Genomic DNA, 144,179 nt, shown 5'->3' with positions numbered 1-144,179 from the left:
AGAAACATTAACCTCAACATACATTACCAGAGTTCTAAACCATCCTAGTTACACATATGTAACTCCATTTCATTTATTATATCCCAAAATGAACAAACATGATTTAACTAGTGTCTCACATTCACTTAAAACAACTCTAAAATCTAATTGCAGCCCTATAGCATGCTAGGCTCAATTCCCTATAGGACCTGAAATATAATTTGGATATTGGGGTGAGACACTTCTCAATAAGACAGATTAGATTATCATTAGTGTGTGGCTAACATGAGTTTTAGTATGAACATAATACTTCTTTTTTATTTAACTATGCATGAAATGGTATTTGAAAATTGTGCTCACACCTGTAACACTGAGAATATATAATTTCTTGCATAACAAAGTTCGACTCAATATAACCCATTTTTCGTAAATCTATATATATATATGGAAAAAATAGAAACCTAAACTCATTTTCACAATTTCATATAAGACCTGTCATATTGTATACCATAATTGGCCTATAGCTGCTATATCATAATCCAGCATTCGACCGTTATATCGTAACCAACATATAGCTGCCATATCATTATATCATAACTGGCATATAGCCGCCATATCATTATATCATAATCGACATATAGCCGCGATATCATTATATCATAACTGACATATAACTGCCATATCATAATATCATAACTGGCATATAGCCACCATATCATTATATCATAACCGGCATATAGTCGACATATCATAATGTCATAGTCGGCATATAGTCGTCATATCATTATATCATAACTGGCATATAGCTGCCATATCATTATATCATAACCGACATATAGTCGTTATATCATAATATCATAACCGACATATAACTGTCATATCATTATATCATAACCGGCATATAGCCACCATATCATAATATCATAACCAGCATATAGCTGCCATATCATAATCCGCATAAATCTATCATATCATAGACTGATAAAAACATTTGATAAAACCACCAAGTTTAAATATGCTATAATACTGTTCTCATGCCACACAATTTTGGTTGATAAATCATAATATAATAATCTGCCCAAGGAGCATGTAATTTGTTAAAAACAAGGATATGATCATCTCTAGGGTTTAATTTAATTCAAACCATACGTTTTACAAGAACAAGGAGATGACCCACCCACTCACTTTAATTTTCCCCAAATATGTATAATAAGCAAAACCATCATTCTCATATACCTGATTCATTCAGAAAATCATATATACTATTTATGCAAAACCATCTAATCCCCTTTAGTAGTTGAAATCGTTGACGGTTTCCCAGAGCTCATTGAAACCGTCGACAATTTGATCATGTGCCAAACTGATTTCCATCTTTTCTTTGATTTTTTATTTTATTTTATTTTATTTTTCTTGGTTCGAGTTCCTATAACATTAGCTTTCCCTGGCTGGTAACTGATGTTACAATCATGATCCGTTATCAGTTCTAGTCATCTCCCCTGTCTCATATTCAGTTCGTTCTGCGTGAAGAAGTACTTAAAGCTTTTGTGGTCCGTAAAGATCTTGCACCTTCCACCATACAGGTAGTGCCTCTAGATTTTTAACGCATATACCGCTGCCTCTAATTCTAAATCATGCATGGGATAATTCTTCTTGTACTTCTTGAGTTGACGAGAAGTATAAGTAATGACCTTCCCCTGTTGCATTAAAACACACCCGAATCCTTTTTGAGATGCATCATTATAAATCACAAAATCACCATCTTCTGATGGAATTGTCAGAACTGGAGCAGTGACGAGTCGTTGTTGCAATTCTGAAAAACTCTGCTTACAATCATCAGTTCACTTATACTTCAAAATTTTCCTCATCAGCCATGTGAAAGGACCTGATAGTTTAAAAAACCCTTCCACAAACCGACAATAATACCTTGCGAGACCTAAGAACCTCCAAACCTCATGAACATTATTCGGTCTCGCCCAATACACTACTGCCTTTATCTTACTTGGGTCCACAGAAATACCACCCTTGGATATCACATGCCCTAGGAACGCAACTTTTTCCAACTAGAATTCACATTTCTTGAATTTAGCATTAAGTTTCCTTTCTTTCAGCACCTAAAGTACCAACCTCAAATGAGTCTTATGCTCCTCAGGACTCCTTTAATAAATCAAAATATCATCAATAAATACCACCACAAACTGATCCAGATATTTGTGGAAGACCCTATTCATTTGGTCCATAAATGCAATAGGAGCATTAGTAAGTTCGAATGGCATAACCAAGAAGTCATAGGGGCCATACCTGGTTTGGAATGCAGTCTTTGGAACATCTTCTAATTTGAATTTCACCTAATGATACCTGGATCGAATATCGATATTGGAAAAGACATGTGTTGTAACACCCCAAACCCAAAAACTCAGTCTGGTGCTTCATACCTGAATAAACTGTGCTTCGTGGCACCCCGAACTCGCCTGGTGGGACTTAAGTGCCACGTTAACCATTTTCCTGTACTTGACATTCTATCATCATTTACGCAGCGAAAAACATAACTACAATTCTTCACTAATATAATACTAGAGTTTTCTGCATTTATTTACATTCCAAAATAAACCATTCATCCACCTATATCCATATATATACATATCTCCAAAAATATAATCTACAACTTCCAATATTCACAACTCAGAAGACTTAAAACATAAAACATAAAACATAAAAATTATACATCCCAAAAGTGTCATCAAAGTTTATACCCTTTTCTCTTTCTATATCCAAAAATGCTATAACAACCCTGAGCTCTCTAAGTCCATCACGTAGAGGTCCTAAAAAAAGATAAATTTGTATTCAAGTGGGACACATCTCAGTAAGGGAAGAAACAATATATTAAATTAGCAGGTGGCCAACATGAGATTTGTAAATAACATATGTATATGTATTCATCATTTGCAAATCATTATCATAATTTCTAAAATCCTTTCCTAAGCCTGATCAAACACATGCAAGGTATTTTACCTGCTAGAATACCTAAGGATTGGGGTGATTACCTGCTTATACAAGTAGCAACCCTCTACTCTGATACTTTAGGCAACCAATGGTCACAACTAAAACATATTAGGGCACTTACCTTACCCAGTAAGCCCTTAGGTGAAAAAGTAATCTTGCACTCACACAATTCATACAAAGGTTCACTAGCAAAGGCTCCCGAGAACAAGGAAATTTACTCTCCCATACAAGTAATTTCCCTCTGCCCTAATACATTATGCAACCTACTGCTATATTTGATACCTACTATGACACTCGCCTTTCTCAACAAGCCCTCAGACGAAGAGTTTGCCTTGCTCATATAAATACATCATACTAGCATGGATAATACATTACTCTGTCAGGCATTTATTATGTATTTTTCATCTGTTCATGTTCTCAACTTTGACATTTCGTAGTATTTTACTTTACATGGCTCTTTCCTATTTTACTTTGTTCACAATTCACATTTCATTTCTATTTTATTCATATTTCATTTCATTATTTTTTCCATTTCATTTCCTACATTTGTACTATAGCTCATTTTAGTTGTACATCACTTAGTCCACATATATATGCACTATTATGCTACTACAGCTCCTTTCAGCTGTTTATCAATTAGTCCACATAGATATGCGCTATTCTGCTACTATAGCTCCTTTCAATTGTTCATCATTTATCCATGGTTGAATTAACAATCACATACAGTATAATTCATAACACATTTTCATTCTCATTGCATTTCCTGTATACCTTGCATTTCATACATCTAACATAATTCAACACAGAATTTCCATTTTACTCATGCCACACAATTTAGCAATATATTTCAAACATTTTCTATAAAATAAGCCAACCCTCATTTATCATTCATATACTGAAAGTATACGTTTAATTTCCTACACAATTATCCTGAAAATAATTTCACTTTCATTAGTCCATTTTCACAAATACGTATCTAATAAAACAACCCTAAGCTTAGAAATTCATAATTTAAACGGTTGGCATTTTAAACCCATACGAAAACATATACATATATACATAACATAATCCATTTAATTCATAAAACCTAGTTTAATATATATTCCCCCTTACTTGATTTCTTGAACTACGCCAATAGGAACTCCGAAATGATGTATGTGACGCTCACCTGAACCCTGAATCAAAACTCTAGTTTAATCAGATAAACCCCAAATAACCTGCTATTTTAGCATTTTCTAAACCTATAAACTTCAAATAAGCATTTCAAATCCCCAAAACTAAGAATCCTAACCCTTACCTTAACTTTGGAGTGTTTCTTGAAAAGCCCAGTTTAGAAATCTGTTCCGCTAGATGTGTAGAGAATCTTCCCTAGAACACCGTAGCAGTTTCCGTTTCTTGATTTGGGCTGAATCTGGGTCGAATTTGAAGACAGAAGGCAGAGAGGAAGTTTTGGAGAGAGAAAAACAAAGAGAAATGAATTTCTTCACAAGGAAGCAAATTTGGATCGTTTTATACATCATATTGCCACATGGATTCGTCAACGAGAGGATATGGTTTGTCGACAAACCATAGAAGGGACGTTGACAAGAAGATGCATTCGTCGACGAAACTTAAAGTTTGAAATACACTCATTAGGGATTTCTTCATTGACGGGGGACTGAACTTCATCAACGATCTCTAGAAGAACACTTGTTGACGAAGACAAGAGATTCATCGACAAGGTTTGCTGTTCTTCCATTTTCAATTCTTTCCCTTTTCCTTATTATATACTTATCTATTCCATTATTATTTTTCCTAATCTTTAAATAATTATAATTTTTCGAGTCTTTAAATTCTCCCCTCCTTTAGAAAATTTTGACCTCGAAATTTCTTTACTAATCAATCATTTCCTCATTTTAGACATTCATTAACTCACTATATCCCAATATTTATATCAAAAGAATTCCTACATTATCCACAATGAAATAAAATCATCATATAAACTTCTCAATCCATAGCCAAATTAAATCATTATTATCTTAATCATAAACCTATACCTGCGCCCTTGGCATTATCTGGCTCAGGCTGAAATAACGAGTAAACTTGTGTTAGACCACCTCTTTCTAGTGGTACTTGCCATTACCCCCGGTCCTGGTTTGGTACATTTACAACAGGCAACAGTTCCTAACAATTCTTCTTGATATGCCCTGGTTTACCACACCTAAAACAATTAGGAGTCCCAAACCAGCATTCACCATTATGTCTCTTGTTACATTTCTGGCATATGGAGTAAGATTGATTACCCTGATAACCAAGATAAACCTGATCTCCTGTCTCCTATCTCGAGCCCATTGCATCTTTCCCTTTCTTCCCCAATCCCTGACTACCCTCAGCCTGAAAACTGGATGGTGCAGACCTCTTCTTCTGCTCTGTCGGCTCTGTACTGCCTTGGATGCTCTTCTCCAATACCGAAGTCTTGTCCACCAAGTCTGAAAAATTTTGGACTTGGAACCCCACGACAAGCTCATAAAGCCTTTGTCTCATGCCTTTTTCAAACTTCCTTGCCTTTCTTGCCTCGTCGGGAATCAGGAATGGAGCAAAATGCGATAGTTCAATGAATTTAGCCGCATATTCCCTAACAATTATATTCCCCTGGGTCAAGTTAGTAAACTTTTCAACCTTTTCCTCTCTGATATATAAGGGGAAGTACCTATCAAAGAATAGCTTTTTAAATCGCTCCCAAGTTAGTGCTATCTTTACCAGCCTCTGCTCCTCTAGTAGCTTCATAGTAAGCCACCAACATTTTGCATCTCCAGTTATCCTAAATGCGGTATAACAGACCTTTTGCTCTTTAGTGCAGTCGAGTACAACCATGATCTCCTCTATCTCCTGTACCCAATTCTCTACAGCCACAGGATCAGGTCATCCCTCAAAAGTAGGAGGGTTAAATATCATAAACTCCTTGATGCTACAACCTAAGCAACCACTGGAAGTTTAGCCCTCTAGTATCCTTCCTCATTTCTGCCTTGACCTGTCGGGTAATACCCCACAGTGTCTTGGAGGTATTAATTTCTTCTTCACTGGAAGTCTCCAAATCTTCTCTTCCTTCAGCCTCTACATCCTCATCCCTAGTATCCATCCTAAAAATAGGACAGAAAGAGTTAAGAATCCCATATCATAACTCTAACAACACAATCATTAAATTTAAATCCAATATACATCCAAGTTCTCTATATAAGGACCAGTCTCATAGTTTAGAAATGAAATCATCTACGGTTTACCATGGCTTTTTTGACGCCGTTGACTTCTTCAGAAAAGTCACAGGAAATCGTTGATGTATGTCTGCCTCTAAACTACAAAACAAAATCCTATACTTCTCAACACCTAACTTATCCAACTAGTATCCTCATCCTAACTGATTCCTATACTATAGTATAAATCATCCCTAAGTTTGCAGAACCCAAAACCTATTGCTTTGATACCAAAATGTAGAACCGTGAACCTGAAAACTCGGTCTAGTGCGTTATATTTGAATAAACTGTGCTTCATGGTGCCCCAAACCCACCTCGTAGGACTTGGGTGCCACGTTAACCATTTTCCTATACCTGACATTCTATTATCATTTACGCAGTGGAAAACATAATTACAATCCTCAACCAATATAATACCAAAGTTTTTTACATCTATCTACATTCTAAAATATACCATTCATCCACCTGTATCCACATATATACATATCTCCAAAAAAATAATCTACAACTTCCAATATTCACTACTCAAAAGACTTAAAACATAAAACATAAAACATAAAACTTATACATCCCAAAAGTATCATCAAAGTTTATACCCTTTTTCTTTTTTCTATATCCAAAAATACTATAACAATCCCTTGATCTCTAAGCTCGATCACATGGAGGTCCTGAAAAGATAAATTTGTATTCAGGTGAGACACATCTCACTAAGGGAAGAAACAATATATTAAATCAAAGTGCGGCCAACATAAGGTTTGTAAATAACATATGTATATGTATTCATCATTTTCAAATCATTATCATAATTTATAAAATCCTTTCCTAAGCCTGATCAAAAACATGTAAGGTATTTTACCCATGAGAATACCTAAGGATTAAGGTGATTACCCGCCCATACAAGTAGCACCACTCTACTTTGATACTTTAGGCAACCAATGGTCATAACTGAAGCATATTAGGGCACTTACCTTACTCAATAAGCCCTTAGGAGAAAAAGTAATCTCGTACTCACACAATTCATACAAAGGTTTACCAGCAAAAGCTCCTGAGAATAAGGAAATTTACCTGCCCATACCAGTAATTTTCCTCTGCCCTAATACTTTATGCAGCCTACTGCTACGTTTGATACCTACTAGGGCACTCGTCTTTCTCAACAAGCCCTCGGACAAAGAGTTTGCCCCGCCCATATAAATACATATCATACTAGCATGGAAAATACATTACTCTATTAGGCATTTATTCTGCATTTCTCATCTGTTCATGTTCTCAACTTTGACATTTGTGTAGCATTTTACTTTACGTGGCACTTTTTCTATTTTACATTGTTCACAATTCACTTTTCATTTCCATTTTATTCATATTTCATTTCATTCTTTTTTTTTTTTCATTTCCTACATTCGTACTATAGCTCCTTTAAGTTGTACATCAGTTAGTCCACATAGATATGCGCTATTATGCTACTACAACTCCTTTCAGCTGTTCATCAGTTAGTCCACATAGATATGCACTATTCTGCTACTATAGCTCCTTTCAGCCGTTCATCATTTATCCATGGTTGAATTAACAATCATATACAGTATAATTCATAACACATTTTCATTCTCATTGGATTTCTTGTAGACCCTGCATTTCATACATATAACATAATTCAACACAGAATTTCCATTTTACTCATGGCACACAATTTAGTAATATATTTCACACATTTTTTGTAAAATAAGTCAACCCTCATTTATCATTCATATATTGAAAGTGTACCTTTAATTTCTCACACAATTATCTTGAAAAATATTTCATTTTCATCATTCCATTTTCACAAATACATATCTAATAAAACAACCCTTGGTTAAAAAATTCATAATTTAAATGGTTGGCATTTTAAACCCATACGAAAACATATACCTATATACATAACATAATCTATTTATCCATTTAATTCATAAAACCTAGTTTAATATATATTCCCCCCTACCCGATTTCTTGAACTACGCCAATAGGAACTCCGAAATAATGCATGTGGCGCTGAATCGAACCCTGAATCAAAACCCTAGTTTAATTTAATAAACCCCAAATAACCTACTATTTTAGCATTTCCTCAACTTGTAAACCTCAAATAAGCATTTAAAACCCCAAAAACTAAGAATACTGACTCTTACCTCAACTTTGGAGCATTTCTTGAAAAGCCCAGTTTAGAAATCTAATCCGCTATATGTGTAGAGAATCTTCCCTAGAACACCGTAGTGGTTTCCGTTTGTTGATTCGAGTTGAATCCAGGCCGGATTTGAAGAGAGAAGGCAGAGAGGACGTTTTAGAGAGAGAAAAATGAAGAGAAATGGATTTCTTCACGAGGAAGCAACTTTGGATCTTTTTATACATGATGTTGCCACGTGGAATCGTCAACGAGAGGATATGGTTCATCGACAAATCACTGAAGGGACTTCATTGATGAGAAGATGCATTTGTCAACGAAACTTGAAATATGAAATTCACTCATTCGGGATTTCTTTGTCAACAGGGGACTGAACTTCGTCGACGGTCTCTAGAAGAACACTCGTTGACGAAGACAGGAGATTCGTCGATGAGGTCTGCTGTTCTTCCATTTTCAATTCTTTCCCTTTTCCTTATTATATACTTATCTATTCCATTATTATTTTTCCTAATTTTTGAATAATAATAATTTTTTGGGTCTTTACATTCAAACTTCCTTTAGAAAATTTCATCCTCGAAATTTATTTACTAATCAATCATTTCCTCATTTCAGACATTCATTAACTCACTATATCCCATTATTTATATCAAAAGAATTCCTACATTACCGATAATGAAATAAAATCACCATATAAACTTCTTAATCATCCATAGCCGAATTAAATCATTATTATCTTAATCATAAACACGTACCTACGCCCCTAGCATTATTTAGCTCAGGCTGAAACAACGAGTAAACTTGTGCCGGACCACCTCTTCTTGGTGACACTTGTCATTTCCCCCTATCCTGGTTCGGTGTAGGTACAATAGGAAACAATTCTTGACAATTCCTCTTGATATGCCCCGGTTTACCACACCTGAAATAATTAGGAGTCCCAAACGAGCATTCACCCCTATGTCTCTTGTTACATTTCTGGCATATGGAGTAAGACTGATTACCCTAATAACCAGGATAACCTTGATCTCCTCTCTCCTGTCTTGAGCCCATTGCATCTTTCCCTTTCTTCCTCGATCCCTGACTACGCTCAGCCTGAAAAATGGATGGTGCAAGCCTCTTCTTCTGCTTTGTCAGCTTTGTACTGGCTTGGATGCTCTTCTTGAGTACCGAAGCCTTGTCCACAATGTTTAAAAAATTTTGGACCTGGAACCCCATGACAAGCTCATAAAGCCTTCGTCTCAGGCCTTTTTCAAACTTCCTGGCCTTTCTCGCCTTGTTCAAAATCAAGAACGAAGCAAAATGCGATAGTTCAATGAATTTAGCCACATATTCCCCGACAGTCATATTCCCCTGGGTTAGGTTAGTAAACTCTTCAATCTTTTCCTCTCTAATAGATAAGGGGAAATACCCATCAAAGAATAGCACTTTAAATCGCTCCCAAGTCAGTGCTATCTTTACCAGCATCTGCTCCTCTAGTAGTTTCACAAAAAGCCACCAACGTTTTGCATCTCTGATCGTCCTAAATATGGCATAATGAACCTTCTACTCGTCCGTGCAGTCGAGTATAGCCATGATCTCCTATATCTCCCGTACCTAGTTCTCTAAAGCCACTGGATTAGGTCCTCCCTCAAAAGTAGGAGGGTTCAATATCATAAACTCCTTGATGCTACAACCTGATCAACCACTGGACAGTTTTTCCCTTTGGTATCCTTCCTTAGTTCTGCCCTGACCTGTTGGGCAATACCCCGCATCATTGTGGTGGTATCAATTACTTCTTCACTGGAAGTCTCCGAATCATCTCTTCCTTTAGCCTCTACATCCTCATCCCTAGGATCCATCCTAAAAATAGGACATAAAGAGTTAAGAATCCCATATCATAACTATAACAACACAATCATTAAATTTAAATCCAATATATATCCAAGTTCTCCATATAAGGACCAGTCTCACAGCTCAGAAACGAAATCATCAAAGGTTTACAATGGCTTTTTTGAGGCCGTCGACTGCTTTAGAAAAATCACAGGAAATCGTTGACGTATTTCTGCATCTAAACTACAAAACAAAATTCTATACTTCTCGACACCTAACCTATCCATCTAGTATCCTCATCCTAACTGATTCCAATACTTTGGTATAAATCATCCATAAGTTTGTAGAACAAAAAACCTATTGCTCTGATACCAAAATGTAACACCCCGAACCTGAAAACTCGATCCGGTGTGTTATATCTAACTAAACCGTGCTTCATGACCCCCCGAACCAGCCCTGTGGGACTCGGGTGCCACGTTAACAATTTTACTATGCGTGACATTCTATTATCATTTATGCAACGAAAAACATAACTACAATCCTCAACCAATAATACCAGAATTTTCTACATCTATCTACATTCCAAAATAAACCATTCATCCCCCTATATCCACATATATACATATCTCCAAAAATATAATCTACAACTTCCAATATTCACAACTCAGAAGACTTAAAACATAAAACATAAAACATAAAATTTATACATCCCAAAAGTATCATCAAAGTTTATACCCTTTTTCTTTATATATCCAAAAATGTTATAACAACCTCGAGCTCTTTATGCTTGATCACGTGGAGGCCCTAAAAAAGATAAATTTGTATTCGGGTGAGACACATCTCAGTAAGAGAAGAAACAATATATTAAATCAGCATGCGACCAATATGAGGTTTGAAATAACGTATGTACATGTATTCATCATTTGCAAATTATTATCATAATTTATAAAATCCTTTCCTAAGCCTAATCAAACACATACAAGGTATTTTACCCACAAGAATACCTAAGAATTGGGGTGATTACTCGCCCATACAAGTAGCACCACTCTGCTTTAATACTTTAGGTAACCAATGGTCACAACTGAAGCATATTAGGGCACTTACCTTACTCAGTAAGCCCTCAGGTGAAAAAGTAATCTTATACCCACACAATTCATACAAAGGTTTACCAGCAAAGGCTCCTGAGAATAAGGAACTTTACCCGCCCATACAAGTAATTTCCTTCTGCCCTAATATGTTATGTAGCCTACTGCTACATTTGATACCTACTAGGGCACTCGCCTTTCTCAACAAGCCCTCGAACGAAGAGTTTGCCCCGCCCATATAAATACATATCATACTAGAATGGATATGGTAACTACAATAATACATTACTGTGTCAGTCATTTATTCTGCATTTCTCATCTGTTCATGTTATTAGCTTTGACATTTCGTAGCATTTCACTTTACGTGGCTTTTTCCCATTTTACATTGTTCACAATTCACATTTCATTTCCATTTCATTCATATTTTATTTTGTTTTTTTTTCCATTTCTTTTCCAGCATTCGTACTACAACTCCTTTTAGCTGTACATCCGTTAGTCCACATAGATATGTGCTATTCTACTACTACAACTTCTTTCAGCTGTTCATCATTTATCCATAGTTGAATTAACAATCACATGCAGTGTAATTCATAACACATTTTCATTCTCATTGCATTTCCTGTATACCCTGAATTTCATACATATAACATAATTCAACACAGAATTTCCATTTTTCTCATGCCACACAATTTAGTAATATATTTCAAACATTTTCTGTAAAATAAGCTAGTCCTTATTTATCATTCATATACTGAAAGTATACCTTCAATTTCCTACACAATTAGTCGATGAGGTCTACTGTTCTTCCATTTTCAATTCTTTCTCTTTTCCTTATTATATACTTATCTATTCCATTATTATTTTTCCTAATTTTTAATTAATTATAATTTTCTGGATCTTTACATGTGTTCCTTGGAGTTGGTCAAATAGATCATCAATATGGGGTAGCGCCTATTTATTATTAATCGTCACTTTATTTATTTCTTGGTAGTTGATACACATCCTCATCGACCTGTCCTTCTTTTTAACAAATAGAACCGGTGCTCCCTAAGGTGACACACTAGGTTTGATAAATCCCTTGTCTTGTAATTCCTACAACTGCTCCTTTAATTCCTTTAATTTAGCTAAAGCCATTATGTAGGAAGCCTTATAGATTGGTGTCATCTTTGGGAGTAGGTCACTAGCAAACTCAATTTCATGGTCGAGAGGCAACCTAGGTAAACCCTCTGGAAATACATCAGAGAATTCCCTCACAAGTGGGATATCTTCAAACTTTAATTCTCCCTTTAGTGCTTCCTTCACACAAGTTAGGTACCCCTAACATCCATCCAAGAGTAACCTTTTTTGCCTAAATAACGAACAAAATTTGTGGTGAGAAGCACACACACAACCCTACAAACTTGTACTCTTGCTCCCCAGGAGGTCTAAACACTACCTCTTTCTTGTAACAGTAAATACTGGCATAGTTGGAGGCTAGCCAATCCATTCCTAGAATCACATCAAATCTGTGCATGTCAAATACTACTAAATTTGTGGGTAGCATATTTCCTTGAATATAGATTAGATAGTTTCTAAGCACTTTTCTACATATCACTACAATTCCCGTCGGTGTGACCACAGTTAAATTGACATCTAATAGCTGATTTTCTACCTCACACAATTTTATATACCCTAGGGATATGAAAGAATGTGTTGCTCCTGAATCAAATAACACAACAACTTTATTTCAAAACATAAAAATGGTACCTGTCACCACGTCACTAGCATTCTCTATGTCCCTCAGAGTAAGAGAATAAACTTGTGCCTGGGCGGTGTTCCTCTGGTAGTTGCCTCGGGGTACCTGGTTGTTTTCTCGAAATTGTCTAGGAGCGGGCACATTACTTGGTGGTGCACGACAGTCTCGTGCAATGTGACCGAGTCTACTGCATTGACAACAGATCACCACTCTAACCCAGCATTCCCCCTAATGCCTCTTATGACACCTAGGAAAATGAGGGAGTGATGGATTACCTTGAACAACTCGATTCCCTATTCCAAGTCTCTAGCCCACATTGTTGTTATTTATCCTGAACGGACCCTGAATGGTACCTGCTTGAAAACCAGGAGGCATGGGCCTCTTCCCATGATTCTATACCCCTACACTTCTCTGCAGATTTGTCTCCACTACAGTTGCCTTGTCCACCAATTCTGAGAAGTTATGAATTTGAAAAGCCACCACCTGCTCATAGATCCTTTAATCATTTTCCACTACTTGGATGATATTTATGGTATTAGAGATCTGTGAATGGAACACACAACACACCGGGCCCCACTCTCAGGTTCGAGCCGTTACAAGTTTAATCGGTTCATATTTCAAAATAACAGACATAATCTATTCCCCTTACTTGTTCTAGAAAATATGCCTACATCGTTAGGAGGAAAACCCTAGCTTTTCCTTAAACTTGCCGAGGAGAGGGGAGATAGTAAGACGAGAGGAGGGAGAGAAGCGATCGAAGAGCAAGAGAGATCTGAGGAGGGCTTTAGAGAGGGAGAAACATGAGAAAATGTAGAGAGAGAGAGAGAGAGAGAGAGAGAGAGAGAGAGAGAGAGAGAGAGAGATTTTTCTAAAAAAAATGAGCTCATTCCTATTTAATGGCATAATGGCCCACACGAAACCATTGACAATTTCCTGAAACCATTGACAATTTTCCTAAGATTGCCGAAATCGTTGACGATTTTTCCGAGATTCCCCAAACCATCGACGATTTGGTCTTTATACTGAACTGTTTCCTTTATTTTCTTTTCTTTTATTTTTCTTTTCTTGGTTTGGGTTCCTACATAGCCGATGTAATGATTTTTATGTTTAAGGCTTTCCTTCCCATTAAAACTTAGACCTTCCTTGTGTAAAGATTTTCTTTGAATCCCATGAAGTCTTTCAAAATTATTTTGATGCTCTATGAATTTATAAAGAATTTTAGATTTGTCTTCCAAATTTATTTCTAACTCTACAATATTCAAATCCTTTTCTTTTATTAAAGAAGCATAAGATTCATTTTGTTTTTTCAAAAGCTTTGAAAATTCTTTTAACTTAGTTTTCGAATCATAATTTTTCTTAGACATTTTCTCAAGCATTTTAAGAGTATACAGATATTCTTGTTGTAATTCATTGTACGAAAGCATGTTATTATCATTATCAGAATCACTAGAATAATATGATGAGGCGGAGCAAAATGATTGTACCTCGTGATCGTCGTGTGCCTTTAGGCACAAATTAGCAGACTAATCATCGCTAGATTCAGTGACTAAGCTGTTTGAACTATGTGTGTAGAGACCCGGATAATTTTTATAATTTAATAATAGGAGAAAAAGAGAAAAAGAATTAATATTGGGAAATTAAACAGGGTTTCGTCGATGAACACAGGGGATTTGTAGACGAGCACACATGAAGGGCTCATCGACGGGGACATGTCTCGTCGAAGAGAAGATACCGAGAGGATATAACGCAATTTTAAATTTTGTCAATGAGGAGTAAGGATTTGTCGACGAATTTCCTTCTTGACCTCATTGACGAACTGACATGACTCATCGACAAAGGCCAGTGTATAAATAAGCCTAAACTTCATTTTTGGCCGAAATTCACGCACAAATTCCTCTCTCTCTCTCTCTCTCTCTCTCTCTCTTTCTCTCTCTCTCTCTCTCTCTCTCTCTCTCTCTCTCTATCTATCTATCTATCTCTCTCTACCTCTCTTGTGTTCATCTTTCCCATCTTCTCTAAAGTTTTTGGGCCGGATTCTTGCCGATTTGATGATCCGAGGCCATCATGACACTTCTGGGGAAGTTCTCTTCAAGTCTGCTAGAGTGGATTGTTGGTGGGACTGCCTTGGATTTCATCCCAAATTCAAGGTAAGACTTGTTATTTAATATTTGGCCTTACCATAGTTATAGGAAATGCATTACACAAAGAAATACTAAAGTTTTTTTCTAGGGGATGTTGTTTTTAGGGTTTTGAGCGGGGAACCCTGCGGGTGTAGGACCAGACACAGTAGGGGCTTTTCAATAATCAGGTAAGAGAAATATGCTATACTAGGGAATTTTAGCAAAGTTATCAGAAATATTATGCATGTTTATATATATCTGTTTATTATCAAGTTTTTCAGAATATGAGTTTTTGATATCTGTGTGGCCTAAGTAGATATTTTCCTAATATAGATTTTATATAGTTTTTCCCATAATATCATAATTTACAGTATTATGGATATAGACAGATATTTATCAGACAAGTATTAAAGATATTTTTCTAAACAAGCATGCTACAGTAATAATAGAATGTCATGTTTCCTAAAACCATAACACTTAGATGCACAGATTATACAGTCAGACATTATAGTAAGATATATAGTTATAATAGTCACTTGCTAGAGATATATTATACAGATGTTACAGTATATACAGTTCAGATTTACAGTGTTATGGTTATTTTGGAAACATGACGAAAACAGTAGAAAGATTATAGTAGTATATCTATATATACAGTATCAGATCCCTAATGAAATAGTTTAGATAGATTCAGTTAGCAGAGCATGGTACCGTTGTTATTTTCATATCAAAGTGCAACCACATATCTCAGATAGTATGTGGATTTCGTTAACCGCGCTCGGAGAGCTTGCAGTCTCCCCAGGACTCTTGGTTGAGGGGGCCCCATTTGACAAGGTAGTTTTTCCACTTCCATGCTTAGGAGAGGATGCAATTTGACCGGACTGAGGAAGGGTAGAGTATAGTGACTTACCTGGTAGGCCAACCAGAGTTAAATCCAGCCTACAGGCCGCACAAGGGGTCAAATCATGACATACAGATTTCCAAGGAAAAGTCTCAGGTATGTATATGTATACAGATGTACAACATTTACTGATTATAGTATGATATTAGTCGTATGAATGGTAGAAAATTCAGATGATACCGTTATGTTTTAAATTACGACGAATGCAAGTTATACTTTATATTAATTTACCAGTTGATACAGATTTGTATATTATTATAGTATTCATGCAACTCGGTCACCACACACTAGTAATAACATATTTCCACTTACTGAGCGTCGTCTCACCCCATTACTTTAACATTTTTCAGGTGACCTTTTTATTTGCCCTGTTGATAGGGAAAGTGTATTTTGAGGTTTATGTTTTGAGTGGGTGGTATCGGTGGGAGATGTAAGAATGTATTTATGGTTTAGAAACACTGGATTCTAGTATTGTATTTATATATATGGATGTATGACTTTATGTTTTCTGCTGCATAGGTGTGTTTATTATGTACAGGAATACCTCAGTGCTCTTATGAGGCCTAAGATGCTATAGTAGGGGTATTAGAGTAATTTATCTATTTTATTAAAAAAATGGTGTAATTTTTGGGTCGTTACAATTTGGTATCAGAGCCTAGGTTGCTAGGTTTTGTAGGCTTTAGAGTACAATGGAAAACAATACTAGAATTTAGAAATGAAATCTTAAGAAGAGTGGAACATGGAATTAGTGGAATTAATGTTGGGAAATTAGGATGAGAGTTTAGGGTTTCATTCTACTGTTTTGGGGCAGAATTTCAAGGTGGTTTCTGTGATTTTCCTGGGGCAGCGATTCCAGGAAAACCGTAGTAAACTATCGATGATTTATATTTTCAAATGGTAGGACTCGACCTTAAATTAGTAATGAGAGGTTAGGGGAATTTTAGTTAGTATAGTATTCTAGGATTCAGATACTTAAAATAATTTGGTAATGTTGCAGGATGGACCCAAGAGGTAGTAGTGCTCACGCTAGTGGTGATGACAGAGCTAGGCATTCTGGTGCAAGAGGCTGGGATTCAGATACTATGCTATGTAGTGTGGCTCAACAAGTTATGACTGAGATTGCTTGAAGCTCTAGGGAGCAGGGATGTCCATCTCTAGCTCAGGGGTGTACGATAGAGAAATTTATGAAGATGAACCCGCTAGAATTTTCAAGATTGGCTGATCCTGTAGTTGTAGAGAATTGGGTGCATGAGATCGAGAAGATTTTGACGGTGCTTCACTGCACCGATGAGCAGAGGGTCCTTTATGCTATGTACAAGCTGACAGGGGAGGCCGAGAGATGGTGGATAGTGGACGACCACTAGACTATTGGAAAACTAGAGAGCGATCCCAGTGCCGATGAATTGGGCTCGATTTAGGGACATATTCTTTGAAAGATACTATCCTTCCTCGGTTAGAGAGGCTAAAGTACAAGAGTTTCTGAGCTTGTCCCAGGGATCGATGATAGTCCAGCAGTACGTGGCAAAATTTATTGAATTATCATGTTTCTACTCTTAAATTGTTCCAGATGAAGCTAAGAAGGCTAGGATGTTCGAGAGGAACTTGAGGTGAGATATTTATAAACTGGTGGCAGTACTGAGGATACAAGACTTCTCAGAGCTGGTTGACAGGGCCATAATAGTAGAGGAGAGTTTGCCGAGAGAGACTAAGATACAGAACTAGAAAAAGAGGACCGCACCCTTGAGTTTTCAGGTAGGGTCCAGCTGAGGCCCTTAGGGAGGAGGTTGATTCGGCGGGGGTCAGAGGCAGATGGTAGAGCACAGTGGATTTCAAAGAGGACAACCTTATACCACTTTCCCTAGATGTGGACGGAGACATCCAAGTGAGTGTTGACTAGCGGAGAATGTCTGCTACCATTGTGGGAGACTCAACCATATGCCTCGAACATGCCAGATGCCGTCAAATTATGCACCAGGTCCAAGATTGAATCGGGGTGGTCATCAAGCGCCTCGTGGAGGTCAGCAGAGGAACATGATGCTAGCGAGGGTGTATGCGTTGATACCAGGAGACGCTGAGACTGCTGGAGACGTCGTCACAGGTACCCTTATTGCTTTTTCATATAAAGCTGTTGTTTTGTTTGATACAGGTGCTACCCATTCTTTTATTTCATCGATGTATACTAAGTTGACGAGGTATGAGGCACGGTTTTTGGATGTTGGGTTGGTTGTAGCTACGTCAACTGGATTAGTGGTGAGATGTAGAAGAATACTCAGAGACTTTCCCGTGACCATTCAGGGAAAACTACTGCTAGTAGATCTTGTGATATTAGACATGTAGGGATTTGATATAATTCTCGGTATGGATTGGGTGGCAGTTAATCATGCAAGTATCAATTGCCATTTGGAAGAAGTGCTTTTCAGACCTCTAGGTGAGCAAGAATACAGATTTCTTAGTTCACGTGTACGTTCTTCGCCACAGCTGGTGTCAGCTACTCAGGTGAAGAAATTGATTCAAGGTGGTTGCCAGAGATTTGTTGCCTACATAAAAAAAATTGCCAAAAGAAGAACTGAAACGAGCCGATATTCCTATGGTCAGAGAATTTTTAGATGTTTTTCCAGAAGAATTACCTGGTTTGCCACTAGATCGTGAAGTTGAATTTTCTATGGATCTTTTACTAGGGTCAGCACTAGTATTTAAAGCACCTTACCGAATGGCTCCAGCCGAGTTAAAAGAACTAAAAGATCAATTACAGGAGTTGCTGGATAAAAGATTTATCATGCCCAGTGTGTTGCCCTAAGGAGTGACCGGTGCAAACTGCAAGTGCACAGTATCATAGTTTAATAATATAATGATGTGTAGAGTATCGTCCTCAGGGATTGATGTCTTAATTTTACCAAGTACCGAAATTTTACTAACCTTGATTTTATTTGGAAAAATTAATAATTTTAGACTGCAAAATTTAAACAAAACGACTTTAAATAAACTATTCGGGAGAATTTAAAACTGGATACCGTGTGTCAAATTGATGATGGTGAAAACTTTTAGGAAACCGATTTCACCTAATTTCTCACTATGTTTTACTCATTTAGCTAATTCAACTTCGTTTTCTCTGTTTGTTAGCAAATCGCCAATTTTTCCAAAAGCCTCTTTCGATAGTCAATTAGAACCTATTCTTGTTTATTATTTAACATAAGAGTATGCAAATTAATAACGCAAGAACGCAGTAAGACCCTCGATTTTTAATGCTACGTAGGTTCATACAAGTCTTTCGATCTCTATATTTACCTACGCTGAATTATTCAAGATCTATCCTATAATCCCCCCTTTCGGTAGCAAATCACAAGACTAAAATCATTTAATTAATGACCAGTTAATTAAAAGCATTAGGCACAGAATAACTCAAACAAACATTAATGAAAACTACTTCAGATTAGCATCAAAGAGCAAGCATAGTTCGAAACTGGTTACATCATTTTCCTAAAATACAAAAATTTAGTTCATTCTCAAAATTAAATCCAACATAATAGATTTCACCATATTTTCTTCTATTTGGAGGGTACAGGAAAGATCAACACTCGCCGCACCGCCATCGTGCCTCACGAACGCCGCCGTTGTTCGCCGCCTTCCAATTCTGAAAAGATATTATTTTTGCGTGCTTCCAGCTCTCCTTTGCTGGCTGTGTGTGTATCTTCGCAGCACCCCCAAAAGAAAACCACAAGAAAGCTCCCAAAAAAATAATTTTCCTAAGAAACTTTCTGTGGTTTGGCCTCCCTTGTGTGTGTCACCAAAAAAAATAAATTCTTTTTTTCTCCTATGGTGCTGCCTTGCTCTCCAGCCCAGTGCACACTGCCCCCCCTATTCTCTTCTTGCACATCGCTCTCTCCTAAGGAAACCCTCCTGTTTGACTTTTTCATTCCTTTCCTTTTGTCTTTCCTTTCTTTGCTTTTCTTTCCTTTCTTTTGTTTTTCCATTCTTTTGTCTTTCCTTTCTTTGTACCCAGTGCCTCACCCTTCTGAGATGACCCGGCTACATGGCCGAGTCACATCTCATTTTTTTATATTTTCATATTTTTATTTTCTTTTTTCTTTTTTTCAAAGGTACACGAACTACCCTCCTCTTTCAAGCCCACTTTTGACCCTCGTACAGCTCGTAAGTCTCAAATTTTACAATACAAAAGATGTAGAGCTCTTTTTCAACTTTTCCTAGAATTTTGAATCGTCTCGATCGGAGCTCAGATGAGAACGTTACGCCAAGATTATGGAGAATTGTCGAAATAATCCATAAAACGGTGTATGCTAACTTCACGTCTGATTTCGATATTGATGAATCCATTATTTTGAAAAATGCAAAACATGAAAATTGTATAAAATTTTCTTATCTTTCTATGGCATCCTGAATCATCTGAATCATAGGTTGGATGAGAGAGTTACGCACAGATTAAAAAGTGTCGTTGGTTTTTGGCTTCCGATAGTTGCCCTACAATAAAAAATACCAAAATTTCATAAATTACTTAATAAAACTCAAATATTATAAATAGAACACAATGTTAAAATATTGAGAGTAATTAGGCATTTAAATACAAAATAAGATTCCCAATGCATGAATTAAAGCACCTAATTACACAATTTAAGCATGTAATCAGGGTGCACCAATTCTATTTGTAAAGAAGAAGGATGGGACCATGAGGATGTGTATAGATTACAGAGAGATAAATAAACTGACAGTTAAAAATAAATATCCTCTTCCTAGGATTGATGATTTGTTTGATCAACTCCAAGGGACTCGGGTTTATTCTAAAATTGACCTTTGGTCAGGTTATCATCAAGGGAAAGTTAGGGCAAAAGACATTTCCAAGACAGCGTTTCGAATGAGATATGGGCATTACGAGTTCTTAGTGATGCTATTCGGGTTGACTAACGCACCAGTAGTATTTATGGATTTAATGAATCGGTTGTTCCATTTGTACATGGACCAATTTGTGGTTGTATTCATTGATGATATACTGGTCTACTCGAGGAGTTTTAAGGAGCATGAGCATCATTTAAGGCTAGTATTGCAAACACCGAGAGAGAGGAAGATATACGCAAAGTTTAAGAAATGTGAATTTTGACTAAGGCAGGTTTCTTTTCTTGGCCATGTGATCTCTGAGGCAGGTGTATTGGTTGATCCAACTAAGATAGAGGCAGTGGTGAGTTGGGAAAGGCAAGGGAATGTCCAAGAAGTTATAAGTTTTCTAGGTTTGGCAGGTTACTATTGACGTTTTGTTGACAGTTTCTCTAGTTTATCAGGTCTGTTCACCCGACTTATGAGGAAAAATGTAAGGTTTGAATGAACTGATGACTATGAGCAGAGCTTTCGGGAGTTGAAACAGAGGTTGGTTACTGGCCTAGTGTTGGCTATCCCATAAGGAAAGGATGGGTTTGTTATATACAGTGATGCATCTTTGAAGGATCTTGGATGTGTGTTAATGCAGCATGGAAGAGTCATTACCTATGCATCTAGACAACTTAAAGAATATGAAAAGAACTATCCCGTGCATGACTTAGAATTAGCTGCCGTGGTTTATGCTTCAAAAATCTAGAGGCATTATCTATATGGTGGGAAGTGTGAAATCTTTATGGATCACAAAAGCTTAAAATATTTCTTTACCTAGAAAGAGTTGAATATGAGGCAAAAAAGGTGGTTAGAACTCATTAAAGACTATGACTACACTATTAGTTACCACCTAGGGAAAGCGAATGTGGTAGCTGCTTTGAGCAGAAAATCAATGGGACGAGCACCGGCAACTATGGAGATTCAACACTTGATCCTAATGGATTTGGAGAGACTTGGTGTAGAGTTAGTATATGATAATCCTTAAGCATTTATTGCTAGCCTGGTTGTACATCCTACACTATATGAAAAGATTAAGGCCGCTCAAGCTAATGACGTAGAATTAGCAGAGGTAATAGCTAGAGTATAGGATGGTCTGGGAGAGGAGTTTAGTATCTCTGATGATAGAGTTCTAAGGTTTCACACCAGAATGTGTATGCCTGCAGATGATGATATTAGAAGAATGATTTTAGAAGAGGCTCACGGATCACTATACACAGTCCATCCCGGCAGTATTAAAATGTATAGGGATCTGTGAGAGTATTTTTGGTGGAGTGGAATGAAAAGGGAAATTACCGAATTTGTACAGCAGTGTTTGACGTGCCAGCAGGTTAAGGCTAAGCACCAGAAACTGGCAGGTCAGTTGGAGCCACTCTTTATTCCCAAGTGGAAATGGGATCACGTTTCTATGGATTTTATTACTGGGTTACCACCGGTGTGACAGGGATTGAATGCTGTTTGGGTGGTCACTGATTGTCTGACGAAGACCGCTCATTTCATCCCAATTAAAGTCAATTATTCCATGGGTAGATTAGCAAAATATACGTTCAAGAAATAGTTCGTGCCCATGGTGTACCAGTATCCATAGTCTCAGACCGAGATCCTCAATTTACTTCATGATTTTGGAGAAGCTTTCAAGAGGCTATAGGTACACAGCTAGCATTCAACACTGTTTTTTACCCTCATACGGATGGTTAGACCAAAAGGACAATCCAGACATTCGAAGATATGCTTCGGCCATGTGTGTTAGATTTTGGGGGTAGCTAGACCCAATTTATGCTGTTAGTTGAGTTTGCCTACAATAACAGCTATCAGGTTAGCATCGACATGGCACCTTATGAGGCACTGTATGGTAGAAGGTGTTGTTCTCCTCAATTCTAGGATGAAATAGGCAAGAGACTAGTTTTGGGTCTAGAGATAGTACAACAGGCATATGATAAGGTCCGACTAATTAAAGAAAGAATCAGTACTGCGCAGAGTCGGCAAAAAAGCTACGCAGACACTCGCCGTTAGGAGTTAGAATTTGATGTAGGAATTAGGTATTCTTGAAGGTAGCTCCTCTGAGAGGGGATATGAGATTTGGGAAGAAGGGCAAGTTGAGCCCTAGGTTTGTTGGCCCTTTTGAGATACTAGAGAGAGTGGGGTCAGTTACCTACAAGCTAGCTCTACCACCAGCTTTGTCCAGGATACACGATGTATTCTATGTTTCCATGTTGAGGAAATACGTCCTAGGCCCATCCCACATATTTGGTAATGCAGAAATAGAGCTTAAAGATTCATTAGTCTATGAGGAAGCACCAGTACAAATTTTAGACTGAAATACACAAGAATTGCGCACCAAAGAAATCCTGCTAGTGAAAGTTTTGTGGAGAAACCATGCGATAGAAGAAGTTTCATGGGAACTTGAAAAATAAATTAACAGAAATACCCACACTTATTTAATGCATTATAGTATTAGTTAGTATGATTAGTAAGATAAAGTTTGCCTAGTGTAGAGTGATAATTATATGTTGTATTTTAGATTATAGGATAGGTAATGTTTTGGTTTTGGGAGCATTTTCTTTTTGAGTATATTTGTAATCCCCCAGGACCTTGAATGCAACCACGGTATTCCTAAGTAATAAAATAAGTAGACCATTTATCTTTAAGGGATGATGAATCATATGAATAGTAATTTCGAAGATGAAATTTTATAAGGAGGGGAGAATGTAGAGATCTGGATAATTTTCATAATTTAATAATAAGAGAAAAAAAGAAAAGGAATTAAAATTGGGCAATTAAATAGGGTCTCATCGACAAACACAGGGGATTCGTCGATGAGCACACATGAGGGGCTCGTCGACAGGGACATGTCTTGTCGACGAGAAGATACTGAGAGGATTCGCAATTTTGAATTTCACTGATGAGGAGTAAGCATTCGTCAATGAATTTCCTTCTTGACCTTGTCGACGAAGTGACGTGGCTCGTTGACAAATACTAGTGTATAAATAAGCCTAAACTTCATTTTTGGGTGAAATTCATGCACAAATTCCCCCCCCCCTCTCACTCTCTCTCTCCTATTTGTCTCTCCCATCTTCTCTCTAAGTTTTCGGGTCGGATTCTTGTTGGTTCGACGATTCGAGACCATAATGACACTCCTAAGGAAGTTTTCTTCAAGTTTGCTGGAGTGGATACTTGGTAGGGCTACCTTGAATTTCATCCAAAATTCAAGGTAAGACTTGTTATTCAATATTTGACCTTACCATAGTTATAAGAAATGTAGTACACAGAGAGATACTAAAGTTTTGTTTTCGGGGATGTTGTTTTGAGGGTGTTGAACGAGGAACCCTGCAGGTGTAGGACCAGACACAGTAGGGGCATTGCAATAATCAGGTAAGGGAAATATGCTATGCTAGGGAATTTTAGCAAAGTCATCAGAAATGTTATGCATGTTTATATATATCAGTTTATTATTGAGTTTTTTAGAATATGAGTTTTTGATATCTGTGTGGCCTGAGTAGATATTTACCTAATATAGATTTTATATAGTTTTTCCCAGAATATCATAATTTTCAGTATTTATGGATATAGACAGATATTTATCAGATAAGTATTAAAGATATTTTTCCAGACTAGCATGTTATAGTAATTATAGAATGCCATTTTCCTAAAACCATAACACTTAGATTCATAGATTATATAATCAGATATTGCAATCAGATATTACAGTCAGATATATAGTTATAATAGTCAGTTGCTACAGATATGTTTTACAGTCGTTACAGTATATACAGTTCAGATTTATAGTGTTATGGTTATTTTGGAAACATGATGAAAACAGTAGAAATATTATAGTATTATATCTATATATACAATATCAGATCCCTCATGAAATAGTTCAGACAGATTCAGTTAGCAGAGCACGGTTCCGTTGCTATTTTCATATCAAAGTGCAACCACATATCTTAGATAATATGTGGATTCTGTCAACCGCGCTCGGAGAGCTTGCAGTCTCCCCAGGACTCTGGGTTGAGGGGGCCCGATTTGACGAGGTAGTTTTTCCAATTCCGTGCTTAGGAGTGGATGCAGTTTGGTCGGACTAAGGAAGGGTAGAGTATAGTGACTTACTTGGTAGGCCAACCAGAGTTAAGTCTAGCCTACGGGCCACACAACCCTATCATGAGGGGTCAAATCATGACATATAGGTTTCTAAGGAAAAGTCTTAGTTATGTATATGTATACATATTTACAGTGTTTACTGACTTACGATGAATGTAAGTTATACTTTATATTAATTCACCAACTGATACAGATTTGGATATTATTATAGTATTCATGCAACTCGGTTGCGACACACTAGTAATAGCATATTTCCACTCAGTTGCGACACCCCATTACTTTAAAATTTTTTAGGTGATCCAGTTAAGTGAGTAGATCAGGCTCGCAGATAGGGTGACCTTTTTATTTGCCCTGTTAATAGGGTAAGTGTATTTTGAGGTTTATGTTTTGAGTGGGTAGTATCGGTGGGACTTTATGTTTTCCACTATATAGGTGTGTTTATTGTGTATAGGAATACCTCAGTGCTTTTCTGGGGCTTGAGATGCTATAGCAAGGGTATCAGAGTAATTTATCTATTTTATTAAAAAAAATGGTGTAATTTTTGGGTCGTTACAATGTGTGTCCCAACCGACTTTCAGTGCTTTCTTATTCTTTTTGAACACTTTATTTAGTTGAGGACAATCCGACTTCATATGCCCAGCTTCTCTGCAACTGTTGCACGTTGGAGGATCATCCTTTTGTTTCCTTTTGCTTGACTCTCATTTTTCTCTTTTTGAGTCTCGAAATTTTCTACTGTACTTCTTGTTCTTTTTCAGGAACTTGTTGAACTTTTTAGTTAGAAAGGCCATATCCTCTTCTCACTCCTAATCACTATCTTTATGTGAGCTGCTTGTAGATGCTTTGAGAGCTGCTACTTTCTTTGCTTTGTTTTGCTCACTCATCCTTTCATTTATCGTCAATTCATAAGTGATGAGTGATCCAATTAGCTCATCCACCAGAAGGCAGTTCATCGACGAAACCCTGTTTAATTTCCCAATATTAATTCTTTTTCTCTTTTTCTCCTATTATTAAATTATGAAAATTATCCGGGTCTCTACACACATAGTTCAAACAACTTAGTCACTGAATCTAGCGATGATTAGTCTGCTAATTTGTGCCTAAAGGCACACGACGATCACGAGGTACAATCATTTTGCTCCGCCTCATCATATTATTCTAGTGATTCTGATAATGATAATAACATGCTTTCGTACAATGACTTACAACAAGAATATCTGTATACTCTCAAAATGCTTGAGAAAATGTCTAAGAAAAATTATGATTCGAAAACTAAGTTAAAAGAATTTTCAAAGCTTTTGAAAAAACAAAATGAATCTTATGCTTCTTTAATAAAAGAAAAGGATTTGAATATTGTAGAGTTAGAAATAAATTTGGAAGACAAATCTAAAATTCTTTATAAATTCATAGAGCATCAAAATAATTTTGAAAGACTTCATGGGATTCAAAGAAAATCTTTACACAAGGAAGGTCTAAGTTTTAATGGGAAGGAAAGCCTTAAACATAAAAATCATTACATCGGCTATGTAGGAACCCAAACCAAGAAAAGAAAAATAAAAGAAAAGAAAATAAAGGAAACAGTTCAGTATAAAGACCAAATCGTCGATGGTTTGGGGAATCTCGAAAAAATCGTCAACGATTTCGGCAATCTTAGGAAAATTGTCAATGGTTTCAGGAAATTGTCAATGGTTTCGTGTGGGCCATTATGCCATTAAATAGGAATGAGCTCATTTTTTTAGAAAAATCTCTCTCTCTCTCTCTCTCTCTCTCTCTCTCTCTCTCTCTCTCTCTCTCTCTCTCCCATAGGCTCACACAAAGCCCGTGTTTGCTCTCCAATCATCTCTCCCTTCTCTTTTGATGGTGGATTGAGAAGTTAGGTTTTTGGATTTTTAGAACGTTAGTGGTCTATTTTTCAGGAACAGGTAAGGGGATTAAGTTAAGTTAGGTTTTTATTCAGTTTGAACTGATTAAAATGTGTTATATGTATGTATATACTTGATTTCAAAGGTTATTTCGAAAACCGAACGTTCAAAATGGACTTTACAAATATAGGATATATGATATGGTATTTTGAATATAATGAACAGTGGAAAGTTTGGTTTTATCATACGAACTTCATATACTGTGTTTTCTTGGTTGTTTAAATGGCTATGTTCAAAATATTGAAAATCGTGTGGCAGGTGAATAATCGGTATGGTTATTGTGTAACAAAATTTGGGTATGGTTGTGAAAATACTAATTTTTTTGTGAAAATACTAGAACTGCCTTTACAAAATACGGGTATTTGATATGACGGTTGAGGGTCGAGTTTTACTTGACGGTCGGGGGCCAAGTTTTATTTAATGGCTGTGAGACGGGTTTTATTTAACAGCTGTGAGCCGGGTTTTATTTGATGGCCAGGGGGCGGGTTTTATTTACCAGTTGTATTGTGGGCACGATACCATTGCTAGGGAATTACTATTTGGCCATGTGCACCCACACTATAGTGGAAGTGTAGGGTGGTTTCAGCCGATTAGCCTGTGTAAGGATGAAGTACCTTCCCTGGAGTCTGGACCATGAAGTGGTAAGGCAATCGGACCTACAACTGGGTTGTGGATGCCTAAAGATGCACTTGTAGATGGTTACTTTGACTATGTCTAGGTTGATCCCTCAGGGTACAAGTCTAGCCTTTGGGCCGCAGAACCCGTACCATAGGGGAAGTAAATGGTGTGTTAGTCCCAGGGAGTGTCTTTTTCACATATCTGTTGAATTATGTAAGTGGTGTTATTATTTATTGAACTAGTTTATACTGAGGAAACAAATGCATATTTTTCAACTATAAAGGTGTGAGTACATGTGTGTGAATTAAATTGCCTGAATGTTTATGGCAAAGTGACACTCTCCGTACGAGGGCTTACTGAGTAAGGTGAGTATCCTGATAAGTATCAGTTGTAGCCTCACCCAATTAAAAAGGGCACGATTATAAACACTATCAGAATAAAGGGGCGTTATATGTATGGGCATGTAATCTCCCCTATCCTCGAGAACTCTCGCTTATAAATGTTTATTTGTGTGTAAATATATAGTCTGCATGTGTTTTCTCAGTTGATGTTGATTTACAAATAGCTATATTTTGTTTACATTACATCTCATGTTGGACATACACTAATATTAACTTAATCTGCCTTACTAAGAAGTGTCTTACCCCAATGCACAAATCATTTTTTCAGGACCATTTTTGAGATCGAGCTTAGTGAGCTCCAGGGTGGGCTGATAGCTAGTTTTTCTGAATTTATGCAAGAACTCGAATGTGTTTCCATTATGTCTTATGTCCCTAGATGTGTATTATGGTTGTATGTATTGAGTTGGTTTTTGTATTGTATTATGGTTTGTAATATGGATATTTGGAGACTTTTGTGTATAAAGGTAGTTTAAAACTCTAGTAATGTATTTTGGAGAATGTATCATTTATTTTCGCTGCATTTATGTAATGAATATGGTATCAAGAATACAGACGTCACTAAAGTAGCACCGTGGCCCCACGTGGTGAGTCGGGGCATTAGAGGTGGTATTAGAGACTAGGTTTGCTAGGTTTTGCATACTTTGATAGTGCATTATTACCGGAGTATAGGTTGAGATAAGATAAGGATAAGAGTGGGTAGATTAGGCGAGTCTTGGTCTGGAAGCTTAGAGACGGTGATCCTTTGACGATATTCTATGTTTTTCCTGAAATGACTATTTCAGGAAAATCGCTGTAAATCCATCGATGGTTTCTTTTCTGGGTTGATAAACTGGTGGTTGGAAACTTAAGTAGGAATGTTAGGTCAGGTGAGTATGTGTTAGTACCAGTGTTGTAATTAGACGCCAATACTTAAATATAACTAAGTGTATGTGAGCAACAGAGGGTATTATGGTTTATAGGAGGCAAACCGTCGACGGTTTCTTGGGAGGAATATAAAACTGTTGACAGTTTTCTTCAAAAGAGACTTCTATAATTCAAGTTTTCGGTCGACGGTTTTGGGGACCATCTATAATACCGTCAACAGTTTTGTGCTAGGGTTGCATGAATGATTCTTTTTAACTAAGAATTCATATGTTGCATTAATTTCTTCATTCCATGCATCAAACATGATAAATGTGGAATTTCTAAGTTGGTTTCTATCCTATCTTCAAGATGGATTCCAGGGGAAAGGACATCATTGCTAGAGGGGATAATCACATGAATGCTTCCTGTGAGGATGACGTTGATGCCTTGACAGTGCTGTGAGATATAGCGTGGCAGGTAAGGATCGAAAACTAGAGGGACTCTAGAGAGCAAGATCAGCCACCGATTGAGCGGGGTTTCACTTTTCAGCAGTTTACTCGGACGAGTCCGCCGACATTCGCAGGAGGAGCGAACCTGATCGTAGTTGAAGATTGGAATAAGATATATATATATATATATGTGTGTGTGTGTGTGTGTGTGTGTGTGTGTGTGTGTGTGTGTGTGTGTGTGTGTGTGTAATATAATATAATAAAGTAATAATATTATAATTTAAAACATATATATAACTTAACCCTGAAGCTTAAGCTTCAGGAAAAGAATCCTAGGAATAAAGAGGTGTTCTCTCTCTACGTCGTTTCTCTCTCCTCCGTCACCTCTCTCTCTCTCTCTCTCTCTCTCTCTCTCCTCATTTTCTCAGCGAATTCTCGACTGATCAAAGAACCGAAAATACCCTTAGGTTCCATTCTCGGCCACCAACATTTTAACCAGAGTGGATTCGTGATTAAGGCGTCATAGGCACCACTCCTAGGATAAGGTAAACTCTCTATTCTCTCTCTCTCTCTCTCTCTCTCTCTCTCTCTCTCTCTCTCCTCAATTTCTCTCAAATTTTTAGCCAAATTGACGATTGGACACCACCATAGGGTCCTGGCTTCGATCCTTAGAGAGTTAATTGGAGCAGATTTTAGGTTTGGGCTTCCTAGGCACCACTCCAAGGCTAAGTGTAGGAACCTGAACCTGAAAAATAAAATAAAATAAATAAGGAAGAAATAAATAAAGGAAAAGAAAGGAAAAAGAAGGAAATTGGTTTGGCCGGACCCAAATTGTCGATCATTTTATAGAGCTTGGGAAAATACCGTCAACAGTTTCAGTCAACAGGGGAGGGTCAACTACTAAAACATTGATGGTTTTGTCAGGGTAAGGAAAATCGTCGATGATTTTCCTACGAATTTGCTTACTTAAGGGCTAAGCAACACACTCTTAAAACATTGCTCAAAATCCTTCTTTCTCTCTCTCTAAAGTGGCTATTTGGACTCTCTCTCTCTCTACTCTCACTCTTTTGTGACTCTCTCTCTCTCCCCCCATAGGCTTACACAGAGCTCGTGTTTGCTCTCCTGTCATCTCTCCTTTGTCTTTTTGTGGTGGATCGAAAAGCTAGGTTTTTGGATTTTCAGAACGTTAGCAGTCCATTTTTCAGGAACAGGTAAGGGGATTAAGTTAAATCATGTTTTTATTAAGTTTAAACTGATTAAAATGTGTTCTATGTATGTATGTACTTGATTTCAAAGGTTATTTCAAAAATCGAATGTTCGAAATGGACTTTACAAATATAGGATATATGATACAGTATTTTGAATAAAATGAATAGTGGAAAGTTTGGTTTTATCATAAGAACTTCATATACAGTGTTTTCTTGATTGTTTAAATGGCTATGTTCAAAATACTGAAAATCTTGTGGTAGGTGGATAATCGGTATGGTTATCGTGTAACAGAATTTGGGTATGGTTGTGAAAATACTGAATTGTTTGTGAAAATACTAGAACTGCCTTTACAAAATATTGGTATTTGATATGACAGCTGAGAGTCGGGTTTTACTTGATTGTCGGGGGCCGAGTTTTTTTTAACGGCTGTGAGTCGAGTTTTATTTAACGACTATGAGCCAAGTTTTATTTGACGGTCGGGGGGGCGGGTTTAATTAAATTGTAGATTTTATATAAAATGAGATTTATACTATAGTATTTATTACTTAAATTGCATGATATGGTTAAAGAATCGTGAGGACCAGTTGTATTATGAGCACGGTATCGTTGCTAGGGAATTACTATTTGGCCATGTGTGCCCACACTGCAGTGGAAGTGTAAGGTGGTTTTAGCCAAGTGGCCTTCGTAAGGATAAAGTACCTTCCTGGGGTCTGGACCAGGAAGTTGTAAGGCAATCATACCTGCACCTGGGTTGTGGATGCTTAAAGATGCACTTGCAGATGGTTACTTTAACTGTGTCTGGGTTGATCCCCCAGGGCATAAATCTAGCCTTCGGGCCGCACAACTCATACTATAGGGGAAGTAAATGGTGTGTTAGTCCTAGGGAGTGTATTTTACGCATATCTGTTAATTTATGTAAATGGTGTTATTATTTATTGAACTGGTTTATAATAAGGAAACAAATGCATATTTTTACCTGTAAAGGTGTGAGTACATGTATGTGAATTAAATTGCATGAATGTTTATGGCGAAGTGACACTCTCCATCCGAGGGCTTACTGAGTAAGGTGAGTGCCCTAATAAGTATCAGTTGTAGCCTCATGCAATTAAAAAGGGCAAGGTTACAAACAATAACAGAGTAAAGGGGTGTTACATGTATGGGTGTGTAATCTCCCCTATCCTCAGGAACTCTTGCTTATAAATGTTTGTGTGTGTAAATATATAGTCTACATGTGTTTTCTCAGTTGATGTTGATTTACAAACAACTATATTTTGTTTACATTAAAGCTCATGTTGGACATACACTGATATTAACTTAATCTGCCTTACTAAGAAGTGTCTCACCCCCCAATGCACTAACCATTTTTTTAGGACCATTTTTGAGATCGAGCTTAGTGAGCTCCAAGGCGGGGTGATAGCTAGTTTTTGTGAGTGCCTGCAAGAACTCAAATGTGTTTCAATTATGTCTGATGTACCCGGATGTGTATTATGGTTGTATGTACTAAGTTGGTTTTTGTATTGTATTATGGTCTGTAATATGGATATTTGGAGACCTTTGTGTATAAGGGTAGTTTAAAGCTCTGATAATGTATTTTGGAGAATGTATCATTTATTTCCGCTGCATTTATGTAATGAATATGGTATCAAGAACACAGACGTCACTAAAGTAGCACCCCGGGCCCTAAATGGCGAGTCGAGGAGTTAGAGGTTGTATTAGAGACTAGGTTTGCTAGGTTTTGCATACTTTGATAGTGGATGATTACCGGAGTATAGGTTAAGATAAGATAAGGATAAAAGTGGGTAGATTAGGCGAGTCTTGGTCTTGAAGCTTAGACACAGTGATCCTTTGACGGTATTCTATGTTTTTCCTAAAATGATGATTTTAGGAAAACCACAGTAAATCCATTGATGGTTTCTTTTCTAGGTTGATAGACTGGAACTTGGAAACTTAAGTAGGAATGTTAGGTCGGGTGAGTATGTGTTAGTCCCGGTGTTGTGATTAGAGGCCAATACTTAAATATGATTAAGTGTATGCGAGCAATGGAGGGTATTATGGTTTGTAGGAGGCAAACCGTCGACGATTTCTTCGGAGAAATATAAAACTATTGACGATTTTCTTCAAAAGAGACCTTTGTAATTCAGGTTTTCCGTCGACGGTTTTGGGGACCCTTTATAAAATTGTCAACAGTTTTGTGTCAGGGTTGCGTGAATGACTCTTTTTAACTAAGCATTCATATGTTACATTAATTTCTTCATTCCATGCATCAAACATGATAAACGTTAAATTTCTAAGTCGGTTTCTATCCTATCTTCAAGGTGGATTCTAGGGGAAAAGACATCATTGCTGGAGGGGATAATCACATGAATGCTTCTGGTGAAAATGACGTCGATGCCTCGGCAATGCTATAAGGTATACTGTGGCAGGTTAGGAAGGAAAACTAGAGGGACTCTAGAGAGCAGAATCGACCACTGGTTGAGTGGGGCTGCACTTTTCAACAATTTACTCAGACGAGTTAGCCGACATTCGTAGGAGGAGCAAACCTAATCGCAGCTGAAGATAGGGTTTAGGAGATTAAGGAACTGTTGGGGGTACTAGAGTGCACGGAGGAGCAGAAGGTGCAATATGCCACTTTTAAACTAGTGGGAGAAGCTAAGAGGTGGTGGAGATCAGCAAAGCTGGTGGATGAACAGCGGTCAGGACCTGCAGGTATACCCTGGAGACATTTCAGGAGGTTTTCTTTGACAGGTACTTCCCTATTGCCATCTGAGTGGCTAAGGTAGAGGAGTTCCTGAATCTAACTCAAGGGCACTTGACTGTACAGCAGTATGCGTCCAAGTTTATGGACCTATCTTGCTTCACTCCATACATGATCCCTGACTAGCCGAAGAAGGGTCGGAGGTTTAAGAAGTGTTTGAGGCAAGGAATACGCGCACAAGTGGTGGTGTTGTCGACTCAGACTTTTTTTTTGAGTTGGTGGATAAGGCCATGGCTCTGGAGGCCAGTATTTAGGAGGGTGAGAGAGCAACAAACCATAAGAAGAGGCCCTTGCCTCAGGAATTTCAGACTAGCACCAGCCAGGGTTCATGGAGGAGGCCTGGTAATTTCACAGGCCAGTAGTAGGAGATGGGATATCGAGTCCATAAGGGGAATTCACCGCGTTCTACTTGTCCCAAATGCCATCAGAGGCATTGAGGCAAGTGCAGGGGTGGACCAGCTAGTTGCTACTGGTGTGGTAGGGTAAGGCATATGACGCAAGATTGCAGTACGACGTTGACTCACACTCCCTCACAGCATCAGTATCGAGGAGGTAACCAGGAACCCCGAGGTGGTCACTAGAGGGGCACCGCCTAGGCGCAGGTGTACTCGCTCATGCTAGGAGATGCGAAGAATGCCAGTAATGTGGTTATAGGTAATATTTCCATTTTATCGAATAGTGCTATAGTGTTATTTGATTCACGTTCGACACACTCTTTCGTATCTCGGGGGCTGGTTAAATTATGCGGGGTAGAGACTCAGTTGTTAGATACCGAGTTAGATGTGGTCAAGCTGGCAGAGTCATTTGTGGTGTGTAGTAAGGTGATCAGAGGCAACCCAATGGAGATTCAGGGGAGAATATTGTCTACTAGCTTAATTGTTTTTGACATGCATGGGTTCGATGTCATTTTGGGGATGGATTGGCTAGCATCCAGCTATGCGAGTATCGATTGCCACAAGAAGGAGGTAGTGTTCAGACCTCCAAGGGAGCAAGAGTTTAAATTCGTAGAGTCGTGTCTGCGCTCTACACCATGGATTCTTTCAGCAATTCATGCAAAGAGGTTACTTCTGGAGGGTAGCCAAGGGTACCTTGCATTTGTAAAAGAGCACTGAATGAGGGACTTAAGTTGGAGGATATCCCAGTGATAAGAGAGTTATCGAATGTTTTTTCCTGAGGACTTACCAGAATTGCCTCCTAATCGCGAGGTGGAGTTTGCAATTGAATTAAATCCAAGGACAACACCAATTTCTAAGGTTCCATATAGAATGACTCCTACTGAATTAAAGGAGTTAAAGGAGCAATTGCAGGAACTACTTGACAAGGGATTCATCAGACCAAGCGTATCACCCTGGGGAGCGCCGGTATTGTTTGTAAAGAAGAAAGATAGGTCGATGAGGATGTGCATCAACTACAGGGAAATAAATAAAGTGACAGTAAAGAATAAGTATTTATTACCCCGTATTGATGATCTATTTGACCAGCTAAAGGGCACACATGTTTTCTCCAAAATCAATATGAAATTCGGGTATCATCAGGTGAAGGTTAAATTAGAGGATGTACCAAAGATGACTTTCCGCACTAGGTATGACCATTACGAATTTTTGGTTATGCAATCCGATTTGACGAATGCTCCTGCGACATTCATGAACCTATAGAACAGGGTGTTCAACGAGTATTTAGATCAGCTCATGGTGATCTTCATCGACGACATCCTGGTTTATTCGAGGAGCCCTGCAGAGCATGAAGTTCATTTGAGACTAGTACTACAGGTACTTAGGGAAAAGAAACTATTTTCTAAATTTAAGAAATGCGAGTTTTGGCTGGAACAAGTTGCATTTCTGGGACATGTAGTGTAACGCCCCAGACCCGCCATGTGGGGCTCAGAGTGTTAAGAGACCAAACACGCGTCTCTAATACCATTCACACAACATAATTAATTATACAACCTCAAACAAAATTCCAAAGTTCTATATTTACATATGCATACCCATAAAATACAATCTTATTCTTCATATTACAAAACCAGAATAAAATATATTAAACATAAAACTAAATACATATCCATTTTGATATCCAACTCATAAAAAGTAAACCTTGCCCTGGAGATATCTAAGCTCGATCACTTGGAAGACTTGAAAAGATTGATAAATCGACTGGGTGAGACACCACTCAGTAAAGAAGAAACAAGTTTCAACAATGTGCGGCTGAAATGTTTAATATATGATTACAAAATATACATACATTTTTATTCCACTATCCATAGCAGCCAAGTAAACACATTCATAAACACATCATTGTCGACTTCTCTGTTACCCAATCACAAACACACATACATAATTATTTTTACTAAAAATTCCCAAGAATAGAGAAGTCACCCAATCACATACACACATACATAATTATTTTTACTAAAAATTCCCAAAAATAGAGAAGTTTACTCGCCTATACAAGTAGATTCCCTCTGCTCTAGTGCTAACACTAGGGCACTCACCTTTCTCAGTAAACCCTCGGGTTATGTATCCAGGTAAAGTCTCCGAGAATAGGGAAGGTCACACACCCATACAAGTGGTTTCCCTCTACTCTGGTATCCACAGATAATTACCAGAGCACTTGCCTTCCTCAGCAAGCCCTCGGACAAAGTATTCTACTTTTCCATAATACTTAAGCAATAAAAATTACGCACAACCAATGCCAATCATTTCACAGAGTTCCACACATATACACATGCCACAATCAATCCACACAGGATATACACATTATCCATTCTCACCCACACAGGGTCCATATCCACATAGAATGCAACATCCACAAAGGACTCTAGTACACACAACATACACGTCCACACAAGACTATCATACATACAACATACATGTCCACATAGGACTAATCAACCACATAGGTTACACGGTCCACACAGGACTAATCATCACACAGATTACAACACATACCACCCTATTCATAATAAATAGGTAAAACAAACTCCTTATACCACTGTCAATGTTTTACCCCCCCCCAATATAAACGCCTATATAAAAGATCTCCTCATACCACTGCCAACATTATATGATGGTTATATTAAGTACAATATAACGACCTCCGCATACCACTGCCAATGTTATATCGCAATTTACATGAACCACTAAACAAATCAATAACAAATCCAACCACTCAAACACATCCACACATCTACCACAGTATACACAATCAAACAGTAACCACAATCAACCAGTATTTCCAACCATGCAGAGATCGTAGCCTAAACAATATTCACAATCACAATAATTCATCATCCCACAATACGTGCAACCATTTAATTTTCAAAACTATTTTCATGCCACACAATTTTTCCAAATATATTATATATTCAAAAACAATATTTTCAATACCTGCACAGTTCAGAAAATTATACCTAAATATGTAGAGTTTATACCCAAAATTAGCCGCTTTTAAATTAATAAAAATGTCGTTACAAAGTATTTCCCCTCACCTGCTCCCTGGGATTCCTACCTAAACCAAACAAAATGAGGCCCTGTATTCCAAAAATCTTAACTTACTCAAATCTTAGATACCAATTTATAGTTCTTAGGTTCCAAATAATTATATTTATTAAGAAAATTCCAAAATAACTCACTTACCCTGATTTTGGGATGCTTCCAAAACTTCTCAAATCAAAATTCTGCTCCACCTATGTTGTAGAGAATCTTCCTAAGAGTCTCGTGATAGCTTCCGATCGTCGAACAGAGGAGGAACGGGGCTAGAAACCTAGAGAGAAGGTGAGAGGGCCACTTTTCTAGAGAGAGAGATAGAGTTCATGCAAGATTTATCACTGAAAATGAACAAAATCGCTATTCATAGGTAGGGACTCATCAACGAGACACGTGGATTCGTCAACGATCCCATGAAGAACACTTATTGATGAGACCATGAGTTCATTGACGAGTTTTAGAATACCTCAAACCCTTTCGATAAATCTTCGTTGACGAGACATTGCCCTCGTCGACGGACCAAGGTAGAATGCTCGTCGACGAGGCCAGTTGGTTCGTTGACGAGTTCTCGCTGACACCCTTTAAAATATTTTTTTTTCTTCCCTTTTCTCTTTCTTTTCTTTTTCCTTTATTATTTTTTTATTAATTAAATTTTTAGGGTTGTTACATTCTCCCATACTTAAAAGAATTTCATCCTCGAAATTCGTTAATCACCCATTTACACACTAAAAAGCTAACTAATAACATTCATATGTTTCAACCAATTCAAACCTATACAACACCGAATCATAAAAACTCAAACAAAATTAATACACATGCTAACATAGACATATTACCTGGGCCATTAATGTTGTCCTCCTCAGGTGTACCCAACATATAGACACGTGTCGGGGTACCACCACCGTGAGGCATCGGGTTGTTCCTCTAATTCTAATTCAAGGCTGGTGCATTGTTCAACAGTTCTCGACATTGCCGAGCTATATGACCAAATTTTCCGCATCTATAGCATACAACACCCCTACTCTGGCATTCTCCCCAATGCCGCTGGTTAAATCTATGGCAGTGGGGACGTGACGAATCGCCCTGTAGTCCTTGATCATTTCTTTCCAACCCCTGACCTATAGCATCTCTGTCTCCTCTCCACGACCCTTGTCTGACATTTTCTTGGGAGCGGGGAGATGCGAACCTTTTCCTTCGTTCTGATGCCTCTACACCTCTTTGCAGGCTCAACTCTATAATAGTAACTTTCTCCACCAATTCTGTGAAATCCTGAATATGCAGACACACCATATGCTCATGAATCCTCTGATTCAAGCCCTTTTCAAACCACCTCGCCTTTTGGTATTCATATGGAACCATAGAAGGCGCAAAGAGAGATAGTTCTAGAAATTTAGCAGCATACTGGTGACCAGTGAGGTGCCCTTAAGTCAGGTTGAAAAATTCCTCCGCCTTCGCATTCTGGATGGTAGTGGGAAAGTATCGATCGTAGAAGACCTGCTTGAAACAACCCCAGGTCACCACTATAGGTACCGCTCGCTGTTCTTCCAACAGCTTCACTGCGTGCCACTACCGTTCAGCTTCTCCGGCCAGCTTGAAGGTGGCGAAAAGAACCTTCTGCTCCTCAGTGCAGTTCAACACTGCCATTATCTTCTCCATCTCTTGCATCCATGTCTCAGGCTTGATCAAGTCAGTACCACCCTCAAAAGATGACGGTTTTAGATGGGTGAATTGATCAATCATACAACCTTAGTGCACTGGCAAGTAGCTTGATCCCCCAAAGTCTCGTCTCATCTCTTTCCTAACCTGAGGTGCTATTCCTCGTGACAAATGAGAGGTGTCAATCTCATCCCCATTGGAAGCTCCCAATTCACTTCCTCCTCCTTCATCCACACGTTTGCCTTTAGGATCCATCCTTGAATATAAATATACAACAGAGGCAATTTAGAATCACCATATCTTAATATATTTGACATAATCATAAAACATGAAACCAATTTAATATCCAAATCCTCAATTAAATATCCTCAATCATCTTAACCTTCAAATTCAAATTCAAAATTTTAGTCTCTCTACTTGGAAACATCACCGTCAATGGATTTACAATGGTTTTCTAAAACCGTCGACTGATTCCGAAAATCACAAAAGTTCGTCAACGGATTTCTGCCTCTAGGCTATGAAACAAACTCAAACTCCTATCAGTATCTTAATCTACCTATTCCTACCCTTATCCAACTCAAACCTTTTCTCTGGTATTAATCCTCCAATAGTCCGCAAGATCGTTATGCTCTTATACCAACTATGACACCGTGGACTCGCCACGTGGGACCCAAAGTGTTAAAAGACCAAACACGCGTCTTTGATACCATGCACGTAACAGAATTAATTATATAACCTCAAACAAAATACCAGAGTTCTATAATTACATATGCAGACCCATAAAATACAATCTCATTTTTCATATTACAAAACCAGAATAAAATATATTAAACATAAAACTAAATACATATCCATTCTAATATACAACTCACAAAAACTAAACCCTGCCCTGGAGCTATCTAAGCTCGATCACCTAGAAGACCAAAAAAGATTGATAAATTGATGGGGTGCGACACCTCTCAGTAAAGAAGAAACAAGTTACAATAGTGCGCGGTTGAAGTGTTTAATATATAATTACAAAATATACATACAGTTGTATTCCACTATCCATAGCAGCCAAGTAAACGCATTCATAAACACATCATTGTTGACTTCTCTGTCAACCAATCACATACATACATACATAATTATTTTTATTGATAATTCCCGAGAATAAAGAAGTCTACCCCCCATACAAGTAGATTCCCTCTGCTATAGTGCTAACATCAGGGCACTCACCTTTCTCATTAAGCCCTCGGGTTATGTATCCAAGTAAAGTCTTCGAGAATAGGGAAGGTCACCCGCCCATACAAGTGGCTTCCCTCTACTCTGGTATCCACAAATAATTACTAAAGCACTCGCCTTCCTCAGCAAGCCCTTGGGCAGAGTATTCTACTTTACCATAAATACTTAAGTAATTAAAATTACACACAACCAATGCCAATCATTTCACAGAGTTCCACACATATATGCATACCACAATCAATCCACACAGGATATACACATTATCCATTCTCACTCACACAAGGTCCATATCCACACAGAATGCAACGTCCGCACACGACTCTAGTACACACAACATACACGTCCACACAGGACTATCATATATACAATATACATGTCCACACAGGACTGGTCCATATAGGACTAATCAACCACACAGGTTGCACGGTCCATACAGGACTAATCATCACATAGATTAGAACACATACCACCCTGTTCATGGTACATAGGTAAAACAAACTCCTCATACCGCTACCAATGTTTTACCCCCCCTAAATATAAACGCCCATATAACGACCTTCTCATACCATTGCCAACGTTATATGACAGTTATATTAGGTACGATCTAACGACCTTCGCATACCACTGCCAATGCTATATCACAATTTACATTAACCACTGCACAAATCAAAAGTAAATCCAACCACTCAAACACATCCACACATCTACCACAGTATAAACAATCAAACAGTAATCATAACCAACCAATATTTCCAACCAAGAAAAAATCATAGCCCAAACAGTATTCACAATCACAATGAATCATCATCTCACAATACTCGCAACCATTTAATTTTCAAAGTTATTTTCATGCCACACAATTTTTCCAAATATATTATATATTCAAAAACAGTATTTTCAATACCTGCACGGTTCAGAAAATTATACCTAAATATATAGAGTTTATACCCAAAATTAATAAAAATGTTGTTATAAAATATTTCCCCTTACATGCTCCTCGAGATTCCGGCCTAAACCAAACAAAACGAGACCCTGTATTCCAAAAATCCCATCTTACTCAAATCTTAGAAAAATACCCATTTAATACTTCCTAGGCTCCAAATAATTATATTTATTAAGAAAATTCCAAAATAACTCACCCTGATTTTGGGATGTTTCCCAAGCTTCTCAAATGAAAATTCTGCTCGGCCTATGTTGCAAAGAATCTTCCTAAAAGTCTCGTGGTAGCTTCCGATCGTTGAACTGAGGGGACATGGGGCCAGAAACCTAAAGAGAAGGTGAGAGGGCTGTTTTTAGAGAGAGAGAGAGAGAGAGAGAGGGTTCATACAAGATTCCTCGCTGAAAATGAACAAAATTGCTATTTATAGGTAGGGACTCGTCGATGAGACACGTGGATTCATCGACAATCCCATGAAGAACACTCGTCGATGAGACCATGAGTTCATCGACGAGTTTTAGAATATCTCAAACCCTCTTGGTAACTCCTCGTCAATGAGACATTGCCCTTTTCGATGGACCAAGGTAGAATGCTCGTCGACGAGACCAGTTGGTTCGTCGAAAAGTTCTCGCTGACACCCTTTAAAATATTCCTTTTTCTTCCCTTTTCTCATTTTTTTCCTTTTTTTATTATTTTTCTATTAATTAAATTTTTTGGGTCGTTACATGTAGTGTCTAGGGAGGGAATTTCAATGGACCCGAGCAAAGTAAAGGCTGTAGTTGATTGGGCGAGACCAAAGAACGTGCACGAGGTTAGAAGTTTTTTAGGTCTAGCAGGATACTATCGCCGGTTAATTGAAGGGTTTTCAAGGCTGTCAGGTCCTCTGATGCATCTTATGAGGAAGAAAATGAAGTTTGAGTGAACTGGTGAGTGCGAGCATTGTTTTCAAGAATTGAAGCAACAACTAGTCAATGCTCCTATGTTAACCGTTCCGTTAAGAGAGGGTGGATTCATGATTGATAGTGACACGTCTCAAAAAGGACTTAGGTGTGTATTAATGCAATAGGGAAAAGTCAATGTGTACGCTCCTCGCCAACTCAAGGAGTATGAGAAGAACTATCTTGCGCACGAATTGGAGTTGGCAACAGTAGTTTTTGTGTTAAAGATCTGAGGCACTATCTATATGGTGAAAGGTGTGAGATATTTACTAATCATAAGATTCTTAAATGCTTTTTCACCCAGAAAGAGTTGAACATGAGATAGCAAAGATGACTTAAATTGATAAAGGACTACGATTGTACCATTAGTTACCACCTAGGAAAGGCTAATGTGGTAGTTGATGCTTTGAGTTAGAAGTCGGTGGGTGTGTCAATTTCAGTGGTTGTTGTACAACATCAAATCAGGATGGACCTAGAGAGGTTGGATGTAGAGTTAGTAGAAGGGAATTCACAAGTATTCATTGCCAGTATGATTATTCAACCAACCTTGCAAGATAAAATTAAAGTCACTCAGATGAAAGACACAGAGTTGACTAAAATTGTGGAGAAAGTGCGGAGTGAGTAGCAACCATAATTCAATGTTTCTAAAGATGGAGTTTTTAGATTTCATGCCAGATTGTGTATGCCTAACGATGTAGAGATTAAAAAGATGATTTTGGAGGTGGCTCATCACTCTCTCTATACCATTCATTCGAGAAGCACGAAAATGTATAGAGATCTGCAAGAATCGTTATGGTGGAGTAACTTGAAGAGGGAGATTACCAGATTTGTAGAACAGTACCTAACCTTTCAGCAGGTAAAAGCAGGGCACCAGAGGCCAGCAGCACCACTTCAACCACTTGATATCCCTGAGTGGAAGTGGGAGCATATCTTGATGGACTTCGTATCGAGGTTGCTTTCATTGGTGCAAGGAAAAATGCCATCTGGGTAATAGTGGATCAATTGATGAAAACTGTGCACTTCATTCCAATCAAAGTCAGTTATTTTATGAATAGGCTGACAGAGCTTTATGTGTAGGAGATTATATGACTTTATGGCGTCCCAATTTCCATTGTTTCAGATCGAGATCCATGATTCATCTCTAGATTTTGGAAGAGTTTGCAGGATGCCTTGGGATCTCAACTCACTTTCAGTACTGCATTTCACCTATAGACGAATGGGTAGTCTGAGAGGACCATTCAGATTCTAGAGGATATGTTGCGGGCGTGTGTGCTGGATTTTAGGGATAGTTGGATTCGCTATCTACTGCTCATTGAGTTTGCATATAATAATAGTTATCAGGCCAGTATCAAGATAACACCATATGAGGCTTTGTATGGTCGCCGGTACCAATCTCTGTTGTACTGGGATGCAGTAGGCGAGTAGAAGATTTTGGGGCCGGAACTAGTTCGGTAGACCTATACAAAGGTCGACCTTATCAGGGAGAGGATTAAAACAACACAGAGTTAGCAGAAGAGTTATGCAGATACTCGCCGATGGGAGTTAGAGTTTGAGATTGGTGATATGATATTTTTTAGGATTGCTCCTGTAACGCCCTAACCCTCTAGGTAGGCCCGAAGTACTACAAATTCATTCATTTACCTGATAATCCATATTCTAATATCATGTGCGTAGTGGAAAACATAAATATAATCTCTCAAAAATATAATACCAGAGTTTTCTAAATCTATCCACCAATCATAATAAATTAATCATCCACCTGTATTCAAATATATCTCCAAAACATAATCCCCAAATACCAGTATTCTCAACCATCCATATCTCAAAAAACTTAAAACATAGAACATAAAACATAAATTTATACATCACAAGATTAACATAAAAATATACTCTTTTCTCTTTTTATTTCCCAAAAATGCTATAAAACCTCAAGCTCTCTAAGCTAGATCTCGAGGAAATCCTGAAAAAGATAAATTCATATTCGGGTGAGACACATCTCAGTAAGGAAAGAAACAATATATTAAAATAGCGTGTGGCTAACTTGAGTTTATATAACAACATAATATTTAACATTTGAAAATCGTTAACATAATTTTTGAAATCATTTTATGAACCTAATCAATCACATGCAAAAGATTTAATTCACAAGATTACCCAAGGATAGGGGTGATTACCCACTCATACAAGTAGCACCCCTCTGCTCCCATACATTTGGCAACCCGAAGGTTACAACTGAAGCATACCAGGGCATTCACCTTACTCAGTAAGCCCTCAAGTCTTAAATTGATCTCGTACTCACACAGTTCAAAAAAAGGTTTACCAGTGAAGGCCCCAAGGATAGTGAATTCTATCCGCCCATACAAGTAGGTTTCCTCTGCCGTAGTACGTTATGCAGCTATTACCACATCTGAAGTTACTAGCGCACTCGCCTTTCTTAGCAAGCCCTTAGGTGAAGAGTACGCCTCGCCCAATCGTAACATGTTCTACGAGCATAGATACTTCTAATATCATAATACATTATTCTTTCTGTCATTATTCAACCATTCACCTATGTTCATGTTCATAACTTTAACATTTCATTTCATTTCACTTTAAGTGACCCTTTCCCATTTTACCATTTCACTTTAAGTGACTCTTTCCCATTTTACATTTTTCACATGTCATATTTCTTCTTCGTTTCATTCATTTCCATTTTCATTTCATTTCATTACATACCTAGCATTTTTCAACTGTTTTACCTAGCATCTTTCAATTGTTTTACCCAGCATCTTTTAGCTGTTTTACCCAATATCTATCTACTATTTTACCCAGCATTTTTTAGCTGCTTTTCCTAACATCTTTCAGTTATTTTACCCTGCATCTTTCAGCTGTTTTACATGGTTGCATTAACACACACAAGCAGCATTGTTCATATCATATTTCATTCTCAATGCATTACTTGTTTTACCCAACATCTTTCAGCTGTTTTACCCAACATCTTTCAACTACTTTACATGGTTGCATTAACACACACAAGTAGCATAGTTCATATCATATTTCATTCTTAATGCATTACTTACTTAACATATATCTCATACATTTAACATATATTTACACATAACTTACATTTACTCATGCCATACAATTTAGCAATAAAATTCACACACTACCTGTAAAATAAGTTGACCAACATTTAATGTTTATATACTAAAAATACCTTTCATTTCTTACATAATTATCTTGAAAATATTTTTCACTTTCATCAGTTTATTTTCGCATATACGTATCTAATAAACAACACTAAATCCTGAAAAACATAATTTAAATGATTGATATTTTAAACACATACCGAAATATATACACGTATATATAACACAATTCATTTTCCATTAAATTCATAAAAATTCTGGTTTAATATATATTTTTCCACTTACTTGGATTCTTGAACTACGCCAATAGAGACCCTGAAAAATACCTGCGGCGCTCACCCGAGCTTTGAATCAAAAATCCTAATTCCATTAAATTAACCCTAAATAAATATTATTTTAATATTTCCTACGCCCATAAATTTCAAATAAATAATTATACTCTCAAATATAACCAATTTACCTAATTTTTCAAATCTCACTCTTACTTTGAAGTGGGGTCTAGAAAACCCCAATTGGAAATTTACTCACGCCAAAATGACAACGATCACGACTAGGACCCCGTTATAGTGTCTGATCGTTGATTTAACGGCAGATTTAATAAGAAATTAAGGATTTAGAAGAAATATACCTTTTCCCACGAGTGGTGCCTACGCCGCTCCCACGACAAATCCGCTCTAGTAGAAATGTTGGTGGCAGAGTTAGGAATCCAATGATATTTTCGATTTCACGATCGATCGAGTATTGGAGAAGAAATTGAAGAAAGTGGGAGAGGTGAGGAGGTGGGAGATGAGAGCAGGGGAGAACGCCGGGGGGTTGCCTTGACATTTGATTTCAATCTTGAAGTAATCTATATATATATATAATCTTATATTATAATATAATATAATATATTATATTATTATATTATATTATATTATATCATTTAATTAATAATAATAATTTAATTAATTTTAATTAATTTTTAATTTTATTTATTTATTTATTATTATTTTTTTATTTTTTTTCCCTGAGTTATTACATTCTTCCCTCCTTAAAAGAATTTCGTTCTTGAAATTTTGCTAGTTAATCAATCATTTCCTTATTTCAGGCATTCATTAACTCACTATATCTCAATATTTATATCAAAAGAATTCCTACAATATCCATAATGAAATAAAATCATCATATAAACTTCTCTATCTTCCATAGTCAAATTAAATCATTATCATCCTAATCATAAACCTATACCTGCGCCCCTGACATTATCTACCTTAACCGGGATCAACGAGTATACTTGTCCTAGTCCACCTCTACCGAGAGGTACTTGCTGGTTTCGCTCGATACCATAACCCCTAAAATCAACTAATTAAACTTATACCACACATTTCCATATATTCCAATGTAAATATAAAACACCCAAGTTGACCACAAACCTTTAAACCACAACACCTAAATTATTCTCCTTCAAAGATTTTTCTCCCTAAATCAACCAACCTAACCTTCGAGTTCAAATTCCAAGTTCAATTTTTTTTGCTCAGAAACATCACCATCAATGGATTTACCATGATTTTCTAAAGCTAGCTACTTCTTCAGAAAAACATAGAAGACCATCAAGGGATTTCTGCCTCCAAGCTTACGAAAGACAACTCAGAATTCCTAATGGTATCTTAATCTACCCATCCCTATCCTTATCGCAACTCAATCCTATACTCTGCTATAAATTATCCGTAACCTAATACTCTAATATTTCTACAACCAGACGATGTGAATCTAATCACACTTCCGGTTAGACATTGCTCTGATACTATCTGTAATGCCCCGACCCTCTAGGTGGGCCTGGAGTGCTACTAACCTATTCATTTACTTGATAATCCACATTCCAATATCATGTACGCAGTAGAAAATATAAATATAATCTCCTAAAAATATAATACCAGAGCTTTCTAAATCTATCTACCAACTATGATAAATTAATCATTTACCTGTATTCAAATGTATGCAAATCTCCAAAACATAATCCCCAAATACCAGTATTCTCAACCATCCATATCTCAGAAAACAAAAAACATAGAACATAAAACATAAATTTGTACATCTCAAAATTAACATAAAAATAGACCCTTTTTTCTTTTTATTTCCTAAAAATGCTATAAAACCTCGAGCTCTCTAAGCTCGATCTCGAGGAAATCCTAAAAAAGATAAATTCATATTCAAGTAAGACACATCTCAGTAAAGGAAGAAACAATATATCAAAACAGCGTGTGGCTAATATGAGTTTATATAACAACATAATATTTAACATTTGAAAATCATTAACATAATTTTTGAAATCATTTTATGAACCTAATCAATCACATGCAAAAGATTTAACCCATAAGATTACCCAAGGATAGGGGTGATTACCCACCTATACAAGTAGCACCCCTCTACTCTGATACATTTGGCAACCCGAAGGTCACAACTGAAGCATACCAGAGCACTCACCTTACTCAATAAACCCTCAAGTATTAGATTGATCTCGTACTCACACAGTTCAAACAAAGGTTTACCAGCGAAGGCCCCAAGGATAGGAAAATCTACCCGCCCACACAAGTAGGTTCCCTATGCCCTAGTACGTTATGCAGCTACTGCCGCTTCTAAAGTTACTGGCGCACTCACCTTTTTCAGTAAGCTCTCAGGCAAAGAGTACGTCTCGCCCAATCGTAAGATGTTCTACGAGCATAGATACTTCTAATATTATAATACATTATTCTTTCTGTCATTATTAAACCATTCACCTATGTTCATGTTCATAACTTTAACATTTCATTTCATTTCACTTTAAGTGACTCTTTCCTATTTTACATTGTTTATATTTCACATTTTATTTTCGTTTCATTCATTTCCATTTTTATTTCATTTCATTATATACTCAGCATCTTTCAGCTGTTTTACCCATCATCTTTCAACTATTTTACCCAACATTTTTCAGTTGTTTTACCCAACATTTTTCAACTATTTTACCCAACTTTTTTTAACTGTTTTACCCAACATCTTTTAACTGTTTTACCTAGCATCTTTTAACTATTTTACATGGTTGCATTAACACACATAAGCAGCATCATATCATATTTCATTCTCAATGCATTACTTACTTAAACTGCATCTCATACATTTAACATATATTTGCACAAAACTTACATTTACTCATGCCACGCAATTTAGCAGTAAAATTCATACATTGTTTATAAAATAAGCCAACTAACATTTAATGTTTATATACTAAAAATATCTGTCATTTCTTACATAATTATCCTAAAAATATTTTCCACTTTCATCAATTCATTTTCGCATATACGTATATAATAAACAGCCCTAAACTCGAAAAAAACATAATTTAAATGGTTGGTATTTTAAACTCATACCAAAACATATACACGTATATATAACACAATTCATTTTCCATTAAATTCATAAAAATTCTAGTTTAATATATATTTTCCTCCTTACCTAGTTTCTTAAACTATGTCAATAGGGACCCCGAAAAATACCTACAGCGCTCACCCGAGCCCTAAATAAAAAATCCTAATTTCATTAAATTAACCCTAAATAAAATATTATTTTAATATTTCCTATGCCTATAAATGTCAAATAAATAATTATACCCTCAAATATAACCAATTTACCTAATTTTTCAAATCCCACTCTTGGTTTGGAGTGCAGCCTAGAAAACCCAAATTAGAAATTTACTCACGCCAAAATGACGATGATCACGACTAGAACCCCGTGGTAGTGTCTGATCGTCAATTTAACGGCAGATTTAAGGAGAAACTAAGGATTTAGAGGAAATATACCTTTCCCCAAGAGTGGTGCCTACACCGCTCCCACGACAAATCTGCTCCAGTAGAAATGTCGGTGGTGGAGTTAGGAATCCAACGACATTTTTGGTTTCACAATCGGTCGAGTATTGGAGAAGAAATTGAAGAAAGTGAAAGAGGAGACAAGGTGGGAGACGAGAGCAAGAGAGAACGTTGGGGGGGGGGGGTTGCCTTGAAATTTGATTTCAATCTTCCTGAAGCTTCTACTTTAGGAAGAAATCTATATATATATATATATATATATATATAATCTTATATTATAATATAATATATTATATTATATCATATTATATCATTTAATTAATAATAATAATAATAATAATAATAATAATTTTGTGATGACCTGCTTAATTTCCCCATTTTATTTTTTCAAAATTTAATAAAATCAATATCACAAATCTCAACAGATCATAATCCACTTGGACCCGTGGGTACCAGGGATACATCAGAAACACATCACGGAAGCCTATGCAGCAGGAAACATAAATCATAAACACCTCGTTATACCATACATCACAATACCAGAGTTACTACAATCACTGTATTATAAATACGAAAACATCCATCACATTACCATAAATACGAGTCACTATATTCATTGTATTTTAGTATATACATCCCAAAAACAAGATCTAGGGACACTTCCCACAAAATCCAACTGTCCTTATTAAAACTTACCCTTCAAAGAGGGCAGACAAACAGTATTAGATCAACGGGGCTTTACCCACTCTCCTATCTAGGGCTTTTGAAAAGTTTATACAATTTTGGGGAGAGACACCTCTCCGTAAGGGAAATAAACTAATACCAGTGTGTGGCAACATAAGTATTCTGTGTTATACATATACCATACAGAACATATTCAGTAACTGTTATGTCAAATCTGGGAAAACATATATATCATCAAAACATGGCAGAACATACTGCATTTTCATAAACATATTTCATCTCATATAATAATAATACAAAAACATTCCTGGTAGGTTAGCTGACTGTTGTCATGTATTACCCCCACATGACTGGGTTGTGTGGCCCAAAGGCAGGACCTGACAATGGTTAGACGACCACTATCAAGTCAAAAGTACAGTCTGTAAGTCTGATGGGTATGCCTGACCTGGTCCATACACTAGGGGCACTCACACACTTCTTAAAACCACATCGACTATCCAATCTCACACCACTCCGTACAGCGGCGTTAACACAAATATCATGATCATGATGACCATGGACACATAGTAATGGTACCATGTAAGTGCTAGCCTAGACTAAGCCAACCAGATTTCGATACCATATAACATATATTGAAACTGTGATACATGGATATTTCATATCATTAATTTTCAAATCAATCATATCATTTTGCATACATACGTATATCATGAAAATCATCGGCCCGTATGCCAGTATTTCATATTTTACCATAGCTCAGCCTGTACATCGGCAAATCATATACATAGCTCAGCCCGTCCGTTGGAAAATCATTTCCATAGCTCGGCTCGTACACCAAAAAATTATATACATAGCTCGGCCCATACGCCGGCAAACATATCACAATCTCGGCCCGTACGCCAATTTCAATTATAAAAATCTGTATCATTAACACATTCCTAAAAACAGTATTTCATATTAATTTTTACTCATACCACACTAAACAGGTTTTTCGTATATTTAACATATCATCACTTTCAATAGCATTTTCCCAAATATAAATCATATATAAATATATTTATTTTCCTAAAATCAAATGTTATAACAATATACATATTTTTCATAAAATACTAACTTAGTTTATCCCCTTACCTGATTCTTGAAAAGCCCCTAAGAAAATCTGTCCTGCATCAGTAGGGTTCCCTACTCAACACCCTGAAAACAACATTCCCCAGAACTAAAGTTCAGTATTTCTACGCGTATAACACTTTCTACAATGCCAAATAACTAAATACTGAGTAGAAAGCCTTACTCTAGATTTGGGATGGTTTCCAACTCAGCTCCACCAATGATCCGCTCCGACAGATTTGCAAAGAACTTTCCCAGGAGCGTCATGGTGGCTTCAGATCATTGAACTGGCAAAAACCCGGCCCGAACGGGAGAGAAAAAGAGGGTTCTGGAATTTCCATCAAAAATCCAAGTTTTTCACTATTTATAGGGCTGGATTCATCGACGAGCCACGTCATCTCGTCGACGAGTCCTTTAATAATTTTGTCGACGAAATTCAAACTACCTAGAACCTCTCTCGGCATTTCGCGTTCGTCGACATGGCCTACAAGCTCCTTCTCTTCTTGTTTCCATTTTTCACCTTCTTAATCATTATTTAAATATTATTATTCTTTGGGTCATTACAAATTTAATTAATTTTTATTTAAATTTTATTTATTTATTTATTATTATTATTATTATTATTATTATTATTATTATTATTTTCTCGGGTTATTACAGTTTCGATGAAAGGGATAATGAGGTTTGAGAAGAAAGACAAGTTGAGTCTTAGGTACATTGGGTCATTTGAGATCCTGGAAAGGATTGGTCCAGTTGCTTATCAAGTGGCGTTACCCCCAGCGTTGTCTAGAGTACATGATATTTTCCAGGTATCAGTGCTAAGGAAGTACATTCCAGATCCTTCACACATGATAAGCTACAAATCTATGGAAGTTGGAGATACTCTAGCCTATGAGGAGGTTCTGGTTTAGATTTTAGATCGAAAAATACAAGAACTACATACTAAGAACATACCATTAGTGAAGGTGCTGTGGTGGAATCATGCAGTTGAGGAGGTTTCTTGGGAGTTAGAGACGAAAATATGCCAGAAATATCCATAGCTTTTCAGAGAGGTTTAGCACTAGACAGGTAGGTGTCTAATTTTGTATCCAGATTGTGTAAGGTAGGTTTTTTTTAGTATTGTTAGTTATTTTACGGTTTTCGTATATGGATGGTCATTGGAAGAGTTTTGTATGGTATTGTAATCTCCCGAGACATTGTGTGGAATCACAGTATTCCTCCGCCATAAGTGAGGGTAGTTAATAAAATTGGGATGGGGTTGCTATGTGGGTGGCTACCGACTCTTCTGTAGAGATGGATTGTGAGTTAAGGAAGTGATTTGTAATAGTTAGCAAATTCTGAGAGTGAAATTTTTATGAGGGGGAGATTGTAGGAATCCGAACCCAAAAAATGAAAGAAAATTAATGAGGAAGAGAGAAATAAAGGAAAAGAAAGGAAAAAGAAGGAAATTGGTTTGGTAAGACCCAAACCGTCGACGATTTTATAGAGCTTGGGAAAAAACCATTGATAGTTTCAGTCAACAGGGGAGGGTCATCTGCCAAACTGTCAACGGTTTTGTCAGGGCAGGGAAAACCATCGATGGTTTTCCTACAGATCTACTTACTTAAGGGCTAAGCAACACACTTTTAAAACATAACTCAAAATCCTTCTCTCTCTTTCTCTCTCTCTCTCTCTCTCTCTAAAGTGGCTATTTGGACTCTCTCTCTACTCTCACTCTCTCGTGACTCTCTCTCTCCTGTAGGCTCACACGGAGCCCTTGTTTGCTCTCCGATTATCTCTCCCTTCTCTTTCGGTTTACTGGTTTGTTTTCGGTGGTGGATCGAAAAGCTAGGGTTTTGGCTTTTCAGAACGTTAGTGGTTTATTTTTCAGGAACAGGTAAGGGGATTAAGTTAAGTTAGGTTTTTATTAAGTTTAAACCGATTAAAATGTGTTATATGTATGTATATACTTGATTTCAAACGTAATTTTGAAAACCAACCGTTCAAAATGGACTTTCAAATATAGGATATATGATACGGTATTTTGAATAAAATGAATGGAGGAAAGCTTGGTTTTACCATATGAACTTCATATACTATGTTTTCTGGGTTGTTTAAATGGCTATGTTTAAAATACTAAAAATCATGTGGCATGTGAATAATCGGTATAGTTATCATGTAACGGAATTTGGGTATGGTTGTGAAAATACTGAATTATTTATGAAAATATTGGAACTACCTTTGCAAAATACTGGTATTTGATATGATGGTTGAGGGTTGGGTTTTACTTGACGGTTGGGGGTCAGGTTTTATTTAACGGCTGTGAGCCGGGTTTTATTTAACGACTGTAAGCAGGGTTTTATTTAACAGTCGGGGGCCAGGTTTAATTAAATGACAGGTTTTATATAAAATGAAATTTATACTATTGTTTTTATTACTTAAATTGCATAATATGATTTAAGAACCCTAAGGACCAGTTATATTGTGAGCACAGTACTATTACTAGGGAATTACTATTTGGTCATGTGTGCCCACACTGTAGTGGAAGTGTAGGATGGTTTCAGTCGATTGGCCTGCGTAAGGACGAAGTACGTTCTTTGGGGTCCAGACCAGGAGGTGGTAAGGTAATCAAACCTATAATTGGGTTGTGGATGCCTGTAGATGCACTTGCAGATGGTTACTTTGACTATGTCTAGATTGATCCCCCAAAGCATAAGTCCAGCCTTCGGGCCACACAACCTGTACCATGGGAGAAGTAAATGGTGGGTTAGTCCCAGGGAGTGTCTTTTATGCATATCTGCTGATTTATGTAAATGATGTTATTATTTATTGAACTTGTTTATACTGAGGAAGCAAATGCATATTTTTCAACTGTAAAGGTTTGAGTGCATGTATGTGAATTAAAATGCATGAATATTTATGGCAAAGTAAAACTCTCCATACGAGGGCTTACCGAGTAGGGTGAGTATCCTAATAAGTATCAGCTGTAGCCTCACCCAATGGGCAATGTTACAAACGGTATCAGAGTAAAGGGGCGTTACATGTATGGGCGTGTAATCTCCACTATCCTCAGGAACTTTTGCTTATAAATGTTTATGTGTGTGTAAATATATAGTCTGCATGTGTTTTATCAGTTGATGTTGATTTACAAACAACTATATTTTGTTTACATTAAAACTCACGTTGGTCGCACACTGATATTAACTTAATCTGCCTTAGTGAGAAGTGTCTCACCCTAATATACAAATCATCTTTTCAGGACCATCTCGAGATCGAGCTTAGTGAGCTCTGGGGCAAGGTGATTGCTAGTTTTTGTGAGTGTCTGCAAGAACTTGAATGTGTTTCCATTATGTCAGATGTCCCGGGATGTGTATTATAATTGTATAGACTGAGTTGGTTTTTGTATTGTATTATGGTCTATAATATGGATATTTGGAGACCTTTGTGTATAAAGGTAATTTAAAACTCTGGTAATGTATTTTTGAGAATGTATCATTTATTTCTGCTGCATTCATATAATGAATATGGTATCAAGAATATAGACATCACTAAAGTAGCACCCCGAGCCCCACGTGGCGGGTCAGAGCGTTACACTAAGGTAAAGGGAATAAATTATGTCCGGAATTTTTATAATTTAACTGATTAAATTGTAATATGAGATTACATAAATTATACACACGTTTTTCTTAATATTCTGGTATATGAAAATTGGATTTTGGATTATTATTATTATTATTATTATTATTATTATTATTATTATTATTATTAGTTAATTAAATTGGTGTTTTTGAGCTTAGGGATTTTATAATAATTGTTATTTTAAAGTTGAACCGATTAAATTAAAGTATTTGATATCTAGATTATTGTAGTAGATTTTCTGAATGATTTGACCGGTTAAAATAATTGGTTTGATTTATTATATATATTTTGTAAAAGAATTAAAGTAAGTGAGGTTGGTTATCTCTGTTTTCTTATTAAATTCATATTTTGAGTTAGATAAATTGTGGAGATGATTAAACCTATGTTTTTGGTAAAACAGATATTGAAAATAGAACGATTGGTTTTCCATTAGTTAATATAATTGTGAGAAACACCCAAATTGTGTGGCATGAGAAAGAATATTATTGTTTAATTAAAGTTATGAGTTTTTAGTATGATATATTAATATATGGAAATGTGTGGGTATTATACTATTTTTGGAACTGTGGAAAATAAAGTGAAGTATAGAGTATTATTATTGTTAAATTCTAATGTATGGTTTAAGAACTCCGATGGATCATAGATCGCTTGGGACTGCATAGTAATGAAGAGTTTAGTGCTACCACACATCTCGAGGAGAGTGTTGGTATTGAATAGTCGATTGGGCTAGTGAAGTGTAGAGTTCCCCCTGGAGTCTAGACCAGCATTGGAAGGCCAGTCGTACTAGCAGAGGTGGAGTATAGTTGACTTAACCTGGTGGCAGGCTGGCTAGGGTTAAGTCTAGCCTACGGGCCGCACAACCTATCATAGGGGGAAGCATGTCGTTTATCCATTCGGGAGTGAGTTCTTATATTCATATTTGTAAATTTAATCAAAGTATAATAGAGTAGAATATATGGAAACAGAGCATATGAAAACAGAGTATAACATAATAGAATATTCCAAAGATTACAATTCACAGAGTATAGATGCAAAGTATTTACAGTACACAGCTCATAGCTGCAAAAGTTTTAACATCTTACAGTTTATAATATTTATATAGGTGTGAGTTATAGTTTGCATGTGAAAGTTAATTATAGCAAAGTATTAAATGTATTTTATTTTGTAGTATTTCGTGTAAATGGGATGAAGTAAACTCTCCGCCGAGAGCTTGCTGAGTAAGGCAACTGCCCTAATAGGTATCAGTTGTAGCCAAGCCCAAGTTAAACGGGTAAGGTTACAAAAGGTATCAGAGCAAATGGGCGTTACATGTTATGGGCTTGTAATCTCCCCAATCCTCGAGAACTCTCACTTTTAAATGACGTTGCATGTGTGAATACAGTCTATAAGTGTTTTAACAGTTGTTGTTGTTTAACAAATGATTATATTTTGTATACACTAAAACTCATGTTGCCACATACTCATAATAATTTATTCCTTCCTTACTGAGAGGTGTCTCACCCCAATATACAACTCATTTTTCAGGACCTTTGCATGATCGAGCTTAGGGCAGGGTTGGTTAGCCTAGTGTAGTGTGAGTGTTTGTAAGAATTTTAAAGTCTTTAAGTTTATGTTGTTTTAAAATTCTAGTTATGTGATATGGACAGATGGAAATTCCTTGTTGGTCGTGTAATATAGTACTCTAGTATTTTATTTGAGGATGTTTAATTATCTTCCGCTGTTTTATATTATGGTATCAGAGATTTATTTAGAATAACCGTTCGGACCCCACTTTCGGGTTCGGGCCGTTACAATGGCAGCGGCTGAGGCTGCCAAGGTAGCATTGTGGTTTAAAGGATTGTTCAAAGAGTTGGGTATTCAGCTAGGTGGAGTTTCTATTACCACATACAAGCTTGAACTTGGTTTACATCTCCAAGTGCTAAATAAGATACGATCCCAATCTACTGTCCCAGGTGGAGCAGCGGGTTATGCTTTCATATTTCTCCTAAGTGGTGAATATTCCCCAAGGTGGATATTGTTGGATTTGTGGCTCATATTGAGTGGAACACATATACCGACAAAACATAGTAAAGCGAAGAACAAGGAAAGGGGTTGTAGGAAAAAACGGTCGACTGTTTGGTCGAAGGAATGATCAATGGTTTGACCTCAGTAAATAACCATCGACGGTATTGTTCAACGCAAATCACGAATTTTGAATCAAGAGATCAGTAGATTGAGAGATTTCAGAGGATTTTCCTCTAGGGACTGTTACAAGAGTGTTTTAGATATAGTATAAGTCTTCTATACGCATATGGTTAGTATATAAACTATATTTGTAACTCATGATGTAAGCTTGACAATATAATAGTGAAAATTAGTTGCTTGCTCTTGTGGACGTAAGGAAATTTTTGAACCACGTAAATTCTTGTGTCTTTGATTTTATTGCTTTCCTTTATTCTCATTTGTGATTGCTTGTTCTGTATATTCATCGTTGGTCGGTTGCATTACTTGTTCCGATTCGAGTTGTGTGTGTTTCCGCTACGCATTCAAATCAACATTCCTCCTCACACAACGATACTCCAAAACTTGGCTTTGATATCGCATACCATGACTATCGATTCCTTGGACCTAGGTTTGGCAAGAAACTAAACTAATGGATAGCAATTAGGTGAATAAACCATCCCCAAGTAAAATAAAAAGTTAAAGGCAACTCTGTAGAACCTTTACCACGTTAAACATACCATAAAGACCATTTTATGGTCACCATCCCCGTCGAGGTGTTGGATTCCCGTTTTGCATGTGTTGACATATATTATAAATGTTCTACAAATCATCAAAACTCAAACTAGAAATATATTGAAGTTAAACAAACATGTGCAATAGGTAATATTTCAACTAAATCACAGTGGATTAGTATTGGCAGATGAATAATTGGCTTCATATCCATCAACAATCCCCTTTTATAGAGTAAACAACTACTCCCATAAAGATTTTTTAAGGGCTATTCTTTTGAATAGGTCACCTAGAATATAAGTTGTTCCATGATGCATTCATACCATGTTCACAACTTGATCTTGAACGCCAATTGTTAAGTTCACTTTCATCCATAAATTACATAACATGTGCATAACTTATTTATCCAAATTCTGTTACATAATCAAAATATGGTCATGCAATCAGAAAGGAATCAATGATGATATAAGAACAATGAGAAGTAGATTTAGAAACATTCCTCTTCATCAAAATAACCATTATTGGAGGCCATCCTCTCCATGAAGGGGATTATTGGTGGATTTAATTTCTATTGGTAGATGAGTAATAGGCTTTGAAATGATGCTCCCCTTTGCGAAGAACATGGCTCGTAATAGCGGCTACTTCCATGCAAGGGATTGTTATTGGATTTGATGAGTTATTCCTTTTGGCTAAAATATGCTCATGATGCATATTAACAAGCATTAATGGATTGGTTGAAGATTAATACATTGCCTTTGGATTCAAGTCTATTGCTTGACATCATATTAAGTACTCAACATAAATATTCCAAACCTATGAATTTTTTATTTTATTTTTTTAGAGATAGAGGAAAGGAGAATTGTGGCACTCGAAGATAGCCCATAGAGGATTCTTTTTTTTTTTCTCTCTCTCTCTATTTTAATACTAAAAATGTGTAAAGGACACAAAAGCTCAAAATGGTCAATTTTGTGTATGCATTTATCAAATTTTGTTTGGATACTTCAAGGTGAACTACTTATGAATGCATTAGGTCCTTAAAGATCAATTGTTTACAAAGATATATGGAGATTTTGAAATGTTAGGGACCTTCCTTTTTTGACAAATTTCAAAGAAATTAAGTCAATGTTTTTTTTTTTTTTAATTATGTCACTTGATATTGGGGGAAATCTCTTAAAATTTTGAAATTTCAGGAATGCCCATGTCTTCTTGATAAAATTAAGAGGAGATTAGACCCTTTTTATTGTTGAAAATAATTTTTATTTTTCATTTTTAGCTTTTCAAAGAATTAAAAAATGTTGGCTAATTTTTCAATTTCACAGTAATTGTATAAAAAAAAAAATGAGAAACAATAAAAAGTATTTGATACTATTTACTTGTGAAAATAGTTTTTTTTTTAAATTTCTAATTAAACAATTATAAAAGTGCCATCTTATTTTCCAATCTTCTAAATTTATTTTGGAAACATAAAAAATAATCTTTTATTATTTTCTACATTATCATTTGCTATCCAAGGTTTAGAAATATTTAATTTAGATCTTAAATTTGAATTTTTCTAGATTTAGGAAAAATATATTTTTATAATTGAATTTTTAACTTTTGGAAAATTGAAAAAAGGGTTTTTTTTGTAATTGTTTTAAAATCTAAAAATAAAAAAGAAGAAAAAATAATAATTTTTCATAGCTAAGTAGAGCTTTTATTTTTAGTTTTTAAAAAAAAATTAAAACTAAGTTAAAATTTTTATAATTCTTTAAAAAATAATAAAAATATTTTTATATAACCAAATTCGTTAAATTCTTTTTTTTTTTTAATGTAAAGACCCATACATTTCCATGTATTTATTCCAAATGCACATAAATGGAAATGCTTAGTATTGGTGTTGGAAATTTTTGAAATTAAATAAATATCGATTTTGAATTATACATAGTTGCATTTAATATGCACATAATTATCTTTTTAATAATATACATAATTGCGTTTTAAGAGCTCAACTGAAATTGTACTCTCAAACAGACAAGCACTGCCTTAATTTTATCTTTATTTTAATTATTTTTAATTTATTTTTCACTCTCGGCCACCATATTTAATAGAAGGAAAGCTGGAAACTGGAGGAGCATGTTGGCATGTTGGGTGCCATGAAAGAGTTTTTTCCCGGTTTATCATTATTTTAAAATAATATATTAAATAATTCCCCGTTCAGGAAAATATTTCACAAAATGACGTTCACGTAATTTCGCTGATTGGTTCAACAAAATTTAAACAAATCTCACTGAACCAAACAGGCAGCAAGATTTAAATGATAGTCCAATTGAGTGTTGACGCAGCAAGCAAATCTCGCTACTTATTCCCGCGAGATTTGCCTAAGAAAAAAGCTAGTCTTGACATGTGGCAAATCTCGCTACTTGGTTCAATGAGATTTGTGCATTCAATTTTTTTAATTAATAATTCAAAGTATGTCATTTTCAAAAATCTTTTTAACTACAATTTGTAAAATGGATTGTTTCAATTTTTCGTATTCTCCTTATTTATTTATTTATTATAATAATAAATTAAATTTTTGGAGCGAAGAATCATTTATTAATTTAAATTTTCACATAGAATAAATTAAATTTTTTAATTTAATTAAAAATATTATTTTTATCATAAATTAATATAACAGTCATACGTTATAAATTTATACTAATAACAAGATTATTTTTAATTAAAAATAATTATTATTATTGAAATTGTTAACTAAAAATCTTTATAATTCTAATTTAAATTTTATTTAAAACTAATAATAACACTTATTTAAATACAATCAAATGTCGCTTATAATTTTTAGGGCTACTCCAATTCAACACTTATTAAATTCAACACTTCTACATAAGGAATTTCAAGTCACTTATTTATTTGTCTTGATCATACTAGATCATACAATTTGTGCATGCAAAATTCATGGTACTTATTTGGCGTCACCACTATGAGTTTCATGCAAGCATTATTTATTTGTCAAATAATGTCTTAATGAAATTTCTAAAATGTGAGCCTATAACAGTAGGAGGTAACAAATGGATGGATTTTTTTACTTTAATATATTTTGCATTGGTTGATCCTCATTCAAGTACAATGACCAACCTTTAATAGGAATAAGCCACGTAGCAGTCATTATATGCTTATTACAGGAAAAGGCTCCAGTCTCACTGTCTCAGCCTGAATGCCAAGAATTTAGAAAGACGTGTGGTCGTACCATCCTTGCAGCCTCAATGTCTTCTTTCCTAACTATCGTTTCCCTTCTTCTTCTTCTTCTTCTTCTAAAGATATAATTAATTAAAAGTTAAAGTGTACTAGTGGAGATCATCAATAGTGGCTTTGATCAAAGCATTTTCTGGGTGCTTGATTTATCTTGTTTAGTTAATTACATTCAGCTTTGATTTTTTTTATTTGCTGTTTTTAGCACTTATATATATGTTTCTCTTCTCCTAATTGTTTAGAAAATTTGAAAGCTCCAACCTACCTTCAGACTATGCATTTTGGAAGTCCTGAAACTGCATCTCTCATTTGATGTGGTCTTCTAGATTTGTACGCCATGTGTGTATGAGATTTGTTTATTTTCTCTTTGGCTTGTATGGTTCATTAACTGTCTTGCAGATATTAGAGAAGTTGCAGCGTTGTACAAAGATAATCTTTTGGCCTTACTAGCATGTTGAAACCCCCCAAAAAAATTCCTTTTGTTGCTTGAATCATTCACCTAAACATAAACAAAAATATGGCTTTTAATACTTGATAACATCAATATCCATATCCTTTGGATCCAAAGTATTAATGTTATCAAGTATTAAAAGGATGATTTGCTTATCAATTATTTTCTTCATTTATCTTAGATTAATCTTCACTCATTAGTTAATTAACTGTTTGATTTAAAGATGGGGTTAGTGAATCTCGGTTCAAAGAGGTTTTGAACATTGAGCTGGATCAAATTATAGAGGTGTTTGTGCTTATTCAAATCCTTTTTTTACACTTCTTACCCCCACTATTTCCTTGGATTAATTTAAAATAGATCAGTGATCATAAATTTTTTTAACAATGTTTCATATGTGTAGGCATGTAAGTTCCTTGATGAGAAATGGTGTCCCAAATTTGTGGTAATTGTATCTTAGAAGAATCATCACACTAAGTTCTTCCAAGCTGGTGGGTGTCCAGACAATGTTCCTCTTGGTAAGCGCACATGCTGGAATGGTCTCTACGTATGCCCACATGCTGGAATAATTGTGAGTATAAACATGAAGTTGTGGTATTAACTAAGAACCTGATTTTTTACATTCGAATTTTCATGTTTTTTGTTTGTGCTGAATTTAATGTACATGATTGATCTTGAGCTACAACTAAATTTTTAGTGCATTTTTTGCTATCTATCTCGTCAGTTTTCATTTATCTTCCCCTCTCATATTGACCTACTGGTTGGATTGGTTCTAATTAATACTAAAATTAATGCATCTTAATCCCTTCCATGTTTTTATTTATGAGACCAACTAGGTCGTCTCCACATGAGATGTACTTAGGAGGACTCTGCTATAGTCCAAAGGGATGTTGTAGCTATAGATACCATGTTTTCAAATGTGAACTAGAGCGTAGCTAAAAGACCTCTATTTTTTTCTTCTTCCGTCTTTTGGGGTCTTGTGGGTTGGGAGATATAAACAAATTCTTAAACTAACTATTTAACGATCCAGAATCCCAGTTACATTTTCACATGTTTTTTAGGTGGAATAATTAAATTTATTTACGCCTTTTAACCATATATGCCAATTGTAATTATTTTACTACTTGCTTTAATTTGCAGGGGACCACAATGCCCACACATTACCATGTGTTGTTAGATGAGGTTGGTTTTTCTGCAGATGACCTGCAAGATCTTGTTCATTCTTTATCATATGTGTAAGTAGATTAGGGCCATTGTAGCAACTGAAATGATGGTTATTGAATATTTGTAATTAAAAATAATCTTGTTAATAGTGTATATTTATAATGTAAGACTGTTATATCATTGGCTAGTGACTCCCATTGCCCATATTTAGCCATGCACATTGAGTTGTTTATTTGTTGTTGAACCAATATTCTATAATATGAATAATATCAAGTAAGTATTGGAGCTCAAAATTTGATATACGTATCCACCTTACAACTTACAAGCTCATGTTCTGGTTAACTAATTCTTAAAATATAATTAATTTATCATTAATGTACAAAAATTAAATTATAAATTTATCATTTGTTCACAAATTTCATTCAAAAGTTTCATATATAAGTCCGTCGGAAACAATACATAAGAGCACTTGTTCAAATCCATGCAACTACTAGAAGAAAATAATTTTAATCAGGAAGGGGGGAATGGTCACAACATTCATTTATAACTTTCATTCGCACCTATCATACACAACTTTCATTCACATATACATGCTGTGAAAAATGAATAAATATTCCTAATTACACATAAATAATACAACGATGCTATGCAAATGAAAAAAACAAAAGATGTTGTAAAAATGAAATAAAATACTTGATCCTACTACTCCATGCCGCATGGAGGTCGTCTCCGATTTCGGGGTGGTTGCCGTCTGCGTCTACTCTCTCTTGGCTGCTCCTCTGCATCTGGTGTCTTGTCCCATCGACATGTTGTATGTCCAACATCTCCTCCAATAGGTACTGCATCATCTACATCCATGCGAAGCGGATGGGTAGACAAACACATATGAAGGCTCTGGATGAGACCGAGGTGGCATAGCGAGTGCATCCACCTCCTCCACATCGAGGAGGTAACAACAGAGTTAGATGGGGCATCTTCCGGTCTACTAGACGAACCTGCAATATTAGCCCCTATCAAAGGCATATACGGTGCAGACGGGCCGAATATGTACTTCGCCTATACAATCGGTGGCGAGAAGGCTGGATTTAATGGACGTCTGGATGAAACTACTCGACCTCCTCGTACTGGAGCTAGTCAACCTCCTAGTGCAGGCGAGGCAGGTCGTTGTCTAGGGATCTGTTAACCATCCTTGTGGATAAGGTCCAATCCAGCTCTCACTAAGTTCTGAACTACTGGATCTGGAGAGAGTAGATCAACCTTGTGTAGTACGTCCACCTGCAGTATACGAAAAAAATTGGTTACCACATTGATATCGTAACGTAGATAGTAAAAAAGTAGGTGTTCATTAAAGTATTCTTACAAGGCTCATGTAGACAGCAGTAGTCCTATCCAAGAAGCTTCGTTTGATGGACCTATACCACTTATAGTATGGGTCATCTAGACGCATCAGACCGTCCTCCGCCACTCCCTATATAATGTACTCTCGTCGATGATACCATGTAGTCACATACATCTCATGCTCTCTCTCCCAACACGTGACCCCTCAACCACATCCATCAATGTTTTATAGGTCCTCCCTATGTACATTTACCCTCAGCGTCAAAAAGCGGTTGGGAATGCCATGCTGATAACCAAACTGACACACAACTCGGTCAAGGAGATACCACTCAATAATATGAAAGTGTATGAGTGGCACTCGAGCTACCCATAGGTCCCTCCCAGCTGCATAATCAGTGGGTAGGTCGGCTAGAATATCAATCGTGTAGGGCGTCCATATAAATTGCACTTAAATATAAGTAAAATGTAAGAGAACTATATGTATCTGATAGAAAACAATTATGATGTGCTACAGTTGAATTGGATTGTACCTCATGCTCCCGGTACATAACTCAAACTTGTACCAGGGCAACGTGTGTTGCACAACTGATGGCACCCTCAACTCATCCCTCTATCTATACAAGATCGAACATAAGTTAATAGGTGTAACGATTAGTATATACTATGAACTAGTATTCGCAGTACTCATACCATGAATGCATTGTAAATGAAGTTACTAATCAGAATGAAAGTGGGACTGAGTCAATCGGACGACCATGCTCATCCCTCTAAATATGCAGGACACCATGGCGCGTAGGAGCTAAGCATGTGAATCTCTCCTAGGCCCAAACTTGTAGTAAGTGGAGAGGGCTAGAGATCTCCCACCCATTGCGGTCAGCATGGCGACACATCTCCCTGTAAAGCCACACTAGCATTGCAGACCCTCAACTATACGAGCGAATCTTTATCAGGTCCGCAAGTAGTGGAAGGAACATCAGATGCACAAAACTCCTCGAAAGGTCGCAAAACGGCGTCCCACATATCAAACGCAATTGGTGGGATCGTGCGTGGCACACTATAGTCTACATATATGCATCTTTTGGGAGCTGGAAAAACATCTCCTCCTCAATAAAACACATGTGGATGCGAGTACCAACCAACTCGCTAGCAGGTGGCACCACGCCTAACAATCGCTTGCACATATGGCGCAGTGCTCCTCCCTAGCCTACTGCCTAAGCCTTTACTAGTCCAGCAGTACGACCAGGGAGGGGCCTCCCATCAATCGGTAGCCCAAATAAAATCGCAACATCTTGGAGGGTGATAGTCGCCTCCCCGTGCGGTAGGTGGGACATGTGCATCTCTGGTCTCCATTGCTCCATAAAAGCAATCACTAGATGTCAATCCAACTAGATATGGCCAATCCAATATATACCATAAAAGCCCGCATCTTGTATCCATCTAACAATGCAGGAGTATGCATCTATCCAATGATGGACTAACTGCGTGCCCCTTCGGTAGTATAAGGGGTTGGCGTAAGAATCAGCCAATGCTCGGCTAGATCGGTGTTGATTGCCCATCATCAGAACACTAGCATTAGAGACCCTGAATTGATCCTGTAAAAGGTACTAGTGAAATATAGTTAATATAATAATAATATGACATCTACACAAACCCCTATAAGTGATAAGTTAATGCAAAGGCCCAGCTGAATCCCCAGGTTGTGTCCTTCTCAGACACCATGTGGGATTATGTCCTTCTTGATGACATATGCTTGATGACATATGTTGCACGTGATATTCTTCCTACCTTCCCTTGCGTCCATCTCATTGTGTATACGTGAGCTTCTAGGCCACCCTTTATGTCGATCATATGTAGGATTTGTGTAATGCCCCAACTGGGTCTACTAGGGAGCACTGCGTCTCTCCTCCTTCACCTGGACCAGACAACAGGGGGCAGGCGTTATCAGACTAATGATTGGCCCCATTGACCAACACGTGTCCTTTTCAGTGTGTTTTGTCCTCACTCACACACTTCTTGAGAAAACTTCCCAGAAGGTCACCCATCCCAAGATTACTCCAAGCCAAACACGCTTATTAGTGGAGTTTTTATGGGAAGGCTCTTTAAAAGAAAGATGCACCTTATTGATATGGGTAGTAACATCTAATCCTTTTTAAGCCTTTCTTCCACGAGGTATCACAATTTGCTTACAAAGTCGGCAATGAGAATGCTAGCCAATACACCTCGTGCATAATTAGATGAAAATCCACGGCATATGTTGCATAGTGCTCAACAGTGCTCCAACATGACTCAACATACTGGACAGCGTTTAGTCGTGTTTTTGCACAACCAGCGAGAAGGTGGGAGCAGGGAAAGTGTAAAGCTTGCCACTTCACACATGAGCATTCGCGTTTACCCTAAATGTTCAAAGTTTGGATGTTGTTTCCTTTATGTGGCCCCAATTGCCCGGTTGTGATGCTAAAACTACCCCAAGATCGATTGAACGTCGTGACTCAATATCCGATCACCTTCAGCTTCCTTCTTTTCATCGCTAACAGGATATGCGGAGAGAATGCATTTCCTCTAGATATTGCGTTACGAGTAGCCTCTTGTAGGATATTGAAATAATGTGCAACACAATAAAATGTTAGTTGCATAAGGGCCATCAGATAGTGTGTGGGTACCATCAGCCGTGCTTGGAGAATATGCAGCTCCCCAGTTCACTAGGTAGAGGGGGCCAGTTTAACGAGGTAGTAGCCAGTCTCGAGCCTAAGAGTGGATGTAGTTTGGCCGGGCTGAGGTAGAATAGAGTATATTGACTTATCAAGAGGGCCGATTAGAGGAAGTCCCGCCTACGGTCCGCACAACCCTGTCATGAGGGGTCAAATCATGACGTACAGAGTCCCAAGGATAAAGCACAATTATGTATATGTATACAGTTTTACAGTATATGATGAGTATAGTATGATATTATCAGTATGAAAAGTAGAAAATACAAACGATACAGTATATTTAAATTGTGAAAGAAAGATATGTTTTACAGATTATTTATTGCATTACAGTTTAGTTACTATATAAAAGTACTCTTAACTTAGTTGCCACACACTAGTAATAGCATATTTCCACTTACTGAGCATCGACTCACCCCATTACTTTAACATTTTTTCAGGTGAGCCAAATAGGTGAGTAGATTAGGCTCGCGGATAGAGAGTATTCTAATTATCTTGGTTATAGGGTGAGTTTTTAACAGAGTTGTGTATATTTTTGGATAGATGATGCTGGAGGGGTATTATTGTATGGTTACGGTATGTATATACTGGATCCTAGTATTGTTTTATATAGATGTGAATGGTTGTATGATTTGTGTTTCCACTACTTAGGTATGGATATGGATACAAAGATGTATATATATATAATGGTAAGAATTTTGAGGATGTTACATTTTGGTATCCGAGCCTAGGTTGTTAGGTTCTGTAGACTCTAGAGTGCAAAGAAAAACAATACTAGAATATAGGAAAAGATTTGAGGTTTTGTTCTATGATCTGGATATGGGATTTCGTGATTGTTTCTATGTTTTTTCCTGGGGTGACAATTCCAGGAAAACCGTAGTAAACTATTGACGAGTCATGTGTTTAGGTTGTAGAAGAGGATTTTGGGGGCTAGAATTATGAGGGATAGTTAATAGAGGATTTAGAGTTTTAGTCAAATAAGTTGGATCTGTAGGAGAATAGGATTTTGAAACAGTGTTCTATGTGTTTGCAGGATGGACCCAATAAGCAATAGTGCTCATGCCAGTGGGGATAATGGAGCGGGTTCTTTTGGCGCAGCAGGTGGGGATTCAGATGCTGCGCTATGCAGTGTGGCTCAGCAAGTCATGGCTGAGATAGCACAAAGTTCTAGAGAGCAGGGAGGTTCATCCTCAGTTCAGGGATGTACCATAGAAAAATTTATGAAGATGAATCCACCAGCTTTTTTTGGAGCGACTAATCCTACAGTTGCGAAAAATTGGGTGCAGGAGGTAGAGAAGATTCTGACAGTACTCCATTGCACCGACGAGCAGAGAGTTTTATATGTTACATATAGGCTGGTGGGAGAGGCCGAGAGATAGTGGGTAACCACCAGGTTATTGGAGGAACAGAGAGCTATACCAATGCAAATGACCTGAGCCCAATTCAGGGACATGTTCTTTGATAGATATTATCCTGCTTCAGTCAGAGATGCTTGAGTACAGGAGTTTTTGAGTCTGTCCCAGGGGTCATTGACTGTCCCACAGTATGCGGCAAAATTTATTGAACTCTCTCATTTCTGCCCATATGTTGTCCCCGATGAAGCAAAGAAGGCTAAAATGTTTGAGAGAAACTTCAGGTGTGATATTTACAGGCAGGTGGCAGTACTGAGGATCTAGGATTTCTCAGAGTTGGTTGATAGGGCCACTATAGCGGAGGAGAGTTTATCTAAAGAGATGGAGATGCAGAGTCAGAAGAAGAGAACTGCGCCCTCGAGTTTTTAGGCGAGTCCCAGCTGAGGCCCTTGGAGAGGAGGTAGATTTGGCGGAGGCTAAAGGCATATGGTAGAGCACAGGGGATTTCAGGGCGGACAACTTCCTGCTATTTGTACCAGATGTGGACGGAGACACCCGGGTGAATGTCGATTTGGGGAGAATGTTTGCTACCGCTGTAGGAGATCCGGTCATATGGCTCGATTATGTTAGATGCCATCAAATTATGCATAGGCTCCCAAACCATTTCGAGGTGGATATCAGACGCCCCGTGGTGGTTAGAAAAGGAACACTGCGCCGGCGAGGGTTTATGCGTTGACACCAGGAGACGCTGAGATGGCTAGAGACGTGGTTGCAGGTACTCTTACTACTTTACCATATAGAATAATTGTTTTGTTTGATACAGGTGCTACCCACTCTTTTATATCGACGGGATATGTGAAAATAGCTAGAATAGAGACACAACCATTAGATATAGATTTGTTTGTGGGTACAATGATGGGATCTGTGATTAGATGCAGGAGGGTACTTCAGAATTTTCCGATAAGTATTTAAGAGAGAGTGCTTTTAGCCGATCTTGTGGTCCCGGATATGCAAGGATTTGATGTGATAGTGGGTATGGATTGGCTAGCCATTTATTACGCTAGTATAGATTGCCACAAGAAAGAAGTAATTTTCAAACCCCCGGGTGAGCCAGAATTTAGATTTACAAGTTCACGTGTGCGTGCCTCGCCACAGTTGGTGTCGGCTATTCAGGTGAGGAGACTGTTATAGGAGGGTTGCCAGGGGTATGTCACATACATAAAAGAATTGCCCAAAGAAGAATTGAGACAATTTGACATACTAGTAGTGCGGGAATTCCCACATGTATTTCCAGAAGAACTACCTGGTTTACCACCGGATCATGAAATTGAGTTCATTATAGACTTGTTGTCAGGATCTGCACTAGTATCTAAAGCACCGTACTATATGGCTCTAGTCAAGTTGAAAGAATTGAAGGAACGACTACAGGAATTGCTGGATAAAGGTTTCATCAAGCCCAATGTGTCGCCCTGGGGTGCGCCAGTTCTATTCGTGAAAAAGAAAGATAGAACCATGAGATTGTACATTGATTATAGGGAGATAAATAAATTGACAGTCAAGAATAAATATCTTCTCCCTAGGATCGATGATTTATTTGATTAGCTCCAAGGGACCCAGGTTTACTCTAAGATTGATCTGCGGTTAGGATACCATCAAGTGAAAGTTAAAGCAGAGGACATTTTGAAGATCGCTTTTCGTACCAGGTATGGGCATTACGAGTTTTTAGTGATGCCATTTGGGTTAACTAATGCACTAGCGATTTTCATGGATTTGATGAATCGGGTGTTCCATCAATATTTGAACCAGTTTGTGGTTGTGTTTATTGATGATGTACTAGTTTACTCAAGGAGTTGTGAGGAGCACGGGTGTCATTTAAGGCTAGTATTGCAGGTATTAAGGGAAAGGAAATTATATGCAAAATTCAAGAAATGTGAGTTTTGGTTAAGGTAGGTTATTTTTATCGGCCATGTGATCTCAGAAGCAGGAGTATTAGTTGATCCGAGTAAAATAGAGGTAGTGGTGAATTGGGAGAGGCCGGGAAATGTTCAAGAAGTTAGGAGTTTTCTAGGGTTAGCAGGTTATTACCGGTGCTTTGTGGATGGTTTCTCCAGGCTATCAGGTCCATTAACACGACTTATGAGAAAAAATATAAAATTTGAATGGACTGATAACTGTGAGCAAAGTTTTCAAGAGTTAAAGCAACGGTTAGTTTCAGCTTCAGTACTAGTTATTCCTTCAGGGGAGGACAGTTTTGTAATATACAGTGATGTCTTTTTGAAGGGTCTTGGATGTGTGTTGATGCAGCACGACAGGGTCATTGCATATGCGTCCAGACAACTTAAAGAATATGAGAATAATTATCCTGTCCATGATTTAGAGCTTGCTGCAGTGGTGTATGCTCTTAAGATTTGGATACATTATTTATATGGTGGAAAGTGCGAGATTTTCACGGATCATAAGAGTTTGAAATATTTCTTCACTCAGAAAGAGTTGAATATGAGGCAAAGAAGGTGGCTAGAACTTATTAAAGACTATGATTGCACGATTAGTTACCACCTAGGAAAAGCAAATGTAGTGGCAGATGCTCTGAGCAGGAAATCGAGGGGACCCGTATTGGCAGCTATGGAGATTCAATACTCGATTCTGATGGATTTGGAGAGGCTCAGTATAGAATTGGTGGAGGAGAGTCCTCACGCTATTATTGCCAGTCTAGTGATTCAGCCTATGCTTTACAAGAGGATTAAAGCAGCTCAGGATGATGATGCAGAGTTGGTAGCGGTGATGGCTAGAGTACGTGAAGGTCAGGGTGAGGAGTTCAGCGTATCAGATGATGGAGCTTTGCGATTCCGTACTAGGCTATGTGTTCCTGCAGATACTGAGATCAGGAAGACTATATTGGAGGAGGAGCATAGATCCCTATACATGGTTCATCCCGGCAGTACTAAAATGTATAGGGACCTGCAAGAGTATTTTTGGTGGAGTGGAATGAAGAGGGAGATAGCTGAATTTGTTCAGCAATGCTTGACATGTCAGCAGGTTAAAGCTGAATACCAGAGACCAGTAGGATAGTTGCAGCCATTGTTTATTCCATAATGGAAATGGGACCATGTTTCGATAGACTTCGTTACAGGGTTACCACCAGTACGACAGGGACTGAATGCGATTTGGGTGGTTGTAGATCGTTTGACAAAAATCACTCATTTCATCCCTATTAAAATCGGCTATTCCATGGATAGGTTGGTAGAGATATATGTTCAAGAGATAGTTCGTGTTCATGGAGTATCAATATCCATAGTCTTAGACCGAGATCCTTGGTTTACTTCACGATTTTAGAAAAGTTTTCAGGAGGCTATGGGTACGCAGTTAGCTTTTAGCACTGTTTTTCATCCCCAGACAGATGGTCAAACTGAGAGGACAATTCAGACATTGGAAGATATGCTTCGTGCTTGTGTACTTGATTTTGGAGGTAGTTGGATTCAGTTCATGCTGTTAGTTGAATTTGCTTATAATAATAGTTATTAGGCTAGTATCGGCATGGCTCCATACGATGCATTATATGGCAGGAGATGTCGTTCTCCTCTTTTATGGGATGAAGTAGGTAAATTTTGGGTCCAGAGATAGTACAACAAGCTTGCGATAAGATCTGACTGATTAGAGAAAGAATTAATACAGCACAGAGTCAGCAGAAAAGTTATGCAGACACTCGCAGCTGAGAGTTAGAATTTGATGTGGGAGATCGAGTATTTTTGAAGATAGCTCCTCTGAAAGGAGTTATGAGGCTTGGAAAGAAGGGCGAGTTGAGCCCTAGGTATATTGGCCCTTTTGAGATACTTGAGAGAATAGGGTCAATTGCCTATAGGTTAGCTTTGCCGCCAGCTTTGGTTCGTATTCATGACGTGTTTCATGTTGCCATGTTAAGGAAATACGTCTCAGACCCATCCCACATAATCAGCTATGCAGAGATAGAGCTTAAGGATTCATTGGCATATGAAGAAGTACCAGTACAGATTTTGGACAGGAAGGTTCAGACTTTACGTACTAAAAAAATATAGTTAGTTAAAGTTTTGTGGAGGAATCATGCTATAGAGGAAGCTTCTTGGGAGCTCGAGGAGCAGATTAGACAAAGATACCCGCAGTTGTTCCAAGAGGTATAGAAGTACTTAGGTAAAGTATAATAGTTGGATAGGCTTCTTTTGTAGGTACATGTATTGATTTTAGTTAGTAGAAGGTTTTTAGTTTTTTATATGTAATCTCCAAAGACGTAAATGTAACCATGGTATTCCTCCGCCACAAGTGATGGCAGGTAATAAAATAAGTAGACCTTTTTCCTTTATGGAATGATGGAGCGTATAAACGGAGATACAGATAGTAAATTTCGAGAACGAAATTTTATAAGGAAAGGAGAATGTAACAACCCGAAATTTTGTGCAGGATTTCGTCAACGATTACAGGGGATTCGTTGACGAGTGCATAAGGAAATTCGTCAACGAATACAGGGTTTCGTCGATGAGAAAATACCGAGAGAGGCTCTGGGGCAGCCTTAATTTCGTCGATGAATACAGGGATTCATCCACGAATTTACTAAAGGATTCGTCGACGAGATAACGTGTCTCCTCGACGAAGGCCACAGTATAAATAGTGAAAAACCCAGATTTTTACCTATTTTCAGCACTCCTCTCTTTCTTTTTACGACCCTCTCTCACTTCTCTCTTCGTTTCTGGGCCTGTTTCTCGTCGAATCGAAGATCTGAGGCTACCACAACGCTCCTGGCGAAGTTCTTTGCAAGTCTGCTGGAGCTGATCATTGGAAAAATTGATTTGGATTTCGTCCCAATATCAGGGTAAGGCTTTTTGTTCAGTTTTTGCCTTTCCCTCAATTATGAGAAATGTTGTAGGTAAGAAAATACTAATATTTTGTTCTGGAGAATTGTGTTTTCAGGATGTTGAGTTAGGAATCCTGCGGGTATAGAGCCAGAGTTTTATAGGGGCTTTTCAGAGTTAAGGTAAGGGAAATATGCTATGCTAGAAGTTTTCATAATACTATTAGAGATTTCATATATACATATTTATTCCAGTTTATTATACAGTATTTACAAAATATGAATTTAAATGCTTGTGTGGCCTGAGTAGATTTTCATGTGATGAAGAAATTTAGACTATTTTTATAATGTATCATACTATAATGAGTACACAGATATGGACAATATATACAGTTTATATAGTTTTTCCAAGTATATGGAGTTATACAAAATATACAAAAATAAATATATATTCACAGAGATTATACAGAGAAATTTATATGCATATACAGCTTTTATATGAATAATTTCATGAGACAGATATATATATATATACATATACATGTATACAGTTTTATTCAGATCAGTATATATATCACAGCTTTATACAGAATAGTATATACAGAGTTATAGTATGTCATGTTTCCTATTACCATAACATACAGAGTATGCTGACAGAGTATATAGACAGATATACAGAGGTAACATCAAGATGCAACAAATACAGTATGCAGAGATTACAATAATTACAGTACAGAAAGATAGCGTTATGGTAATTTTGGAAACATGAAGAAAACAGTAAAAGAGTATATATGTATATATGTATATAGTATCATATCCCTGTGGAAAGATTACATACAGATACAGTACAGATATAGAATACAGAGCACGGTACCGTTGCTATATACAGATAGAGTGCAACCACATATCTCAGATAGTATGTGGGTACCATTAGCTGTGCCCGAAGAGTATGCAGCTCCCCGGTTCACTAGGTGGAGGGGACCGGTTTGACGAGGTAGTAGCCAGTCCCGAGCCTAGGAGTGGATGCAGTTTGGCTAGACTGAGGTATGAAATCCTGCCTACGGGCTGCACAACCCTATCATGAGGGGTCAAATCATGACGTACAGAGTCCTAGGGATAAAGCATAGTTATGTATATGTATACAGTTTTACAGTATATGATGAGTATAGTATGATATTATCAGTATGAAAAGTAGAAAATACAGATGATACAGTATATTTTAAATTGTGAAAGAAAGATATGTTTTACAGATTATTTATTGCATTACAGTTCAGTTACTATATAAAAGTACTCTTAACTTAGTTGCCACACACTAGTAATAGCATATTTCCACTTACTGAGCGTCGACTCACCCCATTACTTTAACATTTTTCAGGTGAGCTAGTTAGGTAAGCAGATTAGACTCGCGGATAGAGTGTATTCTGATTACCCTGGTTATAGGGTGAGTTTTTGATAGAGTTGTGTATATTTTTGGATAGATGATGCTAGAGGGGTATTTTTGTATGGTTACGGTCTGTATATACCGGATCCTAATATTGTTTTGTATATATGTGAATGGTTGTATGATTTGTGTTTCCGCTGCTTAGGTATGGATATGGATACATAGATGTATACATATATAAAAAGAAAAAAGAAAAAAAAATGGTAAGAATTTTGAGGATGTTACACAATTAGTATGCAATCCAAAGGAACTAAATTGAGTTAGTTCATATTGCAGGTTGGATTTTGGATTTCTAAGCTAGCAAACAACAAGAAATAGCGATTAATGAGCCAATTTCAATCTTTATCGAGCTGCTTAAATTGTATAGAAGAGGTGGGTCTAGACAATAACGAAGAGTTACAGTAGAAGGAGCAGCTTGGCAAGGAAGAAGCCATGTTTGGTCATGGCATTCGAGGCGGAATACTATTTTCTTCAAATTGACATAAATTCAAATTTAATGCTCATATTGCAATAATATTATTAAATCATATTTGTATTAAGTTTCGCATAATGACATTCAACAAATATAAGTATGATTCTTAAATCATGATGTAGCAAACTGTCATTTGACAAATTATTAATGCAAGACAATCTCAATTGCATGAAATTACTGAAAAACATATAGTTGTTCTTATTTAAATTTATTCATATCGTTTAAACACTACACCCAATACCATGTGGAATTCAAAATGAAACTATACTGACCATAAAATTCTAACCAACAATATTATTTTAAACTAGAACAAACCAAAAAGAACAAAAAACTACAACACTGAACCAATATTCACCTAAAAGATTTATAGTTGGTGGCAAAGAATTACTTAACTATTTGATTTTTAAAAAATATAAAGTTATGAGATATTTTAAAAATTAAAAGTTAAAATAATTTGTCAAAATTACTTATTACTTATATATTTATACTATATGATATTATTAATAATGAAAACCTTTAAGTGTCAAATGTTTTTTAAAATATATAAAATTAATAATTATTAAAACCCATATGATTTTGGATAGATATATAGATATTTTTTGAGAGCATATAAAAGCATGTAATTTTTTGAAAAGTTGACCAATGAATAACAAATTAATACAATAAAAAATCTAAACAGCATAACAAATATAGCATCCTGGTACCTTGCAATTTTGCAGCAAACAAAATTACCAAAATTACAATCTCAAAACTTACCTTAAAAAAATACAAGAAAAACCCTAACTTTATAGCATACAACATATGAATTTGGGCATACAGATAAGAAAAACTTATCTTAATAAAACTACATTACATCATACTAAAAATTAAATTTCACATAACACATAACAAATGAAATGAACCAGGAAAAACCCTAACCTGTAGTTTTTGGGCGTTTCCAAACGAAATCTTCAATCAACAAATTGAAGGAGTTATGTGGTAATTTATAAGGTACACTAACAATTTGATCAATTAAACTAACAAACTCTTCGATCAAAAATATAAATTTCAATTTCAAAATAAATGAGCAAAAGGTTTATATTTTAACTTACCTCATCTCCTCCATTTATATAGGTACTCCTCAATGTTCACAAGGACCGTTTGGCAAGCAACGGTCACCTGGCACACGTCTGGCCTCTGTAATCTGCCTTCTGCCCTCAGCAATGGTCACCTGCAGTCCTTTTCGTCTCTTTGCGTTTATCTGCATAGCCCTCTTATAGTGATCCTAAAAAGAAATAAAAAAATAAATAAAAGAAAAATAAATTTAAAATTTAAAATTTTAAAAATAAATAAATAATTAAATAAATAAATATTATTAATTAAATAATATAATATAATAATAATATAATATTATAATGATATATATATATATATATATATATATTATATATCCTGAAGGATCTTTGAGATCCTTCAGGAAGAAGAAAATGCAGAGGAAGCAGACATTTCATCTCCTCCGCCCCCTCTCTCCCACTCTCCTCAATTTTGTTTCCGATATTCGGTCGATCGGAAATCTGAAAATACTATTGGGCTCTGTTCGCCACCATCGACACTTCTATTGGAGCGGATCTATCGTGGGAGCGGCGTAGGCATATCTCCTGAGGTAAGCCAATTCTTAAACTTACCTCAATTTCTCTTAAACTATAAGCCTAATTAAAGAACCGAAATTGCCAAGAGATTCATGGGGAGATTCTCTACAATCTAGTCGAAACAGGTTTTCGAATTGGAATTCCAGGGTTCCAATCCTAAATCGGGGGTAAGTTTAATAATTTAGGCTTTATTAGGTTATTTAGGGTATTTAGAATTTAGGAGAATTTTAGGGAAAATTACTCTATGGATTGTGATGAGTAATGTAGTGAAATTTGAATATTAGGGTTTCAGGGATTTGGAACGTAATGGGGCGTACGTTGGGGTGTTAACGGGTTTTTTTAGGAATTAGATAAGGGGATTAAGTTAAGTCAGTAATTTTATGAAATTTGAATTAATTTAATTGTGTTATATATATATATATATATATATATACATATATTTATTTATTTATTTAAGAATTTAAAGGTTATTTTGAAAACCAACCGTTCGAAATAAATTTTACAAAGTTAGGATATATGGTATGATATTTTTGAATAAAATGAATGGTGGAAAGCTTGTTTATTTCTATGGATATGTTAAAATGTGGAAAATTGTGTGGCAGATGATTTAATTTGTATAGATTATTATATATTTGGATTTGAGATTTTGAAATACTGAATTGTTTGTGAAATATTGGAATTGTTGCGAAAAATATTGGAACTACTTGTGAATAATGTCAGAATTTGGTATAACGGCCGAAAGTCGAGTTTTAATTGACGGCTATATGTCAGGTTGTATTTTGTGGTTGGGGGCAAGGTTTTTGGAATAATAAGAAATATATATGAAATGATGTTTTAAATGGTATTTTCTATTATCTAAATTGCATGATATGCTTTAGGAACCCTGGGGACTAGTGTATTGTAAGCACGGTACCATTGTAAGAGATTTGTTATGTGACCATGTGCGCCCACACCTGTGCTGAGAGGTGAAGGGTGACCTTATCCGATTTGCTTACGTGAGGTGAATGCACCCCCCTGGGTGAGGGCAATCAGACCAGCAATTGGAGCTGTATAAACCTGCGGAGTATGTTAGCGGAGAGTACAGATGGCTATTGTCTGCGTGGATCTCCCAGGACAATAGTCCAACCTTCGGGTCAGACAACCTGTGCCATGGGGGAAGTAAATGACATGTTTGTCACAGGGAGTGTCTTTTATGCATATTTGTTAATTTATGTGAATACGAATAATTAATAAGATAATTTCGAGGGCTTGTTGAGAAAGGCGAGTGCCCTAATAGTAGTAATGGTATTAGAGCAGAGGGAAGCTACTTGCATGGTCGGGTAATCTTCCCTATCCTCGGTTAATGGTGTGTGTGAGTGTAAAATAAGAATATTTTCATAAATGTGTTTATCTACTTAGCGAATTGGTTATTTTCTGTACATTAAATGCATGCTAGCCACACATTGACATTAACTTAGTCTTTCCCTTATTGAGCTGTGCCTCACCCCTACTTTACAAATTATCTTTTCAGGAAATCCTAGAGATCGAGTCTAGTGGGCTAAAGGAGCCGACCTAGAGGTGTAAATTTATGTAGGTAGTGTGTAGATAAATATTTTTTTTTATTTAGTTTTATAAGATGTAATTATGTGAAAATGGATATATTTGTGTATAAAGATAGTTAGAACTCTAATAATGTAATTTGAGGATTTTGTATTTTATTTCCACTGCATATATGTGTTTTATATATGATGAACAAGGTAATAGGTACATAGACGTCACTAAAGTAGCACTCCAGGCTCATGTGACGAGTCGGGATTGTTACACCTCTGCTCTCTGTTTGTGTACAAAAGTGAAGGAGAAAGAGCTGTTGAAGAGACAAAACAAATCTTGCTGGGCAGTGAGATTTGCCACACGTCAGCTCACAGATTATTTTTGAAACAAAATTCGTTGTTTCATCAAGCGAGATTGCAGGAAGACAAAGCCACGCGTCACCACCGAAGCCCTGTCCATGGCAGATCTCACTGTGGTCAAATCTCGTTGGATTAAACAGCAAGATTACGTGAGCGTCAATTTGGAAAATATTTTTTCAAAAAAGATATTATTTAATATATTATTTTAAAATAATGATAAATGGACAAAAAAAACTCACCATGAAATGCAACTACCTTCCCTTTTCTTTTGGGATCCGCCTTTCTCCAACCTTATCCCCACCTCTTATCAACTCCAACACCGGAGGACATGCTCTGTTTCTCCCACTTACACATGCAGTTACAGCCATGGAGTTTCTGTCTGTATTTCCCTCCTTTTCCCTTCCTCTCCGAAACTACCCCAAAGCATGCAGACCTAAATTCAACTACAAGACCATCTCTCTTCCCCCAAACTCCCTTCCCATGTCTGATTACCGAGAAACCCAATTTCCCTCCGCCAAGGAAAACCCTTCAAGCCCTCTCCATAACCATAACAATGTTCCTGTTGTCACTGACTCTCCCCCTTCTACCTATATTTCTCTTAAAACACATCTCGGTTCTCTTCTTATGGGACTCGTTGCTCCTCTTTCTTCCTTGGCTTCTGAGGTTACTGCCCCAGCAGAGCAAGTAACTGATAAAATTAACTTAGAATCAATCATAGTTTCAATTGATGACTTCTTCAATCGGAACCCCTTTTTTGTCTCTGGTGTTACATTCATTTGGTTGGTTGTTATCCCTCTGATTGAGGACTATTTCAGTAAATGGAAGTATATTTCTGCCATTGATGCATTTGAGAAGCTCCGGGAGGACCCAAATGCACAATTGTTGGATATTAGGAACCGGAAGAGCGTGGTTTATTTGGGTTCTCCCAATTTGAAGATCTTGAATAAGAGGGCGGTGCAGGTTCATTTTTCTGAAGGTGATGAAGATGGCTTTGTGCAGAAGGTGTTGGAGAACTTTGCTGATCCCGCAAATACGACACTCTGCATTCTGGACAAGTATGTGTGATAGTTTGCTCTCCTTTGAGCATAAAAAATATATACGTGGTTGTGTGCCATTTAAATTGTTTTTTTTTTTTTTTAATTATTTGAAATGATTTGAATGGAAGCTAAATGAGTTTTATAAAGAATTTTGTTTTAAATACATTACAGCTTTTACTCTTTAACTTGGCCTGAGGTGTTACTGTATGAACTGCCATGCCCAAGGACGTCCAAGTTGAGGTTCACCTTGATGGTGTTGCATTGTTGTTTTGACAATGATATCAGTCTGCTATATCCGTGAAGTTTTAGCACAATATGAAATGAGTGAGATGTGGGCAGATAGACTATCACCGGATGATGACATCCGGAAATGGGAAGGAAGCCAAATTCCTTCATTTTGAGAATTAAATAAATTGTTTTTATTATATCCATTCTGCATATGTCAGCGTAGTTTGAGATTTTTAGAGCTAGTTTGTGGAATCTTTTTTCTTTAATAATGGATAGAGCTAATGTGAATTTCAGATTCGCATCTGTTGCTTCGGTTTGGGCCCACCTGGTCCAAGCACAAATGGATTGGATGGATCCAACACATCTAGGAATCAAGAGTCAAATCAAAATGTGTAAACTGTTAACCTTACCTAGGAACTGGCAATCGTTGAATTTATTTGCTCCACTGTGCCAAATTTTGTGTTTTGGCCATTATGATGCATATATTGTAATTTTCAATTCTGTATTTGGGTTCTGTCATTAAATATTTGAATTTTGTGATTTGGATAATTTATTTAACTTTGATTCACCTTGATAGATAATCTCATTGAAGGAAGATTTCTTGGAATGTTACAACCAAGTTTTAAGGTGTAAAAGAGCTGCAATTATGCAGCATTGAAACCCATTTCCCCTCCATTTGATTAGGGGAGACCATTTTGGTATGGGCATATGTCAGTCATGAATTGGAAGAACCATGCATCGTTGAACTCCATTGCCACAATATTGTTGGCTATGATTAGTTACTGCATGGATATCATACAGGCAGGATATCAATGTGATAATATTATTCTAATGATGAGAATACAAGCCTTATGTTATAGATCTTTCACTTCATTTCTTTTGAATAACCTTATAGCATCTAGGCAAATGCATTAGACATGTATAGCTGTGTGTCATGTTGTTGCTTTCATCTCTAACCTCCAAACTTCTCTCTCTCTCCCTCCCTCTCTCTCTCTCTCTCTCTCTCTCTCACACACACACACACACACACACATGTGTGTGTGTGTGTGTGTGCGCACAAGTACATATTCTTCTGCTGAATTATTAAAAATTTTCCCTCAAAAAGTGACCTACATTAATTATATTTGACCACTCAACCACAAGATATTTTGGTAGTGACATAATACATCTAGTAATTCCACATTTCCAGCATGGATTCAAATTATTTCGTTTAGATAGGAAAAGAAGGTCTTCCATGGCTTTAACTATAGATTTTGCAAATTTTTTGTTCATGAAGGGATTTTAAATGTCTCTACTGTTTCCTTGTTGTGTGTTTGTAAGGTAGTTTTGATGGTAATTCCTTGAAAGGGGCCGAGTTACTATTCAAGAATGGTTTCAAAGAAGCTTATGCACTCAAAGGTGGTGTAAGAGGCGAGAAAGGCTGGCAGGTACTTATTCCCTCCCTCCTCCACCCCCCCTCTCTAGGGGAAAAAAAGAAGAAGAATTGTTTGGTCAGTAAATTCATTTATTTATCTATTTTTGCATATGGAGTTCTACTTCAATTTAATGTGTTTCTGCATCTGTTATTTGTTGTAATAGTGGATCGGATATAGGATGCACAGCGGAATAGAAATGCAACAAGCAAATCAAATTAAACCAGAAAACATGAAATAACAAGCACAACAACAAGATGTACGTGGTTCGGCAAAGCCCACATCCACGGAAGCAATCGGCACAAAAATTTTATTAATAAATTTGAGAATACACAATACACTTCACAAAGATCTCTCTTATATCTCACAATACCCTCAGATAGGGATAAATAGACATTCCTTTGGAGGTTTCCCTCCAATTACCCCAACCACCCCAATGTTCAAATTCAAAATTTGAATTTCTTCTCGCAACCCAAGCGAATTCGTCGACGAGCACAGGGCACTCGTCGACGAGTCTTCTGCTGCCAGTACAAGAAGACCTCTATCTCATGTTTTCCTTCTTTTGTTTGTGATTCCCACTAAGTATAAGAGTCAGACACAAATATAACAATCTCCACCTTGGTGACTATACGCCCTTAGGAGATCCCGAAAACATGATTGATTACTCCACCTTGAACTTGAAACGTTCGGTTGGGACTGTCTCCCCTCTAGTACTTGGAGACATGCACCAAGTCTAAGCAATGCCACTTGAACTTCCCAATGTCAACTTCAACTTCTACCATCAACCCCGATACAGTTGTAGATTCAATACCCAAAGACTTCGCCCTAGGCTTCCAATAAGACCTTCCCACAACAGGAAACACAAAAGATGCTGCAAGTCTTATATCACCAAAGCCCCCTGCATAGTCCTCAACAAAACTAACAACTGACGGTCTGCTCTGTTGCCTGCTGAAACACTGCATTACACAAACATGAAAGACCTTTGACATATCTCGGACATCACAGCCCGCCCTTGGGTACCGAATGGTAGACATTTCACAACAATTCTCCACAGAACCTCCTTGAGACGGCAAACAAAGTCTCCCTGTAGTTCCATCCACAAAGCCATCCTGAGATAATACCAATCTTTTTGCAGCTCTGTCCGTTCAAATCAGCAAACCAATACCCATCTTGGTCGTACCCATCACATTCATGTCAAAACCTTTCAACAGAGTTCCCAACTAATTAGCCTCAGTCAAAGCATTTCCAGCCAATAACATGTCATTCACATACAACAGATACATCACATCATACATCACTATCACCCTCTTCCCTACTGAAAGCCTCACCAATTTATACTTGAATGGTGGTTTGATAGTGCACATGGGCCTACGGTGATCCTGTTGATTTCTTGAGTTGAAACCCCCTGCAATATGACCAATGTCAACTTTGCCCTGAGTCTATTGCTCCACCTGCATCACATGCTCATTCATACCGTAATACTATTGACCCGAGATAGAACTTCTGCATTTCTGCCCAAAGTCCTTAACTTTACCTGAATAACATGATTGCTGCTGCCACAGTTTTCTGGCATTAGTTTCACTTCCTTTATCTGAGTATGCTACCCCATGACTTAAACAACAAAAGTCATGTCTTTGATCACCCCTTTGTTTGCCATAGGATCACCCAGCTTGCACCCACGTTTTATATAACCTAGAAAGATGTATTGTCCGGACATAACATCAAGCCTAGATCCTTCATCAGTAGAATAGTGCACCAATGGACATCCACTCACAACCGAGTAGTCTACCGCAAATCTTGTCCACAATTCACCTACAACTTTCCTATCTAGCGATACCTTTGATGATCGGTCACACGAGAAACGCGTCATACTCACTGACTTCACCAAGAAGTACCCTGCAAGCCTTGCATATGATCTGCCCTACTCACAAAACTCCTTGAACAAAACCAGCATGCTCAGTCCCAATGGCTGACATGAGAATTTTTCTCATGGTTTGGTACTCCACCTCAACCACAACACCTCAATATGAGGCTTGTGCCACATGAGATAAACCAAGACCTTCTGTGATACATTCACGAAAAACATATGTCTATCCTTTGATGCTATCATCATCGGTCCCCAAACATCTGAATACATATAGTCATCCATATGCTTTAATTGCATATGTCACAAAGTATCTGATTCAGATTCAACAGTCGTAGCTCCACCTACAATGGTAACACCTTGCAGTACATAGATATTTTCCACTATCTTTTCTCCTTTCTTCACAATCGAGTCGCCTTCACACACTTTCATTTCTCCACTTTCAAACTTGTAACAAAATCCATTACAGTCTAAAATACCCAATGAAATAACATTCTTTCCTAGACCCTCAACATGCCTTACATCACATATGGTTCTTACAACACCATCATGCATTTTGATTTTGACATTTCCAATACCAAGTATTTTGCATAAAATATTATTTCCCATCAAAACACAACCAGTATTGACTGACCTGTAGGTGTCAAACCATTTTCTATTTGCTGTAATGTGATAAGAGTATCCGGTATTTAGAATCCAAGAATCATCCATGAAACACTCTGAACCTCATGAAATACATAGCATATCCCCATCACTGCACTTTGAATCTTCTTCCACTACATTTGCAGATTCTGACGGACCTTGCTGATTTTCAGAATTCCCTTTCTTCCACTCCAGACATTTAGGTTTTATGTGCCCAATTTTACCGCACTTAAAACATTTCACGTCTTTCTTCTTCTTCCCGGACTGCAACCGAAATTTGCTTTGGGACTTACATCTCTTATGTTCTTGATTACTTTTCACAACAAGTCCTTCACCATGTGAAGCTTCATTGCTAATCATTTTTCTTTGATGACAACCAAGCAATGCACTTGTCACCTCTTCCAAATTCAGGCTATCCTTGCCCCATGTAAGAGTTGTAACCAAATTCTCATAAGTTTGAGACGTAGGTAAGGAGTTTAATAGCATCAATGCTTTGTCTTCCTCCTCGAACTTTACATCAACACGTGCCAAATCACTCACAATTTGATTGAAAAATGTTGATATGTTGGTTCAAATCCTATCCCTCAACCATCTTAAGCCAATACAACCTTTGCTTAAGAAAAAGTTTATTCGACAAGGATTTAGACATATACTGGCTTTCAACTTTCACCACACAGCCGTTGGAGAATCCTCCTCCATCACATGATAGAGAACTTCATCGGCTAAACACAAGCGTATTGTAGAAATGACCTTTGCTTCCAATTCTCCCCATGTTGCCTCATCCATTTCAACCGGTTGAACACCAAGTAGAGCCTTAGCCATTCCTTGTTGCACAAGTATATCTTTCACTCTCCTCTGTCATAAACCAAAGTTCCTGGTTCCATCGAATTTGACAAAGTCAAATTTTGCAAAAGATGATCCTGAAGCCATATCAAGAATTGCTCTGATACCAATTTGTTGTAATAATGGATCGGATATAGGATGCACAGCGGAATACAAACGCAACAAGCAAATCAAACTCAACCAGAAAACATGAAATAACAAGTACAGCAACAAGATGTACGTGATTCAGCAAAGCCTACATCCACAGAAGCAATCAGCACAAAAATTTCACTAAGAAATTTGAGAATACACAATACACTTCACAAATATCTCTCTCATATCTCACAATACCCTCAAACAGGGATAAATAGACATTCCTTCGGAGGTTTCCCTCCAATTACCCCAACCACCCCAACGTTCAAATTCAAAATTTGAATTTCTTCTTGTAGCCTAGGCGAACCCGTCAATGAGAACAAGGGATTCGTTGACGAGTCAAAGAAGCCCATTCGTCGACGAGTCTTTAACTATGATTTTTTTTGGCTCTCGGTATCTACTTGTCAACGAGCATAGGGCACTCGTCGACGAGTCTTCTGCTGCCAGTACAAGAAGACCACTATCTCATGTTTTCCTTCCTTTGTTTGTGATTCCCACCAAGTATAAGAGCCACACACAAATATAACATTATTCATTAACCTTATTCTAAGCATCTTGTGGGATAGTTGGTCAACAGAATATTAAGAATGGAGGGTGGCAGTGGCCCCCGCCAAAAAACCCACTTGCTTTTTATTTATGAGTCTCACAATGATGCTAGTAGGTGAAGAAATAGAACAAGAAATTAAGAAATAAAGACTGAGATTTCAGGATTGTGTTTTAGCAGCTTTATTTTGATTCAAATAACTACGAAATCCATAAAATAATAAAGGGATGACTGATGCGAATTTCAGTTCAGCAAATAAGACAATTTCTAGTCACAACAGCAACTTAATCCTCAAATCAATACCTGTTTTGACACTGTTTCAAAATGGTAAAAGCGGCTTTCTGCTAGCCTCTTGTGACTCTAGCTGCGGTGGAGGTATTGGTAGGCACCGCTGGGGTCGAATCCTCAAAACCCTAGCCTCCAAATCTTCAACCCTAGCTGGTCTGGAACTGAGCACTGGAGAAAAATATTCTCAAAGATAAAATGCTAAAAACCTTCCAGAAAAGTAGCTGAAGACTCCTATTTATACTAGGCTTAAAACTTCCAAGAGAAGCCAACTTCTATTCTGCACATAACCCCCTCTAAAAACTATTTACCTCCACAAAAAATAACTATACTTACAAAAATACCCCTGAATATTACAGAATGATCCCCAAAGCTAATTTGGCAAAAATAGAACCCCCAAAATTCTGAAATTACAAAATATCCCTTGCACCATAAATAGCAACACTTGATATAAGCAGAAAATTATATAAAGACTGCTGATTGCATGTAGCCAACCCCACCTAGTGGTACTCAAGGCTTGTTGTTGTTGTTGCTGCTTTTGTACTACTGATTGCATCATTCCCCGCTTCTTAGAAAGGACTTGCTGCAGTGCGAGTTGTCATCTTGGCTGCTCGGCAACTGTTTGATTGATATGGGTAGGGACAAAGCACCAGATCCAGACAGTTTCACTATGGCTTTTTTACAAGATAATTAGGAAGTGGTGAAAGAGGATGTCTTGAATTTTTTTGAGGAGTTTCATAGGAATGGCGAGGTGTGCAAAAGCATGAATTCTACTTTCATTGCCCTGATTCCTAAAAAAGTATAGGTCTAGAAAAGTAAGGATTTTAGGCTAATCAGCATGGTGACTAGAAGTTATGAACTGCTAGGAAAGTTTCTTTCGAGAAGTATTAGAAAGTGTTGGGGGACATGGTGTCTTTGGTGCAATCTGCTTTTGTTAAGAGACAGGAAGATCTTATATGCTGTTTTGGTAGCCAATGAGGTGGTTGAGGACATGAAGAGGAGGGAAAAAAAAAAAGGAGTGATTTTTAAATTGGATTTTGAAAAAGCTTGTGATATATTTATTTGGGGTTTCTAATGAATGTGCTCATGTGAAAAAGGTTTTGGGAGTTTGTGGTGTAAGTGGATAGGAGGGTTCCTCAATTCTACTAATACGTCTGTGCTCAGCCTAGGGATTGGTTCAAAATCTTGGGGGGATTAAGACAGGGGGACCCATTATCTCCTTTCTTGCTCAATTTGTTGTGGATGTCTTGAGCAGGTTGGTTTCCCATGCTCAGGATCTGAGAATTATTAGTGGTCTATTTATAGGTAGAGAGGAAATGGAGGTGTCTCATCTTCAGTTCGCAGACAATTCCATCCTTTTTCTTGAGAATAGTGCAGCGAAATTTCATAAGATTCTTGTGGTGCTTATAATTTTTGAGAGAATTTCAAGCTTAAAAATATACTTGTCTAAGAGTGGCCTAGCGGGTATTAATCCGTGTAGTAGAGATTTTGAGAATCTTAGATCTTTAGCAGGTTGTGTATCCCTTTTTGGTCGTTTTCTTATCTTGGGAAATCCTCTGTCTGATGCTTTTTGGGATTTTGTGATAGGAGTGGCAATATATTGGAAGTTGGAAAAAGGCTTCTCTCTCATTAGAAGGTAGAATCAAGGTCCTAAATTTCAATTTCGACTCAAATTTCGAAGCTCCAAAAGTATGGAAATTTTGATTTCGATTTGAAAAAATAATGGAAATAAGTAGTAAAACATGAAATTCTTTTATAAAGCTTTAGAAATGATTAATAAACATAACAATGTAAGTTTTAGGACTAATATATTACAAGTAAATACATCTCTGCTGTCTATGAGGTGGAGAAGTTGTAATATAATATGTGCATCAAACATATTTGTAAGATAATGTCCATTAAACATATTTAGTGAATCAGTTAATACAAATGAAATTCATAAATTATTTAAATATTATTTATTATACAAATAATGATAATTTATACATGAATATAAAATGTTGTTGTAAGTTTACTTTTTCATAAATTTCAAAAGCACTTGTAATAATATTTTGTTTCAATAAAAATAAATAAATTAAATTAAGAGAGAAATTTCTCCACTCCTAAATCTCTCATTTGCATTTCGGGGAAATTTCATTGCATAGTTCAAATTTCGACAAGTTTCGCTAAAATTTCAAGATTGCGATAAATTTCGGATGATTTGTTGAAATTTCAACAGAAATTATGCAAGATAGAAATCGACTGCCATTTCGATTTCGAGGGTAATATAAACCGAAAATTTTGTTGGAAGTTTTGACAATTTAGTGGAAATTTAAGACCATGGGTAGAATTAAGCTTATTGGTGCTTCCCTAGTCAACATTCCCATTTATTACCTTTCTCTTTTTAAATTACCTGCTAGGGTGGCTAGGACATTGGAAAAAATTATGAGGGATTTTTTATGGTCTGGCTGTGGGGAGAATAAAAGGGATCACCTAGTTTGTTGGGATGTTGGTCTGTGACCTCCAGGTCACACAACAACAACCTTATCGTTGCGTCTAAGCTCCCTTTCTTATGGCATAAAGTAATAAAGAGTAATATGGGTTCCACTAGAATGGATGGGATTCAAAATGAAGTGGCAACACTACTCATGCAAGTCCTTGGAAGTTTGTTTCATAGGTAGCTTGTTTTTCTTTCCTTCTACTCGTTTCAAAGTGGGTAATGGGCAGAAATTTTGCTTGTGGGAGGATACTTTGGTTGGTGAGTCTTCATTGGAGCTGTTGGTGCCATGCTTGTTCAGACTTCCCTTTGTCCATGAGGCACCAATTTCAACCTTTTTATTTCAATGAGGGGGGGCCTCTTTTCTTGATTTCCATTTTTTTTAGGAGTCTCAATAAGAGAGGTTGATGAGTTAACTCATTTTCTGAGTTTGTTGGATTCTTTCTTGCCAAATTTGTGGGAGGACATGAGCCTTTGGATTGGGGATACTTCAGGTTCCTTTTCCTTCAAAGTCTTTTTCTCAAATCTTACTAAATCCACAAATCATAGACCTTTCTTGTTAAATAAAGTTGTGTGGAAAGTGAAGGTTCCATTTAAAGTCCAGCCTTTCGTTTGGACTCTTGTACTAAACATGATTAATACAAATGATGTGTTCCAAATTAGGAGACCCTACAAAGCTCTTAGTCTACTCTTAGTCTAGATATTTGTATGCTGTGTAGTGGTTCAAATGAGAGTTCTAGCCATCTATGTCTTCATTGTAAGGTGGCAAGATACATATGGAATCATGTGTTTTCATTTTTTTGGAGAAGAGTGCTTGGGTCCGGAATCTATCTTTGATTTTTTAATGGTAAAGTTTTGGGGTTTTAGAAAGAATAAAATGGGGGAATTTTTGGGTCTGCAGTTTTTTTCAGTGCTGTAGCTGACGTGAATTGAAAGGTTTCAGAGATGAGAAGACCCCTCCTCTCCTCTGGGAGAAAGTAATTTTTTACGCCTCTTTTTGGGCACATTATTTTGGGATTTTTAGGGGTTTATCGCTGTTTGATGTCCAAAGAGATTGGAAGGCAGCTTTAGTGTAACTGCTTCTTTGTTAGTTTTCCATTTTCCTAGAGGATTTCTAATACTTCATTCTTTGTAATTATTCTTTTCATTAATAGATCCCTATAAAAAATAATAATTTCATTTTTTTTTTCATTTTTTGGGGATTTTTTTTAGTTGTCTAAAAGGGAGCTCAGTATTTTAGGGTTTCATGGGTGTAAATAGCATTGCAAGGTGTCACGGGCTGAATATTTCACACTTTTGTGAAAGGACCGTGCTGTGCTAGCTAAAGCCCTCTTCTTTAACTAGCTAGCCTATCGTTTACCACAATTCACCCATAAAACACTTTCATTGTCATTCAGTCAAACATATGCAAAAGCAGTAAGCAAGAATGAAAGCAGTGACACATAAGTAGTAAGCATTGAAGCAACGTAATTCATTAACAACACCTCGGTTAACATTGTGTGTCTAGCGAGGGAGGCAAGTAGGCTAAACACGTTCACAATAGTTAGTGAGTTTTACAAGTTGATGAACACTCGCCCTCCCTTAAAGAGTTTGCTATGCTATTCTCACTCTGGCACTAGGAAACATCAAAGTGACCGAGGAGTCATACTGCCTTTTGTAGCATAGGGGACAACTACTACTAGAAAATAACCATACACTAGTATTTACATGATGGAAACCCATTCCAAACGCACGAGACAAGAGGTCACAGGCGAGCATAATGCCCTGAACAAGCTCGGCTCATGTCGCTCCCCCCTTATGCGGTTGACGTCCTCGTAGACTTTGACGCTAGGTACACTTCAACTTTGTCCACGAACGATTGCATATCTTCCGTTGAAACCTAATTGATTTCTTCGTCGTCAAGGCCTTTCCACTTCACTAAGAACTCTCGCCGCTTCTTCCTTGAACTTCATGTCTATCAGTTTGCACTGTCTTCAGTTATGCTCTGGTTGACTGACTTCTGCTTGGATCTTCGATGTTGGTGTTGAACGGCTTGAGGCAGCTGACATGAAACACAGGATGCACTTTCATCCAAACCAGAGGGTCAATTCTGTAAGATGCCTTCTCGACTTTGGCCAAAATGGGGACTGGTCCTTCATATTACGAAGTAGTCTCCTATCTCATTCTTGTAGTGACATGATATGTTTAGGATTGAGCTTAACAAGAACCAAGTCACCTACGTTGAAGTGATGCGGTCTTCTCCCCTGATTTGCCCACTTCTTCATCCGCTTAGAAGCTTTCTCCAGGTACGCTTGAGCTATCTATGTGTTCTATCTCCATTCTCTGGTGAAGATGTATGCCTTGGGACTCTTTCCTCTGTATGACTCATCCGCTGTGTGAGGTAACAAAGGCTGCTAGTTTGTAACAAGTTAAAAAAGGCTCTTGTTGGTTGTTGAGCTCTTTTGGGCATTGAAATAGAACTGAGCCACATCAAGTAGTTGCATCCAATTCTTCTGGTTGGTGTTGACGAAATGGCGTTAAGTACACTTCTAGTAGTCCATTGAATCTCTCTGTTTGTCAATCTGTTTATGGATAGTAACTCGAAGAGATGTCAAGCTGTGAACTGAGGATTTTGAAAAGTTCTGATTAGAAGTTGCTGGTGAATCTTAAGTCTCAGTCACTAAAAATATCTTGAGTGGAACACCCCAATACTTCACAATATTCGTGAAGAATAGTTGTGTCGTCTCCTCTGCTGAACAATACTTTGGTGTAGATATAAATGTACCATACTTCGAAAACCTGCCTATAGCCACAAGTATAGACCCTGCGTCTCCCACTCTGGGCAGGTTGGTGATGAAGTTTAGGGAGACACTTTCTTGCGATTTGGATGGTATTGGTAAGTGCTCCAGCAGTCCTGCAATTGTCTTCCATTCCACATTGTCTTGTTGACAAATGAGACAAGTTCAGGTATAATCAACCACATCTTCATGCATGTGTGGCCAATAATACCTCTACTCTAGTAAGGCCAAAGTGCGCTGCCATCTTGAATGTCTTGCCCACATGGTATCATGACACTCTCTCAACAGTGTCTTTCTCAAATCTCTAGCTCGTAGCACAAAGTGTCGGCTACCATGGGTCATTAGCAATCCGTCTTCCATCCAAAACTGACGCGCTTTCCCCTTTTCGGTCAGCTTCATAAGGTTTTGCGCAATTGGGTCTTTGGCTAAATTCTCTTTGATGCGCTCCCACATCGTCATGGTAACAGTACTCATAGTCAAGTGGGTTACCATCCGCAAGGTCGCCAACTTAGCCTTCCTACTCAGTGCATCAGCAACTTGGTTCAGGCTGCCCGCCTTGTGCTCAAATGAAAAATCAAATTTTGCCAAGAACTTGCTTGGGTGTCAACTTCAGCTATGTGGAGAAGTGGCTAACACGCGAGTTATTCGATTTCACCACAAACCTTGACCCAAGTAAGTAATGTCGCCACACGTGGAGACCACCGTTAGCTTCTCCTTCTCTTGAGTTGTGTACTTCCGTTCCGCTTCACTAAGCTTACAACTATCGTTCACAACAGGATGCCCCTCCTGTAACAAGACTCCTCTAAGGGTGTAGTCTGATGCATCTGGTTGTACCTCGAAGGGTTTCATGACGTGTGGAAGAGCAAGTACTAGATCTCTCATCATGGAATCCTTCAAGTCATCAAAGGCTCCAACACTTCTCTGTCCAGTTCCACCCCTGACCCTTCTTTAGTAGTTTTGTCATAGGAGTAGTTCGCGAGTACCCCTCTACAAACTTCTTGTAATAGTTAGCAAGGACAAGAAAGGAACGCAGCTCCTTTACCGTTGTTGGGATCTTCCATTCTTGAATCGCCTTTACCTTTTCCATATCCATCTTGATATGACTTTGCTTAATCACATGATCAAGGAATTTGATGCTCCACTAAGCGAAAGAGCACTTCTTTTTCTTCACATACAGATTGTTCCTCTTTAGCCCGTCGAACACCTTCTGTAGATGCTCTTTATGTTCCTCCAAAGTAGAACTGTAGACAACAATATCATCCAGGTACATCACGACAAACTTGTCAAGGTATTCATGAAATACCTGGTTCATCAAGGTACGGAATGACGCAGGCAAGGACTTAAATTTTGACCGAAATTTCAAATTTTGAGGGGTCTTGAAAGGAAATTGAGAGACAGATTCGATTTTGAAAAAATTCAACAGAAATTTTGAGCTTTCAGCACCGAAATTTCAAATTTCGAGGGGTCCCGAAAGGAAATTGAGAGACATATTCGATTTTGAAAAAATTCGACAGAAATTTTGAGCTTTCAGCAAATTTTGTTCGAAATTTCGAAAATTTCAGCTGTTCTTCCGAAATTTTCTGGAAATCATGTGGAAAAAAAAAATTGTAGGGAGGAATTTCAGCGCTATTCTGAGTATTCTCAATTTTTTTTTTTGTTTTACCATGTGATTGTGCACGTTGTGCAACCCGTGAGCTTATACAGTGAAAAACAAAAACTCGCAGAGATACTTTGCAGATCCATTATTCAACCCAATAATTCCACCAACCACTACACAAATTATTTGTATAAATTAACATGCATTCGGATACATACCTCAAGCTCAAACTCTCAAAGCCTCTTCTTCCATTTTCAAACTTTAAAAAAAAAACCCTAGATTCCAAATTTTCTACTGCCTCCTGCCTCCACCTTTGAAGTTCGAACTCCGAAAAGCCCTAGCCTTCGAATCCCCTCTTGCCAGCCCTTCGAGCCTCTGCCTCTAGCCTTTGGCTTCACTGTAACACCCCGACCCCGAAGGGGCCTGAGATATTAACTTTTTACTACTAATTTACAGCGGAAGCAAAATAAACTCAATTTTTATTAAACCAGAGTGCTAATTATCCATATTACAATCATTTATTTCAAATGAAGAAAAATTACACAAACATAAATATCTAAAACCATACTAATATTTCTAATCAATCTTTATTTTTCTAATCCCCACTCGCATGCTTGCTAACCTTGATTTCCGACATGTCCTTCAGAGTTATCTGAAATAAAATACGATTGGAGTGAGACGACGCTCAGTAAGTAAATAAGATTATTATTAGTGTGTGGCCACAATGAGCTTTTAAAGAATTTCGTAAAACAATATTTAATACTATAACTTCAATACTGCTTCTAGAATAAATATAAATTTAAAAATTTCTGCATAAAACTTTTGTCATCAATTTCAACAGTAAATTTTTTATAATCATATACTATAACTGCTAAATTAAACTTTTAACTTTAAAACTGTAAAAATGTTTTATGATAAACATACATATACTTTTCCTTAGATCGTCATTTAAGCACCAGAATGATCCTTTTCACGTAAACTTACACTTTTCCTTCAAATCATCAGTAACTTTGTACACGTAATTAAATATGTACAAACATATATTATAAAAAAAAATCACCCTTAGGTCTGTTTGCCGTAAGTCATGTTTACCCCCATGACTGAGTTGTGCGGTCCGAAGACTGGACTTAGCTGGCTGGCCGACCAAACTAAATCAACGTACGTAAACTTTAAGTGAGATTTTCCTTATTAAGTCCTGGTCTGGAACCAGGTGTGCACTCAGGAGAAATCCACTAACATAAATAACCACTCTGTAAACAGTGTGGGTGCACTCTGATCCGTATAAATTTTAAGTTGCGGTACCGAGCATCTGTAACTTTGAACTTTCGTTGCCATAAGGGGTTTTAAAATCATCTTATTATAATTTATGCAATTTAAAATAATATCGTAAAAATCTCATCTTTTCTCATATTTACATAAAATTGTAATGTAGAAATAAACTCATGCCACACAATTTTTGTGTTAAAAATATATATAATTTTATTTTTGAATAGAAAGAAATATTGAAAATTTACCCGAGGGGATTAGAACATTTCTTAACCCAAAAATAAATGCAAGTATATTAAAGATAGAACTGGTATAATTAAATACGCGTAAAAATAAATTCATGGAAATTTTGTGGAACTAATTAACATAATTGAAATTTACTTATAAAATAAACTCGGGTATAAATTTTAAATAAAAAAAAAAACTAACATAATCAAAATTTACTTACCTTCTTCTTTTACCGCGTGCTACGAACACAATAACTATCTTTAAGAAATGAGATCGGAAAGAGTGGGTGAGTGAGAACTTACTCAAAATTCTCTCTCCACCACAAATTCTTTCACTCACTAATCCTTCTCTTCTTTAGAAAATTGTTGTGAAAAATGAAGGTTGAGAGCTCCCTATTTATAGGAAAATTTTGGGGAAAAAATGAAATTTATAAAAGTGTGGGGAGATGGGTGAAATTATAATTTTTAAAAATTAAAGAATGGGCAAGGGATGGGCAAGGTATGGGTTGAGTATGGGATGGGGATGGAGGCCATGTGGGAGTGCTTGCCACCATTCCTATTAAATAAATTTTTAATTAATCACTTACCTAATTAATTAATCAATTAGTTAATTAATTATTTTATTATTTTATTATTTTTCTTAATCATTATTAGCATTATTATTATCATTGTTATTAATTTTGAATCATTTTTAGTATTTATTTATTTTATTATTTATTTTTGAATAAGAATTAAATTTGAATTTTGAAAACTCATGTGGGCCCCACATGGTCTTGTGGGCCCCACACAACTTCGAGACCCGAATGGATCCTACGTAACTCGAATAACTCTTATACGATTTTATGCATCCTACATAGCTTTGAAACTTGTGTAAACCTCCATACGGCTTCAGGACTCATGTGAGCCCCACACAGTCTTGTGGGCCCCGCATAGGATACCTATATTATTATTATTTTATCATATATTTCTTCAAATTATATCAGTTAAAACATTATTTTATGTACTCATTTACGTATATAAACAGTGTCTTGTGGCTCCGGGATTCATGTGGACCCCACATAGTCTTGTGGGCCCTACATATGATACCTATATTATTATCATCTTATTATGTATTTCTACAAATTATGTCTGTCAAAATACTATTTTATATATATATATATACTTATTTACATGTACAAACAGTGTCTATCCTGTTTATCCTATGAAATTCCATTTTGATCAGGCCGACCTCCAGGGAGCGACTAAGCCGCAATGGTCTCTGAGCACTCGCTAAGACAAGGTCTTTCTTAGGCATCAAACATGGAATCAAGGATCCTACAGAAAAACACTTCTGTATTGATATTAACTTAATGACTATTTTTATTATTTTATTATTATTGTACTTTAATCATATATATATATATATATATATATATATATATATATATATATTTTGGGTCATCACATTCACCCTCCACCTCCATCGTTGTCGGCGTCGCACACAGTCGCAGCCAGCCGCAAGAACTCCAGCCTGTAATCTTCCTTTTTGTCGAGGCTCTCGCAGAGCTGCGAGCAAGAAACCGAGAGAAGAGAGACAAGAAACGAGGAACGAGAGTCTGGAGTCACTGTCGCCCCTCTCTCCACAAGCAGCAGCAGCTCCACAAAATAAAAGGGCTGCAAACTAAAGGTTGGTTCATATTTTAAATAACATGTTTTAACTTTTAAGTTTTTTTATTTACTCAAAATCCCCCTTGCCCCCAATATATTTACAGCAATGCCCTCCTCTCCCATTTACTATTTACCTCTTAGTTAATGTTACTAACTTACTAGTTACGAGTTACTACTTTGCTAGTATACTAAATAATAAGTTAGTATAATAAATAATTAGTTAATAACTAGTAAATTTAATAACTAAATAAAATTAGAATAATTTACTATTATTGTCTTATTATAGTATAAATTAATAAATTATTTCATTTATTTAAATATATTCATTTTAAAAATTTATTACTTAATAATAATTTTCTAAAAATTATCATTAATTTTGTAATTTTAATTTAATAATTTAATATTTCTCTTAGTTATTAATTTATCTTTATTTAGCATCTAAATATTTTTATTTTAAAATTATAGAGTAACATCCAAATAATTTTTTTTTTTTTTTACAAATTTAGAGTAATTTAACACCTAATCAGTATAGCCTAGTAATTAAATAAATTAAAATACTTATTAGCTTAATATAGTTTAACTTTAAATTATTTCATTTATTTGACTAATTTAATTTCCATAATTTATTGGTAATTTTGTACATTATCATTAAATTTTGTAAATTTAATTTATTATTTTAATGTTTGTCTTATTTATTAATATTATATTGATAATAAAACATACCAAATAATTTTCTTTTAAAATTGTTGACTAAACACCTAATTTTTGATTCATTGTTACCTTGTAGGAAAGTAAAATTATCTACAAAAATGTTTGAAGGAAGAAAACAAGTCCAGCATGGGAACATGGATACCTGATGCCCAATGTCAAGAATGGATTTATTTGCAAATATTGCGGAATACAAATGAAGAGTGGTGGTGCAACAAGATTAAAAATGCACCTAGAAAATTACGACTCGTAGCATAATATAAAATTTTGCAACAAAGTACCTCTAGAAGTTAAGCATGAGAATTGTTTTAGAAAGAAAAATAATAGCTAAGGCAAAAAAAAAATAGAAAGAACGGATCAAATAAAAAATGAATTGCATGGGAACTTGATGCAATCACAACAAATTGATGAAGTTGATGATGTTGACGATATTGCATACCTGCCTGACATTTCTTCCTATGAAAGGTCTGCATATCGTCAAGCATTCTATGCTTCAAAACAGACAGAATGGGAAAGAGACCAATTTCGTAGGTTTGCAGGTAGCCAACAAGGAGGCAGTTCAGGGGCTGGTAGTAGTGTAGGGCAACCTCCGATGAGGCGATCTCAAAGTGTGAGAGAGCCAGAAATAGAGCCATATATTTCAAAGCCTTCTCAATGTTACAAGTCAGATGCAGCAAAACAAAGATACTTGAAAAATTTATTAAAAGGAGGTAAAATAAAAGAAGAAATGAATAGGTTGATTTCAAAATTTTTTATATATGATAATGTTCCACCTGAGAAGGCAAAATCGCCTCATTTTAAAAACATGGTATGGGGTTGCCAATCAGCTGGAACGGGAGTCGATCCATCGACACCCTATGAAATAAAAAAAAAATACCTTTATTTAGAGGTAAAAGAAATGGAAGGCCACATAGAAGAAGTGAAGAAAAAGTGGGCCACGTATGACTGCATTGTAATGTGTGATGGATGGACAGTCCCGACAAAATTATCCATCATAAATTTCATGATTTACTCGAAAGGAAGCACAATTTTTCTAAAGTCGGTAGATGCTTCTAACAAAATAAAAGACCATGAATACATATATTCCCTATTAAAACATGTTGTGCAAGAGGTAGGAAAGCAACATGTTGTCCAAGTGGTGACCGATCATGGTAGTGCCTACAAGAAAGTGGGTCTAAAATTAATGAAAAAATTCAACTTGTATTGGACTCCTTGCGCCGCTCATTGTATTGATCTCATTTTTGAAGAGATCGGAAAAAGAGAGGCAATAAGCATAGTCATCTTGTAGGGAAGACAGATCACTAATTTTATATATATTCATGGATGGTTGCTTGCTAAAATGAGGGAGCATTGTCAAGGGGATATTGTGCGTCCAGGGGCCACACGATTTGCTACAAACTACATTGCACTTGATAGCCTACAAAAAAAGAGAGTAGGTTTAAAATCTCTATTCACATCTGATGAATGGGCTGAGCATGCTCTTAGTCGAACAAAAATGGGTAGAGAAATTGAAAGTACAGTTCTTAACCATCAATTTTGGGATAGAATGACAAAAGTTTGTAACATTTATGAGCCTATATATCGAGTATTGCGTATAGTTAATAGTGAAGTGTGGCCAACATTAGGAGTTGTGTTTGAAACAATAAGGGTGATGAAAGAGGCCATTGAAATAGGTGCAAGAAGTGCAAGATGGGTTCTCAAAGTCATCAATGACCGGTGGGAAAGAACCCTTGAACATCCTCTTGATGCTACAGGTATAAAATATTTATAAATTTCAAGAAATTCATATATCAAAATACTTATTACATATTTATATTTTACTTTATTTGATTGGTAGCTTATTTCTTAAATCCAAAATATCAATACAAAGAAGGTGTTGGGGAAGATCCTTATTTTCTTGATGCAGTTCACAAAGTTTTTAACACCCTCGAGCCACATTCCTCGGGCCTGGATCAAATTGGAAATGAGGTATATTTTTAAAATAAAATAAGTCTTAATCCATGTTTAATTATTCAATAACAATATTTTTTTTAGATTATTATATTTAAATATGCTAAAAGAAGCTTTGGAGAAGCAGCTGCTAAAGCAGCTAGGCCAACCATGGCACCTGGTAAATATTTTTATATAAATGTACAATACAAAGTTACAAACTTCAAGTACAATCTACTAAGTAGTAAATATTAACTTGTGAACTTAAAACATCTTGCACAGCTGATTGGTGGATGATGTATGGATCAAGTGTTCCAATCCTAAGAAAGCTAGCATTGCGTATTTTGTCGCAAACCGCATCTTCATCAGCTTGTGAAAGAAATTGGAGCACATTTGCACTCATTCACACAAAGCAAAGAAATAGACTAGCTTACACCAGACTTTAGCAGCTTGTTTTTTGTTATTACAACATGAAGCTTCGAATAAGAGACATGGAGGCCGAAATGGACAAAGTGGCTGAACAAGATCCCCTGGACCTTCTTGACATATCAGTTGAATTGGGTGATGAGGATAAGTATCCACTTTTTCAATGGATTAGGCCATCCCATCTTGATGAACGAGACGGAAGTCCCCATCCACAAATGGCCAAGCATGCACAAGATGACTTTGGCATTGATGTTAATCAGGTAATGGTAGAAGAAGTAATATCTAGTAGTGATGATTCACAAATGAATCTTGGATCTAGATATGGAACTTCATCCACTATGCCCTCTGGTGGTGATGATGATAATGACAACGATGATGCTGGTGGTGACGGATCTAACCCCGACTATAGCGGTGGGCAAGGTGGTGATGGTGGGGACTATGGAGGAAATGAAGGATGGCAAGATTATAGATCAGAAGCGGAATATACACTTCCTTCCCAACTAGAAGATGAGGGTCCACAAAGAGAAACACGTCCAGTTGATAGGCAATACAGTCGTAGAAAAGGAAAAGGGAAGATGCATCAAATAGAAGAGGATAACTTTTCCCTTAGTATGGAATCTATGAGTATAGGAACAGAGCACGACTCTAATAGTTATGGTGGTTATGAATCTACACAGAACAGCTCCTTACAATCTACATATGGCCAACCATTTTCATATGCAAATAAGCAGGCACAACAATATGGAAATTGGCCACATGTCTATGGGTATGGACAAACATGTCAAGAATATGGGTATGACTATGACCAGTATGCAAATGCAAAACAATCCTATGGACATACACAACAAGTAGAACCTGTAAGAAGAAATCCTAGCACACGAAGATCTTCTGGCCGGATAGAAACTGCCATGAACCAAATGACTACGAAGGAGTATGAACAACACATGTACACTTATACTCAATATTTTGGAAATTATATGACATGGAGTGATTATTGTAAACAATATATGTCATCTCGAAATCCTAATGATAAGGATAGGAGAGATGACTTTGAGCCACCAAGAAAGTCCATGTGGTATTAGATCATTAAATGTATAATTTTTATTGAAAATGTGGTTGTTTAAATGATAATTTGTTGCCTTAAATCTTAAAGGAATAACTTCAAAACTTTATAATCATTTGAATGTTCTTCAGTTCATAGTTTGTTTCGCGATATGCAGTTTAATATCCTACACAATAGAAACTTGTCATATATGCATTTTTTTTAATGTATTTTGATTCCATATTAAGCATAATCGTCTATTCTAATATTTCCTAAAATTTATATATTATTGTAAATTTCCATCATTTACTATAAATTTTCGTAATTTCTTTAAATCGAAATCAAAATCGAAATCGAAATTTCCATCGAAATTTCTGTAAATTGAGACCATTGAAATCAAAATTTAAGTCCTTGGACGCAGGCGCATTCGTCAACCCAAATGGCATCACCAAGAGATCATATGCCCCATACTGCATCACAAAAATTGTCTTCGGCTCATCCTCATCAGCAATTCTCACCTAATAGTAGCTTGACCTCAAGTCAAGTTTAGTAAAGTACTTGGCACGACTCAACTAATCCAACAGATCAACAATCAACGGAATAGGATACTTGTTGCGCATTGCCTCCTTGTTGAGCGTGCGGTGGTCTGCACACATCCCCGCATGAGAGCTCCCATCATGTTTCCTCTGAAACAACACCGGTGCTCCGAATGGTGCTTTGGAAGGGTGAGTATATCCCGCTTCAAACAAATCATCAAGTTGTTTTCACAACTTTGCTAGCTTTGGAGGCACCATCTGAATGACCCCTTAGTAGGTGGTTTCACTGTGGGCAACAACTCGATCTCATGTTCCACACCCCATCGTGGAGGCAAGTTATGAGGTAGCTTATCCGGCATCACCTCCATTTACTCATCCAACACAGCTTAGATGGTCATAGGCACCGGCTCTTGACCTACTTCTTCATCTACCACCACCGTGGCTAGATATGTCTGCCCATTTCGTCTCAATCCCCTCTTGAGTTGCATGGCTAGAAAAGAACTTCTCATCGTCTCCTTTCTTTGCAACGGCTTGTATCATGCAAAAGTGATCTCCCATTAGATATAGGGAACCAACAAAAAGCATCGACACTGCCTTAGTCTCCCATAGGAATTCCATTCCCAAAATGACTTGGAAGTAATCCAACGGCACCGCTGTGAAATTCGCATGACCTGCCCATTGTCCAAGCTTCACAGTCACTTGCTTGGCTACTCTTAGAATAGGTTGGGCTACAGAATTCACCACTTTCATGCATCCTGAATCCTTCTCTAAGGATAAGTTGAGTCTCCTTGCTCATGCCTGTGAAACAAAATTATGGGTAGCTTCGGTATCCACCATAGCACAGGTACTCTTCCCATTGATTCTCAAGTCCACAGACATCAGTCCTTTCGCTTGTGTAACTTTCGGTGCTTTCGTTTGCTTTTCCAATGCGTTCACTAGCCGCATTACACCCATCCTTGGGGTATCCTCCTCTTCCCCATCACTTTCCACTATTTGCTCCGCAGTGGAAGCTTGTAAGGCATTGAGTGATTCCTTGTGAGGGCACTCAACAACTCTGTGAGGGCCTCAACACAAGTAGCATGAAATTCTACTCTTTCCAGTGGGTGTGTTGACCCCTTGAAACGATCAAGCTTCTTTCGAAGTTGATGCCTTATAGTCAGCTCCCCAACTTTTGGGTTTGCCCTTCTTGAAAGACTTTATGTTGTTTCCCCCTACGCCAAACTCTTTGGATGAAATGGTATTATCACAAGCATAGTCAGTCAAGCATTCCGCGACAGTTTATGCGGTAGACAAGTCTTGAACTCTTTGCCTATAAAGTTCTATTCTTGCCCATAGTTTCAACCCCTCAAGGTAATAAAATAGCTTATCCTTTTCCAACATGTACCTGATATCCAACATCAAAGAAGAAAATTGTTTTACGTATTCTTTGATTGACCCAGTATGCTTGAGATCTCTCAGCTTCTTCCTAGCATTGTACTTAACATTCTCAAGAATGAATTGGGCCTTGAGCTCTCTCTTCAAGTTTGCCCAACAATCCACTATACAACGTCCATTTTCAATTTCATTGTACTTAGTACGCCACCACAGTTTGGCGTCACCAACCAAGTACATAGTCGCAGTATTCACTTTCACCTGTTTTGAGTCTGTCCTCAAAGCGTGAAAGTACTGCTCCATATCAAACAAGAAGTTCTCCAACTCCTTGGCATCATGGGCACCCCCATATGTCTTGGGTTCTGGTACCTTGGTCTTGCTAAACCTCAAAGTGTTAGAGTTTCCAATAGCAAGAACTACCACATTCACCTTTGCAGTCAGATCAGCCATCTGAGCTTGCAAGGTTTCCACAGTATAGTGAAAGTCCTCCGACATTTCCCCTATCGAACTCTGTTGATGCTTTTGTGATCCCTCCAATTCATCAGCACGTTTCGTTAGTCGGGCCATCTCTATGGCCACATTGTTGGTTGTCGTCTCAGCCTGTGCTTCCAACCAAGGTCATAAATTTCGATTTCGACTCAAATTTCGAAGCGCTCCAAAAGTACAGAAATATCGACAGAAATTTTGATTTTGATTTGAAAAAATAATGGAAATTAGTAGTAAAGCACGGAATTCTTTGTGAAACTTTAGAAATGGTTAACAAACATAATAATATAAGTTTTAGGACTAATATATTACAAATTAAATACATCTTTGTTTTGTATGAGGTGGAAAAGTTGTAAAATAGTATGTGTATCAAACATATTTGTAAGATAATGCACATTAAACATATTCAGTTAATACAAATGAAATTCATAAATAATTTAAATATTATTTCTTATACAAATAATGATAATGTAGACATGAATGGCTAAATAAAATGTTAGTGTAAGTTTATTTTTTCATATAATTTCAAAAGAACTTGTAATAATCTTTTGTTTCAATAAAATAAATAAAATAAATTAAAAGAGAAATTTCACTTCACTCTTAAATCTTTCATTTGAATTCTGATAAAATTTCATTGTATAGTTAAAATTTCAACAAATTTCGAGATTTTGATAAATTTCGGATGATTCGTTGAGATTTCGATGGAAATTATGCAAGACGGACATCGACTGCCATTTCAATTTCGAGGGTGATGGAAATTGAAAATTTCGACAATTTCATGGAAATTTAAGACCATGCTTCTAGCACACTAATTCTCTCAGCATTGATTGGCATGGTCATTTACCAAAGCTTTACCAATCCCACAACGAAGGCAATTGAATTCACGTGGCAACTAATCGAGCTTTGATACTAAGTGTCACAGGTCGAATATTTCAAACCTTTGTGAAAGGATCGTGCGGCGCTAGCCAAAGCCCTTTTGTTTGACAAAACACTTTCATTGTCATTCAATCAAACATAAGCGGAAGTAGTAAGCAAGTTATGAAAGTTGTGGCAAATAAGCAGTAAACATTGAAGCAACATAATTAATTAATAACATCTCCGTTAACGTTGTCTATCAAGCGAGGGAGGCAAGTAGACTAAACACGTTGACAATAGCTAGTGAGTTTTACAAGTTGATGAACACTCACCCTCCCCTAAAAAGTTTTCTATGCTATTCTCACTTAGGCACTAGGAAACATTAAAGTGACCGAGGAGTCATAATGCCTTTTTAGCATAGGGGAAAACTACTATTAGAAAATAACCCTGTACTAGTATTTATAGGATGGAAACTCATCCCAAACGCATGAGACAAGTGGTCACAGGCAAGCATAATGCCCTGAACAAGCTTGGCTCATGATGGTCACATGCCATTGTCAACACTTTGAATGATAAACTTCATTTTTCTTGTTATCTCAGTTTGCAAAAATCCTAGAATTGATCTAGGAGAGGGTTCATTGTTTTAGTGTTAATGCCTTAACAAGATGCTTCCATTTTGCATCAATAGCGAATTATACTAATCCGGTCTATACTATGTTCCCCCCCCCCCTCCCAACCGTCCCAACCAACCTAATGGGGAATGTTAAAAGGCTACATATGAGGAAGATTAAAGAATGTGCTTTAGTTACTCAATTTTAAGTCATTTCTGTAGTATTTTTTCTTATTTTTATTGTGTTCTCGAGTAGTATCTGTCAATGTGAACTATTACCATTTTGCTCTAGATAATGAAATTGGCATACATTGAACTTGCATAAGCACAAATGCACAAACATAAACTAAATTTTAACCATGTTTGTTTGCAGCCTTATAAAAAGTCAAACTGACAGTGCTTGTGCTTGGCATTTGTTGTGGAGAAACATTGGTAGGGTTTCCTTGCAAATCACCATAGTGGGATGTTCTAGAGTATTGGCTTAGTGGGCTCGAATTAGGGCTTATTAAAGGTGCCGTAATGACTTCCTTGGCTACCCAAGCATTTAATATGTCATTTTTACATGCCCCTTTTTCTTATGTTTCACCTTATGCATTTGTTGCCATTGACCAACAATTTATCGATTTCTCATTTTGAGACCTAATGTGGTATTCTCTTTGTCTTTCCCATGCTTCAACAGGGTCTTTTGGAATTGGTCAAATCGATCTCTTTCTCCATTTTTCTCACTTGCTCATTCTCTCTTAGAAATCCCTCTAACTATGTAATCCCTCTAGTTTGAGAATTATCTCTAGCCATTAGAAGCCCTTCGCCTGCCACCACTCTTGCACGAGCTTCTTACAAATTCTCTCATTCTCCTCTTTTGGCCCTCTCTAAAATATCCATACTTGTGTAAAATGTAAGCTCTCCTCCCCTTTCGAGAACTTCCATTGCAATATTTTTAGTAGGTCTTGTATTAATAATTTATGGAATCTAGTTATTTAAAAGTTGTATTTTAATTTAGAACAAAAGACACTAACGTCCTATAAGGTTTCACGAGGTTTGACCTTGAGATTTCGAAAGTCCGACAAACCTCTCTTGAGATTTGGTAAGAAGACGTGGACCTCCTTGAAGTTTCAAAAATCTTATAGACCACCTTGATGTTTGATTTTTTTGTGATACTTACCCCTCCTTTGGCTTGTCTTTTTTGCTAAACCGAAGGGGAGATCCTTGGAATTTTTGAAGCATCAGGACACGTCAATGTCTTTTTGCCAAATATCAAGGGAGATTATTGTCTTTTGGCCTTTAAGTTATTTAGGTTTTCCTGTTTTGTTACCAAGAATTTCAGGCCTATAAATATGAGTGGAAGAGATTTTATTTGAAGTTGAATATTATGATTTGTGCATGAATTATTAGGGTGTATCCCTTGTGTGTAAGGATGTACAAGGACCCAGGTTTTGCATTATTTGGTTTCAGAGCCATGAATGACCACCACCACCAAATGTGCAACCATCAGCACACTCCATTCCCATCATTATCATCACTGCCTTTGTTACACCATTATCAAGTGTTGTTGCAACAACATCTCCAACCTCACAGTCAACTATGTTGTTCTGCCAGTGCTGCACAAATTGTTGATGATCCAAACTGCATCCCTCTCCCAGTTAGTTAAAACAAAAGAAGAAGAAGATTCTGCTAAAATTCTGCTATGATCATCACCCTTGAATGGAGATTTGCTTGCTGAAGCTATGGAGGAAGCCATTTGAAGCTTGCTGGAGTTTCGAATTCCCACCTGCCAGAATCTTTAGTTGTTGGCGAATGTTCCTTCATCATTAGAGAAAAGAGGTGCCCCCTTGGCTTTGCCTTGCGTTATCATTCTCAACAAACCACCAAAGTCCTCACTGCTGGCCCCCTTTGCCAGAACATATTGCCATGTTGTGCTGCTGCCATCAAATTCTTGGAGAAGAAGAAGAATTATAAGTTGCTTCATGTGTAGGATCTGATTGAAGAAGGGCCTTTTTACTTTAACTGTGCCCTAAACCAAGCCAGTGCTGAACGGACTGGTCTAATAGAATTGAACTGGTCCGGACCAGTTTGGAAGAATGGAACTGGCTGGACAAATGCTCCAACAGAAATGGTGAGCAAGGATCAATATGAGCCCCCATCCATTGGAGAGTTTGCATACAAAAGTTAAGCAAGATAATGGATAGAACAGCTATGAACCAAGAACAAAATACTTGAGAATTTGAGCATCAATTGGAGCCTATCCATTGAGAGAACACTTGTAAAATCTCATGGAGAAACTTACCAAGAGCGAAAGCACACCACTTGAGCAATCATAAAACTAAACGACAAGTTTAAATATTATCATTTGGATCTCCTAATAGAGCGTGGAAGGATCAATGGAGAAGAGACTTGACACTGGAGAAGAAGAGGAGAGCCCTACAGAGATGTTCAGTGAGCCTGTGTTAAAACCACAATCAGTTGAATCAGCTACAGAAGCTGAGAAAATAAGAGTTTTGCGAAAACTGACATCTAAGCCTAAATAATTCAGGGGAGAATTTGAGAAGGTGAAAGTTGAATGATTAAGCCATCTATGGAGGATAAATCTTTTGAGTTCAAGGTTGAAGACATGAGGGAGATAATGTGTGCAATTTACAATGCCGAATATATATATATGTCTGCAATGACACAGTCCACTTGCATTCCTATTTATTTTTTATGCATGTGAGTCAAATTGTTCATCTATAAGCTTGCTTTATTTTTCTGCTTCATCCTTCAAATTTTAAACGAGGCTGAATTTTCTCAACTTGGGGGAGAACGGAGAACATCAAAAGGTCGCAAATGAGCAAGGTTAAGGCATTTTGGAGTTAGCTATTTAATTTTATGATATTGCTATAATAGGTACTCCTATTTTCATGATGTTTTCCAGTAGTATTTTAGTAGGTCTGAAATTAGTAGATTTTAGGAATCTAGCAATTAGGAAACTAGTACTTTAGGTCATGTTCACTCGTGGAAAATAGTTTTATTTTCTATTTTCACTTTCCAAAAAATTACAAAAAATGCCACCTTGTTTTCCAATTATCCAAATTTGTATAGAAAAGTCGGAAAAAATCTTTTTATTGTTTTCTAGAGCTCATATAATCTTAGAAAACTGGAAAAAAAAAAAGTGGCATGTTTGTAATTATTAGAAACATTGGAAATGGAAGACGAAACCTGTTTTTCACAACTAGACATGCCCTTAGTTTTATTAGGCTTCTCTATTCTGTTTTCTTGATTACCAAGCTTGCGAGGTCTATAAATATACAGTAGTGACTCTTGTGAGAGTGTTTATTAAGAGTTGAACATTATGAATTGAGCGAGTTATTACGGTTTACCCTTGTGTGGAAGGATGTAGGTCCTGCATCATACCCCCTTCCTTTGTGTGTGTGTGTGTGAGAGAGAGAGAGAGAGAGACTCAAAGAAGTTAAAAAGTCGTGTACGAAATTGAGTGTCTTCCAATGGTTCTTACCCCTAAGATTGCCCAAGGAAAGTTTCTCTCTCTAAACTCAAACCCACCCCTATATTCGTTGCTTGATTAATATACTCATTCAATCAAGAGTGACACAGATTGGGTTACATGTAATCATAAACTAATGCAGATTTATAAGTTAGAATTTATGTGGTTTAGTTATTTCAATAAAATGTATTTCATAGTTTATTATATGGATTTTATTGCCAATTGGTTTTTGAGATCTACTCATTTTTTTCACTGCCTAAGGATGGAACAATAGATTTAAACCTGTTGGAATTTTACAAATTATTGAGCGTAGGGAGTGACTACAACCTTTTATTACACCTTGCATTTCTAAATTTGGTGTATTTTAATTTGAAATTATACTTGGTTGACCTATTGCATTCTATTGAAAAGGATCACTAAATGCTTGTGTCCATGCAATTACTGCGCCTTAGATTGTATACATATTATTTGCCATTCTATTAACAAATTTTCTTTACAAATCGTGCATTATCTCTATTAGCATTTTCTCCATGTTATACTTAAAATTTCTATCATTTCTTTTCTTGAAATCAGCATGAAAAATTGCAACTGAAATTTCCATAAAAAATTTCTTATATTTTTAGCTTCGAACTTGGGGAAAATCCAACCTTGATTACAAGCATTCCGTCATATATGTGAGGTTCATTGATGATTGTTACATAAGAGCACCAAAGAGACATTTAAACAACATAGGATACAAGCTTGTAGGTTCCAAATAGACACTTGTCATTTAAGTATGTAGAAATGTCATAGCACGCATGTGTTATATTGCCATAAATAATTTAGGAGAACTATGCACTCATGATTTTGATGCTAAAATTTTGACCAAATTCTAGGCCTGGCTGATGGAGTATCACTTACAGATAATTCTAGGCATTCATATTCTAATCAAAGTTTTACAAATTAGGGACTTCTCTTTGTTAAGAAAATCTGAAATCTTTGGAACTTTGTAGTTAATTTATGATTGTTTTGGATATTTTAGTTATTTTGGGATTTTATTTTGATATATAATTGTTTGGGGATTATTTTGTAATTTTTGGTAGTTTTATCTTTAGGGCTTCTTAGTTGCTTGTAAATATAGGCTTATGATGGATGATTAACTTAGGATGATTAATTGAGTCTTATAATTAACTTAGGATTATTAATTGAGTCTTGCGTATTTTCTCTCCCTCAAAGTAGTCTCTCTCTCACTCCTCTCTTCTTCTTCCTTCTCCATCTTTCATTCTCTTTCTGTTTCTCTCTCTGTTCTGTTTCTGTTGTTCTGTCCCTACCTTCTGCTCTGTCCTGCTGTTTCTCTCTTTTTCTTCATCCTCCTCCTCCTTCTCCTTCATCTCTTCCTTTTTCCATTTCTCTCTTTTAATCAAACTTATTATCTTGCTCTCTCGCCATCCTGCATCACTGGCGCAATTATTAAATTAACCAAATTTGGGCACCTCAAAAATTATTAACATTTTTATTTTTATTATTAATTTTTTATAAGCCTGATTGTTTCAATCATTTTATTTTAGTTAAAGTTATAAAGTACTTGAAACACATGACTGACTTTTTTAACCATAGATTCATTGTGTGATTCTTCACACACCTTTTGGCTTCAAGCAATTCTCAGAAATAGATGTTGTTTACTGTCTTTTGAGAAGCCTTGTGAGCTTTGCTTCATGGTATGGTTAAGGCATATGGAAAAGTAGGACTTGCTGCCTCTCTACTGTCCATGTTATCTGTGGATGATTATTTAGAAGAGCCAAAAGTAAGATCTCTAGGTTCCACTGTAGTGCAAATTTTCTGCTTTGAAGTTGAAATTCTGATTTTTGATTGATCTAGTATTTTGTCTTTAGTGCAATTCAACAAACTCTTAAAACTTGTAAATAAAACTTGCATTATGATATTGCAATTAAGGCCTAAGAAATCTACTTATTAGTGTCAATTTTATGTAACGTCTCTTGAGCAACCTTTTTACACTTGGTTCACTCCTTTCTTCTTCTTCCTTCTCCTTCTTTCCTTCTCTTTCTGTTTCTCTCTCTGTTCTGTTTCTGATGTTCTGTCCCTACCTTCTGCTCTGTCCTGCTGTTTCTCTCTTTTTCTTCCTCCTCATCCTCCTCCTCCTGCTTCCATTTCTTGATTCTAATCAAACTTCTTCTCTTGCTCTCTCACTGTCCTGCATCACTGGCCCAATTATTAAATTAACCCAATTTGGACACCCCAAAAATTATTAACATTTTTATTTTTATTATTACTTTTTTATAACCCTGATTGTTTCAATCATTTTATTTTAGTTAAAAAGCTATAAAGTACTTGAAACACATGGCTGACTTTTTTAGTTATTGATTCATTGTGTGATTTTTTTCACACCTTTTGGCTTCAAGCAATTCTCAGAATTAGATGTTGTTTACTGTCTTTTGAGAAGCCTTGTGAGCTTTGCTTCATGGTGTGGGCAAGGCTTGTGGAAAGTAGGACTTGCTGCTTCTCTACTGTCCATGTTATCTGTGGTTGATTATTTAGAAGAGCCAAAAGTAAGATCCCTAGGTTCCACTGTAGTGCAAATTTTCTGCATTGTAGTTGAAATTCTGATTTTTTGATTGATCTAGTATTTTGTTTTTAGTGCAATTCAACAGACTCTTAAAACTTGTAAATAAAACTTGCATTATGATATTGCAATTAAAGCCTAAGAAAACCTACTTATTAGTGTCAATTTTATGTAACATCTCTTGAGCAACCTTTTTACATTTGGCTCGCTCCTTTCTTCTTCTTCCTTCTCCTTCTTTCCTTCTCTTTCTGTTTCTCTCTCTGTTCTGTTTCTGTTGTTCTGTCCCTACCTTCTGTTCTGTCCTGCTGTTCTTCTTCTTCCATTTCCCAATTCTAATCAAACTTCTTCTCTTGCTCTCTCACTGTCCTGCATCACTGGCCTAATTATTAAATTAACCAAATTTGGACACCCCAAAAATTATTATCATTTTTATTTTTATTATTACTTTTTTATAAGCCTGATTGTTTCAATCATTTCATTTTAGTTAAAAGTTATAAGGTACTTGAAACACATGGCTGACTTTTTTAATCATAGATTCATTGTGTGATTCTTCACACACCTTTTGGCTTCAAGCAATTCTCAGAATTAGATGTTGTTTACTGTCTTTTGAGAAGCCTTGTGAGCTTTGCTTCATGGAGTGGGCAAGGCATATGGAAAGTAGGACTTGCTGCCTCTCTACTGTCCATGTTATCTGTGGTTGATTATTTTGAAGAGCCAAAAGTAAGATCTCTAGGTTCCACTGTAGTGCAAATTTTCTGCTTTGAAGTTGAAATTCTGATTTTTGATTGATCTAGTATTTTGTTTTTAGTGCAATTCAACAGACTCTTAAACCTTGTAAATAAAACTTGCATTATGATATTGCAATTAAGGCCTAAGAAACCTACTTATTAGTGTCAATTTTATGTAACATCTCGTGGCCAACCTTTTTACACTTGGTTCACTCCTCTCTTCTTCTTCCTTCTCCTTCTTTCCTTCTCTTTCTGTTTCTCTCTCCTTTCTGTTTCTATTTCTGTTGTTCTGTCCCTACTTTCTGCTCTGTCCTGCTGTTTCTCTCTTTTTCATCCTCCTCCTCCTCCTCTTCTTCTTCTTATCAAATTTCTTCTCTTGCTCACTCACCATCCTGCATCAGTGGCCCAATTATTAAATTAACCAAATTTGGACACCCCAAAAATTATTATCATTTTTATTTTTATTATTACTTTTTTATAACCCTGATTGTTTCAATCATTTTATTTTGATTAAAGTTATATAGTACTTGAAACACATGGCTGACTTTTTTAATCATAGATTCATTGTGTGATTCTTCACACACCTTTTGGCTTCAAGCAATTCTCAAAATTAGATGTTGTTTACTGTCTTTTGAGAAGCCTTGTGAGCTTTGCTTCATGGTGTGGGTAAGGCATATGGAAAGTAGGACTTGCTGCCTCTCTACTGTCCATGTTATCTGTGGTTGATTATTTAGAAGAGCCAAAAGTAAGATCCCTAGGTTCCACTGTAGTGCAAATTTTCTGCTTTGAAGTTGAAATTCTGATTTTTGATTGATCTAGTATTTTGTTTTTAGTGCAATTCAACAGACTCTTGAACCTTGTAAATAAAACTTGCATTATGATATTGCAATTAAGGCCTAAGAAACCTACTTATTAGTGTCAATTTTATGTAAAATCTCTCGAGCAACCGTTTTACACTTGGTTATAGAATAGAGTTGTCTCCCTCCCTTTTTTTTGGTACATTTTTTCTGTATTTTTTGGGGTATTTTGCTGATTTATCTCAAGAGGGATTGGAGAGGTGCTTTATTGTAAATTCTAATTGTATTCATCCCTGGAAGATGTCTTGCTCTCCAAAGACTGTATTTTTGTCACATCTTATTTAATGAATATATTTTTTGTAAAATATGTGGGATTCAGCTATGTATCCTGATTTGAGAGACACTCTATTAATAGGGACAAGGCTGTGTACAAGGACCCTGCTTTGGTGGGTGAGTCCTTGTGCACTGTGATGCCACAACAACCCTCATCCAAAAAGATTACCTCTAACAATTGATTACCATTTTGTTCTTATTTCAACATAAGAAAGATCTACTCTAGTTGTGACATTATTGTTTAGTGTTCTATATATTGATTTTCTTTTGCTTGCTCTTAGGAAATACAAGAATCCCTTCTGCCACCATCTGTACATATTTACCGCAAGAAGAAAGTTAAAAAGTCAAAACAGATTGAGATGAATGGAGGAATTAATGGGCTTGAAGTCGAAAATAATGCTTCGTCTTCTTCAAGTGCCTCTATAGGTGGAAGTGCGAATATGGAGCATGATGTTGTAAACAATCCCGTGGAGCAACTGTGATTTGATTCTATATCAACTTTTACTTTGATGTATCTCTCTCTCTCTCTCTCTCTCTCTCTCTCTCTCTCTCTCTCTCTCTCTCTCTCTCTCACACACACACACACACACACACACACATGCATGCACGCATGCACGTACGCACATGAGCACACTAAGATAGAGAAGCATGCGGCAAGTGTGTGCATTTGCCATCACTGGGTTAAGCAATTGCAATAAGACATTTTCTCCCAACACCCCACGGGCACAAGTCACAAGAAAGAATTATCAAATGAAAAAAAAATCAGAAAAATTCACAAAAAACTTACCGGCGTGATAAGTTAAATGCTCATATTTAATTCATATTGATAATTTTGAACATGTTTGTGCACCTATTGTTGTTTTCCTTCTCACTGAGCATGTGTGCGCATTTTTCTTATTCATGCTAGCCAGTAAGTAGGCCGGGCAAATGCTTATAGGTAATGTCATTGGGTTGTTGTAGAACTTTCTTGGCTTGCTGATATAGTGGCTTAGCCTGGATTTATGGTTTTGACATCATAGTAAATTTGTAAGCTAAACCATACGGAATATCGTCAGTGTGAGTTGACCATGGAACATGCATTAACACTTAGGATGAAGGAAAATAATTCATATAAACATGCAATGAAAATTAGAACTCTTGTAATCCTATAAATCACATCCATAGTTGACTGCAAAAGAGAGAATACCCAACCTCTTTGATTCTTGAAACTCTGAAACTATTTTTCTTGTTAGTAGCACAATTGCATGCAAGTATGGGCTCGCATGGAGCTAGATATGATTAGAAGACTCACAAAAGCATCCAACACAATTATACATGGTGGAAAAGCGAAGAAAGTGAGAAGATAGACGATTGAGAGAAGTGGCTTATTCCTTTGACCATCCCTTTTAAGGTTTCATTTTGTATTGCTTGTTTATAAGCGTTGAAGGAGAATATGTACTCAAGTAATAGGCACTGTTAGGAAGTACTTTTAACCATAAGTACTAACAATTTAAAGGTAATGCTACAAAATAAGTATTGTTTTGACCAATAATATTCCAAAAAATATTTAACAATAATAAATGTTAACTGTTAAGGTCTGATTTACATTCTTGGCTCACAACTTAATAATTTTTTTTTTTTAAAGAGCCAGTAGCCATCCACATACCGGTCCCATTCCAAATTTGTTAATGACCCTCACTTATGGCGGAGGAATACCGTGGTTACAAATAAAGTCTTTGGGAGATTACAAATCATCAATAAAATCCTCCTAAAAACTAACCACAAACCTAAAAAAAAACAGGGAAAAAAAAAAAAACCAAATCATAACAAGCCTAATCAAACGGCGCAAATAAAACCTACCTAAATCAAATAGTCAAGCAAACTACACAAACCTAACATCTAATGCTAGGGAAGCCGAGAGTATCAAGTCTCAATATGCCTTTAAGCTTCCTCGGGAGCGCATCCCCCTCCTCAAAACTATATATCATACCTTCTTCACCTTGACGAGCAAGATAACTTGCCACTTGATTAGCCTCTCTATAAATGTGTCGAATCTAACATAGTATCAAAGCTAGTTACCAAGAGTTATTGGGTTCTAGTCTTATTGCCTACATTTATTGTGTGGTGTTTAAAAAATTATTGTATTCCCTGTTATCATGTGTTTATCTTTCCATGTGCTATCGGCCTGCATATGTACCAGTGTGTTGAAGTTTGATATATGTTGTTGGCCCATAACTAAATCCTTAAGCTCTTACATAAAGTAGTAATATGGTAACCTGGCCTTTATACCATGTTAAAATTATCATTTTACCTAAAAACTTGAATTGTTAGTTTGTGGGCCAATGAGGTTTGAGAAAATTATCTTATTCCCTGTGGTTGGTGTTTTTTATCATTGTTTCTCTCTTCACATGCTATCAAGCTGTGGGGAAGTGGTAAAGCTTGATATGCATCGTTTGTCCATAACCTAACAACTTTAACTTTTAGGTAAAGTAGTAGTGTAACATGCTAATCTAATTTTGATATCATGTTAGATTACCACTTTATCTAAAAGTTTAAGTTGTTAGGTTGTGGGCCAATAATATATATCAAACTTTAACAATAACAATAATTCTAATGATACTATATACATATATATATATATATATATATATATATATATATATGTTGCAATATAATCACGTAATCATGTGTATAGATATTATATGTATATAAATAATGTATGTTGTAATATATTCTTGTTAAATAAAGTTGTGTGGAAAGTAAATGTTACATTTCATGCTCAACAAGATTAATACGGATAATGTGTTACAGATCGGGAGACCCTACAAAACTCTTAGTCCAATATTTTTATGTTGTGGAGTTGTACAAATGGCAGTTCTAGCCATGTATTTCTTCATTTTAAGGTGGTGAGATACATATGGAATAATTGGTTTTTGTTTTTAGGAGACGAGTGAGTGGCTTCAGAATCTATCTTTATTTTTTAATGGTGAACCCCCTCAAGAATAAGAAATGTGGAAATCACAAAACATCTTCCCAAAACCAAACACTATTACCTTATTCCAATTAAAATTTTGTAAAAGGAAGAAAAGAGGGATAAACCTGTGAAATGAACCTCCAGAGACTCTTCTGTAGAGCTTCTAAAGCCCAAATTATAAGCCATATTCACTTTTATTTCTGTGCCAAAGAGAATTCACCTCAAAGGGAAACCTCCGCAACCATTTAGCCAAAAGGGCAGTGTTCTTAGACACCAAATTTCCTAGACTCAAGCCACTTTCTTCCTTTACCTACAAAGCAGTCAACATGGTTATATAAGAAAATAATGGTCTCATCTGTGAACTGCAAATGAGACACTACAACCTCCCACTGACCCACCTTAATTATCCTCCCCAACTCTCCTATCTATAGTCCTATCTATCATTCTTCTTAGCCTATACACGACAAGGACTTTAAAAAAGGGGATAATTGGTCCCCTTGCCTAACTCCCCTAGAAGAAGTAAACCAATCTTTAGGCTGCCTATTAATAATCGTTGGAAAATAAAACAATAGATGAACATCCCATTATCCAATTCCTCCTCCCAACTCCAAGCCTTTTTCTCATAAGCTTGTCCAAGAACATCCACTTAATCAATTCCTCCACCCTATCCAAAAACGTCAAACTAACTCTTAACATAAGCCTCTCAAAGTCCAATTTAAATTCAATGCCATTTTTTTTTTCTATAATGAACATCCTCCATCACCTCATTTGCAATCAAGAGAGCATCCTCGATCTGCCTCCCTTTAAGAAAAGCACCCTAAGCAAGAGAATACTATAACCAAGGACATAAATCTATTAGCAAGGACCTTAGCAGGTGTCTTATACACACTAAATACTAAACTGATAGGTTGAAACTCCACTGCCTTAAACTATTCTTCTTAGGCACTAGGGAAATGAAGGTAGAATTAACACTCATTCCCAATTTTCAATTGCCATGAAACTCATGAAAAAATCCTTCAAAGAATCCACCCTCAACCCATCTCAGAACTCCTAAAAAAAATGGAAAATAAAAAGAGGAAGCCTACATTGAACCCAGCTGGCCCTGGAGCCTTATCCCTCTCTTATTCTAAACTCAATTGCCATGAAACTAAGAAAAAAAAAAAAAAAAGCCTTCATTGAATCCACCCTCACCCCGTCTCAGAACTCCTAAAAAGAAAGGAAAAGGAAAAATACGAAGCCTACATTGAACCCAGCGGCCCTGGAGCCTTATCCCTCTCTTAGACTAAACATTACTGCCCTAACCTCCTCAAAAGGACTCTCCAACCAAGTATTTGAAACAGGACTCCACACTATCTCTTTAATCACTGACTTTCTAAATTTCCTTCAGTAAAAAAATTCTTTCAGAGAAAGTAGGTTGTTTGGTTTGTAAAGTAGCTATTCCTTAGAACGAGATGGAGTATAATGAAAACGTAGGAATGTAGGTAATAGCTATTCTTCGTATATCCCTTATTATTTCATTTAACATGTAATAAGAAAGGAACAATCATTTCCGTAGTGAAATTTTGAAATAATTATTCTTTGTCCATTCCTAGTTATGGACTCATAAAAAGTTTCACATTGTTATTTGTAGTATGATAACTACATAATTTTTTGTATAACTAATAGTAGCTAGCCTATTATAATTAATTTATTCTTTGGAATAAGCACTTCACAAACCAAACATAACCTGAACATGCTTTTTTGACTATCATACATACATTAGTCACTATTTCCCAAGTCCTCAACACCATGTCTTTTATAAAATTTTGCCTTATTTGCCCATTTGTCATGTTATGAAAAAACTTTGAATCATAGTCCCAAACCTGGTTCTTTGCCTCCAACTCCTAATTTCCTTTAAAAGAACACTAACTCACACTTCAAAGTAGCTTAACTGCTTCCTCTCCAAAACCTCCAATGCTTTCCTATCTAGCATACTTGGCTCGCTCAACAACTCACATTTTCTACTCTTAACAACTACAAACACCTCTAAATGCCACTTTTAAACTCTTATTGAATCCCTCTTTGCTTTTTCATAAACTTAAAGTCTTCCCAACTATTAGATACCACTTTCCTTAAAAGCTTAAATTGTTAGGTTGTGGGCCAACAATGAATATCAAGTTTTAACACTTCTTTGCACATGCAACTCAATAACACATAGAGAGATAAACACACGATAAGTAACACCCATTATAGAGAATACAATAATTTATTAAACACAATACAATAAATATGGGCAATGAGATTAGAACCCATGATGTCTTGGTAACCAACTTTGGTATTATGTTAGATCACCAATTTACCTAAATGCTTAAGTTGTTAGATTGTGGGCTAACAATGTATATCAAGGTTTAACTCCAACCAAGAACACCATTACAAAAACCATGATGATCCATCCCCACATTCGCAAACTAAAAAGGAGTAAGGTCTCATCTTACCTTTCTAGACTCCAACCAAATATGAAAATGATCTAAAATAGGTCTAGCTAGCATCACATGAGTATGATGAGGCAACTCATCCTCCCACTCATCAGTAAAAAGAAAGCCATATGGTCTACTAGCTACTGCTCTATGACCAAGTAAAAGAAGCATTCAATAACAAAAAATCTCTCTAACCACACTCCCTAATGAAGCTATCAAAAAACTGCAAGCAAGAGGAGAATCTCCCACCACATTTTTTTTTTTTTACCTTGATGAGAATCTAACTACACTAAAGTCACCCCCAAACACTGATCTATGATAATACAACCCCAACTCCTTTGAATACTGAGATCTACAGGTAGAGGTAGGTCAAGAAGAACCAAAAACCAAACTAAACCATGACAACCCCCTTCCCGCCAACTCCAACAACAATGACAAGAAAAAGAAACTCCGAATACAGTCCACTCTATTAGCCACCTGAGTGACTCAAATTAGGAAAATACCTCTAGAAGCTTGCCGTGAGGATAAAATAGCCAATCTTTACCACTACCTCGCCAAATCTCCTTAATTCATCATATTATTGTATAGTTCAATATTATATTATTATAGCATATAATAACAAGACTTCCCATTTTCAGTACTACAATGATTTATCATTACAAACATCATAATAGTGTGTGATAGCAGTAAAGTAGATTGTTATATCATTTTATAAGAATATAATGCCATAAATATAATTTAGTAATATTTAATATATTACCGAATAATGTAATAACATTATATTATTATTATTATTATAATTATTATTATTGTACAATGTTAATGGCATTATAATATAATATAACATAAGCATGTATTGTTCAATTTCTTATTACAGGCCATAAGTATATCACTTAGCTTATTTTCAAAATTTCTATTGTTTAAGAGGTTTTTTATAAGTACTTAGAATTCTAACTACTTTTACTGTACAACCAAACTTTAGTTACTATAAGTACTTATGTATAAGTTGTACCAAATGAGAGTCTAAATTAGGAGACGAGGGCCATGTTAGGCGACTGCTACGGCGGTCGTACAATACTCATAGTCCTCCGATGGTTTTCTATTCTCATGGTTCCTCAAGGTCTCTCCCCCATACACAAGGATCATATTATTTGTGCTTCTTACGTAAAAGACTCTAACTATAGTTTAGTGTTCTAGGCCTAAGTTATAGTCAAGTACTTGATCATAAATAGCATGGTTCCCTCTTGCAATTTTGCAGCAAGTTCCTTGCTTGACTCGTCTCTTCCAATTTGCTTACCAAGTTGTCGTCTCTTAACTAAGAGTTTCTTAAGTTTTCTTGTGAAAAATTCTACATCATTCTCACTATCTTCATCTTCTTCTATCATGTCTCCATGAATAGAACTAGATGATCTTGAGGCAATACCTATTTTTTTTCTTAGGCTTCTCTAGATCTTTTGCTTGGTCAATGGATGTTGATTTTTCATGCCATGACTCGGGTAAAGATAAAAAAAAAATTTGTACATAATCTTTCATTGAAAAAGTTCTATCAAGTGCTTTTAAGTTGTTTATGATGTCTGTGAACTAAGTAATCATGGATGTGATTGTTTCACCTTCCTTCATCTTGAACATCTTATATTCTTTAACAAGCATGCATATTTTTGACTGCTTAACTTGAGATGTGCTTTCATATGTGTTTTGAAGCTTATCCCATATTTCTTTTGCGGTTTCACATCCGCAAATACGATTATATTTATCATCACTTAAAGCATACTAAAGGCAATGTTTTGCTTTAAAATTGAGTTGTACTAACCTCTTTTTGCTCATTGATAGCTCCGTTCTTGTCTTCGGAATATCTTCATTGTTGTCATTTTTCTTCGTGAAGGAGAAGTCTCCATTTGAGATGATCTCCCACATATCCAGATCGTATAATTGAATGAAAACGGTCATAAGATTTTTCCATGATGAATAATTTGTGCCTTTGAACCTTGGTGGTTCATATATGGATTGTCCTTGGGAAGAAGAGGTGTTCACCATATATGCCATTGATCTTTCCGCTTTAGAAGTTACTCTGAAAAATTAAGCGCTTTGCTCTAATACCACTTGTTGACCCTAGAGTCGAGTCTAGAGGGGGGTGAATAGACTCTTTTGTTTATTTGTGCTTTTGTCTCCAAAATATAAAATCTTGACAAGATACAAATGATTATATCACAGAATATATAATGTAAATCATGCACAAGATATAAATTAAAGAGTAGGAAATAAAAGTTCAACAAACAATATTAGTGTGGTTCAACCCCTTGCCCACGTCCATGCCTTGAGACACACTCAAGGATTCTCAATCCATTATACGATCTCCTTCAAGGACAGAAAAGCCTTTACACAAGGGAACAAATCCCTTCACGCTCACACAGAGCCTTCAAACAAGGTTCACGAAGAACCCTTACAGTTCACCAAAAACCCTTTACAATTCGGTCCACAAAGAATCCTTTATAACTGGAAGATGAATATGATTTACAAAAATAATGCTCCTTGAATGAGCTGATATTTGATAAAATGAAAACCTTATACTAATCTCTCAAAGTAATAAATCACAATAAGATTAGAGAGCAAGAGAGATATTGAGCACAAAGATGATGAACTAAAATGTAGTGTGCTTGGAAATGATATTTACTAAATGTAAATTACTAAATCAATGCTAGAACAAGTCTTTAGCCTTGTATTTATAGGCCATTTGGAGTATTAGCCTTGTATTTATAAACTAGTCGTTTATAGCCATTGGGTTTGGAATCTCGACACAAACCGTCAACGGATTCCTCAACTATTGACAGTTTCCCTTAAAACCATCGACAGTTTACCCCAAAACCGTTAACGGTTTCTCCTCAAACCATCGATAGTTTACCCCAAACCGTTGACGATTTGCTTAAACTATCAACAGTTTCATCCAAGTCAATTTCCATTTAACTTTTTGCCTGAAACAGTCGAAGCACCTAGGCCAAATCGTCGACGATTTGCCATGTTTCTTCATAAACTTGATTTTAGGTGCATAAGCGTGGTTTTAACTCAACTGAGACCAAGTCTATAAAAGATTACAACACTTACGATCATTTAAAACTTGTCCCATATTAAAATACTATTGAGTATAGGATATTTTCATAAAAATTCTTGTTTTATTTTTAAAAAATCATAAGAATGAACCTTATGACTTGGCGATATCCTATGTACTCTTATGAACTAGTATGCACATGCATTTTGCTTAACTCTTGCTCAATAAACATGTGTGAAACAATACTACAAGAGTAACAATAGTTTCTACCTCAAACACTCCCTATTACTTTATGACTTTACATTTGCTTTATTGGATGTGCTTGAGTTCTTCCGAGTGTGTGTCCACTTTGATCTTTCCTAGTTGAATGTTCACTCGATTTTTGCCTATGAGAATATTTGCTTGATCTTTGCCCTTACCTGTATCTATATGATTTTTTTACAGCTTAGTATGCAAGGATTAGTTTAACTTGGAATCAATAATGGGTTGTTATCATCAAAATATGACAATTAGGATTATGTAGCCACTAAGGCTAACATGCTCCAATATAGGGCACCATTCTGGATTTGAGGGTCCCGCAACTTCCCTCTCCTTGCACTGTAATCAAATGATTACATACTATAAATTTCAAATTTTAGTGCAATATGGATGGCCCCTGCCCTTATTGTGTGTATCCACGACCTCCCTAGTAACATGTTCAAGGAATGGGATATGTCCAAGACCTAGAAGGTGATGGATAAGGTATTTGGTCCAATTTCAATATCTAGATCAATTTCTCCAACAATTTCCCTCATTGTCCCATCAACAGCCCTAACTGTAAGGTTGATTTTCCTTATCAGTGATTTGTTAGCTCCTAGTCTTACCAAAGTAGAAAATGGGCACACATTAAAGGTAGAATCATTATCCACCAGTGCTTTAGATACCACCATATGTTCATGTTTGACTACAATATGCAAAGGGTTGACATGCCCTCGCCCTTTTGGAGGGATCTCGTCATCTAGGAACACTATGTAGTTCACTGCTAGGATAAAATTGACAAGGCTTTTGAACAGATCAACTGGGATGTCCTGAGGGGCGTGTGCTTTATTCAATACCTTTATAAGTGCGCATTATGGTGGCTTTCACATGCTAATAGTAGATTGAGCAATGATATGCAAACTGGCATTTTGTTCAACTATTCAACTATGTTATACTCACTAGTTTTGAGGTATTGCAGGAAGCAAGTGATATCTTCCTCACTTACTTTCCTCTTTTTCTCTTCTTGTTCTCCCTGCTCCTTTTATTCTCCTACCTTCACTTTACCTTCTTTTATTATTTCTAAGTCTTTAGAAGTGTAGCAACGACCGCTTCAAGTCATCCCTCGAAATCCTACTAAGTTAGACACGTTCCTAATTATTGTTGGGTTAATGACTTTTGACTCATATTTCCATGGTACTACCTAATAAAAAAGATATAGGAATAGGGCAGGATACTTGATGATTAAGGTTTTGGAAATTGGGGTAGGTTCTGGGGACTTGTACTACCGTCGTGGATGGGGTTTGATGGGTTGTATTAATAACATTTACATAGCCTTCTTCCTCAACCCCCACTGCCTCGATAAAATTAACTGTTGGAGTCCCATAATCCGACAAGGGATTGGTTTTGACATTAGGGTTTTCCTCTTCACCAGCTACTTGAAATTTTGGAATGTTGGCATCAATCAAGTTTGGATGCAATGTCTTAAGATCACGTAGTATTCTGTTGCATGTACAAGGGCATTTATGTGGAATCCATAGTTCATATTGGGAATAAAGTATTTGTTTTGATGTCCTGGTCTCATAAGGATAGGGGTTATCTTCCTTGGGATACCAGCTAGGGATAGAGTTTTAACAGAGGAAAGGGTAGGATACTAAACTCACTTTTCAATTTAGGGGTGATGGTGATCTAATTGGGGTTTTGAATGTTAGGTGTTGGGGTATTTTGGGTTGGAGGGTTGGGGATTCTTAACTAGTTGAGGGGTGGTTGGTTACATCTAATAGACAGGTTATGCAATGTAAGCATAAACTACCCGGGTAGGGGTCTAATACCTCAGATACTATATTTGTGTCTTTCCATGGCTTACCGTGCCTACTTATCCTTCCTTTCTCTTTTTTTTTTTTTTGAAAAATGGCAGCCTTTTTCCCAGCATTCCACTATTGTTTTAGAGATTGAATTGCAGCGCAATCGATCATTCTTCCTTATTTCAATCCACTTTTCACCTTTCCCCTAACAACCACCATGGCTGCAAAGCTTGACATTATGTAGCCCACCAAGTTGTTGTAGTACATGCCCTATAAAGTCCTAATGAACATGGTTACCATTTATTCCTTTAACAAAGGTGGGTTCACTTGGGTAACCAGTTCCCTCCATCACCGAGCATATTCCTATTCAGATTCCTTTTTCTCCATACTTTGCAAGCTTAAATGGTTTGGGGCAATGCCATAGTTGAATTTGCACTACTTAAGGAACAAATTAGACAAATCCTTCCATATTTGCACAGAATTATAATCCAATGATGCATACCATCTTAAGGTTGGCCCTATGAGACTCTCGTGAAAGATATGCATCAACAGCTTTCGATTCTTTGCATGTGCTACCATCTTTTAGGCGTATATATACAAGTGTGTCTTAGGACACCCTATCCTATTATACTTATCAAAATTTGGTACCTTGAACTTCTCTGGTATCACCACATCAGTGAATAGGCACAGATCCTCGAAGTCCTTGATCCCCATGTCTTGCAATCCCTGAACTGATGTTAATTGTTCCTCTATAAAGGCAATGTGATCCTTATCATTGTTTGATTAATCTTCCTCTTCATAGGGCCTTGATTATCCTCTGAGGGGTGCCCCTATTCTATCACATTAATAAAGACTGATTCTTCATAAATAGGAGGAACAAATAAAGGAGGAGGGAACTAAGTCTCCAATTGCTAGGGGTAAGATGATTCCATCATTGGCGTTTTTCCCTCCATTACTTGTATCAATCTGCCACTGCATTTTCTAGTGATTCAACCATCATATAAGTTAAAGATCCCTTATTCATGATTGACTATGGTAGCTCTATGCTTTGTGACAACGCATGAGAGATAATGGGATCACGGGCGATATGGAGATGTTTCCTATGTTGCAAAATGGTTCCTCTATTGTAAATAACAAATTAAAATAAATAAAAATAAAAACTAAATATACAAAAAAACAAAACAAGTTCATTGCATTCATTATGATACATCAAATCTCGAAGTCTTTTGTTTTGTAGTCCATGAGGGGTTTTTTCATCCCATAGGGAACATACTACTAATACATATGGAAGCAGCAAAAGGAACAAATCACTTTCATTAATAAAATCATTGTTTAGTACATAGGAGAGTGTATTTTATGCTTCAAACACCTTGGATGTGACGCCCCGATTTTCATACCATTTTTTTTTCAATTCCAATAAATAATAAATATTAATCCAACACTTGTCACGTCACAACTCTGATACCATATCAACACAACCCGACCCAAAGTGGGATACCGGGTAACTAGTCCATCATATAAAAATATACTTAACAACGGAAGTCCATATATACATACCATCTAGAATACAAATAATTAGAGTTCTATACATCCATAAATATCCCCAAAAGTCTATAACATACCCTAGGGGATGACACAAACACCTTCCCCAACACAAAATGCTTACCCTCTCTATCAGGGTACCAGTTCCCCTCTATCTCGGATCTCTATCACCTGGTCTGTTACGGTTCCCTAAAATATTAAAATATTTGGGTGAAACACCTCTTAGTAAGACATAATAAATTATTCACAGTGTGTGGTAGTATGAGTTCATTTACATCATATCACATTCCATTTTAATACATATAACAACTGGGAGAAAATATATACTCATAATCATATAACATATTTTTCAAAAGCTCTCTTATCATTTCCATAATTATATACGTACTTTCTTGTTTCTCCAAATCATATTCATACTTTCTTTCATAAACTTTTCTAATATATACTCATAATCATATAACATATTTTTCAAAAGCTCTCTTATCATTTCCATAATTATATACGTACTTTCTTGTTTCTCAAAATCATATTCATACTTTCTTTCATAAACTTTTCTTTCTCATATTCATAATTCAATAGCTTCCATAAGCTTTTCTTTCTTGTTTCCATTTTCACACTCTAGCCCATGGGTATCCTCCAGTATGTTTCATAACGCGTCTGTAATCCATGGCCGTTCAATATAGTGTCTATAATGAGTAATCACAATCCAGCTCATGAGTTTCCGCTAGTATAAAATCCACAACTTGTTTGTAACTTATGGCTACCTTGAGGATATTCCCATCTCATCGTCATGCTTCCCCTCATGACTAGGTTGTGCAGCCCAAAGGCTGGATCTAACCGCAGTTAGCCTACCCGGTTAGATCTAGGAGGAACATGTTTGTAGTATGAATGGCCTACCGAATCTTGGTCCGAACCCCAGGAGGGCATCACAATCCTTCACACGCTCATTTGACTGTCTCGCCACACTCTCCACGAGACCATATAGTTGCACTATCACCTCACTAGTAACGGTACCGTGCTGTCTATCAACAACAGCCCATTAGGGCACTCATTTCCACATTTCCATATTCATATTTCAATATTCTCAATTCAGAATTCAAATTTCAGTATTCACAATTCAGTATTCAAAGTTCAGTATTCACATTCATCTCATCACATCAGTGGTATTCCCATCATTTTTCTGTTCATTCTCCTTATAATATAAATCTCATTTCTTGTATTTCAACATTTCTCAATAAAAACATATCAATACCACATTTCATTATTTCCCAATAAATTGCACATCTATATATATATATCACATTTCTTCGTTTTTTTATCAAATCATTCTATATGCCACTTTTCATCATTTCCATATAAAAATCTCATTTCATCACAATTATGTATATAAAACATAATTAAATTTCCATAACTTCATTTTTGTATAAAATAGTTCAGTAAATATATATATATATATTTCGTAATCTCATTTTCCTCAGCGCAAATCATATATCCCAGTTTCAATTACATTTCCAGTATAAACATGTTATCTCATACTTCTCAAGCCACACAATTTTTATAAAATATTTATAATATAATAACCAAAGGCAAAATATCATATTTCATTTTCACATACTTTATATCAACAAGTCATTTCCCAAAAATAGTTGTTATAATTTATTCCCCTTACCTGACTTATTGAGAGGCCTGCTAAAATTCAAATCCTATGCCCCTAGCGTTCGAAACTCAAATCCCTAAAATTCATATTTTTCCAAAGCCAATCTACTCATCTCCTAGAATATTTCTCATTTAGCATTCCCTAGGCTCTAAATACTCCGAATAAGCACTTAAACCCTAAAATATATTACTTACCCATATTTTGGAGTGGTGTCCAAGAATTCCAAATCAACAATCCGCTTCGACTAAGTTGTAGAGAATCCCCTCACGAACCCCGTGGTAGCTTCTAATCCTCAAAATGGGCTTTAGCAGAGAGAGAGAGAGAGAGAGAGAGAGAGAGATCACACTAAAAAATGACGAATTGCTTATTTATAGGCCAGACTTCGTCGATGAGTTAAAGTGATTCATCGACGAGCCAATGAAGACACTTCGTTAACGAGGAGACTGGTTCGTCGACGAAACTAAATTTCTATGAAATTCTTTGACTCTCAGTATCTTCTTATCGATGAGACACGTGTACTTCGTCGACAAGACCTATAAGGACATTCGTCGACAAAGACTCTAGGTTCGTCGACGAACCCCTAGTGATGCCCCTTATAAATTTCTTTCCCCCTTTCTTATTCTTTTCCATTCTCTTTCATTTATTAATTTTTTCATGAATAAATTTTCCAGGTCTCTACATTCTCCTCTATTTATAAAATTTTGTTCTCGAAATTACTGTTCATCACCTTTTCATGCTTAAAGAAAACATCACAATTTTATTAATCATCCTCACTTATGGCAGAGGAATACCATGGTTACAGAAAAATGGTTCTAGGAGATTACAATCATGTACATCAAAAGAAAACTCCTCCAAAGTCATTCATAATCAAAAGCAAAACAGTACCTATCCTATACTAAACAAATCAGAATACATACCTTGTTATTCACTTTCTTTTTTCCAGTTCAACCCCACGTCCCACTGAACAGGTGTGGGTATCTCTGGTGCATCTGTTTCTCAAATTCCCACAAAGCTTCCTCTACTGCATGTTTGCGCCATAACACTTTTACCAGTGGGATCCTCTTTGTATGCAACTCTAGTTCCTTCCAGTTTAAAATCTATACTAACATCTCTTCATAAGATAAGACATCATCAAGTTCTAGTGTCTCATGACTAATCACATGGGCGGGATCTGGGACGTATTTCCGTAATAGGAAACGTGAAATACGTCATGGATTCTAGACAAAACATGTGGTAACGCCAACCTGTAGGCAACTAGACACAATCTTTCAAAATCTCGAATGGTCTAATATACCTAAGGCTTAGTTTGTCCTGCCTCTCAAATCTCATAACTCCTTTCATTGGTGCCACTTTCAAAAATACATGGTCTTCTGCGTCAAATTTCCACTCTCGCCGACGAGTATCTGCATAACTCTTTTGCCGACTTTGTGCTGTTCTGATCCTATCTCTAATGAGTTTGACTTTATCATGAGTCTGTTGTATTAGCTCAAGGCCCAAAATCTGTTTTTCCCCAATCTCATTCCAATACAATGGGAATCGACACCTCCTACCATATAACACCTCATATAGTGCCATCTCAATGCTGACTTGATAGCTGTTATTATAAGTAAACTCGATCAATGGCATGAATTGTATCCAACTGCCCCCGAAGTCCAGCACACAACTCGTAGCATATCCTCCAATATCTGTATCGTCCTCTCCGTCTAGCCATTTGTCTAAGGATGAAATGTTGTGCTGAACATCAACTGAGAACCCATGGCCTTCTACAAACTCCTCCAAAACTAAAATGTAAACCATGGGTAGTCTTCGTCAGTTGATCTACGACTACCCAAATGGCGTCCTATCCATGTATTTTCGGTGGTAATGCTGTGACAAAATTCATCGCTATATGTCCCCATTTCCACTCAGGGATGTGGAGTGGCTACAATGATCTCATCAGTCTCTGATGCTCAGCTTTCACCTATTGGCATGTCAAACACTGCTCTTCAAACTTAGCAATCTCTCTTTTCATATTGCTCCACTAAAAAGATTTTTTAAGATCCCTATACATTTTAGTGCTATCAGGGTGTACAGTATATAGAGATTGGTGCACTTCCTCCAGAATAACTTTCTTAATCTCAAGGTCGGCAGGTACACACAACATGGTATGAAACCTCAAGACTCCATCATATGAGATACTGAAATCTATCTCCTGACCATCCTATACTTTTTCCATAATTTTCATTAATTCTGGGCCTTTCAGCTGAATAACTTTAATACTTTCCTGTAGGGTCGGTTACAGTACTGGATTGGCAATAAATGTCCGATGATCGCCCTCTACAAGTTCCACCCCAAGTCTTTCCAAATCAATCGGAATCAAATGCTGAATCATCCTTGTTGACACTGCTACTCCCACTGATTTCCGACTTAGAGCATTAGCTATAGTAATACCCAGCCAAACCCAAGAAGCTTTTGATTTCCTGCACATTCTTTGGTCGTACCTAGTCCACCACCACCTTAATCTTACTCGAATCCACCGAAATACCACCCCTGGACACCACATGTCCAAGGAAAGTAACTCACCTCAGCTAGAACTCGTACTTCTTAAATTTCGCATACAATTTCCTTTCTCTCAGCACCTGAAGCACTATCTCTAGATGTTCCTCGTGCTCCTATGGGCTCTTTGAATACACCAGTATGTCGTCAATAAATACCACGCCAAACTAGTTCAAATACTGGTGAAAGACCCTATTCATCAGATCCATAAACACTACAAGAGCATTTGTCAACCCAAACGACATAACTACAAATTCATAATTGCTATACCGAGTCCTGAATGCTGTCTTCGGAACATCTTCTGCCCTGACCATCACCTGATGGTACCCAGACCGTAGATCTATCTTCGAGAAAGTTTGGGTCACCTATAGTTGGTCAAACAAGTCATCAATACGGGGAAGTGAATACTTGTTCTTGATAGTCACTTTATTAATTTCTCTGTAATCGATGCACATTCTCATTGACCTATCTTTCTTCTCCACAAACAATACTGGCGCTCCCCAAGGCGACACGTTGGGCCGAATAAACCCCTTGTCTAATAGTTCCTGCAAATGTTCCTTTAATTCTTTCAATTTCGCCAGTGCAATTCTGTACGACACTTTCAAAATCGGCACTATCCCTGGAGGCAGATCAATTGTAAATTCTACCTCACGATCAGGATGTAGTCTTGACAAATCCTCGAGAAATACATCTAAAAAATCTCTCACTATCGGGATATCCTCTAACGTCAACTCCCCTTCCAACACTTTTTTCACACAGGCCAAATATCCCTGACAGCCTTCTAGCAACAATCTCCTCGCCTAAATGATAGATAGCAACTATGATGCGGCATGCACATATGATCCCACAAATCTAAACTCGTCCCGCTGGAGGTCTGAACACCACCTCTCACTGATGGCAGTCAATACTTGCATAGTGGGCAGTTAGTCAGTCCATCCCCATAATCATTTCGAACCTATACATATCTAAGACCACCAAGTTAGCTGATAAAGACCTCCCCGGAATACAAACTGGGCAATTCCTGAGTACCTTCTTACCTAACATTACAACCCTAGTCGGCATAGAAATGGACAAACTGATATCTAACCACCGAGTTTCTATCCCACAAAATTTAACAAACTCCTGGGCAATAAAAGAGTGAGTCGCCCATGAATCAAACAAAGCAGTAGTTATATATGACAAAATTGAAACAGTACATGTCACGACATCTCCTGCAACCTCAGCATCTTTTGGTGTCAACGCATGGACTCGTGCTGGGGTGGTGTTCCTTTGCTGACCGCCTCGGGGTGCCTGGTGACCTCCTCGATATGGTCTAGGAGCAGGCGCAATAATTGGCGGTGCTTGGTAGTCTCTCACCATATAGCCAGGTTGATAGCATCGGTAACAAACCATCTCTCTAACTCAACACTCTCTTGGGTTTCTCCTAAAGCATCTGGGATAGAGAAGGGGCATCGGTCTTCCTTGTACCGCTCGATCTCCCATCCCCCATCTCCGACCTCCTATGCTATAATGTCTCCTCCAAGGCTCTCGACTGGACACTACTTGAAAATATGGAGCCACGGATCTCTTTCCCCCACTCTGTGCCGCAGCAACCCTTTGTAGGCCACTCTCAATCACTGTGGCTCTATCAACTATCTCTGAAAAAGTACGGGTCTGAAAACCTACAACCTGCTCATATAATCCTTGGTTCAGGTCCTCCTAAAACTTCCTCGTCTTCTTCTCCTTGTCTGGCACTAAGTACGGGGCAAACCGGGACAGCTCAATAAATCTAGCTGCATACTATTGTACCATCATATGCTCCTGAGTCAAATACAAAAATTCTACCGCCATTCCCTTTTTTATGGTAGTAGGGAAGTATCGCTCGAAAAATAACTCCTTGAAGCGGCTCCAGGTCACTACTGCACGCTCAAGTCTCTGTTCCTCTAACAGTCTTACTGATCTCCACCAGCATTTTGCCTCTCTAGTTAACTTGAATGCAGCAAAGGACACTTTGTGCTCCTTAGTACAAGGGAGGGAGGACTGCCAACATGTCTTCAATATTCTGGACCCAATTCTTAGCCACTACTAGTTTGGCCCCTCTAGAAAACTACGGGGGCTTCATACAGGTGAACTGGTCAATCATGCAACTCCACTTCCTTGAACTTCTAGTCATCTCTGCCATCACCAGCTAGGTGATGCTACGTAACACTACATCAGGGTCTCTGCCACCCATGCTAGAAGGCCCTACATCATAACCTCCACCATGTGCACTACTACTTCCATGCTCCATCTTGAAAATGATACAAAACGGTCTTAGAATTCTATCCTCATAATACTGCTAATATACTTAACAAATTAGGATCCATAAAATATTCTGCTATAACCATTTAACATCCTTAATCTCAATTTAAGATTTAGTCCTACCACTTAGAAACAAGAACCGGCGATAGTTTACTATGGTTTTCTTGAAGTCTTCACCCCAGGAAAATCACAGAAACAACCACGCAACTTTTGCCTTCAGGTCGCAAGATAGAACCCTAAATTTCAATATTATCCTCCACAATGACTGACACATATCTTAGTCTATCCATAATTTACTCTCATCAAAATCCATTCCTATACTCTAGTATTGTATTTCGCTGTTTACTAGAGTCTGCAGAACCTAGCAAACTAGGCTCTGATACCAAACTATGATGCCCCGATTTTCATACCATTTTTTTTTCATCTCTAGTAAATAATAAATATTAATTCAACACCTGCCACGTTACAATTATGATATCATATCAACACAACCCGACCAGAAGTGGGATACCGGGTAATCAGTCCATCATATGAAAGCATACCTAACAATGGAAGTCCATATATACATACCATTTAGAATACAAATAATCACAGTTCTATACATCAATATACATCCCCAAAAGTCCATAACATACCCTAAGGGATGACACAAACACATTCCCCAACACAAAATGCTTACCCTGTATAGCAGGGTACCAACTTCCCTCTATCTCGGAGCTCTATCACCTGATCTGTTACGGTTCCCTAAAATATTAAAATATTTGGGTGGGACACCTCTCAATAAGACGGAATAAATTCATTTCCCAAAAATAGCTGTCATAATGTATTCCCCTTACCTGACTTATTGAGAGGCCTGCTAAAATTCAAATCCTATGCCCGTAACATTCGAAACTCAAATCCCTAAAATTCACATTTTTCCCAAGTCAATCCACTCATCTCCTAGAATATTTCTCATTTAGCATTCCCTAGGCTCTATATACTCCGAATAAGCACTTAAATCCTAAAATACGTTACTTACCCATATTTTGGAGTGGTGTCCAAGAACTCCAAATCAACAATGCGCTCTGACTAAGTTGTTGAGAATCTCCTCATGAACCCTGTGGTAGCTTCTAATCGTCAAAACAGGCTTTAGCAAAGCAAGAATCAAAGAGAGAGAGAGAGAGAGAGAGAGAGAGAGAGAGGAGAGAAAAATCACGCTGAAAAATGACGGATTGCTTATTTATAGGCCAAACTTCGTCAATGAGTTAAAGTGATTCGTCGAGGAGTCAATGAAGACACTTTGTTAACGAGGAGACTGGTTCGTCAACGAAACTAAATTTCTATGAAATTCTTTGACTCTCAGTATCTTCTCATCGATGAGACACGTGTACTTCGTCGACAAGACCTATAAGGACATTCGTCGACAAAGACTCTGGGTTCGTCAACAAACCCCTACTGATGCCCCTTTTGAATTTCTTTCCACCTTTTTTATTCTTTTCCTTTCACTTTCCTTTATTATTTTTTTTTCATGAATAAATTTTTCAGGTCTCTACATTCTCCTCTCTTTATAAAATTTTATTTTTGAAATTACTATTCATCACCTTTTCATGCTTAAAGAAAATATCTCAATTTTATTAATCATCCTCACTTATGACGGAGAAATACCATGGTTACAGAAAAAGGGTTCTAGGTCATTACAATCATGTACATCAAAAGAAAACTCCTCCAAAGCCATTCATAATCAAAACCAAAACACTACCTATCCTATACTATACAAATCAAAATACATACCTTGTTATTCACTTTCTTTTTCCCAATTCAACCCTAGGTCCCACTGAACAAGTGTGGGTATCTCTGGCGCATCTGTTTCTCAAATTCCCATAAAGCTTCCTCTACTGCATGTTTGTGCCATAACACTTTTACCAGTGGGATCCTCTTTGCATACAACTCTTGTTCCTTCCAGTTTAAAATCTATACTAACATCTCTTCATAAGATAAGACATCATCAAGTTCTAGTGTCTCATAACTAATCACATAGGAGGGATCTGAGACGTATTTCCTTAACATGGAATGTAAAATATGTCATGGATTCTAGACAAAACCGGTGGTAACGCCAACCTGTAGGCAACTAGACCCAATCTTTCAAGAATCTTGAATGGTCTAATATAAGCTTAGTTTACCCTGCCTCCTAAATCTCATAACTCCTTTCATTGGTGCCACTTTCAAAAATACATGGTCTTTTGCGTCAAATTTCCACTCTCACCGACGAGTATCTACATAACTTTTTTGCATACTCTGTGCTGTTCTGATCCTATCTCTGATGAGTTTGACTTTATCATGAGTTTGTTGTATTAGCTTTGGGCCCAAAATCTGTTTTTCCCCAATCTCATCCTAATACAATGGGGATCGACACCTCCTGCCATATAACGCCTCATATAGTGTCATCTCAATGCTGACCTCATAGCTGTTATTATGAGTAAACTCGATCAATGGCATAAACTGTATCCAACAGCCCCTAAAGTCCAGCACATAAGCTTGTAGCATATCTTCCAGTATCTGTATCATCCTCTCCGTCTGGCCATCGGTTTAAGGATGAAATGTTGTGCTGAACATCAACTGTGAACTCATGGCCTTCTACAAACTCCTCCAAAACTAAGATGTAAACCGTGGGTAGTCTTCATCAATCGATTTACGACTACCCAAATGGCATCCTATCCATGTAGTGTCGGCGGTAATCCTGTGACAAAATTCATCGCTATATGTTCCCATTTCCACTCAGGGATGTGGAGTAGCTACAATGATCTCATCAGTCTCTAATGCTCAGCTTTCACCTGCTGACATGTCAAACACTGCTCTTCAAACATAGCAATCTCTCTTTTCATATTGCTCCACCAAAAAGGTTTTTAAAGATCCCTATACATTTTAGTGCTATCAGGGTGTATAGTATACAAAGATTGGTGCACTTCCTCCAGAATAACTTTCTTAATCTCAAGGTCGGCAGGTACACACAACCTGGTATGGAACCTCAAGACTCCATCATCTTAGATACTGAAATATATCTCCTGGCCATCCTATACTTTTTCCATAATTTTCATTAATTCTGCGTCTTTCAGCTGAATAACTTTAATTCTTTCCTGTAGGGTCGGTTACAGTCAATAAATGTCCGATGATCGCCCTCTACAAGTTCCACCCCAAATTTTTCCAAATCAATCTGAATCGAATGCTGAATCATCCTTGCTGACACTGCTACTCCCACTGATTTTCGACTTAGAGCATTAGCTACCACATTAGCCTTTCCTGGGTGGGAACTGATGGTATAGTTGTAATCTTTTATCAACTCCAGTCATCTCCTCTGCCTCATGTTTAATTCTTTCTATGTAAAGAAGTATTTCAAACTCTTATGATCAATGAAAATTTCACACCTACCCCCATAAAGATAGTGTCTCCAAAATTTCAGTGCATAAACTACCGTTGCTAACTCCAAATCATGGGTAGGGCAATTCTTCTTATATTTTTTCAACTATCGGGAGGCATATGCTATCACTCTCCCTTGCTGCATCAGCATACATCCGAGCCCTTCATGTGATGCATCACTGTAAATTACGAAACCCTCTTCTCCTGAAGGAATCGTCAACACCGGTGTAGTGATGAGCCACTACTTTAACTCCTGAAAGCTTCGTTCACATTCATCAGTCCACTCAAATTTCACACATTTCCTGTTCAATCTCGTCAAAGGACCTGACAATTTACAGAAGCCCTCAACAAATTTATAGTAATACCCAGCCAAACCCAAAAAGCTTTTGATTTCTTGCACATTCTTTGGTCGTACCCAACCCACCACCACCTTGATCTTGCTCGAATCCACCGAAATACCACCCCTGGACACTACATGTCCAAGGAAAGTAACTTGCCAGCTAAAACTCGTACTTCTTGAATTTTGCATACAGTTTCCTTTCTCTCAGCACCTAAAGCACTATCCTCAAATGTTCCTTGTGCTCCTATGGGCTCTTTGAATACACCAGTATGTCGTCAATGAATACCACCCCAAACTAGTCCAAATACTTGTGAAAGACCCTGTTCATCAGATCCATAAACACTGCCAAAGCATTTGTCAACCCAAATGGCATAACTAGAAATTCATAATGACTATACCGAGTCCTGAATGTTGTCTTCGGAACATCTTCTACCCTAACCTTCACGTGATGGTACCCAGATCGTAGATCTATCTTCAAGAAAGTCTTGGTCCCCTGTAGTTGGTCAAAAAAGTCACCAATGCAGGGAAGTGGGTACTTGTTCTTAATAGTCACTTTATTAATTTCTCTGTAGTCGATGCACATTCTCATTGATCCATCTTTTTTCTTCACAAACAATATCGGCGCTCCCCAAGGTGACACGTTGGGGCGAATAAGCCCCTTGTCTAATAGTTCCTGCAACTATTCTTTCAATTCTTTCAATTTCGCCGGTGCCATTCTGCACGACACTTTCAAAATTGGCACTGTCCCTGGAGGCAGATCAATTGTAAATTCTACCTCATGATCAGGATGTAGTCTTGACAAATCCTCGAGAAATACATCTAAAAAATCTCTCACTATCGGGATATCCTCTAACGTCAACTCCCCTTCCAACACTTTTTTCACACAGGCCAAATATCCCTGACAGCCTTCTAGCAACAATCTCCTCGCCTAAATGATAGATAGCAACTATGATGCGGCATGCACATATGATCCCACAAATCTAAACTCGTCCCACTGGAGGTCTGAACACCACCTCTCACTGATGGCAGTCAATACTTGCATAGTGGGCAGTTAGTCAGTCCATCCCCATAATCATTTCGAACCTATACATATCTAAGACCACCAAGTTAGCTGATAAAGACCTCCCTTGAATACAAACTGGACAATTCCTGAGTACCTTCTTACCTAACATTACAACCCTAGTCGACATAGAAATGGACAAACTGATATCTAACGACCGAGTTTCTATCCCACAAAATTTAACAAACTCCTGGGCAATAAAGGAGTGACTCGCCCCTGAATCAAACAAAGCAGTAGTTATATATGATAGAATTGAAACAATATATGTCACGACATCTCCTGCAGCCTAAGCATCTCTTTTTGGTGTCAGCGCATGGACTCGTGCTGGGGTGGTATTCCTATGCTGACTGCCTCAGGGTGCCTGGTGACCTCCTCGATATGGTCTAGCAGCACGCGCAATAACTGGCAGTGCTCAGTAGTCTCTCACCATATATCCAGGCTAATAGCATCGATAACAAACCATCTCTCTGACTCAACACTCTCCTAGGTTTCTCCTAAAGCATCTAGGATAAAGAAGGGGCATTGGCCTTCCTTGTACCGCTCGATCTCCCATCCCTTGTCTTCGACCTCCTATACTATCATGTCTCCTCCAAAGCCCCCGATTGGACACTGCTTGAAAATATGGAGCCACGGATCTCTTTCCCTGACTCTGTGTCGCAGCAACCCTCTGTAGGCCACTCTCAATCACTGTTGCTCTATCAACCATCTCTGAAAAAGTCTGGGTCTGAAAACCTACAACCTGCTCATATAATCCTTGGTTTAGGTCCTCCTTAAACTTCCTCGTCTGGCACTAAGTATGGGGCAAACCGGGATAGCTCAATAAATCTAGCTGCATACTGTTGTACCATCATATGCCCCTGAGTACAAAAATTCTACCGCCGTTGCCTTTTTTATGGTAGTAGGGAAGTATCGCTCGAAAAATAACTCCCTGAAGTGGCTCCAGGTCACTGCTGCACGCTCAAGTCTCTGTTCCTCTAACAGTCTCACTGATCTCCACCAGCATTTTGCCTCTTTAGTTAACTTGAACGCAACAAAGGAGACTTTCTGCTCCTCAATACAAGGGAGCACTGCCAACATGTCTTCAATATTCTGGACCCAATTCTTAGCCACTACTGGTTCGGCCCTTCTAGAAAACAACAGGGGCTTCATACGGGTGAACTGCTCAATCGTGCAGCTCCACTCCCTTGAACTCCTAGTCATCTCTGCCATCACCAGCTAGGTGACACTACGTAACACTACATCAGGGTCTCTGCCACCCATACTAGAAGGCCCTGCATGTGCACTGCTACTTCCATGCTCCATCCTAAAAATGATACAAAACGGTCTTAGAATTCTATCCTCATAATACCACTAATATAATTAACAAATTAGGATCCATAAAATATTCTGCTATAACCATTTAACATCCTTAATCTCAATTTAAGATTCAGTCCTAGCACTTAAAAATAAGAACCGTCGATAGTTTACTATGGTTTTCTTGAAGTCGTCACCCTAGGAAAATCACAGAAACAACCACGCAACTCCTGCCTTAAGGTTGCAAGATAGAACCCTAAATTTCAATATTATCCTCCACAATGACTGACACATATCTTAGTCTATCTATCATTTACTCTCATCAAAATTCATTCATATACTCTAGTATTGTATTCCCCTGTTTACTAGAGTCTGCAGAACCTAGCAACCTAGGCTCTGATACCAAACTATGATGCCCCGATTTTCATACCATTTTTTTTCATCTCTAGTAAATAATAAATATTAATTCAACACCTGCCACGTCACAATTATGATATCATATCAACACAACTCGACCCGAAGTGGGATACCGGGTAATCGGTCCATCATATAAAAGCATACCTAACAATGGCAGTCCATATATACATATCATTTAGAATACAAATAATCACAATTCTATACATCAACATACATCCCCAAAAGTCCATAACATACCCTAAGGGATGACACAAACACATTCCCCAACACAAAAATGCTTACCCTATATATCAGGGTACCTGCTTCCCTCTATCTCAGAGCTCTATCACCTGATCTGTTACGGTTCCCTAAAATATTAAAATATTTGGGTGAGACACCTCTCAATAAAACGGAATAAATTATTCACAGTGTGTGGCAGTATAAGTTCATTTATATCATATCACATTCCATTTTAATACATATAACAACTGGGAGAAAATATATAAATATGTACTCATAATCATATATGTCTAAAACATGTTTTTCAAAAGCTCTTTTATCATTTCCATAATCATATACGTACTTTCTTGTTTCTCAAAATTATATTCACACTTTCTTTCATAAACTTTTCTTTCTCATATTCATAATTCAAAGCTTCCATAAGCTTTTCCTTCTCATTTTCATTTTCACACTCCAGCCCATAGGTATCCTCCAGTACGTTTCATAACGTGTCTATAACCCATGGCTATTCAATATCGTGTCTGTAATGAGTAATCACAATCCAGCTCATGAGTTTCCGCTAGTATAAAATCCACAATGTGTTTGTAACTCATGGCTGCCCTTAAGATATTCCCATCTCATCATCATGCTTCCCCTCATGACTGGGTTCTGCAGCCCGAAGGCTGGACCTGACTACGATTGGCCTACTCAGTTAGATCAAGGGGGAACGTGTCTATGGTACGAATGAACCACCCAATCCTGGTCCGAACCCCAGGAAGGCATCAAAACCCTTCATAGGCCCATTCAATGTCCGGCCACACTCTCCACGTGACCATGTGGTTGCACTATCACTTCACTAGCAATGGTAACAACCCATTAGGGTACTCATTTCCACATTTCCCTATTCATATTTTAATATTCTCAAATCAGAATTCACATTTCATTATTCACAATTCAGTATTCACATTCATCTCATCACATGAGTGGTATTCCCATCATTTTTTCTATTCATTCTCCTCATAAAATAAATCTCATTTCTCATATTTCAACATTTCTCAATAAAAACATATCAATACCACATTTCATTATTTCCCTGTAAATTGCACACGCACACACACACACACACACACACACACATATATACATATATCACATTTCTTCGTTTTTCTATCAAATCATTTTTTATGCCACTTTTCATCATTTCCATATAAAAATCTCATTTCATCACAATTATGTATATAAAACATAATTAAATTTTCATAACTTCATTTCTGTATAAAACAGTTCAGTATATATATATATATATATATATATATATATATTTCATAATCTCATTTTCCTCAGCGCAAATCATATATCCTAGTTTCAATTACATTTCCAGTATAAACATGTTATCTCATACTTCTTAAGCCACACAATTTTTATATAATATTTATAATATAATAACCAAAGGCAAAATATCATATTTCATTTTCACATACTTTAAATCAACAATTTATTTCCCAAAAAGTAGTTGTTATAATTTGTTCCCCTTACCTGACTTACCGAGAGGCCCGCTAAAATCCAAATCCTACGCTCGTGGCAGTCGAAATTCAAAACCCTAAAATTCACATTTTTCCCAGATCAATCCACTCATCTCCCAAAATATTTCTCATTTTGCATTCCCTAGGCTCTATATACTCCAAATAAACACTTAAACCCTAAAATATCTTACTTACCCATATTTTGGAGTGGTGTCCAAAGACTCCAAATCAACAATCCGCTTCGGCTAAGTTGTAGAGAATCTCTCTACGAACCCTGTGGTAGCTTCTAATCATCAAAATGGGCTTTAACAGAGCAAGAATCAAAAAGAGAGAGGAAGAGTTAGGGCCGAAGGGTAGAGAGAGAGAGAGAGTGAAAGGAGAGAAAAATCACCTTGAAAAATGAAGGATTGCCTATTTATAGGCCAGGCTTCATCGATGAGTTAAAGTGATTCGTCGATGAGCCAATGAAGACACTTCGTCAACGAGGAGGTTAGTTCGCCGACAAACCTTAAATTCTCTAAAATTCATTGACTCTCGGTATCTTCTTGTTGACGAGACCTATAAGGACATTCATCGAAGAAAATTCTGGGTTCTTTGACGAGCCCCTGCTGATGCCCGTTTTAAATTTCCTTCCCCCTTTCTTATTCTTTTCCTTTCTCTATCCTTTTTTATTATTTTTTTCATAAATAAATTTTCCGAGTCTCTACATTTGAAGCTTTCTTAAAGTGCTCCATTACATTCGTCATTAATGAATACATTAAAGATGTCGGGGTCATCTGCGTCCATGCTTCCCTGACCGATGGATACAAAGCATGTGCAACCCTGTTGGCTTGCTAAATGATTGGATCCAAAATCATTAGTTTGTCCTACATGGCATGAAACAAAGTGATGGAAATGTTAAGGTTTTCTTTGGTCTGTTTTTTTCAAAGCTTGGATGGTCACATAATGTTCATTTTAACTTTAGTTGATTAAGTCCAGCATTTCTTTGCACAAGATTTGCTCACTAATCTCCTGTTGTTGTTAACAGATCTTGGCCTAAGCTTCCCAAAGTCTATGCTCCAATTCTTTGTTCATTGTCGTTATCCTTTCAATTTATATTTTTGCAATCTTGCTTTATTGGACCTTCTTAGCCAAATTAGAATTTTCCTCAAACTCTTCTTTTTGTTTCTTCAAATTATGTTTGTCTTTTGTCAGCTTGCAATTTTTTATTGTATCCTTTTCTTTCCTTTTCTAAGCTCATAATTCTTCTATTTTGCCTTTTTCCCATCCTTGCCCCAATTCCAAGCTGCGTTGAGCCAAGTTCTCTTCCTTAATTCTAATCTTGTACACTTCTCAGACTTATTCCTTTAGCTTTTGGTTATCCTCTTCGATTTTTCTTTCTTTCCTTTAAGTTTCTGCACCTCTTCTTCCCATTCCTAGTAGTATACCTGCTTTTGAGCCTATAACTCCTCATAGTAGTATTCTAGATCATTCGGTTAGGGCATAAGCTTATCTGGACCTTGGGCTTTAAGGACTTTGTAAGATTTTCCCTTTCCTTTCTTTCATCTAGGATAACAAAATGGTGGTTCATACCTTGTTGCCTTCCTCATCTAAAACTTTGGGGTTTGCCCAAGCTACTTTGGCCTTATTAAACTTGGCTCAGTTAAATGCACCTTTATACTAGAACTCAGCAAGTCAGACGATCTTAGGAATGAATTGGTAATGACCCATCTAGGGAACATGGTAATGACCCATCTAGTGAAGAGCTAGGGTCGGTGCATAGCTGATACATCCCTTGGCCTCAAAAAGTGGGATCGAAGGAAGTGTCCAACATTTGATCAAAATATGTCTAGGGTGCATCTACTTTGTTACCCACTTCACCATCCCGTTCCTCCAACTTGGCCACTACTTCTTCCAGATTGAATTTCTGATGATTCATAACAAACTCCATTATTGGATTTCTAGCTCCCCAAAATGAACTCCTAAATCTTTCCAACAAAGAAGGCACATGACTAACAAACTAGACCTAAAGAAGCTAGGTACAACAACGAAGTGTACCATCCCCCCTCTCTTGGCATAAATTGAGTGAGACAAATTTCTCAACTATGATTACTGGTACTGGTCTAGTGCCTTTCTTCTTTATCTCAGCAAATATTGAGGCTACTCCGTGGTTGATGATGTGCACAACAGAAGGTAGTAACACTAACCCATACACAGCAAGGGCTAGTAGTTGGAGTCGGTATAGGGTAAGGATCATGTAAGTGTCTAATAAAGCAATCTCTCACATCATCCTAATACCAACACTAGATTTTTTCTTTCTTTTAAATTTTAAAAATTAGTTACTCCACTTGTGCTCCGATTGCTTTGAGGAACACCCAATTGGAAGAAGCCTTTAGTTCATAGATATATACTCTATATTGTGCCTGATGTGGTATGCGAAGTACCTTCTTATATCCCTCAATAAGAGGAATCGAATCTGTAGGCCCGAAAGTGAAGCATTGATTATTTAAGTCCCAATGTTGAATGAATGTATCCATGGCTTCACAACGAACCTCCACATATAGTACATCAATGATCTGCCTATATTTTCCGTTGAACTAATACTGATCCTCCCTAGATAATTGATTCCAGCAACCTAACAAACTGTCAACATCATGATTCTTATATTGAAGTTTAATGGTGTAATGACCTGAAGAATAATGATATTTAAATAATGAAGAGAGAGGAAAACGGGAATAGGAAAAAGGTAGCGTTCGTCGACGACATGGCAGTATAGGCTCATCGAGGAAGGTGTGCCTCGTCGACGAGAAAATACTGAGAGGTTGTTTTGGGCGACTCTAAATTTCGTTGACGAAGGAGAGAGCTCGTCAACGAATTTCCTCTTGACCTCGTCGACGAGGTGATGTGTCTCCTTGACGAAGCCCATAGTATAAATAGCCCAAACCTCGGATTTTACACAAAAAATCAAAATAATTCTCTATCTCTCTCTCTCTCTCTCTCTCTCTCTCTCTCTCTCTCTCTCTCTCTCTCTCTCCTTTCTACGATTTTTCTCTTCTCTCTCTTCGATTTTGGCTCCGACATTCGCCGGATCGACGATCTGAGGCCACCACAACGCTCTTGGAAAAGTTCTCTCCAAGTTTTTCAGAGCAGATCGTTGGTGGGGCAGAGTTGGAATTCATCCCTGATTTAAGATAAGGTTTTTTATGCAAAATTTGGTCTTTCCGTAGTTATAAGAAAAGTTATTCACAGTGAAATACTGAAATTTAGTTCTGTGAGTTATTTTTTTCAGGGAGTTGAACGGGGAACCCTGCGAGTGCAGGACCGATATTTTAGGGGGTTTATATTTGTATATTATGAAGAAAATGCATATTTGGGAAAATACTGCTATTATGTTGAAATGTATATATATGTATGAAATACCAGAAATTATGATTTTAGAATGTACTGAATAAATTAAAGTAGTTAGGTAAGAGAATAAACTAAAGCAATTATTTTTCATGCAAATTAATATTATTTATTAGAAAATTAATTTTCAGGGAACCATGTATTATATTTGTATATTATGAAGAAAATGCATATTTGGAAAAATACTGCTAGTATGTTGAAATGTATATATATGTATGAAATGTTAGAAATTATGATTTTAGAACGTAATGTATGGTTTTATATTGCAATGTGTGGCATGAATATTATTTTACGTGGGAAGTATTATGATATGACAATTTAATGAATAAAGTATGTTTTCAGAGATTATGAAAGAATACAGTATATTATGATTTCAAAATACATGATCAATGAATTATTTATTTAGAATGATATGTATGAAATGTTTAGCGCAAGGTCATGATTGATAGTTGGTGTAAGGCCGTGTTATATGTATGATTTCGGCACAAGGCCGTATTTATAAATGTTCGACGCAAGGCTGCAAATATGAAAGAAACTGACGCAAGACCATATGTATGTATGTTATTTCAGAAAATGGTATCAATTTATTTATGTTAGACAATTATATTATCATGTATTATATGTTATCACAGCTCGGATGATAGTTTAGTTCAGTTATACGAGCACGGTACCGTAACTATACAGATCAGATTACTATGTTCAGACTTGTGCTAACCGCCTCATAAGGGGGTGGGAGATGGATAGTCGATGTGGCTTTCAGTGTAGAGTTGTAGACGTCCACCTGACAGTTTGGACCAAGGTGTGGCAGGCCCATAGTACTTACAGACATTTTTGACTCGGCAATGGTTGGCCAGCCATTGTCGGGTCCCGACTTCGAATTGCACAACCCGTCATAAGGGGTAATACATGACATCAGCTAGTTATACATCCTAGGTAAATTTCAGTATTATCAGATATATCAACTATTTTATGATCAGTATGAATTATTAGAAATTATGAAAGTATATGATTATTCAGTGTGTTATGATGAATGTTTTCCAGTATATGTAATGTACTGTATATATATGATAGCACTAAATATTCATGTTGCCACACAACTGTATTTAGTTTATTTTCCCTTATTGAGAAGTGTCTCACTCCCAAACACTAAATAATTTTTAGGAAACCCAGAAAGACCGACGGATCGAGGCCCTATTGAGTTAGTTGTACTACCCAACTAGGAGCGTAAGTTTGAACTAGGATCATGAGATTTTGATGCGGGATCTTAGAGATAATTTTTGTATTTTTGGGAGATTGTATATAATACCGTGTTTTGGATTATATTTTACTCTGATATTATGTACTTTGTGGTTATGAGATTTTGATTTACATTTACTACTGCCTAGGTTCTGCTGTGTATGACAGGTCTCCCTGTTACCCATGAGTTTGGGTTGACTATTTTATTTATTATATTTTATTATATGATAAAAAAAAAAAAGTAAGTTGTTACAGTTTGGTATCAGAGCCTAGGATACTAGGTTCTATAGACTCTAAAATGTAGCAATAATAATAATAGAGTATAGGATAAGAGAACTTGAGGTCTGATTTTGTAGTCAAAATGCAGGACTTCCGTGGTGGTTTGTGTGATTTTCCAAGGATGACGATTTTAGGAAAGTCATGGTAAATTATTGTTGGGTTAGGTATCTAGGTTGCTAGATTGAATCTTGAATTAAGATCAGGTGTGATGAATTAATTAAGAAAATATTGTACTAGTTGGGTGATATATTATGGTGATAGAGTTCTAAGTTAAGTTATTTGTTTTTCAGGATGGCCCCTGGAGGCAGTAGTGCCCATGCTAGTCGAAACGAGGGAGCTGGGCCCTCAGGCGCTGCAGGTAGTGTTTCAGATGCAATTTTGCACAGCGTGGCACAGCAAGTTATAGCTGAGATCGTCAAGAGTTCTAGAGAATAGGGAGGTCTGTCGGCAGACCACAATAGCTCGATCGAGAAATTCATTAAGATGAATCCTCTAGCTTTCTTAGGAGGAACTGATCCTGTAGTCGCTGAAAATTGGGTAGAGGAGATTGAGAAAATGTTTGTAGTGCTACAGTGTACGAAGGAGCAGAGGGTGTTGTTTTCTACCAATATATTGAATGGAGAGGCCGAGAGATGGTGGATGGCAGTGAAACTTCAAGAGCAACAAAGGGTATTACCTGTGGAGATGACATGGGAGCGATTTAAGGAAATATTTTTCGATAGGTATTTTCTAGCCTCGTCTAGGAAAGCTAAGATTGAGGAATTCTTGAAGCTGAAACACGGACAGCTATCAGTATAGCAGTATGCGGCGAGGTTCATCGAACTATCTAGCTTCGCCCCGTACATTATTTCAAATGAGGTGAAAAAGGTACGGTAGTTTAAAAAAGGTCTGAAGAGATAAATATATAAGTAGGTGTCAATATTGAAATTGCAGGATTTTGCTGAGCTGGTATATAGGGCCACTATAGCAGAGATTGGAGAGCTGTTAGAGGCTGAGGAGTAGAGACAAAAGAAGAGGTCCACACCTTTTGGTTCCTAGCAGGGAGTTGGCCATGGTTCATGGAAAAGAGGTGGCTACTACCGAGACCGGAGGCAAGAGACTGGGAATCGTGATTTTCAGGGCATACAGCCACTTCCAGCTTGTCCGACTTATGGGAAGAGACACACAGGGGAGTGTCGTGCCGGGTGAGGTATTTGCTATCGGGTTGGGGAGCCAGGACATGTGATGAGAGATTGCCAGGTTCAGATTGGTGCTGCTCCTGCTCCTATACCTGCTCGAGGAGACTATCAGGTGCCACATGGAGGCCAGCAGAGGAACACGGCTCTAGCCAAGGTTTTTGCTCTGACGTTGGGTGATGCTGAGGTAGCCGGCGACGTGGTGATAGGTACGATTAATATGTTTTTATTTAAAGTTATTGCATTATTTGACTCAGTGGCCACACACTCGTTTGTATCTATGGGATGTGTTAAATTGTGTGGGTTGAAACACAATCACTAGATGTTGAATTATTAGTGGTTACGCCAACCGGGTCAACAATGAGGTGTAGTAGGGTACTCTGTGGTTATCCAGTTGATGTTTAGGGCTGAATTTTGTCAGCTGATCTAGTAGTGCTGGACATGCATGGGTTTGATGTCATATTCGGCATGGATTGGCTAGCAGCTAATTTTTCTAGTATTGATTGTCGTTCAAGAGAAGTGATACTCAGACCGCCAGGAAGACCAAAATTCAGATTTACAAGATCACAAGTGCAATCCCTGTCTCAAGTGGTTTCAGTTGTTCAGGCGAGGAGACTACTCCAGAATGGCTATCAGGGATTCGTGACTTTTGTGAGAGAAATGTCAGAAAATGAAATGAAGCTTACTAATATGCCAGTAGTGGAAGAATTTACAAATGTGTTTCCAGATGAATTACCAGGTCTTCCACCTGATCATGATGTAGATTTTCCTATCGATCTACTTCCAGGTACAGCGCCGATCTCTAAAGCACCGTATTGTATAGCGCTGGAAGAGTTGGCATAATTGAAAAATCAGTTGTAGGACTTACTTGATAAGAGCTTTATACGATCTAGAGTATCTCCGTGGGAAGCTCTAATACTATTTGTGAAGAAGAATGACGGGTTTATGAGGATGTGCATAAATTATAGGGAGATTAATAAATTGACAATCAAAAACAAGTATCCTTTACCTCGTATCAATGATATGTTTGACCAGCTCCAGGGTATACGACTATATTCTAAAATCAACCTCAGATCAGACTACCATCAAGTAAAGGTAAGAACGGAAGATGTATTGAAGACGACTTTCAGGATCAGATATGGGCATTACGAGTTCCTTGTTATGTCATTTGGTCTGACGAATGCTCCTAGGATATTTATGGATTTGATGAATAGGATTTTTCATCCATATTTAGATTAGTTTGTTGTTGTTTTTATTGATGATGTACTGGTCTATTTGATGAGCTATGAGGAGCATGAGATACATTTGAGGCAGGTTTTGCAGACACTCAGGGAGAAGAAGTTGTATGCTAAGTTTAGTAAATGTGAGTTCTGGCTTGAGGAAGTTATGTTTTTGGGGTATGTTATCTTAGATGATAGAATTTCTGTAGATCCTAGTAAGATTAAGACGGTAGTGAATTGGGTTAGACCGAGGAACGTCCAAGAGATCAGGAGTTTCTTGGGATTAGTTTGGTATTACCGTCGTTTTGTTGAGGGATTCTCAGCTTTATCAAGGCCTCTGACACGACTGGTTAGGAAAAACGC

General features: G+C 37.0%; 1 protein-coding gene across 2 annotated transcripts; it reads left to right on the top strand.

Moving 5' to 3' along the window:
• The first annotated feature begins 77,213 nt into the window (after positions 1 to 77,213).
• On the top strand, positions 77,214 to 141,123 carry LOC131155786 (rhodanese-like domain-containing protein 4A, chloroplastic). Of its 2 annotated transcripts, none has more exons than XM_058109188.1 (3): positions 77,214 to 78,015; positions 79,550 to 79,652; positions 110,075 to 110,307. In XM_058109188.1, the coding sequence occupies exons 1-3, from the start codon at positions 77,327 to 77,329 to the stop codon at positions 110,273 to 110,275; spliced, it is 993 nt and encodes a 330-aa protein (XP_057965171.1). In that variant the 5' UTR covers positions 77,214 to 77,326; the 3' UTR covers positions 110,276 to 110,307. The 2 variants fall into 2 exon arrangements, with proteins under 2 accessions (XP_057965171.1, XP_057965172.1); XM_058109189.1 differs by lacking the exon at positions 110,075 to 110,307 and adding an exon at positions 141,068 to 141,123 and having other exon boundaries at positions 77,260 to 78,015.
• Positions 141,124 to 144,179: the final 3,056 nt, after the last annotated feature.

Source organism: Malania oleifera, chromosome 5 (assembly GCF_029873635.1).
Source record: "Malania oleifera isolate guangnan ecotype guangnan chromosome 5, ASM2987363v1, whole genome shotgun sequence".
NCBI classification, from domain to species: Eukaryota; Viridiplantae; Streptophyta; class Magnoliopsida; order Santalales; family Ximeniaceae; genus Malania; species Malania oleifera.
The sequence above is the reverse complement of the archived record's forward strand: the minus strand, read 5'-3'. Positions and strand labels throughout refer to the sequence as shown.

Coding starts and splice junctions, on each gene's coding strand:
- LOC131155786 (XM_058109188.1), top strand. CDS start 77,327: ATGGAGTTTCTGTCTGTATTTCCCTCCTTTTCCCTTCCTCTCCGAAAC. Junction 78,016..79,549: donor ACACTCTGCATTCTGGACAA/GTATGTGTGATA, acceptor TTTGTAAGGTAG/TTTTGATGGTAATTCCTTGA. Junction 79,653..110,074: donor GAGGCGAGAAAGGCTGGCAG/GTACTTATTCCC, acceptor GCTTGCTCTTAG/GAAATACAAGAATCCCTTCT.